Source organism: Amblyomma mixtum, chromosome 1 (genome assembly GCF_055824585.1).
Source record: "Amblyomma mixtum isolate Tamu chromosome 1, ASM5582458v1, whole genome shotgun sequence".
NCBI classification, from domain to species: Eukaryota; Metazoa; Arthropoda; class Arachnida; order Ixodida; family Ixodidae; genus Amblyomma; species Amblyomma mixtum.
This window is the reverse complement of record NC_143012.1, coordinates 322,491,372-322,633,778: the sequence shown is the minus strand read 5'-3', so window position 1 is coordinate 322,633,778 and position 142,407 is coordinate 322,491,372. Positions and strand designations below refer to the sequence as shown.

Here is a 142,407-nt window from a genome sequence, read left to right as displayed (position 1 = left end):
ATTTAGACAAACATCACACAGAGTGCACCTAAAAATGACGAAATACCGCACCTGCATACAAACACTCATACGTGCAGTTTTCGAAGTGCGCGGGTTTGGTACAAAAAATTAGTGGCGGTTCAACTACTGCTGAACCTGGTTATAGTCGGATACAACTTGAGTCTGCAGTGAAGCTCCGCCAATATTCGGGACCGCCGCACAGAATTCATCCACGACCAAAAAGTAGTCCATTGTTAAATCTTTTCTCTTTATTAAACGAGAAGTGAATCACAAGAACTAAAATTTTAAGTTCTAGAATTTTGATACCTCGTTTGTTTAATAAAGTCACACGTTAAAAAAGATGCCCAGACTTAGCTTGGTTAAGCCAAGAATGCGTTGCATATTGCGCGGTCTTTTTGCGCGAGGTATTGCTTGGCGGCACTCGATTTTCTCAGCAGCTTTTCCCCCGTGATGTATGGATGGATGGATGGATGGATGGATGGATGGATAGGAGCGCCCCCTTTGAAACGGGGTGGTGGCAACCGCCACCATGCTCAGCCGTCCTTTTTTTTCCTTTTTTTTGTTTTTTTTCCTTTCTTTTTTTCACGTTGTTTGGTGACGTCACGTCACGTGGTTTGGTGGCTGCCCGGCCGCGCCCAAGGGCTGAACTGAGTGATTGCAATATGCTACGCATAAAAACTTATTTCGTTTACTGCTGTGGTTGGACAGTGGACAAATACAAGACGCCGCGGACCGCGGCCCAGTGTTAACAACTGGTGTTTTTTTCAGTTGTATCCTACTATAGAGAGCGAAAGCTATGGCGTGTCGGCCAACTATAAGCGGCTTGGCATCTGTAACGTTGAGTGCGTTCCGGACATTGGATAGGCAGCGCACCCACCCTGCCGCCCAGGCAGGTGGCAATTAATGGTTGATCGCGAGAGTTTGCGGACTCAATGAACGTTGTGGCCTGTTGCAGCAGTGTGCCACAATATTGTCAGCGCTAACTCGTGCAGCCCACATCTTTCTTTCATTACGCCACGTACCTATAAGCGCGATTCAGGCGTCCACTGACCTAGTGAGCCCGTTATACGCACTTCTTTTCCTTAGTATCATTGGAGTGTAATACGTTGTTAACGCCAACGCCAATAGCACAATTGACGCCGACGGCCTATGGCTTCAGTACCGCGTTTCTGGAAAGTGCGCGGAAATGTCACTGAGTAAGCCGTACACCCAGCCACACAGACCTCACCACAACGCTATCAATATGGAGGTACCCAATGTTTTCTCCATGTTGTAGTCTATAAAAGATAGGCAAGTGACAGACCATTAACGCGCGTTTATTCTTGTTCCCGTAGGACTGCTGTCCTCTGAGGATCAAAAGAGTCTACGTCATCAACAACCCAGCAATATTTGACATTTTGTTTACTATTGCAAAGCCGTTTCTGAAGCACAAACTGAAGAAAAGGGTAAGATTCATCCCTTTCATTATCTGGCGGTTCTGCGTGTCAGTTACTTGACGGAAAATTTATTTGTTTTTTCGTCGTGAGCACAAAATTCTTGCTAGCCAGAAGTAGGTTTTAGGAAAAAATGCACCTGTGCCCTGAGATTCAATTGGGCACTTAACTTATTAACTACGTCCCAGATTCAAAATGCCGCTTTGGAAACGCACAAGTTGAGGCTTAAAGGGACACTGAGGAGAACGGTATAATTTTTTTTGTTAGCAAAATTGGATAGTTCCGCATTTCATGGCTTTGTTGTCGCCTGTGCGGCGGCGAAATATGAATTTATCGCTAAGATATTCAAGTTCGAAATTGAAAAACTTTTTCACTCCACTCTGATTCAAACTTGGGACCCTCTGATGACGAAATAGCCGCAAGGTGACGTAAACCGACATAAACTTGGGCTTCGTGATTACTGACAGTAAGCGGTACAGCCTATAGCGGCAGCCGAAATGAATACCTCCCGCCGGATGTTGAAGGCCTCTATAAAGCCGCAGCTAGTATAGCATCTTTTACGCCTGCACCACTGTTACAATGGATCCCGCTCCCGATACCGACAACAAACTTTTCGCGCAAGACTGCGGCCTGAACTTCAGCGGCCTCGGCCCCGCACAGCGTGCGATGCTTTTCAGGGCTGAGGCGGACTGTCTGTTAGGATAGCCAGAGCGCTAAAGAATCCTCAGCGACGACAGCAAGCCATTGCAAGCTACTGTGCGGCAGCTGTCACCGCTGAGCCATCGTCGCGACTGATGAGTAGCGACTTGGTACTTACGGACATATTTAAATTCTGTAATTATTGACCTGTTATGCAGCCCGGCCGCCGCCGAGCGGTGTGTTTGCTACCGCGCAGGCTCCTGCAACATTACACAGGTTTAGCGTATAGCCGGTTCGGCGTACTGCACGTACGGTAAATCGTTGCCGTTGCTACCGTTGCCAGGATTGCCTAGCCACATTTGCCGTACGGTAGCGGTTACCGTATATTTATCGTGTTCTCAGTGGGGAACTGCTGAAACTATTAGCAAGACAAAGGTTTTTCTTCGTCGCAGGTGCCTGATGTGGCATGAACTTGTTGCGAGGAGCTATTAGAGGGGCACATGGAGTTCCTCTGCTGCTCTGTACTTGTAAATTAAGGTGCGTCAACAACGAAACCACCCGGGTACGCAAAGTGCATTGCCGCGAAGGACCATAACTTAGCGAAACTCAGCCGGCCGCGAGTTGCGCCGCTAAGTGTGTTTTATTTGGCTTGCAACATTCAAGTTGTCTTTTTTTCCGTCATCCTTGTGCGACAAAAGTTCGTTATAGCGATTTCAAAACAATACTTATATACTTTAATATCTAAAACGCGCAACTCTCATGCACGTTTGTCAGCCTCAAAGAGCCATGGCAATCGGTTATTTCGTTATTGCGCTCTAGAGATTGGCGTGTGCCGGCGGTACCTATCATTTATTTCTTCCCCTTTTCAACCTTACAACAGCTTCGTTGTGATTATGGCTGGTGTTTTTGTTCTTAGGAGCTGGTGTTCTATCGGTACAAGCGTACTCCAACTTCTTCAGTAGTCTGGAGAGCTGGGCGAGTCGATACATGACTGCAGAAATAAAACCAGCAATAAGGACGGAGACAGAGAAAAGGAACACAGAACGACGCGGAGTCCGGGGACGAGGCCCAGTCCTTTACAATTTCTACTTAGTTTGATTGATTGATTGGGGTTTAACGTCCCAAAGCGACTTAGGCTATGAGGGACATGGTAGTGGAGGGCTCCGGAAATTTCGGCCTCTAGAATTTCGCCGCCATAGAAATTGAGCGTCCCTTTAAGAAAAGGTCACAACCAGCGAAAGTAATTACGGTGACATCGCTTGTTTCTATAGATAAATATTAAAGGCAATAAGGTGCTTAAAATATCTAGATGACTGCTATAGTTAAATATAATACATATCAGAATAATTACTGAACAGGATACCTGACTTACTCTATTGGTGGCACATTGGTGACGGCGTTCGGCTTCTGACCCTAGAGACACGGGTTCGCTGACGGCCAACGAGGACGAATTTAGTTGGAGGCGAAATTCTAGAGGCCCGTGCACTGTGCGATGTCAGTGCACTTTAAAGAATCCAAGACAGTGGATATTTATGGAGCCCTTTACTACGGCGTCCCTCATAGCCTGAGTCGAAAGCTACCATAGCAACCAAAGTGCAGGCTCAGGAAGAGTCCCTAGATCAGCCCTGGGACGTGGTGGGTAGGGATGGGATTTAAGGGACAGGATATTGGTAGGCATGCTTGGTTTATGGTAGTTTGGGCGAGATTGGGTCGGCGTTGTATTTAGTAACTGATTCAAAGAATACAATCGGAAATGCTGACTACCAGTGAATGCAAGCAAGCACAGAAAACACAGAGTTAACACGCATCAAACAGAGCAGCGACCATTTGAAAATTTGCGCGTTGCTTTCAGGTCCGCCTTCTTGGGCACGATCTCAACAAGCTGCACGGCCTTGTTCCTGATGACCTGATTCCGGAGGAGTACGGTGGTACGCACGAGAACTACGACTATGACGACATAGAAACGGAGCTGAAAGCGTTAGATGAATCACTCCAGGAGTGGAACTCCTACGGCTTCCGGGAAGCGGCACAGAACAAGGTGTAACGACTGACCAACCCGCTCCTTGCCCCTAAACTCTCACATGTATTAGCCATGTAAATACACTGCATGCAGTCCCTAAAGCTTGAATATATCCTACGTTGACATCACGATAAGTGCTGCTGCACCAGAACTTACTTCACCGCAGCGCTGACCGTGATGTTTTGTGGTCTGAGATGTCACAAGCACTTCATTGTACGGAAGGGGCGACCTGCGTCTTGGTTCTATGACTAGGGCGTTAAGCTGGTGGGCACAATCATTCAGGCTTGATTTCGGCCGCAGCAGTAGCATTTTGGCAGGAGCGGAATGCCAAAATATCAGTGTGATGAGATGCATAGAGCTGGTTAAAGAATCCCAGCTTCTCAAAATTATTTTTCTTTCACTAAGGCAAACCAGACAGTCTGTAGTTTTGATCTGGTATGTAAGAAGGCACTTCTCCATGAACCAAGCAGATAGCCTCAGGAACTGGCGCTAGTATGCGGCTCTTTACATGACGCGTGTTTCGATTTGTACTTTAAGCATGCGCTTGGTTTTTACGTTGAAGATGTCCCCTTGAACCTTTAATCAGGGTGATGAACATTGTTTTTTTTTTTTCGGCAAAAGGAAGCTAGGGGAAATTGCAGTCGTACCTGCGATGCTGTGTTCGTTTGCGATGTTTGAAACTGTATGTGCTGGAAGGTTGTTCGGGTTTCTACACAGCGTGATGACGAACCAAATCGCTACGTGATTTGCGGGGCTGCAGCTGTACATTCATTCTTTTTGTCACGCTCGAAGTTCAGACAAGGAGACGACTTGTGAAACTATAATCCTGCTCCTGCATTTGCGTAAGGCTGGACTCGTGGGTCTTTCATTTATATTGGGCGTTGATTCTGTGATATGAAATAAACGTTGGTTTTCTTCTGCGTCCTTTCACATTTTTCCTTTCTTTTTTTTCTCAGGAAGTTTACTGTCACTTCACTCAATGGGCATCATAGACTACCATATACTGTCCTTTTTGGAATAGTAGAAAAACGCATGAGGTGGAGCCCAGCGCACCGTTGGCGCTTAAAGCCCGAACTCCAAACACACTTGCGCCGCGCGTCACCGAGCGCCAGGCGTCCCGCGCGTCAGCCAGAACAAGTCTGCGCATGCACGCGGCGCAAGACGCGAGCAGCGCGAGCCCCGGAGCCCCGATCTGTCCCTGTCAGATATTTGGCGCGCGCGCTTCACACGTAGTTTCCGGCGCACCGACGGGTCATTCGACTTCCGGAACGGGACCAAGCATAGTGTTCTGGCACGACCGCTCAATGGAGGCGCACTTGTTCTGGCAACCTGCCCGCTCATTCTGCTTGCTGTTCGCCAGGGTGGTTTATCGAAAGTTGGAGGCGACGCTGGGCATTGAATTATTGATTTCTGAATTGGGAAAGCAGCCGTCGCTATGGGCGGTGGTTTAAAATCACCTTATTACACTAATTACCACATCCCACCACTCTTGGCAGTCGAACTGCTTCTAGCAACAGCACCGTAGCGCCTGACTCTACGGGTGTCCAGACAGGAGCGCCGCGACCCAAATCCCGGAGAATGGATATGCGTACCCTTCTAGACACCCGACGCGGCGCGCCGCTCAACGCGCCAGCGCGTGGCGCGACGCCGTGGCTGTGTCCCAACCCCCCCGATCCTCTGTCTACTGAGAAAACAATGACCTGTCGCTGACTCCGAGGTTAAAAGTTCAACCGCATATTACTAGCACCACCTAGCGGCCATCGCAGCATTGTGTATTAGGATGAAGGCAGCTACAGTTGCTATAGAAGCGCGGAAGGGCGACCGAAAAAACGCCAAAACCATCGGCATACTGCAGTGTTAGAGACGGCAACATTTGAGAGGGTTACGATAAGAGTGTTTTCTACTTGTTTCCACCGCAGCCGCGAGATTAAGAGCGGCAAGATGGGAAAGAGGAAAGAGATATTGGTGAGTACAAAGGATACAGTCATAGGGCGGGGTCGAAGGGGCCCAAAGTACAGCACAGGGCCCTTACTTCGTCGCTAAACGTAGGGCAGTCACACAGCAATCGTTCCACCCAGTTCCGTGCCGCCGCGATGGTTCAGAGGTTGTGGTGCTCGACTGCTAACCCCAACGACGCGGATTCGATCCCGGCCGCCGCCGTCGAATTTCGTAGGAAGCGAAATTGTAGAGGCCCGTGTACTGTGCGATGCTAGTGCACGTTAAAGAACCCAAGGTGTTCGAAATTTTCGGAGCCTTCACTACGGTATAGCCTGAGCCGCTTTGGGACATTAAACACCATTAAACCATAAACCAAACTATTCCACCCAGTTTCACGATCTCCCCTTGACCACATACGCAGTACATGCAGTGCATTTCATACTTTTGGCGGATGCACGCTAGAGAGAAGCAGAAGCATGATATTCATTATGGTCTTCTGTATTTCGACTACTTGCAATTATTTGTCAAGGACTAGTGCTCGGACAGCAAAAATTTGCGAGGACACTTTGGCAACTAAAGTGTTGAGAGGCGAAAGCCGAGGACACTACGCCGTGACGACTTCCGGCTCATGTGACGTCACATTGTTCCCGTGGCTATGTCAACGTCCGCGCTATTTCGATTAAATTTTGATATTTGGCTATAATTAATTAACTAATTAATCTGGAGTCACCAAACTTAGCTTCTAGGTTCATTCTTTCCTCCTTTATCTGAAGTAACCATTCATTTTCTTCGATCTTCTTTAGTTTCCGGGTTTAACGCGTGTGACACGCTTCGTTAACGGACGACAGTATGAGCCATTAAAGGAGGAGGAGGAGGAGGATATAGAAGAGGAAAGGCAGGGAGGTTAACCGAAATAATAATCGGTTTGCTACCCTACACGGGGGGAAAGCCATTAAAGGCTTTCGACTTAATATTAGCAGCTCGGTGCGCGCTCCGTCACTACCAGTGTGCATAGCCTGGTTTAAGGTGGCCAAGTCATTTTTAAGGCATCGGCATTGGACCGGATCTTGACCTTGTGCTCTGTCAGCAATAAGCCCGAGACATTGAGCGCGTAGTACTTCCTTGTTCCCTGCGGGCGTGCATTTCTTCGGTTGGGATGGCCAAGTCACGTCTGCAGCAGCAAATGTGGTTTCACAAGACGCCAGGTTCCCGCAGTTTACAGCGGCCTTAGGACGGGAAGGACAAGTTGCAGGAACAGCTAGGGTATGGTCCGACGGCGACCACTGCACTCCTAGATGACCGTCGGCGTTTGTGACGACATCGTCGCAGATTACCAACCGAGAGCAGCCATAATTTTGTAGCTGTTTCTCAGAAGGCGCAGCAGTCTGGATATTGCAACATAGATCTGCACTTGGCGAGACCCACTGAAATTATGCATCGGCATGTATGTATATCCGAAAACTTGTTTTCTATGTGCGGGGTTCCAATGGCGAAGAATCGAGACGAAGAAAATGGCGCCGGAGTTCGCGTTGCAACATATTGCGTAAATTTCGTGCCGAAGCTGCGGCGAAAGGTTGTCTTGCATTACAAATGAGGTTGTTTTCATGCAACGCTTTAATCGTCAACTAGGCCTCGACTCCTTTGTCGACTCCTTTTTCGTTCTTGTACCCTATTAGTGGGTTAGCGTGCAGGCGAGTGCCAGAAACCAGCAGGCACAGAAGCATGTTCCCAAATCTTTCGCACTGGATTCCTGTGAACATAAATACATTGCATCACGGGATGCAACGCTCATATTTGTGCACAAAACCAGTTGTGTACAGTACCTTAACCATGCGCGTAGTGTTGAGACAGGCCCAATCATTAACACCTGAGAGCAAAATGTGTTACCTGACTGTTTAATATCCTGAAAAAAGGCTCTGAACGTGTAATAATAAATGCATGATATATTGACAGGCTCCCAGGTCGCACCATTTCATTTCTTATGTACTTATCAAGGTTTGGAACAAACTGAGTTTCAAAGTGATTTAATCGGACAGTCCTGTACTCATGTTCTTGGCAGTGTTCACTGTGCTTTTTGGTGACAGAACCCGATCCCGCCATAGTGATTTGTCGACACGATGTGAAGAATACTTTTTAAAGCACCAGAAGAATTACACCTTGTGAGCCTGGGGTTTCTGCTGAACTTCTGAACCTATTCTGAATTTCTGACAATGGTATTGTAGAACACCCGAGATGCATTAAATAATGCCTTGCCTGTGGTCAGTAGCGTCCCAGACTCGACATTCTTAGTGCCCACTCTGACGAACGCAGTCAAGCTAGATTGCTTTTCAGATGCTGTCAACCCTGCAACGCAAGGAACAGCTATGAAGAGGGAAGGAGGAAACTGTTTTATTGGCAGTCTTAATTTAGACGCCTAAGACATGGATGGAAAGACGGACCATGGCTCTCAGTAGCTCCCCGTTGGGGTAAGCCAACAACTTGGGCCGCTTGAATGGAGAGGGTCTGCACGGTGGGGGCGAGGTGACCGCGGTGGGGCAAGAGAAGCGACACTGTTCCATGTCGGCGTCGGAGAAATGGCAGCTAGGGATTTGGAATGCTGTGCAAGTTTTTATAGGGGTAGCCTAGCGAAGGAATAATTTTTTATGCCCTTAGTAATTGTCTTGTGACATATACTGCGGAAACATTTCCATTATACACATAAAGTTTATCAAACGAAACCTGCAGGAATATGTTTCTCTGTTTTCTGTAAGTAAAAAAATTTAGTTGTGTTCACTTTGTAGTGGATTGGTGTCTTAGCATGGTTGAATTGTTTGGCAGCAGCAAAAATGAGTGCCACGGTACTCTCCACATTCCAAAGCCTTTTTCTGCCGTTAAATTCATAACTATTTCAATTTTACCTGTAATTAACGCACTGGGCAATTACACTATTTCTTTAGTTCGTTAAAATGGCAACAAGCTTAAAAAATCCAGGTTCATGGTTGAAATAAGCTTGGTGGGACGCATTAAAAGCGATTGTGTAAAACTGAAATAAAACGAACAATACTGCGCAATAATGGCCCATGTTATCTTATCGGTTTCAGAAGTGCAGTAGGTGCGGTATGTGATTCCGCATTGTGTCTGCAACACGCCGAATTTTCTAACGGGTGCAAGAGCGTACGCCCGTGCGCTCGGATAAGGAGCGCATTAGGTCAGGTCATTCGCTACGCTGAGCAAACAGTTCTATGAACCCTTTCTTTGAAGCACGTTGCTAGGACCAGCTGGCTGTCTGCGCGGCCGTGCATTGCATACGCAAACGAAAGTGACAAGCCGCCATTAGTTCAGTTCAGTTTTACTTCCTGAAAAGCCCCCATTCAAGGGAGTGTTGCATAAGTGGTGGGATTACAGTGGGAATAAGAAGAGAAACGGCGAATATTATGTAGTATTGAAGATGATTGGTCATATTTTTTTTAATGCAGATGATGAAGCGATGACGAAGAACTCATTGGGTAGGCCGTTCCAACATTGTTCTATAGTCTGTAGCTGCTCGAATAAGGAACGATGCAGGAAGTGTAGTAGTGTGCGATAACGGACATGCAACATGAGGCGGATGACAAATGCGTGCTGCGGCTGTGATATACGATGCTTTTTTGAGAGAAGAATACTTGCAAGGTGCGACGTAAAGAGAAGGCTGGCAGTCTGGATGTCGCTTAAAAAGACTAAACCTGCCGTCGTATGAGTGTGCGGAATGAGTGAATTGGGCGGCACGATTTCGAACAGCCCCCATTGCAGGGTTAGATGCGTTTGATGTGACCTTCAGATGCTAGATGCATATTCCAAATTGAAAGGAACGTTTATGTGGCAGGCTTCCTCTAGAGATGGAGAACTACAGAAGCCATCCGCTGTGGGTACGCTCTCCGAAGAATTTATGGTGCCGTGACGGGGAGCTAATCTGTCCTGCCGATCTCCGGATTTGCTAAACTGTACGGGACTAGTTGACAGGCCAGCCCCAATTGTACACCTTCGGCATTCTTTGTGAATAGCCCAGAGTAATCAGAGCACAGTGGCCTCCCCCTTGCTAAAATAAAGACTTTCCGGAGCAACAGAGCAATTGTGTAGCTTGACTAACGACTAACCTACATCGCGCGGGGCTCTCCCACGGTTTCCGTCGATGGTGTTGGGTATATTTGTAAGGCATCACGAAAAACTTCACCGCACTCACGACGAACGACAAGGTAGACAATACAACACAGGCGCTTACCGACTAGCTCAGATGTCGATCCATATTTGTAAGGTCCTGAAGCTGTTGTCCAAAAGGAAATACTTTGCACCTAATGTTTGCAAAACCTAATTACAGAAGAAAAGTAAACGCATTTATTTATGTTTCTGTAAGTGGTCGACAAGGCAGTCCAGCTTGCCACTCTGTATCCGTAGAAAATATGGACCTTTCAAAGTAAGGTTTCCCTCAGAAAGAATTGTACGAAGAGCTATTGAAAGGAGGAGCGCTTCCCAATAATGCAGAATTATTGTTTGTCTTTTCTTGCACACTCTTTGCATATAAGCAACCACCTTCGAAATTTTGTCCATATAGTTGTAGCTGGCGTTGTTTAGTGTGCTTTCATTTCTTTGTTTCCATCCGCTTTCTTTATATTTATTTGTTTATCCCGTACTTACTTCGCATACTCCCCACAACAGCCGGGTACAGGAATGGTGTGCACAAGGAAAATGTATTTTAAATTCAGACAACAAAAAATTATCTGCATATCCTTCGTCAAACTATGAAATTAAGTGGCAGACATAATTCAAAGAAACAAATGAAAATGCAGCAAGAAGTAAGCTTCACAGAAGAACGCAGCGTTATCCCCTCAAAAACTGCCAGAGCGAACAGTCAGCACAGTTGCACAGATAAAGTAGAAATTTGCTGCGTAAGCGCCGTAAGCGGTTAGCAAAAAGACAAGAAAGAAAAAGAACCATGGTTGACAGGCCCTAGACGCTTAACCAACCAACTCATTTTCGAGGAATTCGGGGGTTCCCAATCTGCGGCAAAAGGCAAGCTCCCCGGGTTTACTTCAGAAAGGATCGAAGAAAGGACGGGTCTGAGCAAGATGTGACCTAGCCAGACCAACCCGACTCGTCGCTTTGATGCTAACCCAGCTTCGTTATGTCTCTTTTTGTGTGCGTTCTTGTAGCGTCTTGCTTAATAATTAACCAATTTGACAGATACGGTTACTTCATGAGTCATGGCATAAGTTTCCTATTCTGACTTAAAAAAATAAAAACTTTATTAAATTATGTAATGGTTATCAAACTTGTGGGAACGAGAGCGAGACGTTATTTGCGCCGGTTTTAGCGCTGTTGCAAGTTATTTGCATGTCGTCCTTGACGCTGCTATTTACGAAGAGTAGAGCTCACACAGGCTTACAGCGCTTGTTTTGATGCAGTGCCTCAATAGCCTAGACGTCCTTGGCTCGCTTTGGCAAACGCCGTTGTTGTTGCTGGTAGAACGTAGCAAAGAACCGGCTGGCGGAGAGCGCTGGAAAATATTCCTCGCTTCGTTGGCACTAAGAAAGTGGTCTTATGGGCTCCGCTGCTGTGTTACGAAGTAAAAAGAAAGAGGAAAAAAAACAAAAACTGGACGACGTTTATCCTACCCTTACGAGTTACCCTTACTAGCTACCCTAACGAATAACGATCACACTGAGCATGTTCATTTAAGTAAGCTGCAAACCAGTGTTGCATCAAGGCAGTGGTAAAACACTTCATTTCACACATAAATCGATAGCTGGAAATGTGTTCCGCCTGCCACAAGAAGCGAAGCACATTATCGTCATGAAGGGCAAGGAGGCAGATATTCCAGGAGAAAGGAAGAGCGCGAAAAAGCATTTTCCCGTATTTTGCGACCCTGGTCCTGATAGCTGTCTAAACTCGGAGAGTGAGAGCCCGTATCATGGGCGATTTGCACAGGTGATTCGGAAAGGCTAAGATTCGATCCCACACCCTTGGGCGATGCAGACCAAAGCTATAGAGACTAAACAATCGCGCCAGGTGACAAGAGCTTTGCGCAGGTTTTTGTAGATCTTGTCTTTCAGTAGTCTTAGTTCTATTATATGAACTATGTAACCAAGGCAGAAATTGAGTATTCATATATAGCTATTTTTTATGTATGGTACACCTGTTTAAGCAGAACACTTGAAACGAAGTGCGAGTATCATTGATGGTATTTTGTTTTACGCAAGCGTGATATTCAAAAAGTACTAAAAAATAAAGCCCAAAACTGATTTTTGCCGCACCCCCTTTCTTTTTATTACCGGCCTCCTAATTTAGACGCTGTTTTCTGGCGTTATGACAGTTGTAATTGAACAAGTGAACAATAATTCAGCAAGAAATCTATCAGGCGGAGGGTCAACTGTGTTTAATAAATTTTGCTGTGTTTTATTTTCACGAATTTTCTCCTGGTGTGGACGGAAAGATGGAGAAAAATTTGCGGTCAAGGCGAGGTGAAAGTGTTGCCGTTGAATGCATTCCAGCATTAAAGAAATTCTCCGCCAACACGGCCTCACTTTTCGATTTAAGAGAGTTAGCTACGGGAGCTTTAAGTGTTTACATCGATGTGCTAACTATACGTGGAGAAAACCAAATTCAAACATGCGCGGATGTTTCTTTTCCGGAAACATCCCCTCAAAGACACAAACAGTGCCATATACCTCATGGATATTGCACGACTACTGCGATTTACTCTCTCATTCACTATATCTGGTATAGTTCCTCGTTATATCAGTTAATAAATTTTATAAACGACTGCATCACGACACCATTTGACGACATTCGGAACCCCATATGTGTGCTAACATGGTGTGTTTCTGTACTGCGTTGCTCTGCTAGGTTAAGGTGGTAAGCGACCGAGTGGTAAGCCACCCGGCGGGCAGGCGGGCAGGCGGGCAGGCGGGCAGGCGGGCAGGCGGGCAGGCGGGCAGGCGGGCAGGTGGACAGGCAGGCGCACAAATGCGAGAAATGGCTACTAGTAATGCTAGTGCACTAATACCGGCAACGTTCCAAGTACACTTGAGCGACTAGAGTATGTTTTGCAACGAACATTCTTCTCTTTAGTTTTTATATCACGTCAGGCTGCATTAAGCCTCGACCTTTGGAGAGCGCCATCAGATAGGCTCAATAACCTTTCCAAGCACGTATCGAGTACGACTCGTTATTTCCTGGCTTGCTCGCCGCAACAAGTGCCCAACACATTAGATGTCCGTCGCCTGGTTACTCGCTAGGGTTTCAAAACTATTCAGACCTAGTATAGCTATTTCCTGAATGGGGACTGTATTCATAATACAAGCGACGAATGTTTCTTGTGTTGCGAGCCTTGTATGGCGAAATAGGAAGCCGCCGATGGGCAGAACGTTCTAACTTTACGCCTTCCGAACGCGTTTTCCATGATAATTTCTTGTGCAACCATACACTTGACCGGTCGATCAAGCAATAGGGAGGGCGGTTGAGGCGAAGTTGCAGATTATTGCGATTGTGTTCCCACTGTTAATGGCGAAAGAAACAGGTCTGCTAAGGCGATCTTTCCGGCAGCTAGCCAGCGCGAAATGATAAGGTGCCCAATATTATGCAACTAGTACGTCGATGTTTCGAATCACTTCCTTGATTCTAAGGTTCGCAGTTTTATGCTAAAGCTGACTTCAGGAGAAGGCTTAGAAAAACATGGAGAAATATTGGGCAAATGCCGTATATTTTGATATAATTACAAGGCAGTTTAGTCACACAGTGAATAAGAAAGGAGTAACTTTAGCCCGTGGGCGAAATTAATACTGTTCGTATTTGTATCCAACGATAATATTTTTCTCAGCGCTGACCGCCGCAGAGGCTTCCTTCTGTCCTCGTTTACACAAGTATACCGCACGCTACTGTCGCCGTTGTTTGTGGTCACACTTTTTCGACATTCCAAAATAACGAATTGTTGACGCTGAGTGCACCGCTGATTCACTGACTTCATCTGTTTTATGAGGCAGTGTGGCGTCTTGTGCTGGCGACGGCTCACGTTTTGAAGCAGAGGTCACTCATGGTCTATTGCTTGGTAACTTTCTCAACTATAGCAGTCATCAAGAAGGCAGTTCTATTACCGACTAGGAGGAGTGAGTACGTATTTCTAGTGTTTAATCAGCAAAAGTAATTCGCTATTACAGGTCTGTCGACTCTTCTGTTGCAGTGCGATAACCGTAGGAGTTGATGGCCTGGAAGTAACTGTCTTCAGAAATCAACTCCTCCTTCACTACATCGTAGTCGTAGCTCTCGAGCGTTCCCCCGTGCTCCTCAGGAATCACGTCCTCCGGCACCAACTTGTGTAACTGCTCCAAATTGTAGCCGAACAAGCGAATCTGGAACGTTAGAGGATAACTCATTAAAGCTTAACAGTCCATGTGCCCTTTTACCCTTTTATTGGTTCTCTCAAAAAAGAGGTAAAAAACATAAAAGAAACAGAGAGGATGCCTGGACCAGCAATGCTTTGCCAGGTTTAACGCCAATTCAGGCGCTCGCATAACATGAAACTTTTTTTTAAGCAAGCTGCATCACCATCATACGCGGCAACCGGTCGCCGTCGTGTCCATACGCCACCAGAGTAACTGTTATTCAGGTTGTCTGGGCACTGGGTGCTCTCGAGATGTTGCCCTCTGTCTTACTGTTGTTCATGTGAGCTTGGCTCATGGGCGTTTTGGGTTGGGTGTTTATGTGTGTAGAAGAGGCCGGGGGAGTCTTGGCGTAGCTATCGGTATATCACTATCGATGTCCCTTCAGTTACACAGGGGAAAGCGCACAGGCTAGAAGTGTCTGCTTCACAGCGATAGCTGTTAGCGCGGCGTTTCTCGGTTCAGCGGATTCAGCCTTGTATGCTACCGAAGCTAAAACCTAACTTTGCGTTAGGGATAGTAACCAACTTGTGAGGTTTTAAGAACGGTTACGGTTAATGTTGCCCTGGTGACAACTCGAATTTGAATCAGTTTGAAACCAAGTGACAGAAAGGAGAGGCATAGAACGTACCCTTTTAATCAATTTAGGTTTCATGAACGGCCTGGCAATTGCGAAAAAAATGTCAAAGAGGGCAGGATTGTTGATGACATAGATCCCTTTGATCCGTACGGGAAGCACGTCCTGGAATAAGAGCACGCAGATTGACGCCCATCTTCCAGCTAAATGTTCCTCATAAGAAGACTTGGCTTGGTATCGTGCAAGCAAAAAAACCTAACTGAGTACAGTCAAATGCCCTTAAGTATGCTGAATGACTCCATGCACTCTCCTGTTTTCCTACGAATCAGAGAATCTTCCTGCTGAAATCTAGTGGCCACACTAAACTAGCAGGACTAACCTTTTTTTTTGCTCTTACTACTGCATTTCGGGATGCCAAAGGAAGAACATGCTAATTACGGATTTTGCTTATCTCTTGGGAATTCAAGATATATCTGTCAATCGAAGAAGGATGAAAGAAAAAAAAATAATGGTAGATAATTGGCACAGGCCGAGACGATGCGTGGGTTTCCTTTTCTTGAAGCAATAATTATTTGTTAAAAAAACTGTAATCTTCTTGCTTTCCCTTTTTTAAGCAGGGAGCTAACATATAAATAAGCCACTAAATCAGCAAGGTGATGGTAGCTCGCACAGATGTGCCAAACTCTTCCTCATCCTACAAGGCTCCAAATAATTTCACTCCTGTTGTTGTAGTACACTCAAGTGGAAGTGCATCAATGTTTGTGAAGTACATTTAAATCAGTACTTTTTTGACCATTCCTAATAGATAGATAGAAACAGAGAGAGGGGAAAGGCAAACCATTCCTAAGAGTTCAACTCTACTAGGGCTGCTGAGGAGGCAATATCTTTTGTCTTTGCTACCATTTTGTTGTGGCACTAAAATAACTTGGAAAGGCTGTGGATTTAAAAGCGGCAACAAAAATGAGCAGGCTAACGAAACCAGATTTGTATTCAAAACTTAGGGCTGAAATGTTTCGAGCTGAAAAAGTGCAACATATAAGTTTACTTACCTCTTCCTGAACGCTTGTCGCTATTGCCATTGTCGTATCGAGTTCATCTATCATTGATCGCTCAACGCTTAAAACCGAGTAAAAATTCACAATCTATTTTGGCGAAGTTCTACCTGTGGTTTCGGTTCTTGGGATGCGCGTTTTCAACGCAACTGAGTGATTATGACGGTTTTTTGAGGTGCGCATTCACGTTTACGTGGAAATTACTGTTTATGATAAAACTGATGGCAGTGCTAATTGTTCTTGAGGTACTCGGTAATTATTGTTAACACCTTTATTATTATTATTATTATTATTATTACAAAATAGTTTTTACTGACGGCCAGTTGAAGGTAAAATCTAATATACTGTTCTGATTACTGTTCACGCGAATACAATGTCCTCTCCAGAACAGAGCAGAATACAGGACATAGAAAACAGAAGGAGCACACGGGACGAACGTAGACTTGATACTGAGTTATGGCGCCAGCGCATTCTTACATCTTCAAACAAGCCGTCGCGATTGCTCAGTGGTTGTGGCACTCGGCTGCTCACCTGAGAGACGCTGGCTCGATCCCGGCCGCGGCGGTCGAATATCGATGCAGGGGAAATTCTAGAGGATCGTGTACTATGCTATTCCAGTGCACGTTAAAAAAACCCCAGGTCATCGAATTTTCTGGAGTCGCTTTGGGACGTTAAACTCCCATAGACAACAAAAAAAAAAGGTCTTTAACAACAACGCACTTGTTCCATGTACTTCTCTTTTCTATATCCTGTATTTTTTGCCGATTATAACCTTATAAAAAGCCCTTTCTGTAGTGTTCCCAAGGCTTGTGCGCAAAGTACCCTGAAATAAAATTGGTTTTTTCTCTTGCTCTGGCTCTGTGACTTTCCACTGACCTGTAGAAGGCTGATGAATGTCCTGATGGCCGAAGGTGTATAGTGGACCAGGTGGTAGGGACTGAGGTGCTTTAGGTCTAATACAAACACAATACCCTTCATTTGGAACTCTTCCCGAAGAATCATGTGTTCAGCGTAAAGTATAGCAACTCTGAAGAAGTCGTTCAGGGAGCAGATATCGGGACGCCAGCCTCCTAACAAAAAATACAGATACAGAATAAAATGACAGGCAAATTAACAAATCCTAATTATGACGTAACGAACTGCGAGTATTTGAAAGCTGGAGAAAAAATTACCGACGATTACGTTACTTCCTAATGCGAAATTTGAGCGCAGCAAATAAGCTGTTTCACCTTTTCGATAGATTGAGGCAAAGAAATCGAGCAACACATGTATGCGCTATCACAGAGTTTTTTTTTTTATTTTTCACACGTATTCCTTTAACAAAGATTCCACTAACAGTTCTTGACAGTCATGAAGGAAGCTTTGTGGTCGGAGAAATATACTGATATATGTTCGACTTGGTACAGCAATGCTTGATTCTCAAAGACGAGATCTATACAAGTGCCTCGCGAGGTTGTCACAGCCGTGGGACGCGTTACGAGCGAGAGGAACGGGATGTTCTCCCGCATAAGTGTTAGGAAATTGCTGTTTGTCTTTATGTCAACATTAAAGTCCCCCACTACTAACATCGGTGTGGATCGATGGACGGTTAATGCGAGTTGCAGGAAGTGCACGACGTCTTTCGTGAGTGCGGTAGGGGCGAAGTAGGCAGCTACTACCAGCAAGCCGTTGGGCAACTTTGCGGCGCACAGTTCGCCAACTTCATGTGACGTGCCAAACATTTCGACTGGTATTGCAGAGAGACCTGTGCGCAAGTAGATAGCGACTCCCGCCGCTCTGTTGTGGTCTCTGCGAGCACCACAGCAGATAGGAAATCTATGATTTCGAGAGGCTCTTCGGGATCCATCCAGGTTTCAGCAAAGCAAAGTACAGAGGAATGGCGCAGAATGTGATCGTGGTGTGTCCTTGGCATGTGCGGCAAGGGAGCGTACGTTAAGAATGTGGTTGTGAATGATGAATCAAGTGCTGCCAGCGAATGACGCGTCCATTGGCTGTCTGCGTGTGTTACTGATGTGTGGTTAACATGTTAAGCTTCTCCTGTAAGAGTGGAACGCGACAGCGTCTTGCAACGCTGCCAGGGAGTCCACAGAACGCCATCGCCAATTCGGCTGTACGCCTTGCTGGACGGTAAATTTATTTTTTGAGGAAAGGAAATGTATCTCTCTCGCATATCTGGGTGGACACCTGCACCTTGCCGTAAGGGAAAGGGTGAAGATGGGAGTGAACGAAGACGCCGTATTAGCTAGACGCGCCTTTGTTCATTCCAAACCATTCAGCTGGCATTACGGAGTGGCTAGCGTGCTCGTATCGCACTCCGGAGACCCTGGTTCGATTCCCCAACTCGACCAATTTCGTTCTCGGTTTTATTGATTTATGCGGTCTAACTAGAAAGGTTAATTAGGCTATTTCATATTTATATTATTGTATTTTTATCCATCGTGTTCTGTCATTAACCTGTCAATTGTTGGAACTGTCTAGGATGTTCGACACAACGTATATGAAACGAGCAACGTCTTACTGAGTGATCTGCTCTCGCTTCGGCGAGCGCGGCTTCGGCCGCTTCTTTTTGAGCAGCGTCCGCTCCGGCGGACGCAGTTGTTGCTGCGACGCGCGTCTTTTCTTTCCCTTTTCTCTTTCCTCTGATCTTTTAACTCTCCTCTATTTGCACGTGGCAGCGGTGGTGGCTTGGCTCGAGCCAGTAGCAGGCCCGTGCAATTTCCTCTTCATCCTTCTCTCAGTCACAACAACAACAACAACTTACTGAGTGGGGAAGTGCGGTGGTGGAGGGAACGCGGCTTCGTACTTATCTGTTTTTTTCAGCAGCGTCTCCTTCCGCGGACGCTGTTGTCGCTGCGGCGCGCGTCTTTCTTTTCTTTTCTTCTGACCTCTTCATTCTCCTCTATATTAATTAGGCTAATTGATTAATTAAGCAATTAACTAAACTCAGTCCAACTTAGTTGCAGCATCACTATACGATCCCTTTGATTGGTTGCATGGTTACTAGCCAAAGTACAATTGGCCCCATTTGAAATTCGCGCACTGTGACGTCACGAGCATTTCGACCAATTGAAAAGCGTGACATTGGGGGTGGAGCTGGTTACGAGGCCGACGACGACGCGAAACCCAGGAACGGACGCCAAAGAGCTGCGCTCTAAAACAATTCCTCTGGCTACATACATCACTAAAATACGTCAGCCAAGATTCTAGGTGTTAAAAGGAAGCCTTGCACTAATTTTTAAAGATAGGCTGTTTGAGGTAAAAAGATCGCTTTTTAAGAAAACCAATACCAGTGATGGCGGACATCAGAAAACCGGTGCGGTGAATGAAGTTGAACAGTAATATGATTAACAAAATCACTCATATTTAACTTCAAATATCATTGGAGGTAGTCATTTGGTTACGGAGATTTGTAGCTGCCACATCTGTTATTGGAATTTTGAAAACTGGATTAGCTTCGGCGCCGCCGCTCAGCAAATTTTGTTAAGTTCTAGTGCAGTTCGAAAATCACCCGACGGCTGCGTGACCAGAGGGACGTCCATCAAATCGCGCCACTCCGCGGCACACGTCCCACGTGACCTTCTCGTCCCCGCCTCTGCTGGAACAGTGAGCATCTCGAGCGACACAGAAGAGGTAGTGTGGCATGTGCACCACGGTATTAAGCTTCTAGTAGCCGACATTTCCAGCCTCACACCGCCAATGCTCCGCAGAGTACGGTTTTTCAACACCCTCCGCTTCTAGTAGACTGCAGTGCACTCCTTGTGGAGCAGCCATGGTGCCTGTACTCTGATCAGTACTCTGTACTCTGATCACGATCAGTTTACATTTGCCCTGAAGCTCGAGGCAGCCTTGAGACAGACAGGTCTAGCTGTACTGTGGCATATAATCACGGGCAGACACATTGGCGCACTCAGTTTGGGTTGCAGTTTTTGAATGCGAGTAAGAAAATTGACGCATAAATCTTCTTTTCTACAATGAGAGAGAGTTTCGAGAGTAGAGATAAAGCGTATAGCTGAAAGTTTAAAGTTTCGTTACAAATGTTTTGTACTTCCAAACGTGTAGACTTGGTCCCGAAACGGAACGGACCGTGCACCTTGGAAGCGTATAGGTGCTTGCGCTAATACATCTTTCTTGTTTTCAGAAACTCTTCCTTCAGGCAGGGTTGAAATGTAGCTCCGACAGGGAGTGTAACTACCGGCATCATCTGCGGCAGGGGTGGCGTAGAGAAACATTCAGTGAAATGGGTATGTGTGGGTCCTGAAAACTTTAGATCAAATTGAAGTTCTCCACTTTGTTTTAGTGAGAGTGAAGAATGCGGGTCTTTGAGATTAAGAAGTTCAATTGCACAACTGTTGCAGTCCGCTCACCGGTCTTGTACATTATAACACCTCTCCCTTCGGGATCCGTCTTGCGTGAAACTGCAGCCAGCCGATGCATGCGACAGGCGACGTCGAAAGGAATGCCGTGCAGACCAAGGGCATCGAACATTTCCGGGTTGTCCCTTCGCACTTCGAAGTACTTCTTCACATTCTTGAAAGCACGTTGGACGTCAAACTTGCGCGCTCGCAGGAATTTAACTAGAAAGGCATCATCCACGAGGCACTCGAGCAGCGTCTCTCCTGTTTATGGCATATTTGTGAGAGAAAACGGAAGATATTTTGAGGGGCCCAACTTCATTCTCGATTTAATTTCTACATAGCTAGAACAGGCTTGTCTCGTTTTTAATTTTGTGTTTAGTACTTCACAAACAGAACATTACCCACGCGTACACCGTTGGCGAGCGTAGTATACAGTGCACCTGGAAGTGTAATGTTTTTCTTCGCAGAGGCAAACTTTTGTAATAAAACAAGTTCAGTTATGGCCCAAAGCATAACTGTTTCCAATGGCAATAGTTTAAATAGCATTTATTGACTGTTATTGTAAGCGTTAAAAAGCAAGGAGGGAGCTTTACAGTGCACCCAGAAACCGGCAATAATTTTTGCTTAGAATACCGTACGGATATTCCAAGGACAAAACGACGCAAACGTTTGCGCTGCAAAACTAATGATCTGGCTTATTTGGTACAACCCTCTCGATACACTCAAGCTGTACGCCTAGTGCTGATTTGGCATATAGGTAAAAAGAAGTTGCACCTGTTTGTGTTTTCATAGAGTCCATTGTTTAAAATACTGTGCTGCGCAATCTCGTATAGTTTATTTTATTCTTACAATGTCAAACAGAGACTTTTGTATATGTTGCTCTGTCTAAGAAAAGAAGACATTGAAACCTTTCTGTTCTTTTAGAATAAATGATTGAAGATTCTCATATTGCACTTGTTCAATTTGACGGTGAATAGTCAGCTTGCCTTTGTTGATCTGCACTAATCGCGTTCTGCCTTTTGAGCTGCTTTCTTCTGAACGTGCTGTCATCTAGCTGCTTCGGTCAGCTCGTAGAAGAGAATTGCACAAGCTCTGAAGGCTTGACTGTCATTCTGCAAGTCGCATATTTTACTTGTGTTTTCGTTCACTAAGCTCTACTCTGAGCATAGGAAATTTCCTTGAACATTTATTGAAACAAGCACTGTGTTTCTTAAACCGCGGCTATTACGCAGCTCAACGTATTTTCTGTCGGCTACCTCTCTCAGGTGTTCACTATCGGTACCATATGCCAAGGCGAGATGTAATCCTTGTAACGTGCGCGTGTAGGCAGCTTGCGCAGTGTCTGACGCGTTGAAGACGATTTCCTGAGAATAGCCCTAGAGCATAATAATTTCATGCGCAAATTAAACGGACTTAAATTTCTCACAAATAAATCTGCTAATACAAACGCATGCCATCTTACGGAGACGTGGATTTATGCTTAGAGACTTCAGGCTGTTGGAGGTAATATGTAATATAAAGATATATGAGCTCTGGCAATTTGCTATCCGTGTTAGTGGCGGCACTCAAAACATTGAAAGGAGGTTTACTTAATCAGCCCAAGAAATACTTAATTCGGTATTCCATTAATTAAAAACATGTTGTCGTCCTGGTATATTTAGTATATAATTTCCCAGAGGGCCACCAAAAAATGGAAGGGAAAAAACGGGAAGAGCTCACTTTCCTGATGGCGGCGAATAACACTGGAGTGTTTTATCACCAAGACTTACCCATAATCAGTTCCCGTAATCGGTTCACAGCTTCCTCCTTTGCGGCAGCCGTCACTCCCAGGTCTTGAATGTCAAGCCCTTTTATATGCTTTATAGATTCAATGCTTTCGACCATGGTTTTTGTGCTGTCACTGTTGCTCATAGTACACGCCGCTTCTATAGGAAAGTTAAGGCGATTGCTGTTAGTACAGGCTTTGCATAAAATAATCGCTGCTAAAACAAAAACAGTCAACAGAGCATGAAATGCTCCCAATAATCATCACATTCGCATGCTACCTTTGGGTATTTATTCATCGGCCCAAAGCGTCTACAGTGACAATTTGCGTCGAAAAGTATATGTTCACTCATGTAATTGCTGTACTTGAGCGAGAGTACGCGTGAGCACGAGTTTTTGACAGTAATGTATGAAGGCTATGATGAGAGTAATGAACATAATCACTTTCAAACAACACAGTCTTGCATAAATTTTTGCTTGTTCTGGGGATGTCCGTTGAGGCTGTATTTAATGACCAAACACAACGTCCTTCCATAGTGACCACGAAATTATAGCAATTCGTACTTCTCATTTGACAAGAAAGACCCTATTAACAGGATACCTCCAGTATAAGGCCTTGAATAATTGCAACGACGTATTGTATAATAAATGTCATAACAGGACTAACAGCACTCATTTTTAGCTTTTTCATTTATTTATCTTTGGTTGTTTGAAATATTATTTCAGTTTGGTCGCGGTATTACTTGTATTATTATTTATTACTTTTTCTTTGTTTTTAATGGGAGAGAGGCCTGGACGTGAGCATTATATTCTAACGTGTTACTTTCTACGCTCACAAATGAACCCAGCTGAAAACAAATCTTTTTTTTCATAACACTTAATTATCAGCGGAAATGATAAAGAGATATACTGCGAGCTATCACCATACCACCACGACACTGAATATGTACCTCTCCCCATCCCTGTGTATAACTCGAAGCGTGCGCACTTCCTATTGGAAACTGGATCATTGTAACTCTACCAGGTAACTCTCTTGCTTTCTCACTCTCACTGCGCTGGCAGACTGAGGAGGATACCTCTCTCTTAGGATTACAGAACGGGGGGGGGGGGGGGGGGGGGGGGGGAGAGGAAGCTCTTCCGTCTTTTTTTATTTGCTTATATATCCACTGTGCAATCCCAGGCTCTGTTCATTATACTACTTAGGGTACTAAATAATTTATCTTGCCTTTGTTTCTCGCCTGAGGCGAGAAAGTAGAAATAAACAAAAACTTAACGAAAAGAGCTGATAATTCAAGGCACTACTACACGAGTTTCAAGCCTCGTAGTTAACAGGTGATATAGACGAATAGCGCCTGATGAGTTGAGGCTTAACGATTTGCCAGTTTATTTCGCGGAGTACAGCAGTACAGCATTACATTCATTGTGCCATCTTCGTCTTCCTAACGAGCACTCGAGGAATCAGCGAGTAGATAGACACCAGGCACTGATCAAGAGCATCCTTACGCACAAAAGCTTATGTGATTTCTCAATACTATGTTTTGAAATAAGTTCATTTAGTTAAACACTTAGTTGAGACAAACTTGCCGGGGACAGTATGGTTTCCGAAGTTGTTTAGCTTAATCTTCATTTTTCTGATCTGCAAAATGCATAACACCATCTTCACACCCCTTCGACTGACTGCAGTTCTCACGCACAACCTCCGAAACCCAGGTCTTCATCCAAGTTCACTTACACTCATGCCCCCATCATCACTGTTCTGATTCAGCAAGGCGGCGTACACTAAAAAAGCGAAGACACTTTGGTCAACAATTAGTCGTACCTTGCACCAGCCACGCGTCCACCGTATCTCAAAAAACATCATAATCTCACCTTACCTAATTCTCCGCCGACCACCGATACGTTTCCGTTCTTCCCACCCTGTCGACCTAGTAGATCATAGATTATCAGCCGTCATTGATAAATGTTCCGTAGAGGAATATACCCTCCTCTTGCTCTGAGCTCGGGTGTAATTAGCATCATCATCAGTTTATTCATCAATAGAAAAATGCACTAACTCCAGTGTTTTCTCTCATCTACCTCAGTGCTCCCGATACACGTCTTAGTTTCAGCGCTATCATGATTTCTACTGCTTCCTGCGCCGTACTTAACCTGATTTCATGCCTCTTCGTTGCCTCCCGTGTTTAGGCCCCTGTAGGCATAGACGAACTAAATATATATAGGTCATGTATGTTCTTTTCACGCAGGTCAATAAAATGCTGATCACCGATGCGCTATTCGCCTAAAAAAGTTTTTGACAGCAAAAATAAATACGTGTACTAAAGGGTTCACGTTACAGCAGAGTACGGCAACATACCACTGATAGGTGTCTCCTCTGCGGGGCGTCCTTTGAGATCGACGGTACACTTCCAAAGAGCCAGCTCCTGAGCACGTTTTTTTTGGCCCACACCCAAGAGTATTGAGGAAGTTAAGAACGGCGCAAAAAAAAACCAGAGGTGCACAGAGAACGCCATTCACGTTAAATGATCAGAGCTCTTCCTTAAGTGACATTGAAGACACAAGTGTTAAGAAACGTGAATGTCATTCACATTTTACGTCCAACGTACATCCGACCTTAGGCTAGCGAAATGAAAGAAAAAGAACGCTGCCCCGCGTAGGGGCCCTTATAGCGGCGTCCTGCAATCCGGTTCCGCCACAAAGAGAAAGAACTTAGGTTTAATAGGTCGGCACCAGTCTGGCTGTCTCCCAGTCACATCAGGTGTGCCACAGGGAAGCGTACTGGGTCCACTACTCTTTCTAATATACATTAACGACACCATCCGTGAAGTTTGCCCTGGCGTACATATTCGATTATATGCTGATGACTGTGTCTTATTTCGCGATGTTAGCATTGAAAACGATCAGAGTGACCTACAAAATACGCTTACTAATATTGTACAGTGGTGCAAGCGCTGGGACATGACACTGAACGCAGATAAAAGCGTTTCTCTTCGCATAACTAACAAGATAAACGCTCTACAATATGCATATAAATTAGAATCATCACCATTGCAACAAGTAGCGTCCGTAAAGTACTTGGGTGTAACACTTACTAATAACCTTTCTTGGAACTCTCACATAGATAACATCTGTTCACTCGCATTCCGTAAGCTCTGTTATATAAGGCATAAACTTCGAAACGCCCCCGCTAACGTTAAGCTCTTAGGTTACAATACTCTAATTAGACCCAAGCTTGAATATGCTTGCATAATTTGGGACCCGTACACTAAGTCTAACATAAGAAAGCTCGAGAACATTCAAAGGAAAGCAATTAGATTCATATATTCAAAATATCTACCCACTGACTCCCCCTCAGACTTGATGCATGCTAACGGTATTGAAGAACTACAGGTAAGAAGACGAAATTTTCGTTTAGATTTTCTTTCATTACTTCTTAACAATAAACTCAGACTTGACCCTTCTGCTTATCTTTCCTCAATGCCAACACGGAATACACGACACTATCACAAAGCTCTTTTAAAACCATATTTTGCCCGGACTAACTCGTTCAAGTTTTCCTTTTTCCCACGCACCATATCCGACTGGAACTCACTAACCGATCCTAATCAACCCTGAAAATCAGACGCGTTCCTCAGCCATCTTTGATATTGCGTATTATGTATTTTTTCTGCTTTGTGTTGCATTGCTGTATTGTTTGTTTTACTACATTATCTTTGCTGTATTGTTGTATTTTTTGTTGCTATAATTTTGCTTTTTGTGCACCTGCCCTTCCTGCTTGGACCTAGCCATGGTCTGCAGTATGTACATAAATAAATAAATAAAAATAAACTTGGCACATCGGTTGATTTTTTTAAGCGCTGTTCTTTCTCTCGGGCACAGAAAACTAATGAGAAATTCAATTTCAATTTTCAATTTATTCCTCATGTACACATGGTGAGGGCCGAGGGAAAAAAGCCAGAAATTGTGGCTTGACGTGCCCCTCGGCCCCTACATTGCAGGGCAGCAGGTAACATATAAATGTTTACACAAGTAGCATCTCAAAACGCAAACAATAGTTATCAAAAATGGTTTTGCGTATTATTAGAAAACTGACAAGGAATGAAGTGTACAACAAAAAATGCTAACAAAAAGGAAACAGAAAAATACACGTGAATGAATCTGGTGAATGATCCGTGAGCTCCAAACCTAGTGGGTATCACTCGGGGAAATATTCAGCCAATAAGTGATTGAATATCGGAGGTTGAGGTTTATTTATTAATTCTGGCCCTGAAGCGCTCATTGGGGTGAACTGTACTAAAAACTAAAAAAAAAGATGCCAAAATTGGAAAATTGGCAAAAATACATCACAACGCATCGTATTCTGAGAACAAACGAGTACTAAGAAAGAGTAAAAAACCGAGAAAGGCTTGTTGAAATAAGATTGTCATACAGCCGCTGTACTGTACTGAAACTCAAACATCCTTATCCGAAAAAAATTTCATATTCTGAATTTGTATGTAGTGTATAATGCCGCCCGGCCCCCATCCTTCCTTACTCTTGCGCCTGCCTCTTTTTCCCTCTCCCTCTCCTCTCTATGACCTTTCTCTCACGCTAGCCGCAGCTCAGGTGCTTCAGCTTTCGATGGTAAAATAAGATTATCAAACAGCCGCTAGCAACATCTTTTCCTTCCACTGTTATTTTTATTAATAAATTGCGACTAACAACTTATCCGAAAAGAGTCAAGCACCAACGGGAACACATAATTCCACTTGTGCATGCCAAATGCGTTGAGAAATTCGACAGCAAAACAAGACGCATAGTGGTGACAAATGTTATTTCTACAAAAAACATGCCAAAGCAATTTCAAGCGAAGATGGGGGTCTGAAACAACCTCCTACGGCAATTTATTCCAGTCATGGACTGTTTTGGGATAGAATGAGTTTTTGCATATATTTATACGGCACATATATTCTTCAACTTCCTTAGTATGGTTTAAATGGGAGGATACATAGCTGGGATCTTTAATGTACGCGCATTTTGTCAAACCTATAAGGATATTGTGGAACAGCTTTAGCCGTAGATACTTGCGCCTCCCTTGTAAGATATGCCACTCGAGATTTCTACACATCTGAGAGGAGCTTTCGGTAAGATAAAAGTTTGTGGAAACAAAACGTGTCGTACGTTTCTTAATTTGTTCAAGTTCGCTAATAACTGTTTTTGTTTCAGGATGCCGACTCGCGCAACCATATTCGAAGATAGGACGTACATTTATCAGCAACAGAGTTTCAACTTAGAAGGCGCCTGCCTGAAATCGCGCTTTAAAACATTTAATAGACGGCTTGCTTTAGCAGCGGTATGGTTAACGTGGTCGCTCCAGGAAAGATTGCTAGAGTAGATTGCACTTAAGTGGTTGTAATTTTAAACAAATCGCATGTTTTTGTTACCTAGAAAGTATTGGGCAGCGATAGGTTGCTGTAATTGAAGAAAAATGAATTTTGAAACGTTTAGCGTCATATTCCCTCCACTGCATCACGCTAAGATAGAGATCAGGTCACATTTGCATTTGATAGGGGCAGTTTACACAAGTGACGCCATGGTAGATGCAACAGTCGTCAATATACAGTCTCACACTACTAGAAACCTGCCCAGCTATGCCATTGATGAATATTTAAAAAAGAAGAAACCCCGAAAGTGAACCTTGGGGGACGCCAGACAAAACTGTAATGTCCGACGAATGCACCCCATCGATAATGGGCGTCGTTATCCCGTTCAGCAGGTAGTCTCTTCCTTCCTGCCTGAACCGCATGATGACGTTCTGACGACGCGCGTATGCGGCGTGGCGCAACGCATTGGAAGGATGACACATGCGGAGTGAGTTCAATTTTTTTTACTCCACTATAGATCGTGTATCGCTCCTTGTAAAACGTTGCGTATAAACTTAGGGTTAACCGTCATACTCCTTCGTTTCGAAAGACATTCTTTTTGCCTCTGGCAAATCCCTCTCCGACGGCTGCACCTCTGGCGCAGAAGCTTCGCTACCTGGCACATCTTGGAGTCACCCGAGCCAGGTGGACGTGTATGAAATGAAAAGAAGCAGCGAACCATTACTGGTGGGTCATTCGATTTTCATTAAGTCAGTTCCTGGGTCCTGGACTGCTGCTGCTCTTGCTTCTGTTGCGCTTTTAGACGCAATGTGTGTTGATTCACAATCATTTATTTTTTTTAAATACGCTTTTTGAGTGGATAATCTGATACAATTTTTTTTGTAAACTATTTTATGCGCAAAAATTTTGCTGTTCTAATTACAACGGGTGATTTTCGAGTGCTAAGCGCTAATCAGATGGATTCCAACCCCGAGCAAAGTTGTCCGTTGCCTGTTCGCTTTGTCTTTGTTGCTGTTGTTAGCCTTACAAAAGAAAGCACATATCCACAATGGGGGATCGGCCAAGAATGGGAAAGCATAGGTAGCTACACATCTATTATGACCATTGTCTGTTCGCGTAGCGTAAGTGCCCCGCTCCGCGGCACTGCCTGCTCATCGTTGGCTGCGTTCTGTTTGCGCCCTGTGCTGCAGAAATATGCTACATTATGCTCATGGTGGGCTGGTGCAAGCTCCTCTTTTCTGGGGCATGACTCTCTTCCAGCTCTCTTACTTTTCGCGGTAGAAAGAAGCCTGATCAAGCGTGGTTACACTACCGCGGCAAGTACTGGCACATTCTTATCTTGGTGTCAATAATTCAGTCTGCGTGTGAATGCTGTTGATTGGTCCCCATCTGCTGTGCGCCCTTGAAGTATGACTTGTGCGTGATGTGAAATAAAATCTACTTGTGAATGCACGAAGCGGTCGCCTTGTGGTTGCTTGCTGTTGAAGGTTGCTTTCAGCCACCATGCTTGCACCTCGTCCTGCCTGCCTCACTAGCCTCCAGACAAGGAAGGTTGGGCTGTGAGTAGAATAAGTAGGTGAGAAGATTTCTAAAAAGAAGCATAGGAGCGAAATATAAGGAGTATTTATTTATTTATTATTTATTTATTACAATACCTTCAGGGCCCCAGTGGGGCGTTACAGAAGGGAGTGGATAAAAAAAGTAAAGAAATGCAGCAAAATGAAAACAAAAAGTAAATGCAAAATGTCATGTAATACAGCAAAGAAAAAAAAACGTAAGCTTGACCAAAATACATATCAGATTAGGTAACAAAACAGCCTAGTCAAACACATAGTTTTCCGCGGCATTTTTAAATAAACAGGTGTCAGAAATATCGGCAACCAAGGTGGGCAGGTGGTTCCAATCGCTCGCCGTCTTGTGTATAAATGAGTTAAAGTATGCATTGCTTCGGCAGTATGGAATGCGTACCTTGTGGCGATGATCCGTGCGAGGTGATATGAATGATGGTTCAGATAGAAGATCCTGTTTTAGCTGATGATTGTGGTAGTAAATCTTGTGAAAAGTTAGCATTCGCGCGAGTTTTCTACGAAGGGACAGGCTAGGAAGGTTCAAAGTATTTTTCATGGCAGTTACACTAGCAGTGCAGGAAAAGTTAGACAAAATAAATCGGGCTTTACGATTCTGTACTGACTCTAACTGATTAGTAAGAGTTTCATGTCCCGGGTCCCACACAGAGCACGCGTATTCTAATTTCGATCTAACTAAGGTTTTATAGAGTAGTAGCTTTTAAGAAGATGGAGCCATGGAAAAATTACGACGCAAGTAGCCAAGCATGCGGTTAGCATTTTTAACAATATAATCAACATGTGCCTGCCATGAAAGGTTAGAAGTTATATGAACCCCTAAATAGTATATGTGTGAATGAAATAGAAGGGGTAAATGGGAATGCAGCAAAATTATTTAAAGTGTTGAACAGCCGTCAAACACATTGCTCCTCACACCGAAGATAACGTAAAAATACTTCGCACTTTGGGTAGTGCAGCAATAGATATGAACATATATAGACACATGGGCCCATCGTAACAGACAGAAACCTGGGCGGACAAAGTGGCAGCATGGAAGGCGCAAGCTGAGCAATAGCATGATGACGAGCGTCATTTAACACTAGCGTCTCTCTGAACAATCATTTACGAGAAAGGCATACTTACAGTATTCATATTTTTGACCACCGCACATTCCCTGCTTGGTATAAGCTCATTGTGCTTTCGCCGTGGAGGAAGCCCCGAACGATTTAGAATAGCTTGATTGGTCAGTCCACTTGAATAAAACGATATATCGATAGATAGGCACTGCTTTTCTCGCTTCCGCTTTATTTCTGGCCGCCAGAAACTGTCTCGCGGAGGCTAACTATGCGTGGCGTAGCCTTGAACGCAAACGTTTGTAGTTTGCGATTTCGTACTGACTGGAGACGGCCAGAGCAGAAAGTTGCACCTTCGCGATCGCGCTGCAATGGAAGTATTTAAAAAGCATCATCATCATCATCATCCTCATATTATACATGACGTGAGCTATACCACGAATTTGGAAGGCAAAGCTGAACTATTTAATCGCCATTTTCAGTCACTCTTTTCCCTCTCGGCTTGCCCTGCTAACGGATTACAAAGAGTAAATGAATTCACGGTAAAGGGCGGCATAACGTGTTCAGAACATGGAATGTTTCTATTGCAGAAACTCGACGTGACCTCGGCACCTGGTCCAGATCATATGCCCAATTGGATTCTAAAGAATTGCACTGCTTCTGTAACGCCTTTTTTTTAGTAACGCTCTTCCAGCAATCAAATGATGTCGGTGCTTTGCCTGATGAATGGAAAAGCGCCAACGTAGTCCCTGTATAAAAGGGGCAACAAATAGGTACCATAAACTACAGACCAGTCCCTCCTACAAGTCTAATATGTAAATAGTTAGAGCACATTATTTGCAGCAGTTCAATCACCCCACCTTAAAAAAATTAAAAGGCCTTGTTTCTGTCGCAAACAATTTACTGCTGCTGAAGTTTATGCCCAAAGCTTCACGAGACCTGTTGAAAGGGCTTGATTGATTGTTTGAAAACATTTATTGGAAGTTATGGGAAGTATTTAGAATCCACTGTCATTTGAGGTCGACTTCTTCGATTAGCTTAAACTCTCATTTGAGGTAAGAATTGGCCAGCAGGACTCTCACTGCTCTCGAGAAGTGCGTGTGCGTTTTCTTACATCCGGCTTGCCCCCACACGGGAAATGGGGTGAAGAATATCTTGTCCGGAGACAGCAACGTGTCATTATCGATGGGGTGCATTCATCGGACATTACATTTTTATTTGGCGTCTCCAAAGGTTGTTAATAAGTAATTTCTTGTTTAATGGGCTCTTTTTCTTGCTGCTCTTGTGCTGTGTCTCCTCGTTCGCTTTGGTACTCGTTTTTTGCGCTGCTAAGTATGAATCCCAAGGTTGTCTTTGCGCTTTCTTCTTTTTTTTTTTAAATATTTATCAATGACATAGCTCGCCAAGTTTCTAGTCGAGTGAGACTGTATGCTGACGACCGCTGCATCTAGCGTGACGTCACTTGTATGAACAACTCCTATCAAATGCAACGTGACCTCATCTAGCGTGACGCAATGGACATAATATAAGAGTAAAGTTTTCAAAAAGCAATGTTCTTCAATTACAGCAACCTATAGCTGCCCAATATTTTCTAGTTAACAAAAACATGCGATTTGTTAAAAATTACAGCCACTTACGTGTAATCTTCACTATCAACCTTTCGTGGAACGACCACGTTGAACCACACCGCTGCTAAAGCAAGGCGTGCATTAACGTTTTCAACGTGTAATTTCAGGCAGGCGCCCGCTAAATTGAAAGACACACTTTTTTTGACAAATGTGTGTCCCATCTTACAAAATGGTTGTGCGAGTAGGCATCCTAAAACAAGAACCTTTATTAGCGAACTTGAACAAATTAATAAACGTGCGAAACGTTTTGTTTCTGTAAACTATTGTCTTAACAAAAGCTCCTCTCAGATTTGTAGAAAGCTCGGGTGGCATCACGTACAAGAGAGACGCAAGTATCTACGGCTGTAGATGTTCATCAATATCTTTATAGGTTTGACAAATTGTGCGTACATTAAAGACCAAGCTATGTATCCTCCCGTTTGGACGATACTAAGTTAAAGAATATATGTGCCGTATAAACGTCTTTAATAACTCATTCTATCCAAAAAGAGTCCATGATTGCAATAATATGCCGGAGGAAGTTGTTTCAGACCCCTATTTTCGTTTTAAAATGATTTGGAGTGTCTTTTGTTGAAATAACATTTGTCACGACTACGCGTCCTGTTTTGCTGTTAAATTCATCAACGCAGTTTGCATTAACGAGCGAAATTATGTGATCAAGTTAGTGCTTGACCCTTTCCGGATAAGTTGACAGCGGCTATTTATTAACAAAAATAACAATGGAAGGAAAAGATGTTGTTAGCCGTGGCATCTGCCATCGAAACCTAAAGCATCTGAGCTGCGACTAGCGTGAGAGAAAGGTCACAGAGAGGGGACAAGGAGAGGGAAAGGAAGGCAGGAGCGAGAGTAAGAGAGGGCATGGAAATCTTTTCGGGTAAGAATGTTTCAGTTTCAGTACAGTGTGAAATGGCTGCGTGCTAATCTTATTTCACCATAACTTCCTCGGTTTTTTACTCTCCCTTAGTACTCGTTTGTTCTCAGATTAGCCTGCGTTGTATTGTATTTTTGTTCGTTTTCATATCGTTACATTTTTTTTTGGTTTTCAGTATACTGTGTCATCTGTATGAAAATGTTTTTTCCCCCTTGTATCCCCCCTACAGTATTTACCCCGATGGGCGCTGCAGGCACCAGAGTAAATAAATAAACCTACCCCTCCGATATTCACTCACTTATTTGCTGAATATTTCCCGGAGTGATACCCGCTAGGTTTGGGGCTCATGTATAATTCACTAGATTGCCCATTAGCTTTTTGTGCCCGAGAGAAAGAACAGAGCTAAAAAAAATCAACCGACGTGCCAAGTTTCTCCTCTTTGCGGCAGAACCGGTTTGCAGGACGCCGCTGTAAGGGCCGCTACGTGGGGCAGCGTTCTTTTCTTTCATTTCGCTACCATGAGGTCTCATGTACGTAGGACGGAAAATGGGAATGACAATTAAGTTTCTCCACACTTCTGTCCTCAACGTCACTGAAGGAAGAGCTCTTATCATTTAACGTGAACGGCGTTCTCAGTGCACCTGTAATTTTTTTGCGCCGTTCGTAACTGCCTCGAGATTCTTGGTTTGCTCCGAAAGAAGGTGCTCAGGAGCTGGCTCTTGAGGAGTGTACCGTCGATCTCAAAGGACGCCCCGCAGAGGAGACTGCTATCGGCGGTATGTTGCCGTTTTCTGCTGTAACGTGAACCATTGAGCACACCTACTTCTTTTTGTTGTCAAGAACATCTTGAGGCGAATAGCGCATCGGTGATCAGCATTTTATTGATCTTCGCAAAAATGAACCTACATGACCTACCTATTCAGTTAGTAGACTCCTCCGCGGGCCTAAGCACGGGAGACAACGAATAGGCATGAATTGCGATTAAGGACATCATAGGAAGCAGAAGAAAGCAATATGACAGCGTTAAAATTAAGAGACATATATTGAGAGCATTGCAGGAAATGAAAAAAATACACTCGATTTAGTGCATTTTTCTATTGATTAATAAACTGATGATGATGCTAATTATACCCGTGCTCAGAGCAGCAGGAGGATATTGTCATCTACGAAACATTTGTCAGTGAGAGCTGATGACCTACGATCTCCTCGGTCAACCGGGTGGGAAGAACGGAAACGTATCAGTGGTCGGCAGAAAATTAGGTAGAGAGCAGAAATTATGACATTTCTTGAGATACGGTCGATGCCTGGATGGTGCAAAGAAGGGCTAATTGTTGGCCAATCGAAGATGTCTTCGCTCTTTAGTGTGCGCCGCCTTGCTTAGCAAGGATAAGGGCATGAGTGTAAGTGAACTTGGATGAAGGCTTCTGTTTCGCAGGTTGTTCGTGAAAACTGCGGTCAGAGGAAGGGGTGTGAAGGTGTTTTGCATTATGCAGAGCAGAAAAATGAGGATTAGGCTAAACAACTTCCGAAACCATACTGTCCTTGGAAAATTTGTCTCGATTGTTTCACTAAAGGAACACGTTTTAAAACATAATATTGAGAAATCACATATATTTTTCCGCATAGGCATCCTGCTGATCAGTGCCGGGTGTCTATCTACTCGCTGATTCTTCGAGTGAAATTGGCAAGGCAAAAAAGATGACAGAACGAACGTAATGCTGTACTGCGCGAAATAAGCTGGCAAATCGTGAAGCCTCCACTCATTAGGCGTTATTTATCTATTCCACCGGTTAACAACGAGGCGTAAGACGCGTGTAGAAGTTCCTTCAATTATCAGCTCTTTTCTTTAAGTTTTACCTTAACTCTACTTTTTCGCCTCAGGCTTAAAACGTCTTTTAACAATGACAAGATGAATTATTTAGTACCCTAAGTAGTACAATGGACGGAGTGTGGGAGTGCAAACTGAATACACAAATAAATAAATAAAAAATGACGGAATAGCTCTCCCCCCCCCCCCCCCCCCCGTTCTATGTAACACTAAGAGAGAGGTATTCTCCTCAGGCTACCAGCGCAGTGAGAGAGCGAGAGGGTCACCTGGGTAAGTTACGAAGATCGCGTTTCCAACAGGAAGTACGCACGCACCGAGTTATACACAGGGATGGGGAGGGGTACATATTCATTGTCAAGGTGGTCAGATCATAGCTCGCAGTATATCTCGTCATCATTTCCGCTAACCATTAAGTGTTATAAAAAAAAATGTTTTCAACGAGGTTCAGTTACGAGTGCAGAAAATAACATGTTAACATGTAATGCTCACCTTAAAGCCTCTCCCATGGAAAACAAAGAAAGAGTAATAAATAATCTAAGTAATAAAGCGATCAAACTGAAATAATATTTGAAACAACCAAAATATAAATCAATAAAGAAGCCAAAGACGAGTGCTGTGAGTCCTCTTGTCATATTTAATATTCAATACGCCTTTGCAATTATTTAAGGCCTTCTACTGTAGGCATCCTGATAATATGGGCGTTCTTGTAAAATGAGGAGTACGAATTGCTATAATTTTGTGGTCACTATGGAAGGACGTTCTGTTTGTTCATTAAATACGGCCTCAACAGGCAGCCGCAGGACAAGCAAAAATTTATGTTATTTTTAGTGTAAAAGCGATTATTTTCATTGCTGTCGTCATAGACTTCATAGATTACTATCAAAAACTGGTGCTCACGCGTATTCTCGCTCATGTACAGCAACTACATGAGCGAACATGTACTTGCTGGCGCAAACTGTCACTGTAGACGCTTTCAGCCAATGAATAAATGGCAAAAGGTAGCTTGTGAATATAACGATTATCGAGAGCATTGCAAGCTGTTTTGACTGCTTTAGAAGCGATAATTTTATGCAAAGCATGTACTAATAGCAATTGCCGTAACTTTCCTATAGACGCGGCTTGTACTGCTATGAGCAACAGCGACAGCACAAGAAACATGGACGAAAGCATTTCATCTGTAAAGCATGTGAAAGGGCTTGACATTAAAGAACTGGGAATGACGCCTGCAGCAAAGGAGGAAGCTGTGAACCGACTACGAGAACTCATTATGGGTAAGGCTTAACGATAAGGCACTCCAGTGTTATTCGCCGCCATCAGGAACGTGAGCACTTCCTATTTTTGCCATCCTTTTATTTTATTTTTTTTGGCGGCCGTCAGGAATCGTTGTACTAAATATACTACATGACAACATATTTTGTAACTAACGGAATGACGAATTAAGTATTTTATGGGCTGTTTAAGTAAACTGTATTTTAATGTTTAGAGTGCCGCCACCTACACGGAGAACAAAATGCCAGAGCTCATATATCTTCGTATTACATATTACCTCCAGCAGCCCGAACTCTTTGAGCATAAATCCACTCTCCGTAAGATGGAATGGGTTTGTATTACCAGATTTATTTGTGAGGAAGAAAGTTAGGTCCTTGATTAGGTGATTGTTAGGTGATTGATGTATTATACTATAGGGCTGTTCTCAGGAAACCTTCTTCAACGCGACAGGCACTGCGCACTCTGCGTACATGCGCTCGTCACAAGGAGTACATCTCGCAATGGCATATGGCACCGGTAGCGAACACCTGACAGAAGTAGGCGACAGAAAATACATTGAGCTATATAATAGCAGCGATTTAAGAAATACAGTGCTTGTTAACTGCGTTTGCAATAAATGTTCAAGGAAATGTCGTATGTTCCGAGGAGAGCTTAGTGAGCGAAGACACAAGTAAAACATGTGACTCGCAGAATGACAGTCATGTCTTCAGAGCTTACGCAATTCTCTTCTAGTAGCTGACCGAAGCAATTAGATGACGGCACGTTCAGAAGAAAGCAGTTTATACGGCAGAACGCGATTGGTGCAGATCAATGAAGGCAAGCTGACTATTTACCGTCAAATTCAACAAGTGCAATATGAGAATCTTGAATCATTTATTCTCAAAGCGCAGAAAGGTTTCAATGTTTTTTCTTAGACAAAGCAACAGATAGTTATAAAAGTCTCTGAGTGACACTGTCAGAATAAAGTAAACTATGTCAGATTGCGCCGGACAGTATCCTAAACAGTGGGCTTTATGGAACCACGAATAGGCGGAAGTTCAGTTACCTGTATGACAATGCAGCACTAGGCGTTCAGCTTGATTATATCCAATGAATTGTGCCAAATAAGCCAGATTTCTAGTTTCATAGCGCAAGCGTTTCCGTCGTTTTGTTCTTGGAATATTTTGACAGTTTTCTAAGCACCAATTATCGATGGTTTCTTTGTGCACTGCATTGCTTCCTTCTTTCCTTTTAACGCTTACAAAACAGCGAATAAATACGATTCAAACTATTGCTTTTGGCGACAAATACGCTGTGGGCCATAAGTGAACTTTTTTTTATAAAGAAAGTTTGACTCTTCGAAGAGAATCATTACGCTTCCAGGTGCGCTGTATACTAGGCCCTACAACAGTGGATGCGTGGGTAAAGTGTTTTGTTGGGAAGTACTCAACAAAGCATCAAAAACAAGACAAGCCTGTCCTAGCTATGCAGAAATTTAACAGAGAAAGAAGTTTGGCGCCTGAAAATACCTTCCGTTTCCTCTCCTCACATATACGCCGTAAACAGGTGAGACACTGCTCGAGTGCCCCATGGATGATGCCTTTCTAGTTAAATTCCTGCGAGCGCGCAAGTTTGACGTCGAGCGCGCTTTCAACAATGTGAAGAAGTACTTCGAAGTGCGAAGGGACAACCCGGAAATGTTCGATGCCCTTGGTCTGCACGGCATTCCTTTCGACGTCGCCTGTCGCATTCATCGGCTGGCTACAGTTTCACGCAAGACGGATCCCGAAGGAAGAGGTGTCATAATGTACAAGACCGGTGAGCTGACTGCAACAGTTGTGCAATTAATTGAACTTCTTACTTTCAAAGACCCGCATTTTTCACTGTGACTAAAACAAAGTGGAGAACTTGGATTTTATCTAAACATTTCGGGACCTACACAAACTCATTTCACTAAATATTTCACTACGCCACCGCCGCCGTAGAAGATGCCGGTAGTTATACTCCCTGTCGAAGCTACATTTTAACCATGCCTGAAGGAGGAGTTTATGAAAACAAGAAAAACATATCAGCGCAGGCACCTATACACTTTCAAGGTGCACTGTAAGAAGCGTTTCCGGATCAAGTCTGTAGATTTGGAAGTACGCAACATTTGTAACGAAATTTTAAGATTTCAGCTGCAGGCTTTATCTCTCCACTCGAAAAGAGTATCGCTCATTGAAGAAAAAAATATTTATGCGTGAATTTTCTTACTCGCATTCAGAAACTGCAACCCTCACTGAGTGCGCCACTGTGTCCGCCCGTGGTAATATGCCACAGTACAGCTAGACTGCTCTGTCTCAAGGCTGCCTCAAGCTTCAGGGCAAAGGTAAACTGATCGTGATCAGAGTACAGAGTACTGATCAGAGTATAGGCACCATGTCTGCTCCACAAGCAGTGCACAGCAGTTTACTAGAAGCGGAGGGAGTTGAAAAATCAAACTCTGCTGAGCACTGGCGGCGTGCAGCTGGAAGTGTCGACTGCCGACAGCTTAATACCGTGGTGCATGTGTCACATGACCTTCTCTGTGTCGGTCGCTGTGCTCACTGCTCCTGCAGAGGCGAGAACGAGGAGGTCACGTGGCAGGTCTGCCACGGAATGATGCGATTTTATGAGCGTCACTGTGTGCACAGAGCCGGCGCGCGATTTTAAAAATTCCGCTAGAAGTTACCTAAATTTGCTGACCCCACTGCCAAATCTAATCATGTTTTTGAAATTCCGAAAACAGATGCGGCTATTACAAATAGGCAGCTACAAATCTCTATAACATAGTTTCACCACCACCAACTAACTGCCTATCTCTAATAAATTAAGATGTTAAATATTTGGATGTTAAATATTTATTTAACCAACTCACTATGCAACTTGATTCACCGGTTTTCTGACGCCCGCCATGACTGGTATTCGTATTGTGAAAAAGCCACCTTTTTACCTCAAAAAGCTTATATTTAAAGATTAGCGGCGGGCTTCCTTTAAACACCTGTAATCTTGGCTTACGTGTTTTGATGATGTAGCCAGAGGAATTGCTTTTAGGTAGCTCTCAAACACCCCCCGTTCGTTGCTTCAGTTTTCGAGTTTGTTATTTTGCTTGTTCTTCTGTTCTGTACATTCGTACTTTTTTTGTTAGGAGGCTGGCATCCCGACATCTGCTCCCTGAACGACTTCTTCCGAATTGCCATACTTCTCACTGAACACCTGATGCTTCGGGAAGAGTTCCAAATTAAGGGCATGGTAGCTGTATTGGACCTAAAGCACCTCAACCCCATCCACCTGGTCCACTACACACCTTCTGCCATCAAGACATACCTCAGCCTTTCACAGGTCAGCGCAGAACCTCAGAGCTAGAGCAAGAGTATAATTTATTCTTATTTCAGTGGCCTTTGTGCATAAGCCTTAGAACTGTACATAGAGGACATTCTATAAACTTAAAAACAACTCGTTTAATGCTCCCGCGTCTTCTTCCCGCACAGTGTCAGTGCATGCTTGCATGCTTGGCTATGTGTGTTTGATGCGCATGTGCGTTGTTGATGAAGATGGAAGAAGGCGCTGGCGCAGTAAAGCAGTTCTTATTCTGCTCTCGTCCCGTCTGCTGCTTTACTTTTCTATGTCCTGTACAGGTGCCCCAAAAGTAATACGGAGCATGCGAGCGTTGGCCGAAATGGAAAAACTGCATGCCAGCGCGCTCTGTCAGCAGATGCGCGGCAAAGACCGCAGGGGCGTCGGCACATCCGGCTGGCCCATCTCGATAACTTGATGCTCACGTTATCGCCGCCACGAGCGAAGTTGCGCTGCTGCCATCACTGGTCGCCAGGGGCACTTTCAATACCATATGCAAGCGTTTGTTGTTTGTCCGTGCCGTTTAGAAAGTGGCGTTCGGCAGGTTGCACTTTGGTTTTTCAGGAATGCCACCATTTTCAGCCTGCGAGACCGCCGTGGTTCGCTCTTCGCTTCAGGGGGAGTTTGTGACAGAGAAAACTGAGCAAACTTCACGAAGGACACCAAAAGGGGAGACGAGACACAGACGCTGATATAACCATGGAACTTCTTACCCTGATCGTCTTCCCTTTCTGCGTTCGTCATGAAGTTCGCGCTGCTTTTACCGTGAAGAACAAGCTCATGATGTGTTCGTCGAGTTTGTGCGCGAGCTATAGATCCTCCGTCCGTTGGTTTGGCAAGTGTGATCAACTTTTTCTTGGTTCAAAGAAGTGCATGAAAAAAAAAAAAGAATAGCATTCATGTGTTGCCTTCGTTGTTTTCATTATAAAGATAGGGGCTCAACAGTATAGCAACTGAACTAATTAAGGATCACTTCTCTTGGCACAAATTTGCTTTCTTTAAATGGAGGAAAAAAAGACAAACAAAAAACGAGCTTATCTCTCATTTAGTCGTGCGCTGTCGGATATATTTTGCAAACATCCAAGGAGAAAAGGGCAACAGGTTGGAGGCGATTAAAAAAAAACTCCAAAGGCACTTTTCATGCAAACTGAAAGTTTAATGACGAGTGAAGCTCCCGCTCACGTTAATAACATCGAACATGCGTCGAGGAAGGGACTCGCATAATGAGTCGACGTATCCGGGTTGCTCTCGAAGGTTGTCCAGAGTAAGAAAGTGAATTCGTGTGGGAGAAAATGGTCTTGAATGATTAGCCCACATGCTAAGCCGTTGAGCCCCTATTTTTATCAAAGACAGCCCATGCATGCAATTGGTTTTGTTTTTTTGTTTCTCATGTGTTCCCTAGAGCGAAGCGAAGTTGTCACCGCATTTGCCAAAACGCTGCTGGAATACTTATTCTCGTCAGCGCACAAACTCGCCGCCATGTGCAGCACAAACTTCGACTGCTCCACAGACAAAGATAATGCAGGTCCTGACGAAGCATAAAGCGCACGGTGCCGATGGCAAACATTTCTGCACGGCCCGGACGAACAACAAATCATGTGGCATTGAAAGCGCCCCTGGCGGGCAGGGATGGTAGCAGCGCAGCTTCGCTCGTGGCGGCGATAACGCGAGCATCAAGTTATGGGTCAGCCGGATGGGCCGACGCCCCTTCGCTCTTTGCCGCGCATCTGCTGACAGAGCGCGCTGGCATGCAGTTTTTTGCATTTCTGCCGCCGCTCGCGTGCTCCGTGTTACTTTTCGGGCTCCTGTACATTACGCAGCTTTTAAAGTCGTAGATTATCGTACCAGCAAGCCCCCATCGCACTATTACGGAGGGGACATTTTATTGGCATGATTAATAATCAGAAGAACGTATTGAATTACACGTTCTATTGGACGTGAATAAAAACTGTTTTGTAATATTAATAATAACAATTACATTAATATTAAAAATAATAACCGAGTACCGCTAGAACAATGTACAATTCCATCAGTTTTATCATAAACAGCCTTTCGCACGTAAACCTGTACGCTTAGCACAAAAATAAGCGTCATAATAATCTCAGTTATGTTGAAAACGTACATACCTGCATCTTATACGAGGTCTGTTAGAAAAGTATCCGACCTTTGGCCGAAGAAAAAAAACTGGCATAACTGGAGCGCTGAAAACCTGATCATCTTTACAGTAGTCTCCTTGGGACCCCTCACAATTCTCCCAGCGGTGCTGCCACTGTTGGAAGTATTCCGAAAAGGCCTCTTTCGGAATGGAGTTTAGCTGAGCTGTCGTTGCAGCCATAATGTCATCTCTTGTCTTAAATCACGCTCCTTTCAATGGCCTCTTGATTTTGGAAAACCGCCAGAAGTCGCAGGGGGCCATATCGGGAGAGTAAGGAGCTTGTTGAACTACAGGAGTCTGGTTTCTCTCCATAAAGGCTGAATCAAGTGCGAGGAATGTGCAGGAGCATTGTCGTGATGGATGCGCCACTTTCCTGTTGAGCTCAACTCCGGTCTCTTGCGCCGCACAGCATCACGTAGGCGACGGAGGACATCCCTGTAGTACTCTTTGGTCATTGTTTGACCCTGGGGGGTGCGTACTCGTGGTGTGCTACACAGCATGAGTCAAAGAAAGCAGTTAGCATCACCATAGCATCACTTTGACGTTGCTGCGAATTTGGCAGGCCTTCTTGGTCTTGTTAACGTGGAATGCTTCCACTGTGACAACTGGGATTCGGTTTCCGGGTCGTCCCCGTACACCCAAGTCTCCTGACCAGTGATTATAATGTTGATGAAGTCGGAGTCACTGTTTGTGGAATCCAGCATGTCATGTGAGACTTCGACACGAAATTGCTTTTGCTCCACCGTGAGCAGTTTCGGCGCGAATTTCGCCGCAACTCTCTTCATGGCGAAATCTTCGGTGATAATGAAATGCGTAGAAAAAGTGCCGATGTACACCTCTTCCGCAAATCCTCGGATAGTCACACGACGGTCCCTCATCACCACAGCGTTCACTTCGCCAATGACCTGGTCATTTCGGCATGTTGATGGCCGACCGGAGCGAGCCTCGCTCTCCATCGATGTGCGGCCGTCTTTTAACCAGGGCCGGCTTGCACGAAACAAATAAGACCGGCTTATTTCCAGTCTAATCTTATTCGCGGTCTAAAAGCTCTCTCGATTTTGAGAAAAGAAAATGCGCATTGATGGTTCACTTTGGCGGTAAGTGCCTCAAGTGCGCACGACGCCGACTAAAACATTGAGTTACCGAACTTTCAGTCGGAGTTCGTGGTGCATTTGAGGTGTCCACTGACAAAATGAACCAGCTATGCGCCTTTCCTTTCTTCAAAACCGAGAGAGCTTTTAGACCGCGAATAAGATTAGACTGGAAATAAGCCGGTCTTATTTGTTTCGTGCAAGCCGGCCCAGTTGTACCACTGCTTAATCAGTGTGCTGCTCATAGCACCATCACCGAAAGCCGTCTGAATACTCCGAATGGTTTCCACTTGGCTGATGCCCAGTTTCTGGCAAAATTTGATGCATTAGCGCTGCTACTGTCGCTCCGCCATTTTCCTCGCAATAAAAAACCGACGAGAGCACTGCGCACTACCTCACTCAAACGCTGCGTCCGAGCGACTGTCGCTATCGGCAGGCGGGAAAAAATTCGTGCATGCGCACGAGGGTTCAAGGTCGGCTGATGCAAGCGTGCTTGCTTCATATCCCATCAGGTGTTCACAAAAAAAAAATAAGGTCGGATACTTTTCTAACAGACCTCGTATATGTGTCCTGCATCGAAATAAAATTTCAGTTGTTAGTCAGCGCCCGTGTGTGTGTTTTGCTCCTTCGTGTTTCGTCCCGTTCCTTGCGCTGTTTTATTTCATTATGCAATACCAACTAGCCCGGCATCTTGCACTTCTATACATACCAAGAACCGAAACCGCATTGAGAACGCCTCCGAAAGAGATCATGAATTTTTAAATGATTTTAAGCCTTGACGGACCAATGACAGATAAATTCGATACGACAATGGCAATAGCCACAAGAGTTTAGGAGGAGTTTAGTTAACTGACGTGTTACACATTTCGAGCCCGAAACATTCCAGCTCTAATTTGTGAGAACAAATTTCGTTTCGTTAGCCTGTTCAGTTTTGTTGCCGCTTACCTTAGTGCCAAAGTAGAATAGTAGAAACAATAAACGGCATTGTCTTCTCAGAAGCCCTAGTAGAGCTGAAAGATTATGAACGGTAAAAAAGTACTAATTTAAAAGTATTTTACAAGATTTGATGCACTTGCAATTGAGTGTACTGCAACAATAGGAGTGAAATTATTTCAAGCCCTGTAGGATGTGGAAGACGTTGGTACATCAGTGTGGGCTAACACCTTGCTGGTTTAGTGGCTTATTTAAAACAAAAAAGAGAAAGCAACAAGATTACAGTTTTTTTAACAAACAGTGATTGCTTCAAAAAAGGAAACCCCTGCATGGATCGTCTTAGCCGGTGTCAAATATCTGCCAATATTTTCTTTTCTTTTATCATTCTTCGATTGACAGATATATCTTGTATCCCAAAGAGATGAGAAAAATCGGTAATTTGCCCGTTCTTCCTTTGGCATCCCGAACTTTAGTATCAAGCGCAAGAACTATTGTTATTCCTGGTAGTTTAGTGCGACCACCGCAGTTCGGCAGAAAAATTGTCGGATTCGTAAGAAAATAAGAGTGCTCATGGAGTCATTCAGGAGACATAGGCCATTTGACTGCATTAAGTCAGGTTTCCTGGTTTGCACGATACCGAGCCAAGCCTTTTTATCGGTAGCATTTAGCAGGGAGACGGCCGTCAATCCACATGCTCTTATTCCAGGACGTGCTTCCCATACGGATCAAAGGGGTCTACATCATCAACAACCCTGCCATCTTTGACATGTTTTTCGCAATTGCAAAGCCATTCATGAAATCTAAATTGACTAAAAGGGTAAGTTCTGTGCATTTCCTTCCAGTTACTTGGTTTCAAACTGCTTCAAATTCAAGTTGTCCTCAGAGTAACATTAACTGCAACCGTTCTCAAAGCCTTACAAGTTGGTTGCCATCCGTAACGCAAAATTAGGTCTTAGCTTCGGTCGCACGCAAGGCTGAATCCGCTACACCGAGATATCCCGCTCTAATAGCCATCGCTGTGGAGCAGACACTCCTAGCCTGTGCGCTTTCCCCTGTGTAACTGAAGGGACAAGGATAGCGATATACCGATAGCTACGCCAAGACTCTCCCCGTCTCTTCTACACACCTAGACACCCAACCCAAAGGGAGCATGAGCCAGGCTCACATGAACAACAGTAAGACGCAGGGCAACATCTTGAGAGCACCCAGTGCCCAGACAACCTCGATAACAGTTACTTTGGTGGCGTATGGACACGACGGAGACTGGTTGCCGCGTATGATGGCGACGGAACTTGCTTAAAAAAAAAAAAAGTTGCATGTTACGCGAGCGCCTGTGCCGCCATTATCAGCGGGCAGATGAACTCGCAAGGCTTAACGAATTTTCCTCTAACGTTCCAGATTCGCTTGTTCGGCTACAATTTGGAGGAGTTACACAAGTTGGTGCCGGAGGACGTGATTCCTGAGGAGCATGGGGGAACGCTCGAGAGCTACGACTACGATGTAGTGAAGGAGGAGTTGATTTCTGAAGACAGTTACTTCCAGGCCATCAACTCCTACGGTTATCGCACAGCAACAGAAGAGTCGACAAACCTGTAATAGCGAATTACCTTTGCTGAATAAACACTAGAAATACGTACTCACTTCTACTAGTCGGTAACAGAACTCTCTTCTTGATGACTGCTACAGTTCAGGAAGTTACCAAGCAATAGATGGTCTATTGCTTGGTAACTTTACGCTTCAAAACGTTAGCCGTCAGCAACAGTGAATCAGCGGTCCACTCATTGTCAACAATTCGCTATTTTGAGATGTCGAAAAAGTGTGACCACAAACAACGGCGACAGTAGCATGCGGTATACTTGTGTGAACGAGGACAGAAGACGTAACCTCTGCGGCGGTCAACGCTGAGAAAAATAAAATCGTTGGATACAAATAGGAACAGTATTAAGTTCGCTCACGGGGTAATGTTACTCCTTTCACATTCACTGTGTGACTAAGCTGCCTTGTAATGATATCAAAATAGACGGCATGTGCACGATAGTTCTCCATATTTGTCTAAGCCTTCTCCTGAAGTCAGCTTTAGTGTAAGGCTGGAAGCCTTAGAATCAAGGAAGTGGTTGAAGCATCGACGTACTAATTGCATAATATTGGCCACCTTATCATTTCGCGCTGGCTAGTTGGAGGAAAAACCGCTTTAGCAGGTCTTTCGCTTTCACCATTGAGAGCGGCAACGCAATCGCCATAATCTGCAACTTCTCCTCGACCACCCTTCCTATTGCTTGTTAGACCAGTCACGTAGAAGCTAGCTGCACAAGAGGTGAGCCGCAGGAGGAAAATGCATCAAATTTCCACGGCAGCAGCGTGATTTGAACCTGAAATCATCTGCGTAAATTCGCCGGAGTTGCTCGAGATTATAGTAGAAAACGCGTTCGGAAGGAGGCGAGTTAGAACTTTCTGCCCATCGGCGGCTTCCTCTTGCGCCATACATAGCTCAGACCACAAGAAACATCCGTCGCTGATATCACGACTACAGCCCAATCCAGATCTCTTGGCGCTTGGAAACAGCTATAATAGGTCTAAATAGTTTTGCAACCACAGCGACTAACCAGTTGACTGACATTAAATGCGTTGGGCACCGGTCGCGGCAACATAGCCAGGAAATAACGAGTCGTACTCGAGACGTGCTTGGAAAGGTTATTGAGTCCATCTGATGGCGCTCTCCCAAGATCGCTACTTAACGCAGCCTGACGTGATACAAAAAAAAAATTAAGAGCAAAATGTCTGTTGCGAAACATAGACTAGTCGCTCAGGTGTACTTGGAACGTTGCCGGTTTTAGTGCACTAGCGTTTATAGTGGCCATTCCTCGCATTTGTGCGCCTGCCCGCCCGCCTGCTCGCCGGGTGGCTTACCACTCGTTCGCTTACCACCTTAACCTAGCAGAGCAGCGCAGTACCGAAACACATAATGTTAGCGCACATATGGTGTTCCGAATGATGCCAAATGGTGTCGTAATGCGGACGTTTATAAAATTTATTACCTAATATAACGAGGAAATATGCCAGATGTAGCGAATGAGAGAGTAAGTCGCAATAGTAGTGCAATATCCATGAGGCAGATGGCGCTGTTTGTGTGTTTGAGGGGATGTTTCTGGAAAAGAAACATCCGCGCAAGTTTGGATTTGGTTTTTTCCACGTTTAGTCAGCACACCGATGCAAACACTTTAATCTCCCTAACGCTCTTAAATCGACCAATGAGGCCGTGTTGGCGTAGAATTTTTTAAGCGCTCTAATGCACTCAACGGAAACAATTTCACCTCTTCATGACAGCAAATTTTGTCCATCGTTTCGTCCACACCACGAGCAAATTCATGAAAATAAAACGCACTAGAAAAGGTTTTAGAGAGCGTTGAGCCTCCGGCTCATAGACTTCTTGCTGAAATGTTGTTCACTTGTTCAATTAAAGTCATCATAGCGCCAGAAAACTGGGTCAAAATTAGGTGGCCGGTAAGAAAAAGAAAAGGGGACGCAGCAAAGATCTGTTTTGAGCTTGATTTTTTATGACTATTTAAATATCAGGCTGCCGAAAAACAAAATACCGACAATGACACAGGCAATTCGTCTCAAGTGTTCTGCTTAAACAGGTTATACCATTCATTATAAATAGCTGTATATGATTACTCAATTTCCGCCTTGGTTGCCTAGTTCATATAAGAGAACTACGACTACTCGAACCCATCATCTACAATATTCCGCGCATACATCTTGTCCCTGCCGCGGTTGTTTAGTGGCTATAGCGTTGGGCTGCTTCGCCCAAGGGTGTGGATCGAACCCTAGCCTTTCCGAATCCCCTGTTCGAATCGCCCTTGTATGGGCTCTCACTATCTGAGTTTAGACAGCCACCTGGACCAGGGTTGGAAAATAAACGTTTTTCGCGCTTTTCTTTTCTCCTGGAATATCTGGCTGCCCTACATGACGAGAATAAGCATGGCTTCGTGTGGCAGGCGGAGCGCATTTTCAGCTATTGAAGTATGTCTGACATGCAACACTGGTTTGCAGCTTACTTAAGTGCGCATGCTCACTGTGATTGTGACACCTTAGGGTAACTAGTAAGGGTAACTCGTAAGGGTAGGCTAAGCGTCGTCCAGGTTTTCTTTTTTTTTCCTCCTTCATTTACCTCTTAACATCGCAGCGCAGCCCAAGAGACCGCTTTCTTAGTCCCAACGAAGCGAGGAATATGTTCCAGCGCTCACCGCCAGATGATTCTGTGCTCCGTTCTACCAGCAACAACAACGGCGTTTGCCAAAACGAGCCAAGGACGGCTAGGCTATTGAGGCACTGCATCAAAACAAGCGCTGTAAGCGTGTGGGAATTCTATTCTGCATAAATAGCAGCGCCAAGGGCGCCATACAAATACTCTGCCACGGCGCAAACACCGGCGCAAATAACGTCTTGCTCTGTTCCCACAAGTTTGTCAACTAATACATAATTTAATAAAGTTGTTATTATTTAAGTCAGAATAGGAGACCTATGCCATGACTCATGAAGTAACCGTACCTGTCAAAGTACTTAATTATTAAGCAAGACGCTATAAGAACGCATACAAGACGATAATGGAGCTGGTTTGGTATGAATGCGTAGAGTCTGGTTGGCCTTGCAAGGTCACATCTTGCTCAGTCTCGTCCTTTCATCTATCCATTCTGAAGTGAATCTGGGGCTCGTGCCTTTGTCGCAGGGTGGCAGCCCCGGACCCCTCGCATATGAGTTGCTTGAATATGGGTCTTGGGTCTATCAACCGAGGTTATTTTGCGTTTTGCTTTTTTATGACCGCGTACGGCGCTTACGCAGGAAATTTCTAGTTTATTCGTGCTACTGCGTTGAGTATTCGCTCTGGCAGTTTGTTGAGGGGATAACTCTGCATCCTTCTGTGGGGCTTACTTCTCGCGGCATTTTCATTTGTTTCTTCCAACTCTGTGTGCCACTTAGTTTCATAGCCCCGCCGCAGTGGCTCAATTGTTACGGCGCTCGGCTGCTGGCCCGAAAGACGCGGGTTCGATCCCTGCCGTGGCGGTCGCATTTCGATGGAGACGAAATTCTAGAGGCCCGTGTACAGTGCGGTATCAGTGCACGTTGAAGAACCCCAGCTGGTCAAAATTTTCGGAGCCCTTCACTACGGCGTCCCTCATAGCCTGAGTCGCTTCAGGACTGCTAAGTATGGGATAAACAAATAAACGTAAAGAAAGCGGATAGAAACAAAGAAATGAAAGCACACAAAACAACGCTGGCTACAACTATATCGACAAAAGTCCGAAGGTCGTTGCATATATGCAAGTAGTGTGCAAGAAAAGAAAAGAAATAATTCTGCAATATAGGGAAGCGCTCCTCCTTTTGATACTCTGTATAATGCTGTCTGAAGGAAACGTTACTTTCAAATGTCCAGATCATCTACGAATACACAGTTGCAAGCTAGAAAGGCAGGTCAACGATTTACAGAAACATGAATAAATGTGCTTACTTTTCATCTCAGTCATTTAACTTTGGAAACAATAGGTGTGAAGTATTTCCTTTTGGGAAACAAATTGAGGACCTTTTAAAAATACTGCACACCATCGACGGGATCCTTGTCAGAGCTCCAGGCAATGTAGGTAAGTCGTTAGTCAAGCTACACGATTGTTTTGTTGCACCAGCAAGACTTTATATTACCAAGAGAGAGACTGCTATGCTCTAATTACTATGGGCTATTGACAATGAACACCTTAGGTGTATAATTGGGCTGGCTGGTCACCTCGTCCCGTGCAGTTTAGCACACCCGGAGGCCGGCAGGACAGATTAGTTCCCCATCATGGTACCATAAATTCCTCGGAGACCGCACCCACAGCAGATGTTTTCTATAGTTCGCCATCTCAAGAGGAAGCCTGCCACATAAACGTTCCTTTCAATTTGGAGTATGCATCTGCCGTCTGGAGGCCACATCAAACGCATCTAATCACTGCAATGGAGGCTGTTAAAAATCATACCGCCCAATTCACTCATTCCGAACCCTCAAACAGCGTCAGGTTTAGTCTTTTTAAGCAACATCCAGACTGCCACCCTTCTCTTTACGTCGCACCTTGCAATTATTCTTCTCTCAATCATGCATCGTATATCACAGCCGCAGCACGCGTATGTCATCCGCCTCATGTTGCATGCCCGCAATCGCACACTACTACACTTTCTGCATCGTTGCTTATTCGAGCAGCTACAGACTATAGAACAATGTTGGAACGGCCCACCCATTGAGTTCTTCGTCATCGCTTCATCACCAGCATTAAAAAAAATGTGTGACCAATCATCTTCATTATTAGGTAACCTTCACCCTTTTTCTTCTTATTCCCACTGTAATCCCACCACTTATGCAACACCCCTTGAAAGAGGCCTTCAAGGAAATAAAAATGAACTGAACTAATGGCACATTCGTACTTTCATTTGCGTATGCAACGGACGGCGGCGCAGACGGCCAGATGGTCACAGCAACGTGCTTCAATGGAAGGGTTCATGCAACTGTTTGCTCAGCAGAGCGAATAACACGACGTAATGCCCTCCTTATTTGAGCGCACGGGCGTAAGCTCATGCACCCGTTAGAGAATTCGGCACGTTATAGACAGAATGAGGAATCACATACAGCACCTACTGCACTTCTGAAAGTGATAGGATAACATGTATCATTATGAGCGCAACATTGTTCGTTTTATTTCAGTTTTACAGATTCGCTTCACCAAGCTTATCTCAACCATGCAGCTGGATTTTTCAAGCTTGGTGCCATTGGAGCGAACTTTAGATATCTGTAATTGCCCAGTGCGTTAATTACAGGTAAAATTGCAATAGTTATGAACTTCGCGGCGTAAAAATGCTTTGTTAGGCGGGTAGTACAGCGGCACTCACTTGAGCTGCTGCCGAACTGCTGAATTATGCTAAGGCCCCTATCTACGACAGAGTGAACAAGACAAAATTCTTTACCTACCGAAAACAGAGAAACGTATTCCTACAGATTTCATTTGACAAATTTTACTGTACAATGCAAATGTTTCCGTAGTATATGTCGCACGACAACTTACGAAGGGTCCTAAAAATATTCATTGGCTAGGCTAAGCCTATAAAAACTTGCACACAGCAGTCTCACATCCCTGACTGCCTTTCCTCCTACGCCGACATGGAACAGTGTCGCTTCTCTTGCCCCATCGCTGTCACCTCGCCCCCGTCGTGCAGACCCCCTCCATTCAAGTGGCCCAAGTTTTTTGCTTACCCCAACGGGGAGCTACTGAGAGCCATGATCTAACTTTCCTTCGATATCTTAGGTGCCTAAATTAAGACTGCCAATAAAATAATTTTCCTCCTTCCCCCTTCATAGCTGTTCCTTGGGTTGCAGGGGTGAAAGCATCTGAAAAGCAATCTAGCTTGACTGCGTTCGTCAGGGTGGACACTGGGAATGCCGAGCCTGGGACGCCGTTGACCACAGGCAAGGCATTATTTAGCATGTCTCGAATGCAGTATGGTGCGACCGTGGAAAGTTCAGAATGGCTTTCGATATAACGAATGCAAGCCAGACCGACAAACATGTCCGCTCACATGTAGAAGCTTTAGGCTCACAAGGTGAAATCCTACAGGTGCTTTAAAAAGCATTCTTCAAATCATGTCGGCATACAGAACTTATACATCAGCTTTGAAGGATCGGATTCTGTCACCAAGAAGCACATTGAACACAGCCAAAAGTATCTGTCATCGAAGCCTAAAGCACCTGAGCTGCGGCTATCATGAGAGAAAGGCAATAGAGTGGACAAGGAGAGGGAAAGAATGGCAGGAGCGAGAGTTAGAAAGGATAGGGCCGGCCGGAATTATACACTATTTACAAATGCAGAATATGGAAATCTTTTCGAATAAGAATGTTTCAGTCTCAGTACACTGTGAGATGTCTGTGTGACAATCTTATTTTACAATGCTTTCCTTGGTTTTTTACTCTCCCTTAGAACTCGTTTGTTCCTAGATTAGTATGCGTTGGATTGTAGTTCTGCTCGTTTTCCTATATTTACACGTTTTTTTTAGCTTTCAGTATACCGTGCCTTACGTATGAGAATGTATATTCACCCTTGTATCCACCTTGCAATAAAGACCCCAACGGGCGCTTCATGGTCCAGAATAAATAAATAAACCACCTCTTTCAATATTCACTCACTTAATTCCTGAATATTTCCTCAGAAGATACCCACTAGGTTTGGAGCTCATGCATCATTCACTAGATTTCCCATTAGCTTTTTGAGCCCGAGGGAAACAACAGCGCTAAAAAAAAAAATCAACTGATGCGCCAAGTTATTCCCCTTGGCCTTGCTATCCAAAACCGGTTTGCAAAACGCCGCTGTAAGGGCCGCTACGTGGGGCGCCGTTCATTTTCTCTCATTTCGTTACCATGAGGTCTGATGTACGTTGGCCGTAAAACATGAATGACATTTAAGTTCCTTAATACTTGTGTCTTCAACGTCACTGAAGGAAGTGCTCTTATCATTTAACGTCAATGGTGTTCCCAGTGCATCTGTGATTTTTTGCGCCGTTCGTAACAGCCTCAGGATTCTTGGGTGGCGCCGAAAGAAGAGGCTCAGGAGAAGGCTCTTTGGGAGTGTGCCATCGATCTCAAAGGACGCCACGCAGAGGAGATTACTATCGGTGGTATGTTGCCGTTTTTTGCTGTAACGTGAACCATTCAGTACACGTACTTCTGTTTGTTGTCAAGAACATTTACAGGTGAATGGCGCATCGATGATCAGCATTATATTGACCTCCGTGAAAATGAACGTACATGACCTATCTATTCAGCTAGTGGACGCCTACAGGGGCCTTATCGCGAGAGGTAACGAAGAGGCATGAAATTAGATTAAGGACATCACAGGAAGCAGGCGAAATCAATATGATACCGCTAAAATTAAGAGACACATATTGAGCGCAGTGCGAGACATGAGAGAAAACACTGGATTTAGTGCATTTTTCTATTGGTCAATAAACTGATGATGGTGTTAATCATACCCGAGCTCAGAGCAAGAGAAGGATTGTCCTCAACGAAACATATGTCAATGAGAGCTGATGACCTGCGATCTACTAGGTGAACAGAGTGGGAAGAACGGAAATGTACCGGTGGTCGGCAGAGAATTAGGTAGAGAGGGGAGATTATGACGTTTACTGAGGTACTGTGGACGCATGGCTGGTGCAAGGAAGGGCTAACTGTTGACCAAGCCAAGATATCTTCGCTTTTTTGCATACGCCGTCTTGCTTAACCACAACAGCGATGATGGGGGCATGAGTGTAAATGAACTTGGATGAAGACTTCTCTTTCGCAGGATGTGCGTGAGAACTGCGGTCAGTAGAACGGGTTTTACGGTGTTGTGCATTTTGCAGAGCAGAAAAATGAATATTATGCTAAACAACTTGTGAAACCATACTGTGTTCGGCAAATTTGTCTCGATTGAGTGTTTCACTAAAGGACCTTGTTTTAAAACGTAATATTGAGAAATCAATTATGCATTTCCGCCTACGCATCCTGTTGATCAATGTCCGGTGTCTATCTACTCGCTGATTCCTCGGGTGCTCGTTTGGAAGACGAAGAAAGATGACGCAACGAATGGAATGCTGTACTGCGTGAAATTAGCTGTCAAGTCGTTCAGCCTCAACTCATGAGGCGCTATTCCTCTGTTATCGGCTATCTACGAGGCTTGGGACTACAATGGACAGAGTCTGGGAGTGCATACTGAATATATAAATACATAAAAAGTGACGCAATAGCCCCCCCCCCCCCCCCCCCCTGCTCTGTAACCCTAAGAGATTCAGGCTACCAGCGCAGTCAGAGAGCGAGAGAGTTACCTGGGTGAGTTCCGAAGATCGAGTTTCCAACATGAAGTGCGCACGCATCGAATTATGCACAGAGATGGGGAGGGGTACTTATTCATTGTCAGGGGGGTCAGATGACAGCTCGCAGTAAATTTCGTTATCATTTCCGCTAATCATTAAGTGTTATGAAAAGAATTGTTTTCAGCTGGGTTCATTTGCAAGCGTAGAAAGTAACACGTTAACATATAATTCTCACCTCCAGGCCTCTCCCCCATTAAAACAAAGAAAAAGTGATAAATAATAATCCAAGTAATACAGCGACCAAACTGAAATAATATTTGAAACAACCAAAGGTAAATAAATAAAAGAAGCTTAAAACGAGTGCCCTGTGTCCTCTTGTCATATTTAGTATTCAATACGCCTTTGCAATTATTCAAGGCCTTCTACTGTAGGCATCCTGATAATATGGGCGTTCTTGTGAAATGAGAAGTACGAATTGCTATAATATTGTGCTCACTATGGAAGGACGATCTTAACTATGGAGGATTGTGTTTGTTCTTTAAAACAGCCTCAACAGGCATCCCAAGGGCAAGCAAAAAGTAATTCAAGGCAGGGTCGTTTGAAAGCGAATATGTTAATTACCGTCATCAGAGCCTTCATAGATTACTGTCAAAAACTCATGCTCACGAGTATTCTCGATCAAGAACAGCAATAACATGAGCAAACATGCCCCTGTTGCCGCAAATTGTCACTGTACACGCTTTCGGCCAATGAATAAATGGCGAAAGGTAGCATATGAAAAAAACGATTATCGAAAGCATTTGAACCTCTACTGACTATTTTGGCAGTGCTGATTTTATGCAAAGCATTACTAACAGCAATCACCATAACTTTCCTATAGACACGGCGTGCACTACTATGAGCAACAGTGACAGCACAAAAACCATGGTTGAAAGAATTGCATCTGTAAAGCATATGAAAGGGCTTGACATTCAAGATCTGGGAGTGACGGCTGCCGCAAAGGAGGAAGCTCTGAACCGACTACGGCAACTGATTATGGGTAAGGCTTAACGATAAGACACTCCAGTGTTGTTCGCCGCCGTCAGGAAAGTGAGCTCTTCCTATCTTTTCCTTTCCTTTTATTTCTTTTGTGGGCGTCTGGATCTTATATACTAGATATACTTTAGTGACAATATATTTTTTAACTAATGAAATGAAGAATAAAGTATTTTTGGTGCTTTTTAGGTAACCTGCATTTCAATGTTTAGAGTGCCACCACTAACACGAAGAGCAAATTTCAGGGCTCATGTATGTTCGTATTACATATTACCTCCAACAGCCTGAACACTCTACGCATATATCCATTTCTGCGTCAGATGGAATGCCCTTTTATTACCCGATTATTCTTGAAGAAGAAATTTTAGTCCTTTTAATTTGCGCATGGAATTATGCTACAGGGCCCTGCCAAACTTGTGCACTTTTTTTATATATTCCTGATGGGAGGTCCCCCAGACAGTTTTCACTTTGGGACCTCCTACTCCACTAACTTTTTCATGAAACTTAAAACACATTTGTATTTCGTTTTAATAAAACTTTAAACCTTTAAACCTCAGGAAATCGCCTTCAAGGCGACAAACACTGCCTTTAATTTGCGCATGGAATTATTATGCTATACGGCCGTTCTTGGGAAATCGTCTTCAAGGCGACAGACACAGTACTACATGAGCACGTCACAAGGAGTACATCTCGCCTTGGCATACTGCACCGATAGCGAACACCTGAGAGAGGTAGCCGACAGAAAATACATTGAGCTACATAGTAGCCGCGATTTAAGAAATACAGTGCTTGTTAACTGCATTTGCAATAAATGTTCAAGGAAATGTCGTATGTTCCGAGGAGAGCTTAGTGAGCGAAGACACAAGTAAAGCATGTGACTTGCAGAATGACAGTAATGTATTCAGAGCTCACGCAATCTAGGAGCTGACCGAAGCGATTAGATGACGGCACGTTCAGAAGAAAGCAATTTATACGGCAGAACGCGATTAGTGCAGATCAGCGAAGGCAAGCTGACTACCGTCAAATTCAACGAGTACAATATGAGAATCTTCAATCATTTATTCCCAAAGCGCAGAACAGTTTCAATGTATTTTCTTAGTCAAAGCAAGAGATAGTTATAACAGTCTCTGAGTGGCACTATCAGAATAAAGTAAACTATATGAGATCGCGGAGCACAATGTTTTAAATACTAGGCTCTATGGAGCCACACAAACAGGTGCAACTTATTTTTACCTATACGCCAAAGTAGCACTAGATAATCAGCCTGATTATATCGAGGGAATTGTACTAAATAAGCCAGATTATTAGTTTCACAGCGCAAGCGTTTGCATAGTTTTGTTCTCGGAATATCCGCACGGTATTCTGCGCAACAATTATTGATGGTTTCTATGGGCACTTATTGCCTTTTAACGCTTACAATAACAATGAATAAATACTATAAAATATTGCCTGTCGAAAAAAAAAGTCTTTGGGCCATAACTGAACTTTTTAAATCTCTGAAGTTAAACATTACATTTACAGGTACACTTTTTACTACGCTCGCCAAGAGTGGATGTGCGGGTGCAGTGTTTTGTTAACAAAGGTACCAAACAAAAAATTAAAAACGAGAAAAGTCGGTTCTGTATACGCAGAAATTGAACAGAGAAAAAAGTTTGGCGGTTCAAAAGATCTTCTCTTTTCTCTATTCACAAATCACGCCGTAAACAGGTGAGACGCTGCTCGAGTGCCCCATGGATGATGCCTTTCTAGTTAAATTCCTGCGAGCGCGCAAGTTTGACGTCGAGCGCGCTTTCAAGAATGTGAAGAAGTACTTCGAAGCGCGAAGGGACAACCCGGAAATGTTCGATGCCCTTGGTCTGCACGGCATTCCTTTCGACGTCGCCTGTCGCATTCATCGGCTGGCTGCAGTTTCACACAAGACGGATCCCGAAGGAAGAGGTGTCATAATGTACAAGACAGGTGAGCTGACTGCAACAGTTGAGCAATTGAACTTCTAACTTTCAAAGACCCGCATTCCTCACTGTGACTAAAACAAAGTGGAGAACTTCGATTTGATCGAAACTTTTCTGGAGCCACACAGACTCATTTCACTGAATATTTCACCACGCCACCGCCGCCGTAGAAGATGCCAGTAGTTATACTCCCTGTCAGAGCTACATTTGAACCATGCCTGAAGGAGGAGTTTATGAAAACAAGAAAGACATAGTAGCGCAGGCACCTATACACTTTCAAGGTGCACGGTACTTTCCGTTTCCGGACCAAGTCTGTACATTTGGAAGCACAAAACTTTTGTATCGAAACTTCAAAATTTCAGCTACAGGCTTTATCTCTCCTCTCGAAAAGAGTATCTCTTATTGTAGAAAAGAAAATTTATGCGTCAATTTCCTTACTCGAATTCAGAAACTGCAACCCGCTGAGTGCGCCACTGTGTCCGCCCGTGGCACAGTACAGCTAGACTGGTCTGTCGAAAGGCTGCCTCAATTTTGAGGACAAAGGTAAACTGATCACGATCAGAGTATTGATCACAATCAGATTACAGAGTGCTGATCAGAGTACAGGCATCGTGGCTGCCCCGAAAGAAGTGCACTGCAGTCTACAAGAAGCGGAAGGAGTTGAAAAACCGGACTCGGCGGAGCATATGCGGAGTGAGGCTGGAAATGTCGACTACCGACAGCTTAATACCGTGGTGCATGTGTCACGTGACCTTTTCTATGTGTCTCACGCTGTTCACTGCTCCTGCAGAGGCGAGAACGAGAAGGTCACGTGGGACGTGCGCCGCGCAGTGACGCGATTTGATGGACGTCACTCTGCGCTCAGAGCCGGCGCGCGATTTTGTAATTGTGCTAGAAATTTGCAAAATTGATGATCAGCGGCGCGGAAGCTAATCCCGCTTTCAAAATTCCAATAACAGATGTGGCTATTAGAAATGGTCAGCTACAAATCTCTGTAACCAAATGACTATCTGTAATAAATTATTAAATTGAATATGAGGATTTAGTTGACCAGATTACAATTTAACTTGATTCACCTGTTTTCTGATGCCCACCATCGCTGGTATTGGTTTTCTGAAACAGTGATTTTTTAACCCCAAAAAGCCTATCTTTAAAAATTTGTGGAGGGCTTCCTTTAAACACCTAGAATCTTGGCTAACGTATTTTGGTGATATACATAGCCAGAGGAATAGCTTTTAGCTGTGTTTAAAACCCTCCTGGTTCGTTGCGTCATCATTTGATTTGTTCACTTGTCTGTTATTTTATTCTGCTCCTTCGTATCTTTTGTTAGGAGGCTGGCGTCCCGACATCTGCTCCCTGAACGACTTCTTCAGAGTTGGTATACTTTACGCTGAACACATGATTCTTCGGGAAGAGTTCCAAATGAAGGGTATTGTGTTTGTACTAGACCTAAAGCACCTCAGTCCCTACCACCTGGTCCACTACACACCTTCTGCCATCAGGACATTCATCAACCTTGCACAGGTCAGCGCAAAGTCTCAGAACTAGAGCTAGACATAAAACCAGTTTTCATTTCAGTAGTCTATGCACAAGCCTTTCGAACAGTACAGAAAGGACTTTCTATAAACTTAAAAACTACGCAAAGTACAGGATATAGAAAAGAGAAGAAGCACTCGGGACTTGTGCTGATTAATGTCTTTTTTAAGGCTCCCGCGCATTTTTCCCATACACTGCCATTATATGTTTGGCAATATGTGTTTGATGCGAATGCGCGTGTTTGTTGAAGATTTTTTTTCGTTGTTTATGGGAGTTCCCAAACGTGCCAAGGCATTTCAGGTTAAGAGGGACACCGTAGTGAAGGGATCCGAAAAATTCGACTACCTGGGCTTCTTCAAAGTGCACTGACATAGCGCAGTACACGAGCCTCTAGAATTTCGCCTCCATCGATATTCGACCACCGCGGCCGGGATCGAACCTGCGTCTTTCGGGCCGGCAGCCGAGCGCCATAAGCACAGAGCCACCGCGGTGACTTCTTAAAGCTGTAAGAAGGCGCTGGCGCAATAACTCTGTTGCTAGTGTACTCTCGTCCCGTGTGCTTCTTCTGTTTTCTATGTCCTGTATTCTGTTCGGTTATGGAGGGAACATTTGTATTCGCATGAATAGTAATCAGAACAATAGATTAATTACAGCTTCAATTTGACGTCAAGAAAAACTGGTTTGTAATAATACTAATAAAGTTATTAACAATATTAACAGAGCACATTTAGAACAATGAGCACTGCCATCAATTTTATCATAGCCAGTATTGCGCACGTAAATGTGAATACTTAGCTCATAAAAAACCGTCATAATGATCTTAGTTGCGTTGAAAACGAACATCCCAAGAACCGAAACCACATGAAGAACTTCGCCAAAACAGATCGTGAATTTTTACTCTATTTGAAGCATTGACCGATCAGTGACAGATAAACTCGATACAACACTGGCAATAGCGACAAGCGTTCAGGAAGAGGTAAATAAACTTATATGTTACACGTTTTCAGCTGGAAGCATTTCAGCTCTAAGATCTGAACAGAAATCTCGTTCTCGTCAACCTGCTCAGTTTTTTTACCGCTATATAATATGCAGCCTTTCCAAGTTATTTTAGTGCCATAATACAATGGTAGCAACGATAAAAGGTATTGCCGCCTCAGCTGCCCTAGTAGAGTTCAAATATTGGGATGTTCAAAAAGTACTGATTTAAATGTATTTGACAAACTTTGATGCACTTGCATTTGAGTGGACTGCAACAACAAGAGTGAAATTATGTGGAGCCTTGTAGGATGCGGAAGAGGTTAGTACATCTGTGCGAAGTAACATTACGTTGCTGATTTCGTTGGCTTATTTATATGTTAGGTCCCAGTACAAAAAAAAAGAGATCAACAAGATTACAGTTTCTTTAACAAACAATTATTGATTCAAGAAAAGGAAACCCATGCATCTTCTTAGCCTGTGCCGAATATGTGCCATTATTTTCCTTTCTTTCGTCCTTCTTGGATCCATAGATATATCATGGATCTCAAAGAGATAGGCAAAATTGGCAATTTACCCGTTCTTCCTCTGGCATCCTGAAGTGTAGTAACAAGAGAACAAATTTTCTCATTCCTGCTCGTTTAGTGGGGCCACCGGATTTCAGCAGAAAAATTGCCTGATTCGTAAGGAAACGAGAGAGCTTATGGAGTCATTCAGGAGATGTAAGGGCATTTCCCTGTATTAAGTCAGGTTTCCTGCTTGCACGATACCGAGCCAAGTCTTCTTATGAGGAGCATTTAGCAGGAAGATGGGCGCCAATCTGCGTGCTCTTATTCCAGGACGTGCTTCCCGTGCGGATCAAAGGGATCTATGTGATGAACAACCCTGCCCTCTTTGACATCCTTTTCGCAATTGCCAAGCCATTCATGAAACCTAAAATGGTTAAAAGGGTAAGTTCTAAGCCTTTCCTTTTGGTCACTTGGTTTCAAACTGATTCAAATTCGAGTTGTCACCAGAGTAACATTAACCGTAACCGTTCTTAAAACCTCACAAGTTGGTTACTATCCGTAATGCAGAGTTAGGTTATAGCTTCGGTGGCACGAAAGGCTGAATCCGCCAAGCCGCCAAGCCGCGAAACGCCGCGCTAATAGCCATCACTATGGAGTAAACACTCCTAGTTTGTGCGCGTTCCCCTGTGTAACTGAAGGGAGAACGATAGCGATATCCCGATAGCTACGCCAAGACTCTCCCCGCCTCTTCTACACACCTAAACACCCAACCCAAAGGGAGCATGAGCCAGGCTCACATGATCACCCAGTGCCCAGACAACCTGAATAACAGTTACTTTGGTGGCGTACGGACACAACACCGTCCGGTTGTCGCGCACGATGGCGACGACACTTGGTTAAAAATAAAAGAAGTTGCTTGTAACGCGAGCGCCTGAGCCGCCATTATCAGCGGGCAGATGAACTCGCAAGGCTTAATAAATTTTCCTCTAACGTTCCAGATTCGCTTGTTCGGCTACAATTTGGAGGAGTTACACAAGTTGGTGCCGGAGGACGTGATTCCTGAGGAGCACGGGGGAACGCTCGAGAGCTACGACTACGATGTGGTCGAGGAGGAGTTGATTTCTGTAGACAGTTACTTCCAGGCCATCAACTCCTACGGTTATCGCACAGCAACAGAAGAGTCGACAAACCTGTAATAGGGAATTACTTTTGCTGAATAAACACTAGAAATACGTACTCACTTCTGCTGGTCGGTAACAGAGCTCTCTTCTTGATGACTGCTACAGTTCATGAAGTTACCAAGCAATAGACCTTGCATGACCTTTGCTTCAAAACGGTAACCGTCGCCAGCACAAGACGTCACACTGCCTCATAAAACCGATGAAGTTAGTGAATAAGCGGTGCACTCAGTGTCAAAAATTCGGTATTTTTGGATGTCGAAAAAGTGTGCCCACCAACAACGGCGACAGTGTCATATGGTATACTCGAGAGAGCGATGACAGAAGACGTAGCCTCTGCGGTGGTCGAAGCTGAGAAAAATAAAATCTTTGGATACAGATAGGAACAATTTTGAGGTTGCACATGGGAAATGTTGCTCCTTTCTCATTCACTGAGTGACTAAGTTGTACTGCAATAATATCAAAAGAGAAGGCATGTGCATGACATTACTCCATGTTTTTCTAAGGCTTCACCTGAAGTCAGCTTTAGCATAAAGCTGCAAGCCATCGAATCAAGGAAGTTGTTCGTAACATCGACGTACTATTTGCATAATATTGGACATCTTATCATTTCGCGCTGGCTAGTTGCAGGAAAAACCTCTTTAGCAGACCTATTTCGTACGCCATTAAGTGTGGCAACGTAATCGCAATAATCTGCAACTTCGCTTCAACCACCCTCCCAATTGCTTCATCGACCGGTCACGTGTATGGTAACTGCACAAGTGATTATCATAGAAAACGCGTTCGGAAGGCGCCAACTTAGAACGTTCTGCCCATCGGCGGCTTCCTATTCCGCCATACATGGCTCGCAACAAAAGAAACATCCGTCGCTTGTATCATGAATACAGTCCCCATTCAGGAAATAGCTATACTAGGTCTAAATAGTTTTGTAACCCTAGCGAGTAACCAGGTGACTGACATCTAATGTGTTGGGCACTTGTTGAGGCGGGCAAGCCAGGAAATAACGAGTCGTACTCGAGACGTGCTTGGAAAGGTTATTGAGCCTATCTGATGGCGCTCTCCAAAGATCGCGACTTAACGCAGCCTGACGTGATACAAAAACTAATGAGAAGAATGTTCGTTGCGAAACATGCTTTAGTCGCTCAGGTGTGCTTGGAACGTTGCCGGTATTAGTGCACTAGTATTTCTAGTGGCCATTCCTCGCATTTGTGCGCCTGCCTTCCTGCCTGCCTGCCTGCCCGCCTGCCCGCCGGGTAGCTTACCATCCGGTCGCTTACCACCTTAACCTAGCAGAGCAGCGCAGTACTGAAACACATCATGTTAGCACACATATGGGGTTCCGAATGCCGTGAAATGGTGTCATGATGCGGACGTTTATAAAATTTATTAACTGATATAACGAGGAAATATGCCAGATATAGCCAATGAGACAGTAACTCGCAATAGTAGTGCAATATCCATGAGGTAGATGGCGCTGTTTGTGTCTTTGAGAGGTTGTTTCCGGAAAAGACACATCCGCGCATGTTTGGACTTCTTCTTCTCAACGTTTAGTGAGCAAACCGATATAAACACTTGAAACTCTCTTAGCTAACACTCTTAAATCGAAAAATGAGGCCGTGTTGGCGAAAAATTCTTTTAGTGTTAGAATGCATTCAAAGGCAACAATTCCACCTCTTCATGACCGCAAATTTTTGTCCATCTTTCTGTCCACACCACGTGAAAATTCATGAAAATAATACACTCTCGAAAACGGTTTGGACAGAGTCGAGCCTCCGCCTCATATATATTTCTTGCTGAATTGTTGTTCACTTGTTCAATTAAAGTCGTCATAACACCGGAAAACTGCATAGAAATTAGGAGGCCGGTAATAAAAAGAAAAATGGACGCAGCAAAGATTTCTTCTAGGCTTGATTTTTTATTACATTTTAAATATCACGCTGCCGAAAAACAAAATACCGACAATGACACTGGCACTTCGTCTCAGGCATTCTGCTTAAACAGGATTTACAATTCACTAGAAATAGCCGCATATGAATTCTCAATTTCTACCTTGGTCGCCCGGTTCATATAATAGAACTACGACAACTCAAACACAACATCTACCATAACCCGCGTATACGTCTTGTCACCTGCCGCGATTGTTTAGTGGCTATAGAGTTGGGCTGCCCCGCCCAAGGGTTTGGATCGAATCCTAGCCTTTCCGAATCCCCTGTGCAAATGGCCCACGGTATGGGCTCTCACTCTGCGAGTTGAGAAAGCCACCCGGACGAGGGTCAGAAAATAAATGACTTTTCGTGCTCTTCCTTTCCCCTGGAATATCTGCTTGGCTCTTCATGACGATAACGTGCTTCGCTTCTTGTGGCAGGCGGAGCGCGTTTTCAGCTATTCATTTATGTCTGAAATGAAGTGTTTTACTACTGCCTTGATGCAACACTGATTTGCAGCTTACTTAAATCCGCATGCTCAATGTGATGGTTACTCGTTAAGGGTGACTAGTAAGGGTAACTCGTAAAGGTAGGCTAAACGTCGTCCAGATTTTTTTTCCCCTGTTTCTCTTTACTTCGTAACACAGCAGCGCAGCCCGTAAGACCACTTTCTTAGTGCCAACGAAGCAAGGAATATTTCCCAGCGCTCTCCGCCAGCTGGTTTTTTGCTACGTTCTACCAGCAACAACAACGGCGTTTGCCAAAGCGAGCCAAGGACGGTTAGGCTATTGAGGCACTGGATCAAAACAAACGCTGTAAGCGTGTGGGAATTCTATTCTTCATAAATAGCAGCGCCAAGTGCGCCATGCAAATCCCCTGCCACGGCGCAAACACCGGCGCAAATAACGTCTTGCTGCTCGTTCCCACAAGTTTGATAACCATTACATAATTATATAAAGTTTTTATTTTTAAATCACAATAGGAAACCTATTCCATGACTCATGAAGTAACCATACCTGTCAAAGTGCTTAATTATTAAGAAAGACGCTGCAAGAACACACACAAACAAATAATGGAGCTGGCTTGGTATCAAAACGATGAGTCTGGTTGGCCTGGCTAGGTCACATCTTGATCAGACCCGTCCTTTCTTCTATCCTTTCTGAAATAAATCCGGGGCGTGGGGGTTTGCTCCAGGGTGGCAACCCTGAATTCCTCGCATATGAGTTGCTTGAGTACGGCTCTTGGGTGTATCAACCGAGGTTATTTTTCTTTTTTATGACCGCGTACGTCGCTTACGCAGGAAATTTCTACGTTATCCGTGCATGCTACTGTGCTGACCGTTCGTGCTGGCAGTTTGTTGAGGGGATAATGCTGCGTCCTTCTGCAAGGCTTACTTCCAGCGGAATTTTCATTTGTTTCTTGGAATTCTGTCTGCCACTTAGTTGCTTAGCCCCGCCGCGGTGGCTCATTTATTACGGCGCTCGGCTGCTGGCCCGAAAGACGCGGGTTCTTTCTTTCTTTCTTTCTTTCTTTCTTTCTTTCTTTCTTTCTTTCTTTCTTTCTTTCTTTCTTTCTTTCTTTCTTTCTTTCTTTCTTTATTTAAGACATTCCGTTACAGAAATGCCTTGGGGGACGCGACAAAAGGCAATAGACATGCCTGACGGGGCCGCGCCCCCCTTGGCTGCGGCGGAAACAACATAGCATAAGCACAATAATTACAAAGCAAAAGGAACAACAATACTGCATGATATGAAAGTGCATGAAAAAACACAAAAAATACAGGTACATAGAAACAATAAGTTGCGGCGGCGGCCGAATTTCGATGGAGGCGAAATTATAAAGGCCCGTGTACTGTGCGATGTCAGTGCACGTTAAAGAACCCCAGGTGGTCAAAATTTCTGGAACCCTTCACTACGGCGTCCCTCATAGCCTGAGTCGCTTCGGGACGTTAAACCCCAATAAACCAAACCAAGTTTCATAGTTTGGCGAAGGATGTGCAGAGAATCTTCTGTTGTCGAAATTTTAAATACATTTTCCTCGTGTACACCAATCCTGTACGCAGCTGTTGTGGTGAGTAGGCGAACTAAGTATGGGATAAACATAAAGAAAACGGATAGAAACAAAGAAATGAATGCTCGCAAAGAAACTCTGTCTAGAACTGTATCGACAAAAGTCCGAAGGAGGTTGCATGTATGCAAGGAGTGTGCAAGAAAAGAAAAGAAATAATTCTGCATTATAGAGAAGAGCTCCTCCTTTTAATAGCTCTCTGCACAATGCTTTCTGAGGGAAACCTTACTTTGAAAGGTCCGGATAGTCTAAGGATACAGCGTTGCAAGCTATACTGGTTGGTTGGTTTATGCGGTTTAACGTCCCAAAGCGACTAAGGCTATTAGAGACGCCGTAGTGAAGGGCTCCGGAAATTTCGACCACCTGGAGTTCTTTAACGTGCACTGACATCGCACAGTACATGGGTCAACCATTTGCAGAAACATCATTAAATGTGCTGACTTTTCGTCTCGGTCATTAAAGGGAAACTGCATAGGTTTTAGAAATCAGCGAGCTTAAGAGGGTCGAATGTGTGAAACTTAGAGGTAAAGCATGCGAAGTCTTTTTGGGCTAGCACTTGAAATAGTGAAGTAATCGCCTATTATAATCCGGACGCCCTTCAAGCTTCTCCGCAGCGCACAACGCCAAGTGGGGGGCGCATGATGACATCATCGAAGGTATCGGTCCATTTCCAACGCACAAAGGCCTGCTTTGAAGGAAAAAAACCAACGCCACCGAAGGCGAACCCTGCCGAGAGTTGTTTGGCAGCGTCTACAGCGTGAGGGCAGGATGTGGCTGACGACAGCGGTAATTTGAAATCATACCTTCCGTGACGTCACGCTGAGTTTTCCTGCACTCCTCCAATGCATTGAGGAGAAGCGCAAATTTCAATCGTCGATTACGTCATTATTTTAAACTCTAGTGCAAAAACACTCGGCATGCTTTACCTACAGCTTACATAGATTTTAATCCTTGAATATCGCGAAATTTTCAAAAAAGTGCTGCAGCTGCCCTTTAACGTTTGCAAAGATTGCAAATGGTCATTAACGTTTGCAAAGGTGTGAAGTATTTCCTTTCGGGCAACAGATTCAGGACCTTACAAAAATACGGCACACCATCGACAGGATCCGTGTCCGAGTTCCAGGCGATGTAGGTTCGTGGTTTGTCAAGATACACGATTGCGAGAGAGAGACTGATGTGCTCTAATTACTATGGGCTATGGACAAAGAATGCCGGAGGCGCATATTTGGGCTGGCTGGTTAACTCGTGCCGTACAGTTTAGGAAACCCGGAGACCGGCAGGACAGATTAGTTCTCCATCACGGCACCATAAATTATTCGGGGAGCGCAACCGCAGTGGATGTCTTCTATAGTTCGCCATCTCTAGAGGAAGCCTGCCACATAAACGTTACTTTCAATTTGGAGTATGCATCTGGCATCTGTAGGCCACCTCAAACGCATCTAATCCCTGCAATGGCGGCTGTTCGAAATCGTGCGGCCCAATGCATTCATTCCGCATACTAATACGACATCAGGCTTAGTCTTTGAAAGCAACATCCAGACTGCCACCCCTCTCTTTACGTCGCACCTTGCAAGCCTCGCGCATCATCACGTTTTTTTTTTATTCTTCTCTCAAACAAGCACCGTATATCACAGCCGCAGCACGCAAATGCCACAGCAGCAGTCATCCGTCTCATGCTGCATGCCCGCCATCGCCTACTTTTTCTGCATACTTTGAGCAGCTATAGACTGGAACAATGTTAGAATGGTCTGCACAATGAGTTCGGCGTCATCGCTTCATCATCTGCATTCCAAAAACGTGTGACTGAAGATCTCAAAAACTAAATAATCGTCACCGTTTGTCTTCTTATTCCTACAGTAATCCCACCCCTTATGTAACGCCCCATTTAATGGGGGCTTTTAAGGAAGTGAAACTGAACCGAACTAATGGCACATTTTTCTTTCATTTGCGTATGTGATGCATGTATCACGCGGTGGCACAGACGGCCAGATGGTCCTAGCAACGTACCTCAATGAAAGGGTTTATGGAACTGTTTGCTGAGCAGAGCGAATGACCTGACCTAATGCGCTCCTTAGCCGAGCGCACGGGCGTAGGCGTTTGCACCCGTTAGAATATTCGGAACGTTGCAGACACAATGTGGAATCACATGCCGCACCTACTGCACTTCTGAAAATGATAGGATTACATGCGTTATTAAGAACGCAATCTTGTTCGTTTTATTTCAGTTTTACATAATCGCTTTTAATGTATCCGACCAAGCTTATCTCAACTATGCAGACGAATTTTTCAAGCTTGGTGCCATTTGAGCGAATTTAAGATCTGCTCTATAATTGCCTAGTGCGTTAATTACAGGTAAAATTGAAATAGTTATGGATTTAATGGCAGAAACAGGCTTTGGCATGTGGATAGTACAGCGGTACTCGTTTAAACAGCTGCCAAAAAAATCAGTCATGCTAAGAACCCTATCGACGACAGAGTGAACGCGACAAACTTCTTTACCTACCAAAAACAGAGAAACGTACTCCTGCAGGTTTCGTTTCATAAATTTTATGTGTACAATGGAAATGTTTCCGCCGTATATGTCACACGACAACTTACGAAGGGGCCTAAAAATATTCCTTGGCTGGGCTACGCCTATAAAAACTTCCACAGCAGTGTCACATCCCTGACTGCCTTTCCTCCTACGCCGACATGGAACAGTATTGCTTCTCTTGCCCCATCGCTGTCACCTCGCCCCCATCGTGCAAACTCCCTCCATTCAAGCGGCCCAAGTTGTTGTCATACCGCAACGAGGAGCTACTGAGAGCCATGGTTTGACCTTTCATCGATATCTTAGGCGCCTAAATTAAGACTGCCAATAAAATAATCTTCCTCCTTCCGCCTTCATAACTGTTCCTTGGGTTGCAGGGGTGACAGCATCTGAAAAGCAATCTAGCTTGACTGCGTTCGTCAGGGTGAGCACTGAGCATGCCGAGTCTGGGACGCCGTTGACCACAGGCAAGGCATTATTTAACATGTCTCGAGTGCAGTATAGTGCCACTGTCGAAAGTTCAGAATGGGTTTCGATAGAACCAATGCAAGCCAGACCGACAAACATGTCCGCTCACATGTAGAAGCCTTACAAGGTGTAATTCTTCAGGTGCTTTAAAAGGCATTCTTCGAATCATGTCGACATATAGATCTTATATATCACCTTTGCTAGACCGGATTCTGCCACCAACAAGCGCATTGAACACAGTCAAGAGTATGAGTACGTGACTGTCTGATCAAATCACTTTGAAACTCAGTTTCTTGTGGCCCTTGATCAATTGATATAAAAACTGAATTCCTGCGACCTGAGAGCACGTCAATATAATGTATTAATTAATATGTCTGGTGCCTTTTCTAAGGATATTAAACCAGCAGGTAACACTTTGTTTTCTGTTGTTAATGATCGGGTCTGTCTCAACACCACGCGCATAGTTCAGGGGCTGCACACAACTGGTTTTGTGCACAAATATGAGTCCTTCATCTCGTGATGCAATGAATGCCCTAGCTTTCCTTTTTTCATATTTTTTTTATATTCTCAGGTGTTCAGAGGAAAATACTTTAGGACATGTTTCTGTGCTTGCTGGTTTCTGGCACTCATCTGCAAGCTGCCGCACTTATAGGCTTTAAGAAGGAAAAAGGACTCGACAAAACTAGTCAAGGTCAAGTTGACGATCGAAGCTTTGCATGAAAACAACCTCACTTGTAAGGCAAGGCAATCGTTTGCCGCAGCTTCGGCACAGAATTTACGCAGTATGTTGCAATGGGAACTCCCACGCCATTTTCTTCGTCTCGCTTCTTCGCCTTTGCAACCCCGCACATAGAAAACAAGTTTTCTGTTTTACACAGATGCCGATGCATAATTTCAGTGGGACCTGCCAAGTACAAATCTATTTTGCAATATCCAGACCGTTGCGCCTTCTGAGAGCTCATTATGTACCCAACAGATAAAAAATTATGGCTGCTCGCTGTGGCTAATGTGCGACGATGTCGTCACAAACACCGAAGGTCATCATCAAGGAGTGCAGTGGTCGCCGTGGGAGCATACTCTAGTTGTTTCTGCAACTTGTCCTCCCCGTCCTAAGGCCGCTGTAAACTGTGGGAGCCTGGCGTCTTGTGAAGCCACATTTGCTGCTGCATGCGTGACTTGGCCATCCCTACCGAAGATATGCACAGCGAACAAGGAAGTAGTGCGCGCTCAATGTCTCGGGCTTATTGGTGGCAGAGCACAAGGCCAAGATCCAGTCCAAAGCCGATGCCTTCAAATGACTTGGCCATCCTAACCCAGGTTATGCACACTCGCAGTGACGGAGCGGGCACCGGGCTCCCAATATTGCTGTTCGAAGCTCTAGACCGAGCTCCGGTCGTTGGCTAGGAATTGCAAGTTATCGAAATGCAGAAAACCATAATGAATATCATGAGCATGAAATGTAATGTAGGTACTGGACACGCTCATTTATTTATTGCATTATGAAAAACAGCGCAAAATAATACCATGACCAAAAAAAAAACGGAGACGCGCGACGACTACTGTACTCTTGAAACTCTGCAATAGCAGGCACAATGGCTTCAACAGCCTCATAGTTCAAGAAAGAAGTGAGATATGTTTTCATTTTTATCTTCCTTATCTACAGCGACGTGAAGCAAGTTGGTTATGTCGTCTTTGGCCGGGTGTTTCCTTCGGAAACAGACATTTATTCCGCATTGGCATGGCCAAACGCCCTGCCTTTGACACGAGTCAGTGGTCAAGAGGAGATTGTGGAACTTGGTGGAACGGTTTGGTTTATTGGTGTTTAACGTCCCAAAGCGACTCAGGCTATGAGGGACGTTGTAGTGAAGGGCTTCGGAAATTTTGACCCCCAAGTGGTTCTTTAACGTGCACTAACATCGCACAGTACAGGGGCCTCTAGAATTCCGCCTCCATCGAAATTTGACTGCCGCGGCCGAGATCGAGTCCTCGTCTTTCGGGTCAGCAGCCGAGCAGCATAACCACTGAGCCACCGCGGCGGCACGGAACTCGTTGGAACGTTTGCTGTGTGAATGCTCTACGTTTAAAGACGAAGTAAGGGCCTGCGCTGTACTCTGGGTCACTTCGATCCCAGCTCTCTGACTATATCCTTGGTTCTACATCTTTTTTTTTCTTTCCCACCTACTCAGACGTTCCCATTCCACTAGTGCAGGGGGGACCCCCCTATGGTCAACCTTGCTTCCTTCCCCTTTCTTTTACATCTCTATCTTAGAGCTCTCAGCCCTGCAGAAATTCTGGCATGCAACGAGTTCTTCTTTATAAGAAGGGTGTTTTTTTCAGGCAGTAAAGGGGACATATTTAGTGCAACACCTTCTTGCAGTCGGATAACAAACGTAAGCACTTTTCGAGTGCTTTAGTGAAACTTATGTTTTATTACTGTCTTATACCATCAATTAGCCTGGTGCAGGCTAAAGAAGTTACAGGCTGATTGAAGCATCAACAAACTTACGATAGCGAACTGCTGCATAAAATGCTTTGTATTTAAAAAAACTAACGAGTGCTTCAGATCTAAATAAAGTGGTTCTCAAAGGGAATCAAGAATTCATGAAAACATGCGAGGAATTCTTTGCAGTGAAATTGGCAAATATTCACGCACATGTTCCGTTTCTTCATCTGGTCGAAAAATCAGGCTACCCCTTCCTCCTCCCCAGCGCTTGTCTCCTGTCTCGGTGGTTTGCGCTGTTCCGTCACAAATGAGTAACCAAAATGCCCAAACTGCTCTCCTGGCTGTTACATATCAGTGTAGGGCGTCATGATAATAAATATCAGTAGATTTAACATCTGTCAGAAATGTTTCCAAATTTCGCTACACGCTGCCTGTGTTTTGATAAACAGGTTGTGCTCACAGGAGCCTCTATAGCGGGCCAATTTTAAGAATGCAAAATCGTCAGAGCAAAGTAGCGTTCCGAGCTTCCTGTCCAGCCTATGTAACCTTGGTGAGCCGTGCATTGCGGCCATTAGAAGGAAGTTCGCACGAAGCCAAATTTGGCCTGGAGACCATACGCGGAAAGTGAGGCACTCCTTATGCCAAAAAAAAAAAAAAACTACGAAGGAGGAGACGGCACAAACAACCACAACAGGTGGAAAGTGAGGCAGTTGCGAAAGCTGCACCGGAAACAACGTGTATGCCACGAAGTCATTTGGCACGCGCGCTAACGGGAAGGCGGCGTTTCTTCCATATTCTCTTTCTTTTCTCTTCGTCCATATCTCTAGACGGAGAAGAAAGTCACTTGCAGTGCACATTTGTCCTCGATGCTTATTGAAATTGCACCTTTCAGCATTTCCTCGATTGTATATAGTAGCGCAGAAAAGGGTAATCGAGTCAGTCGCACTGGCGACGTGGCTATACTGTACCTGTTTACTGTTCGGCAGGCAGAGTGAGAGGGAGAAAATCGGACATGTTGAGTTCGAAGTAGCGTGTCGATGGAGCCTGAATTCAAGGCCATGAAGCGAGAGCGCCGCTAGTATGCGCCGATGAATATTTAAGTATACCCGTTAAGACGCGCTAGTGAGGCCGCAGGAACGGCCGTGCAAGTGAGAACGCAAACGATAGCTGCGCTAACCTAGGTACTTTTAGGTGAAACAACGGAGCATATTTTTTGCCCCCTGTGCTTACTCCTCGGTTGTTGCCCGCTCAAGCACCAATTGGACAAGAGAGGATTTTTAAGCAGAAACCCGCGGTTCCGAAGGGTGCAAGCCCGTTTTACGGTAAGTGTTCAGTTTTCTTTTCTTTTTTTTGTGTGTGCGCGTTGTTACAACCTGTTTCGCTTTTAACTACGACGTTCAGTGAAATGAAACAAAAATATCAAATCCGTTCGTAAGGAACGCGCATGTGGTAAGAATCTGAGCTAGCAACTTTACTGAGCTCTCTGCCACCGTTTTTTGAGCTGAGCTCCCTGCAGCGAAGAATTTCCTACAGTGTTCCTTTGTCACTGAAATTTACCGCTTCATTACACCGTTATTCCAGTCGTTGCTAGCGCATGTTATACCCACGGTCGACCCCCAAGAATGTGTAATAAGGCATATTTCTCTTCTTTCACCACACTGCTTCAGATGGAGTTGTATTAACTCGCACGAACTTATTCATTTGAACAGGATGAAGAAAACTTTAAAATAAATTAAGTTGAGCATGTCGCGCGCGGCGGTCTGCTCATGGAGGACCGTGGAGGAAAAAAAAAAACTGAGGAGGGAACGTCCGGCGACAACCTTGAAGCCTATGCTTAACAAGTAAAGATATAGTAAAAAAAAAAGTTTGTCCCCCCGGTGATCACGCTACGTGATAGCGTGCGGTAAAACCTAGCACCGCTGCGCGCGCGCATGCGCGGATTAGCGCGGCGTACTGACTGTAGATCAACCTCCTTGCTGCAGACGCCCCGCGCCACAAGCCGCGCATACGCGCGCACTAAAACATACCAGAATCAAAACATAAAGCACTGACTGGCAGAGCGAAAAACTGAGGGAGAAAACGGCTTCATAAACACTCGGCTTGGGAACGCTGGCCGCATGACGTCACGCTCCCTCCTTAGTTTTTTTTCCTCCATGTGGAGGACGCTGTTACTCTGTGCTGCCCTCCTAAGAAGACGTGCCCGAAGGAGGAACTATCATGATCGAGGTATTCCTCATCTCTCCTGGAAGCCGCAGAAATGGTTTCGGTTTTTATTTACGTTTAGACAACACAACTGGGAGACACCACTGCACTTCGTATTTATTTCTTTGGTTTCTTACTTTGCACTCTGCATGTAATCTTACCTGTCGTGAGCCAGTGTGGTGTTCTCATTCCTGTACACTGCTTACAAAGGTGCATAAAAATATTCGCTATGTGCGGTAATAAAGGGATAGAGACTATGAGGAAAGTTCAACTTACGAATCAGTGTTGTGAGTAGAAGTGCCTCCCTCCTTGCTTCTCCTTTAAATAGTTCATTCCTTTTTTATTTATTCATTGTTTATTTGTGCCAAAAAACTGCATGGTCTAAAAGGCTAAAGGCTGGGACTAGCCGCTGCCTCTAGCTAACGCGGGGGGGGGGGGGGGGGGGGGGCTTGCAGCAATGATAAGCGCTTTTTGCGCGATGTGTAATAGATATCAATGTCTTTCTGCCAGTGCTCAGCAAGGGGGGGGGGGGGAGGGGGTGTAACCTGCGTTATGAACAGGCCTTCGAATCTTCCTTCAGCGCTCTTAAACAGCGTTCGTCGAGGTTCTGGTGGATAAACGCGTTGCTGTGGCTCTGCATGTGGCTCTGCATGTTGCTGTGCAAACGTATTGCCTCATGGTGCCGTCTAACCCCTGTGGATAAAACCGAATGCTCAAACGCCTACTTTCAACCGGGTTGTTCCGGTACGAGTACAATTTGAAATGCGATCTTCAGCCTAGGGAAAAAAAAAATGTGACGTGCGATCTTAAAAAAACTTCCTTTTGGCGTCACCACTTCATTCCATAAGGGCGAAAGTCTTGCACAGCCTGTGGCTCTGATGACAACCTTATATTTTCTCTCTAGTAAAACTTCGACCTGCGATGACGAAGAAGTTGGTCTCTACTCCTGCTGACGTGCCACCGAACCAGGAAGATGGCACGTGCAGCAAATCAGAAGACACCCTAAGGATAGAGGCGGATGCACTGAATCAATTGCGTGAGCTGATTGCAGGTGTGTGTTATTTTACTACACAGAGTACAAACTGGTTTTAGAGAGGACGGCTACGATAAATATATATCATTATCAATGCCTATGAAAAAATTGTCGGCATCAGAACAATACAGTAAACCTGTGGCTCTTGATGTCAGCTCCGACGCCTCTATGAGAGATCGTTCATTATAATGATTTTGTACAGAGTATTCGGATTTATACAGTGTTGTGCATCTTTATCCTGAAGACTTGTAAAAATTTTCCTGCTTCATCCGCGGGCTTGTTTACAATCAAACTGCGCACAGAGGTTGCATGTTGTGGTAACTTTTGTCTCGCGGCAAGTTTGACAACGGTACTTAACCGGTTCAGCCGCGCATGATGCAAACCCGTAATCATCTGAGCCGAGATCGAGGAACTGAAAGCCGCCACGCCAGGTTTCCGCGTAGGGCGGCGGTGGCGCCATCGAATGACCTGCGCACCTAGCACGCGCGCCTTGGTGCCTTTCGCATTGCGGCGCTTTGTCGTCCGACAAGAGATGGCGCCAGCGCTGCCTCTTGACGGCAACCCAGCGCTGGTGGCATTTGGTTCCTCATTTTCGGCGCAAATGATTACGGGTTTGCAACTTGCGCGGCTGAACAACGTGAGTACCGTTCTAAACTTGCTACGAGACAAAAGTTACCTGAACAAGCAAGGTCTGTGCGCAGTTTCAGCGCAAACGATCCAGCTGTTGAGGGTAGAAAATTTTGAGAAGTCTTCACGATAAAGATGCACAATACTGTATCATTTAGAAATCCGCACAATAAATGAATTTTCTCAGATTACTGTATGGTATACGTATACCGCAATCATTGGCTCGAATAAATTTCAGACGCGTTTTACAGCGACAGCTGATAAACTCCCATTCATGGGCTTCATGTCAGTGTTTGTTTTTGTTGTAGTAGTAGTAGTAGTAGTAGTAGTAGTAGTAGTAGTAGTAGTAGTAGTAGTAGTAGTAGTAGTAGTAGTAGTTGTAGTAGTAGTAGTAGTAGTAGTAGTGGTAGTAGTAGTAGTAGTAGTAGTAGCCGTAGTAACCATAGTAGCAGTAGCTGTATGAGTAGAAGCAGTAGTAGAAGAACCAGCAACAGTAGTAGACGTAGAATGGTTGTTGTGGAAGGAGAAGGGTTACCATGGAAAAAGGAGGGTACGTCGAGAGTGTACGAATGCATAACCGTGGAAGGGGTGCCACAGGAACCATCCGGATGGTTGTTACCCCTGAAGGATGAGGGTTACTGTCCAAACAGGAGGCGCATGGCGAGAGCGTAGAAATGCGTGACATGAGGGTCATCACCACGGGAAAAATCCCAAGGGCAGTCTCTCTGGAAGAAGGAGGAGTGTTACCGAGGAAGGCCATTACCATTAATTTTTCTTTATTTCGACTAGGATATATCATTAGCTACCGTTTATTCCCTTACCCACTTAGCTCTCTCCCTGTCTTTGGTCGGTCGGTCGGTCGGTCGGTCGGTTGGTTTAAGCGTTGCAACAGCCCTCCTCTTTACAACAGTTCACTGCGCTGTCCTCAACTTAACTCAGAGCATTTTCGTTAATCTCCAAGTTTGCGCCCTATAAATGACTAATAACAAGATACAGCAGTTATATATTTTCATATTGAGCGGCACTCTCAAGATGGTGCTACCAAAGTTCCTACCAAATACCCTCCCTTCCATTATTACTTTCATCACTATTTCACTGGACCATAGCTATAGTCAGATCTGCTGTCACTATCAGCAATAACTAGGCGTATATTATTCGCTTACCATTTCGACTGATTGTTTTTTTCCTGTTGCATCCTCCCTCGATTGTTCAACATTACTTTAGTTCTCTTCATATTGTTGCGGCCTATAGCTTCATTTAGCAATCATAGATTAGGGGGAAGGCATTTGTTAATTCGTCACGCTTGCAGTCATGCAGGCATTGAGTAACACGGGAGCAGAAGAGGCATTTCTAAAGGTGCCTGGAAGAATCATTAGGCCCAGCTGAGCGACCATAGCTCTTGAAATGCTGTGTGCAAAATCTCAGTTAGAAAGATAATGAGGCACATAATCTCTCCTCTGCTGTTCACCGCGTGTTCACAAGCAGCACTGAAATGACCTAATTGCGAAGAACTTGATATTAAGGTTGGTGGAGAATGATATTAGTCATTTGCGGTTTAGTCATTATGTTTCCCTGCTGAGGAACCCAGGGAACAAATTGCAGAGAGTGATTCAGGACCTAACAGGCAAACCAGACTGGTAGGTCTGAGAGGTCAATGAATTTGAAAAGGGCTGTTCATTTTTTATTTTTTCGCTTACTGATATACATTTGCGTGATTCGTAGGTAAGCCGTCTTTGGACTGCTCTGCAGAGGAGGCATTCTTGCTAAAGTTCCTACGCGGTAGGAAGTACAACGCTCACGAGGCGTACCGAACAATCAAGAGCAACTTCAAAGCGCGAAGAAATAATCCGGAGATGTTCGAGGGACTGGACCCATATTCTATCCCTTTCGATGTGGTGTGCCAAAAGCACAGGCTGGTGAAAGTGTCCCGGGAAAAAGATGCCAAGGGAAGAGCTGTGATTTTGCTGAAGATTGGTAAGTACGCTGCCTGTTACGTATCTTATTGAGTTCGTTTAACCCACAGTGCATTCATCACAATTAGGGTGTGGAATTTTCGTTTTAAAAAGAGAAAAAAAAAAAAAGGGATCGGTAAAAGTGTGCGAAATCCAATTTTAACAGGAGGTTTTAACCAAAAAAAAAAAGCCAGTCTTCTTGACACGCGTACCTTAGCTTGCTGGCTAATGAGTGTGAGTTACAGTCAAAGAAGAAAAATAAAATACGTTAGGCGATGCTGTTGCCATTGGTTTTGTTGGAGCTAATTGTTGGAGCTCTGCATTCACACATCAGTGGGAGCCCTGGTACTACTCCTGGGGCTGCGGTGCTGCAGTTAAGCGATTCGACACTGCACCGGAAGCTAGCTGTTTCAAATACGGCCTTGTGGTGGTGCTTGTGAGACTAAGGCTGCTCTTCCCAAGCAACCTTCCGCGAACAACCATTAATTTAACAGCTACCTGCCACGGTGGCCGGAGGGGGGGGGGGGGGGGGGGGGCAGTTGTCTCACAGGCAAGTGAGTAGGTTGCCACTTGCCACGATGGGCAGGTTGTGATGACATCGGAAGGTTTGCATAGCGTCACACGTGATGGCGGTCGCCATTTCCGCTTGCGTAGACCCCTCTAATGATAACGCGTTGATAACAAGGTACGTGCTGTGCGCGGTGCTGCGTCAACCCCGAGATGGGGCAGAAGGAACGCTGTGTGTGTGCTTGCGCATGCGTGGGACCTGTGTTGCTGCCACTTTGTGCCGCAAAACTGCTCCAACTGGTGGGGTCGGTGACGGCTGGCAGCAGAGTTGAGACGATGGTTGCGGGAAAGCGCGCCACCCTCAAAAGGAACACTGATACTCCCCCAGCCATCCCTATCGGTGCCAGCCTGCTTGCGAAGTGAGGGAAGAGTTTAAAAAGCGCCTGTTGCCGTGAGTAGGATTTCCGACCATGAAGGAACCGTTGGACGAGTACCCTGAGGGTAATAGCAGGCTTGGAGGAGACGCAGTGGAAACGCAGATACAACAGGAGAGAACGGACACAGCCTCGCCTTCACCGAGTTATTATTATTATTATTATTATTATTATTATTATTATTATTATTATTATTATTATTATTATTATTATTATTATTATTATTATTATTATTATTAGTAGTAGTAGTAGTAGTAGTAGTAGTAGTAGTAGTGGTTATTTATTGAACATTTGATACGGAAGGTAAAATAATGTTTGCTGCCCCGGCATCTGCTATCGCGGCTGGAAGCACCTGAGCTGGGGCAGCGAAATAAAGGATAGCAGGCAGAGAGTAGAAGTGAAAGAAAAGGGATGAGGGGACAGTAAAAAGGTCAGGGGGAAGGGTACACTTTCAATGAATCTATTTCTCCGTCCTGTCTACCTTGTCTTATTGTGTCGTCTTTCTGTGCGCATAAAAGAAATCTGAGTATGAACCAACTAGCTCCACAACGTATATTACTGAATCTATTTACATATCTACATGGTAAACATATACATATATACAGGTCGCACGCGCGTGAAGATCTGGGGGATCACTGTTCAATCACACGCGCACGACACAAATCACAAAACAGCTGGAGTGGGGGGCGTCCAGCTGTTCATCGTCCGAGGTAGCACACGCGGAGCGTTCAGGTCACTGCACGTAACTACCTGGCGGAGAACAGACGGGACGTCAAGCCCGCCTGTTCGAGCAATGCACAGAGGCTCACCCGAGTTATTACACCAAAATCCGCTTTTTTCACCAGGCCTGGCACCCCCTGGAGAGTGGGCGAAAACTGGTTAAAAAAAACACACGTAGGATGCGCAAGCGCGATCCTTTTTCACGAGGCGCCACTCATGCCGGCGAAGCGGAAAATGTGTGCTTAGGACAGGATCTTCCGCCTAAGCCCACCGCTAACAAGAACTGCTCATGCGCAGTAGGAACAGGCGGTTTGTTTTCAACCAGGGCAGTGGAGCTTAAAAGAGACGCTCATGCTCGGAGCGGCCGTGTGAAAACGACGGATCACACGAGGATGAAAATAAATTCTGCATTCGGAAATTTCGGTATGGTCCGGCTGAATCGGGACAGCAGAAGAGAAGAAGAAACGAAGTTGCGCTTTAACAGTATAGAAGTGAGGGACTTGATGAGAGGGTGTTACCGTTGTAATCAATAGCACAGTTGTGCGTTTGGGGAGGCTTCACTCTTCGCAAAACACCGTCTGCTTTCCCGCTGCTGCAACTACTTGGTTAAGTAGGTCTCTTCACAGCATGTGTATGCGTTATGCATAAGCCGCACGAAAAAGTTTTGTTTTCTTTCTTCCTCAGTTGTTCAGCTGCAGTTAGACCTCTGCATCCAGCACACAGACCACGTAAGGCCTCGCTATCTGGTCAACCTAGAGCATGTTGGACCTAGAGAAATAGCCCAACGACATCATCACAGCCAAGTTTCTAAAAATAAACTTCAGTTTGCGTTTGTGACCGCCGGTGGAATCATTTAACTTCGTTGTTCTTTACTAACAGCGATATCATTTCCTTCGACAAGCGCAGCTATTTTTAAGACCATATGTGTGTTAATTGCTGGTATATCCACGGCTGATGGCGACAAAACGATCGAAATACGCTCTTTTAGACTGCACAGGATTGTTACATTACATGCTAGTTACTATAAAAAAGCAGACTATATACAAGATGAGAACGCTATATCCCCCAAAACGAATAAATCACTCACAGGCAAAGCCACCCCACTGTAAGAGTGGCGATTTCGCAACGTGCATAATTGCGTTCAATGCGCCTTAAATGGCTAAGTGACTAAACGACTGGAGAGAGAGAGAGAAAAACTTTATCATGGCAAGTGTGTTTAGACCCCCCTTGGGTCCCTGGACCACCGCTGTAAAAACTTTTTCTAGGTAATGCATGAAAATTGGTTTCAAGGAAAGGAAATGGCGCAGTAACTGTCTCACATATTTCGGTGCACACCCGGACCGCGCCGTAAAGAAGGGAATGGAGGAAGTAAGGAAGAAAGAGGTGCTGTAGTGGAGGGCTAATTTCTACTACCTGGGGATCTTTAGCGTACACTGACATCGCACAGCCCATGGGCGCCTTTTGCGTTTCGCCTCCATCGAAACGCTGCCGCCGCAGTCAGATTCGAGTTCCGAGAGCCCTAACCACTGAGCCACCCCGTCGGGCCATACATGTGAGATGTTCCTCAGCAACGTTTTCTCAAGAGTGAAATATACCAACAGAATCGCTGCGTGCGAACACTGTCGCTCTGTCACCGGAAATGAAAAGCGCTGTCTGTCTGTATATCTTGTTTTCATGTTCCCCTTTCACACATATTGTTTGCACATGTTGTTTACTTTCTCACTTACGTTTTTTTTTTTTGCTTTTAGGAGCCTGGAACAGCGAAGTATGTACTCTGAACGAGTTCTTCAGAACAGGCATAGCTCACGTGGAATATCTTCTTTTTGACGAGGCAGTTCAGCTCAATGGTGTGGTGTGCGTGATGGACTTCAAGGGTTTGAGCATCAATCATTTGCTTCATTACACACCTGCAGCCATCAAACAGCTTCTGAACCTTGTCCAGGTCAGTGGAAAGGTTTCGTTCATGTTCTTCGTGCGCAAAGCACTAGGGAGAGGCGTCAGCTTTGAAATGTATATCAAGGTATCGAGTGTATCTTGAGCAGGATCGCACCGCGCAACTAAATGAGCTGCAAAACCATACTTTCGGCCTGCAAATAAAAATCCAAATTATTCGTAGAATCAGAGAAATAAGCCTAATTACGTAATTGATTCGATACGTTAACATAGTTCTCCATGACCATTATCAGATGATGTACTCAGGAATTACTAGCTGCAGGATTCGTAGCAAGGTTGTGTTACGTTTTAATGGAATAGGATAAAGTAATTAAATATTTATTTTGTTTTCTGTGAAATTTCATCAACAATAATGAATGCTTGCTGGAGGGCGGGGTGAGGGGGGGGGGATAATAAGGTACATATTCACATAGTCAATTATGTTTTTTGGTTGTAGACAGATATGAAGGCAATTATAGCGGCACTTTGTTGTCTACTACAGCCATGTAAATTGTTCGTTCAGTGAAATCATTGAAGGACTGTAACAAAAAAAAAATAAGGGGCGCTTAAGTTCGGCGTTAAGGGTATGACCGTGATGGCATTAACAGCTTACATCATCAATGGGTGAATTTTTCATATTACTTCGCAGCCATGAACACCGTCGAACAAGACACACAAAGCACCCCTTTACGCAAATCGACCAAAGCATGCCGGGGTGGCCTAGGAGCAGCGTGTCTGGCTCGCGATCCAAGGGGCATTCTGATTCCTATCTCATCCCAGTTTTTTTTTAGTGTAGTTAATTTACTTTACATTCTTACATGTCATAAGGAGTGGTGTTGTGACTTTCTATTCACTATTTATCTGATGTTTTGACCACTTTCGAATCCGCCGCTTACTGTGTCGTTGCTACCTTTTCGACCAATCAGTATTTTCTCGCACGAATGGCGCTGCCGCCGCTGGGTTCTGCGCTTAATGGAAGTCTTGGCGCTATCGCGTTGCATGTTAGTCACTGTGCTAACATGCAATACTTCTGCGCATGGCCTCACTAGGAGAGATGCGAAGGCACACATGATGCCGGACGAGTATGTCTGTCTAACGAGGAACCATTCTTGTAATTGTCTCTCTGGAGAGTACTCAAGAACGGCGCCGTTGCTGTACGCCTTTTTGGCAAAGCTCTATAACCTTCGACAATGACGTAGTTTGTAAGTCGTAGGTGTTGTTTCCGTAGTATGAACGGCATTCTGTTCAATTTGTTTTAGTTGCAATAATAAGAATGATTACATAAATCGACATTGTTTTCAGGACTGCTATCCAATACGGCTGAAGGGAGTCTACATAATCAACCATCCCCCTTTGTTTCACATCCTTCTTACAATCGCCAAGCGCTTCATGAAGGCAAAACTGCTGGGAAGGGTAAGCACACTTCTTCATTCAGACGTTTTCCCATGTTCAAATCAACTAAAAGTTGGAAAAAAAAATATTGTCGCAAAATAAGTTACAGTTAAACCTCGTTATAATGAACTCGAAGGGGCCCCGCGATTTATTCGTTATCGCTGTTGCTTCGTTGCGGCTCTACGCGGCCTAGGTTCCAACTGTTGCACGCCAACAGACCATTGTAACAAAGTGTGTGCTGAGGAAACATAGTGAGCACGCCATAGTGAGCTTCCGATGAGCGCTGCGCGAGCATCAACACGCACAACAAGCACCCACCGCACAGTAATGCAGGGACATAAACTGCATATGTTAGCCTTTCCAATGCGTGCCAACTTCATCCTCGGTTCGCGTGAATTTGAGCGCGCACAAAACGGATCCTGGAGGAATAATGTCATAGCATTCAGGGAAATAGTTATTAGGTTTATTGAGAGCTCTTTTATACGCCCTGAAGTGCTGAAGCCGATACGGTCCGCTGTAAAAAACAGCCCTCTAAAAGAGGGCGATTTCTTAAGAAGCACCCGTTTTGGTTGCCTTCGCCGCGCAGTTCACGGGCACTTAGTACAAAACAGCTCCCCGCATTAGACAATTGTCTAATGGTGAAGGCGTACGTAAGACCGAAGGTTTTGATGATGGGCACCTCCAGGGCAGCGATAATTGGTTAGAGTTTACGTCTTCTGCTGCTTCACCCTCTGACACCTGCTGGACGTCGATGCCGTCAAGTACTCCAAGCGCCCTGCCAAACAGATTTTACCATGAGTCTACATGGAACTAGACAAGCGAACCAATCTCGGAGTGGGCCGTGTGCAGTGCGGAGGTTGGAGAACGGGGCAGCTCCGATGACTTGGCAATACGAGGCGCAGCGGGGCACTGCGGGTCATGAGCACAACACAGCGTGGCACGAGTATAAAACAAACTACGCAGCGTACGGGACACAGATGAGATGCAGACAGGCCGAGAGCAGAACAGAAAAGTGTCGAATCCTTCAGCGTCCCGCGTAGCCAATCTTCGGCGGAGAAGGGATCGGAATCGTTAAAACCGCGACAGGTACAGACAAACGCTCCATGCAGGCCTCGCTTGAGGTGGCATAAATTTTCCTCCGGTTCCGTGCGGCACTCGAGAGAGCAGGTTATGCGCGGTGTCACATTTTCCCACAGCGAAGTGGTACGAAAGCGTTGGGCACCGTTATAAATCGTCATTCCCATGCTAAATTAGCCACTCGTTCACTGGAGGTTCGTGATGTGCCACTGAAGGAAAATTTTACTCCGTAAAAACGAAATATCCAATACACTACCTCATGTGGGAACTTCCAATAGTGAATGGCTACCCCTTTGTTATAAACAGTTTCGTTATAGCGAGGTTTGACTGTATCGGAAAACAAAGAGGGAACCAAAGAACTAGGACAGGTATCAGCCGAACGAGCGGAAAATTACAAAAGGTGTCAAACAATATCCCACTCAAACAAATGAACTCCCTTCAAGCCCTGATACTCCAGTGTTATGCGGCAGCTTCTGCTGATATACAAACCTGTGCTGACGTCAAAAGGTGGGTGCTTTGTCATAGTACCTAGTGTATGCTTGGGAATACGCTGAATCATTGTACGAAATAGATGTTATTTAGGAAAATGATTTGGATCATTTTGAATGCTCTTCGGGAGGAAATAATTCCGGCGACGGTTGATTGACTCGAACTATCCGTCCTTTAAACTTGGTAGCTTTCTGTGAAACAATCACCTGTCTAGAAGTATTACAGTTGGTATGATGTCGTGTAGCAGTTCCCGGAACCACTAAGAGTCCTGATAATTCAATGGCACCGAATGAATTCAACCTAATGGTCTCTTCCAGATTCATCTCTTTGGTTACGACCTGAACAAGCTTCGTGACATGGTGCCTGGTGACGTCATTCCGGAGGAAGGCGAAGGCACCCTCGAAAGTTACCCCTATGATGCTTCGGAGGGGGACTGAACAGTCACGCGGAATGTTTCCTTCAGATCAGCAAACGCGGTTAACACGACGGGCCAAGAAAAAAATAAATGAATGGGACGACATACTCATATTTGCCTAAACGAACCTGAGTAGTGTTGGTGATTGGCCGCTGTTCGTTCATTCATTGCTTCCACTTGCAAACGATGTTCGGCAGTCAAACAGTACGTGCACATGCTTACAATGCTTTACGAATCACGCATAGATTACGTGAAAAACTTTTCACTGTGTTTTGCATGACTGTTGACAAAGAGCAGTGTCACGTACAAAAGGAGAAGAGATTGAAGAAGAGGAAGATTACATGGAATACAGACGGGACAAGAGTTACAGGTGTCGAAGAAGATGAAAATGAAGACAAGATGATGTTGAAGAATGGTATGTCAATAAATAATGGTCAATAATTAATTAGTCAAAGAAGATGAATATTACGTGCCAGGTATTAAAGCGCATGACATGACGCAGAAAAGGTACTGCAGGTGCTGGATGTGCTCAATGCAGTCCTTGCAGCTCTCCATTAGCAAGCATAATGACTCCACTGGCCTCATGCTTTCTGCAATAAGTTAAGAAATGTATCAATTTTTCATCTCTCTTATCTGCCGCGATAAGAATCAGCTTGGCTATGTCCTTTGCAGCCTCGTGTTCCTCTAACGAAGTGGCACTTGTTCCCTAATGGCGTCGCCGACCGTCCTGTTTGTGAGACGTGTCATGGGGAGATGGTGGAACATGGTAGAACGTTTTCTGTGTGAATGCTCTGTGTTTGGCGATGATGAACTGGACTTGGGCTGTTGTTTAGACTACTTCTGTCTCCGCCTTTTGACTGTGTCCTTGATCCTCACCTCATTTCTTTTTTGTGTTTCCCCTTTTACGTGTTTTCTTGAGCGCTGTTCCCTTGTGTTTTACTGTCCCAGGTAATGTCTACGACCTCTTATACTGCGCATTCACATTGTAACGACCGCCATATTGGAAATGTGCATTTACCTAATCCTCATATCACAGCTTGCTCCGACATCAACTGGGCAAGCTATGCCCGGACACCACCAGAGTGTCTGTGACGTTTCGCACAGCGCGCCGACGTCGTCATCATCCGTACTACGGCCGCCATTAACCGCGTAGTATAGACTCCGACAGATGTGTATAAAAAGCGATTCACTTAGAAATAATTTCTTGGCTTCGGCTCCTTTCAATCCTCCAGAAGCATCACCGTTGGTAAGACCTTCTTTCGACAGCGATGACTCGTAGTCTCCAGGGGAAATCTAGACTAAATTAAGTGTCTGCTGACTGAACAGTCAACGCTAGGCTGTACGACAACGCACTGCTCGCTGCTTCTCGATGTCTTGGGTCATGGTTAACATATGAGGAAAAACTGTAGCACTGATTTAGAGTGCACTATCGAGTTAGTACTGATGTGTTGAGCTAAGTGAAGCTTCTGCTTGGAGTAGTTGGTACATATTAACATCATCCAGACACGCGACCCGACCCTGCTCCGGCCGCAGGCTCTTCGAGTGGTGAATTTCTATGCAAGTTAGCTCAAGTTAGCTGTTTTAAGAAAACACACCTCAGGAAGCTGCCACAAGGATGAATAAATGAATTAACATTTATTGGGCCCGAAATAAATCGGTGGTGCACGCAGGCACCAGACGGGATGGTTCCCTAGTTATGGGACCCATATGTTCCCAGCTGCTCCTGGCCCCTGTCCGTCAGTGCGAGCTGAATCGGTAGGGCAAGGCTGGATAACAAGGTCTCCCATCGCTCAAGGGGTTGGGGATTGGGGGCGTTGGCGGGAAGGGGACGAGGGGGTCTTGAGTTCTGTGCACTCTGCCAAGACGTGCGGCAGGTTGCCCTTTTCTCTTTTGAAAAAGGACGAAGCATATCGTGTTCCGCAGGGTACAAGTCTTAGTGCAGAACCAATACCAAATGTGCATGACAGTACTCATTTACTGCCTTCTCACTACAGGCAGTTTTTGCAAGCGGTTTGAAACAGAAAAGGTTCAAATGGGACGCGCACAAGAAAGAACGTGAAGCAACAGGACGGGACAGGACAGGACAACGCCTGTCCTGTTGCTTCACGTTTCTTCTTATCCTCGACCCATTTGCACCTTTTCTGTTTCAAACATGGCTACGAACCAACCAGCCCAAACCAAAAGTATTTGTTTGCAAGCGGGCATGATAATTTTAGGTTAAAGGTGCACTATGAGCGCGGGATCAACGCACGATATCAGCAGTGCTCTTTTCCGTACACCCGGCCGATTCCTTAACAATATCCCGCGAGTATGAAACAAACGGCTGTCCGATGGCTTGTAGTGAAGCGAGGCGACAAACCGGACGAAGACACCCATATTCGCACTAGGTACTTGCCGCTTGCAGCTTGTTTCGCCGTTCCGCTTTGTCACAGGCCGATGTATACGAAAGGTTGTTCGGCACTCGTGTGATACTCTTAAAGAATTTTTTTGCCCCAGTACTCTTTCATTGTTCATTCTGTGCTTATTTTTTCCTCTTTTTCACCCCAGCGTTGCAAAGTCAAAGACGTGAATAAATACGTGTTAACAACAAAAACCGCTTTCTAATCGTCGGCACTAACCTCGGCCGTGACACACAGTGCGCTTCCCTCAGCCAAGAATCTGCATAGTCATTCATAGGCTACTGCGGGTAATTGTGGTTAGTCAGTGTTCAGTGGGAGCCATGCATGGGGTCCTGATTGTACTGATCATATTGCAAATCAGTAAGCAGATATCCCTTGTCGCACCCAAAGGGCGGTGGTCGTGGGGATTAAGATGCTTTATTGACACCTTTAGCGGCGAAGGATTGACGTGGCCGGGGCCTCTAGTCCGAGAGTGCGTTGGCTGATGCTGCTGCCTTGGCTCGGTCGAGGAGCCAGACACGATCCTCTATCTGCGAGCTGGTCGTCAGAGACGCCTCCCACCCCAAGGTCGTTGGCGGAGAAATGCTCGCTAGTTTGGAACTGGCCTGACAGGCCATACTTTATTCCACAGATTGAAGATCTCGCCACAGAAGCGCCATTCCCGACAAAAGCAGTCCGGTTCTATGGCACGCAACTTGGATAGATATGCTTGGTTGGGTTTATTGGGGTTTAACGTCCCAAAGCAACTCAGGCTATGAGGGATGCCGTAGCGAAGGGCTCCGGAAATTTAGAACACCTGGGGTTCTTTAACGTGCACTGATATCGCACAGTACACGGGCCAATAAATTTCGTCCTCATCGAAATTCTGCCACCGCGGCCGGGATCGAACTGGCGTCTTTCGGGTCAGCAGCCGAGGGCCGTAAACACTGAGCCACCGCGGCGGGCAGGATAGATATGCATTGGAATGAGTGCGTATGTAGGCGTCGGAATTGTATTGTGTTTTTTCGAGGCCCTTAGGTCAGGGCGGATATTTTCGGCATGCTATATGTAGTTTGTAGTGTTGTGTTTTGTGCATGTAAGTGTAGAGCATGCTTGTGTGGGCGCGTCCGTGAGGAGGACATGGAGGCTTCAGGGGGAAAAACGCTCGGGCGAAGGTGTTTGCACACTGAACTGCGGCTGAATTTTTTTCCATGCGAGCTTGAGTATTCGAGCTTAATTTGCATGCGCTGCAATGCAATGAAGTTCTAGAACTGGACAAGCTTAAAGGGCTTGAATGTGCGAAGCTTTCAGGGCAATGCACGCGAAGTCTTTTGGTGCTATCACTTGAAATGGTTACGTAATCACCGATTAGAGCCATGACGGCGTTCAGGCTTGTCTGCACTGCGCAGTGCCAGACTGGGGGAGCGAATGATGACTCTATTGTGAGAGGGCGGTACGTTTCCAAAGCAGGAACACTGGCTCAAAAGAAGATATCAAACGTCATCGAAGGCAAAGCGGCATCCTACGAGGCACGGAAATGGATGGGCGACGGCACTGGAAGTCTGAGCTATTCTGCAATAAGACGTCATCATAGAGCTTCTCCACCCAACACAAACTTGTGAGGAGGAGCCCGCTCATCGTTGCGGCTTTATTCAGCCATTACGTCCCCGTTTTAAATGGTAGCACACACACAAAAAAAAACTTGGCATCCTTCACATATAAGCTTAATACATTCGAACCCTTGAATTTCGTCTAAATTTCACAAATCGCTTCAGCTTTCCTTCATCAGTGCACGATATCAATCATGAAGTTTTAAGTGCATATTAAGTATTCAAGGATCCATTATGGGCTCTCTTTAGCCGCTTGTTAATTCATTGAGCGAATCGACACATGCAACGCAGCTGGGATGAGGCATGCTTACTGATTTTCGAGCAAACAACAAAAAATAAGGGCGGAATTTGATTAGATCGTTGTGCAGTGAAATTCCATATTAAAATGCATTAAATAAGTAACAATACTACAGGTATGAACATACTCCAGGAGCGATAAATCCAAAACCTGCGGAGTTTTCGCGACAAATCCGTCGATAAAGGGGATACGATAGGAGGTGCATGTGCCAGCAGAAATTCCTCCACAATGGTCTAACTTGAAACGCTGTTTCTGGCGGATAGTATCTTGCTACACCACGAGGAACTCGCCATACTCACATTGGAAGTTCAAGGTGAGATAATATCGGCGGCGTTTGCGCCTGCTAAAAAAAGTTTGTAGGCAAATTTTGCTTTATTCCATCTTTACTTTGATAAACGGCTTGTGTCAAATCGAAGTTTCAGAATAAAATACCGTCAGCCCCTTGATGGGTCTTGATTTACGACGCCAAAGGCGTTAGAGCAAAGCAGCGTTCGGAGCGTTCTGTCCAGCCGCTGCAACCTTGTGGCGCCGTGCACTGCGGCCATTAGAAGGACGTTCGCCCGAAGCAAAACTTGATCCGAAGACGGAGCTCGCGGAAAGGCAAAGTGAGAGTTTGGCGATGCGGAAAAAAACAGCGGCCTTGGGCGGCGGCACAAACACCAACAACAAGTGGAAAGAGAGGCCGCTGGGAAAGCGGCCCGGCCAGCAGCGAACTATGACGCTGATTGGTGCTCGTACAAACAAGGTGGCTTTCTCTCTTCCTCTCTTTCTTTCCCCCTCCTAAACAACTCTATCTGCAGAGGTAATGACTTGCAGTATAAATTTGTCTCCGTGTATTGGAATATATTCTCACAAGAGCCATTTTCTTCATCATATATATTTGCGATAGCGCAGGGCCAAACAAGGCAGCCGAGTAAGTTGCTCTTGCGACGTGAGTATACTGCACCTGTTTATTGTTCGATGGGGAGACTGAGAGAAAGAAACTCGGGCGCGAAGAGTCTGAGTGGAGTGTGTCGAGGCCGCCTGAATTCAAGGCCATAACGCGGGAGCGCCTGTGACGAGCGGCAATGCAGGATTAACCATACGGGCTTTGTAGAGTCAATCGGAAGTAAAGGCTGCGCAGTTAAGAAGCAAGTCAAGGATCCTTGCAATAACCATTAAATTGTTGTAGGTGGAACAACGGAGAAGATAGGTAGATAGATATTGTTTTGTTCAGAAAACAAGGTCTCCGATCTTTCTTGTTCATTGCCTCCGACACTCGCTCACTCTGTCGTCGCATGGGAAGCCTCCAAATCGGCAACAGCTTGGTTTTCCAGAAGGAATACAGGGTTCCAAAGGGATAAGCACGTTTAACGGTAAGTGTTAAACTTTCTTTTATTTTTCTGTTGTGAAAACGAGCTTCACTTTAAAATCGGACATCTAAATAGTTACAAACGAAAAGAATGAAAGGTACTTGAGGAGAATGCCCATATCGTAAAAGTCTTTTAGTGGGAAAACTTACCGACCTTTCTGTCTTCACTGTCTGGTATTACCTTCACTGCAACAATGAATCCCTTTAAGTGCGCCCTTTGTCATTGCGGTTCGTTGCTTCATTAATTACTCATTCAAGTAGCTGCCAGCGCATAATAGCAAGTCCTCTGACCAGATCTCCAAGGTTGGGTTATGAGGCACATTTCTTTTGATCTAGGCCGAGCAATCCCTTTTTATGAGCAATCTGAACGGGATGCAGCTCCAAGCGCTTCTTTAAGGTGACTGGATCTCACCCGCGGCATTAATCAGTCACCAGCTACTGGACACTTGACGGCCTTACAGGTGGCGAGCGCCTTCTTGTTTCGGACATTCGTACTTTTTCTAATTTAAAGCCTACCTGACAGCTTTTGGGTTTACTCTCAAGTACGCTCACCCTTGCAACTATTATAGCGACACAACAATTTCGTTCTCTCTGCATCAGAAAAACGCAGCAGTAGGGCCCTCTGCATTGAGATTTCTTCCCCTGACAATCAAAACATTTGAACTTGCAAGCAGCACTTGACAAATCGCAAAACGCAGACACTTGCTTAACTTTCTCAACCAACGGCGCCTGCTCTATGCGCTGCAGCAGTGAACGTAAAGCCTTTGTCAAATATATGGAGCCGGAAGGGATTATCTAAGCCGTGGAGCGGGGCTCGTGTAACATCAGCGGAAGTTCGAAGTCCCGAAAAAGTGAGGACGAGAGCTATTCTCCCTTTCGAGAGATTTGGGACGCTCTCGATGCGTAGCGAGCCACACAGCATAACCGTAAATCAAAAAGTGTACGTGTGCAGCTCCAGGATAATAATTACGCGCTCCACTTTGTCTAAGATGACGACGAGGGCACTACCGTAAGCAACGGGTTAGGACATGGAACCGAAACGTAACAATGAGTCTCCATGCTGCGTGGGTTTTCATTTATTCGGCCCGTTACCTTACGCTTGTTACGGCAGGAAGGTCCGACAACACAGTGTGGCTTGTTATACGTCAGTGAGATGGCTGAATTCCTTCGCATTACTTATATAGGAAGATACGATATTACACTATAGCACCAAAACAAGGATAAATACAACCAGAAGAGTTTATTCGACTCACGAATTAATAACTTGAGCACAGCTACTTCCTTCCTTCTTTCACTCTTTACAATCACTGCTGCTAGTAAACGTGTTTCCATTGCAGCCGCGATTAGGTCTTGTCCTTCGAAAAATGGCCTATAGCATCGTGTCGTGGTTTTTGGACAAGAATGCTTACCATACGGTTTCACAACACCGCCCAGCTGAACAGCACCTAATTATGGTCAATTACGTTTTTTTTTTTTCTACAGCGGATAATTCCCGGTGCTTCTTGGTAGAAAGAACGTGGTGTTGATTGGTCTGGCGCCAATTTCAACACGCGCACGCTGCCAACTTTCTCGTTCTGCCTGCGGCAGTGTAAACGTCGTCATGTGACGCGGCAGAGGATTTTCCTTTAGCACTCATCAACAAATGTTCGTTGCAGAAGCGCGGGGAGAAGGGCGTTGCTGTGGCTGTACTGTGGCTGTGCAAACTTAATGCTGATGGTGTTGACTAACTGTTGATGAAAAACCCGAAAACTGAGACGCTTGAAGTCCAGCATTCCTGGATAAAAATTTTGAATCTTGGAAGATTGAAGGTGCTGTTTCGAGAAAATTGAAGGTAATGGACCATTGTTTCGATACCTAGCAAAATATTTCTTTCGAAGTTTTTTCATCGCTCGCATTGAGTAGTAAATACCAACAAGACAGGGGATCATTTATTACGATAGAAGAAACGTAAAGAGTAAAAAAAAATGCTAGCCTATCGAAGGGAGATCTGCGAATGTATTGATGGTTAAAGTGAGATGTTATATTGTATAAAAAATTGATTTCATGAACTCTTTCCCGTTGAAAACTGCTTTTGTCCTGAATTGTTGGGAATGTTTCGGACCAGGTTATTCTATTATAAGTTCATTTGAATTGCGATTTCTACCATAGTGATTACACAAAGTAGTGGTATGTTATGAACATACCTTTGTTTTCGGTGTCATCACTGTTCATCTGCTTTGGGCAACAGGTTTGCACAACGAATGTCGCTGACGACAAACGTAAAATTTCTCTCCAATAGAACGTGGGCCTGCGATGAAGAACAAGAAGACGATCGCTGCTGCCACTGCTGACACGGCGCAGGCCCGAGAAAATGGGGCGTGTAATAATTTGGAAGACAGCTTAACGATAGAGGCGGACGCTCTGAGTCATTTGCTTGAGCTGATCGCAGGTGAGCTCGTACGATGCGTGTGCACTGTAATACTGCATAAGGACTACAAATTTGGCCCTAGGGAAATGATCCGCAATTAATTTGCCATGTTTCATCTACACATGACAGAGAATTCTCGCCATGAGCCTAATACAGTAAACCTGTGTTCATTATAATGGACCAGACTAGAGCTTTGGGATTGATTTCATTTCGAAATTCGGAAATTTTTGCTATTTTCCAAGCTGGCATGTTTCATATACTACAGAATCGTTTATTGGCTCGAAGAAAATCTAAATCTGTTCTTCGGTATGCTGCGATGAAGCACGTGTACTAAGTTTGCACCTTTAGTTTCCGTGTCTTCAACTAGTCTAATACGCTCGCACCGGTCTCGTGTGAAGGAAAACATTTTGCCTTGCAGGATTAGTGTTGTGAAAAAGTTAGCCACTGACTCGGTTACAGCATCTGGTTAAAGATAGGTCATTTGATGACTTGGCCTTAATTAATGCATGCATATGACTGCTCATGATCAAGGGTTTTAGTTCTGATAAACGTACAACGCTGAAGGGGAGAGCAAATAGAGAAATAACGTTTGAGTAAAGCAGTGTTGAGAGGTTAGCAATGTCCACAGGACTGTTTATTTATACTAATACTTTCTTGCTGACATATATTTGCTGATTCAACAGGTGAGCCATCGTTGGACTGTCCCACAGATGAGGACTTCCTGCTCAAGTATCTACGTGGACGCAAGTACAACACCCACGATGCATTTCGAACGATTAAGAAATACTTCAAAATGCGCAGGAAGAACCCGGACATTTTCGAAGCTCTGGATCCATATTCCATTCCTTTCGATTTCGTATGTCGCAAACACCGGTTGGTGACAGTGTCACGAGAAAAAGATGTCAATGGAAGAGCTGTGATTTTACTGAAGCTTGGTAAGTACGCTGCATATTTTGGATCTGATTAGGTTTATATGAGAGGCAGGCAGTCTGTGCTATTTGAGAGAGGTGATAACTGTAATGCTCCTCTGCATGTTACTCAGCCGGCTGGAGATTCAGTGCTCACTAGGTAATGTGGCCACGCTCACGTTATCCCAGTCATATCCACGAGACCACGCGTGATCACATGCACCCCCTTTTTTTTTCCTAGGTCGCATATATACACATTTTCTCTGCCAGGTTTTTTCCAGGGTGAATGATACAAAGAAAATTGTTTTACATCGTCCGAAAATCTAGAAAGCTACCCGTAAACCATTCCATAAGAAAAATGCTTGCTTTCTGTACCTTGGTTTTAGAGCGTCAGCAATTATTCGCTCGTTACTCAGTTTCGCGCCGTCGTCGTAGGTGTCGGCGTCATCGTCGGCATCCGCAGACGCACCTTCCACTTGCCTCCTGCAAGGCACCTTGGCAGGTGACAAAGTGGAGAGAGAGAGAATCCTCCCTCTTCACATTTGAGGGAGAAGACGTAGAGCAAAAGTTGAAGAGAGCGTGGGAGGCGACAGTTGGCAAAGTGGAAACTTAGAATCCTCTCCACTTTTAAGGAAAAGGAGAGAGAAAAAGGGAGAGGGTGGGAGAGGCGGCGTGTGGTCTAGCGGCTTGGGCATCCGCCTGGGCTGCGGGAAATGGTTAGTTTCAAACCCACCGAACCAAACTGCAGAGTATCACTGCAGTCCTTGGCAAGTCTTATTTACCTCCGGCTGTCTTACTTAGCGAGATAAAAAGCACAACATGCCTGTCGAAAATTCATTGTTGGCAGAAGACAGCTAACTCTCAAACATATGCGTAACCACTCGTAACGGCCCTGTGACGTTTTTATGTACCCTTTTCACGCAAAGTATTGGCGCATGCTTAATGTTTTCCCATTTATTTTCTCGCGTTTAGGAGCCTGGAACACCAGCATATGCTCTCTGAACGAGTTCTTCAGAACGGGCATAGCCCACGTGGAACGTCTTCTTTTTGAGGAAGAAGTTCAGCTCAATGGCGTCGTGTTCATGATGGATTTCAAAGGGCTGAGCATCTATCATTTGCTTCACTACACCCCGCCAGTCATCAATCGGCTCTTCAGCCTGATGCAGGTAAGCGGCAGGACTTTGTCTGCGTTTGTGGGAGGAGTTATACTAGACGGAGACGCAACCTTCACAGTCTTTACGGTTTGACGAGCCCTGCTTTCATATTAGAATAATCAGAAAAAGGGGTTTCGCGTACCTTGGACACAAGACATTGTTGGACACGTATTATTGTCTTGTCAGGTTTCAGTCATATTCTTTTTGTAGAATAATTTTTCAGAGTGACAAAGGCGGCATTGTGTTTTTCGAAATGATCCCTTGTGGCCGCTGTGTAAAAAATTTCCATCCTAACTCTCAGAATTTGAGCCAGATTCACAATGCTGGCCTTTGATGCCGAAAAATACATCTCAGGCGTCGCACAGCCGTTAGCTTATTCAGGGCAAGCCTGTGAGGCTTTGCTGTTGAGAGAAGGATGTGTTCCTTGCGTTACCTCCGCTCTGAGCCGCAAATGAGAAGCGTTCACGTGCGCGTGAGAACAAATCGGCCTAGTCAGGTGAGCTTGCTAGCGCCAACGCAAATGAACAAAGTGGTGCTGTGTATTCTACGAAATTCTTTACTTTTTTTCTTTCGACACTGATTAACAATATTTTGTAGATGTGAGTTTTTTCTCCAGTCCATCCGCAATGTATTCTGCCCTTCGCACTGGTAGCGCTTTGATATAGTTTGAACATGCTTACTAAAAGAAAAAATAAAAGAAAAAAGGGACTATAATTCCTATACTAGTTAATTGAATGCTGCCAGGAAGTGAAAGCATTAACATTCAAGATGCGTTTTTATTTCACATAGTATTCAAGACCGCGTAATAACATGCTTTGGTAGCTTTCTTGGTTCGAGACGAAGACGTAAAGGCCTTTAGAGCTGCGCCCAGTTGCCTGCTACCAGTATACGCTTGGAACTTGTTGGTGTAGTTAAGTGATTGGAGGTACGGTAGCAAAAAGTTAAAGACGATATGCTTACATGTCTTGTGTGGCATGACTTGCCGGAAATTCGATGGTACTCGGTCATAGTCACATGTCTACCCAGGAAGCGTTTGAAGGGATTAAACGTTACTTATGCATTGGCACGGTTGTTGTGCGCCTTGCTGAAAAAAATACTCGGACACCTCTATCCAAGACAGTGTTAGGAGGTCACATTTGTCCTTTCCGTAGTACCACGAGTTTTTCTTTGATGTCTTTTTGTTGCAAAAGATGGCACCGGTTATGGAAATCGACCTTGCTTTTCAGGACTGCTATCCATTACGGCTCAAAGGAATCTACGCAACTAATAATCCCCCTTTGTTCGACATTCTATTCGCAATCGCCAAGCGCTTTATGAAGGCCAAACTGGTGAGAAGGGTAAGCATCTACATTTTCGTCGAGCCTTTCCTTTTTCTCTCAAAACCATTTGAAAGTTCAAAAACTTACTGCAGGCAGCGATGTCACAAAACAAACTATTAGAAAACAAAGCGGGGACCAATGAGTTTGAAAAAGTATCACCCTAAGCGCGGAACATTGCAAGAACCGTTAATCGTTTGCCTTAAGAAAAAGGTGACCCCTCCTCGACACCTGAGATTCGTAGGTTAAGCGACAGGTTCTGCTAATTATGAGCATGTGCTGGCGTCAAGCGGTTGATTCTTTCCCTTAGTTTTCAGCGTAAGCTTGGAAATTAAATACGCTGGAGATTTATACGAATTAGAGGCCCTCTAAACAAGTGGTGTAAGAAATTTTGGAATGTTTATAGCGGAGAAATCTTGTTTCAAAGCTTCAGTGACTTGAACTGTACGTTCTTTTAGGCAGGTGGCATCCCGTGAAATTGTCTCTCACGGGCAAATTGTATCTTCCAGACCCACCTCTTCGGTTACGACCTGAGCAAGCTTCGTAACCTGGTGCCTGATGATGTCATTCCAGAAGAAGTTGGAGGCGCCCTCGAAAGTTACGACTACGATGCGATGGAGGAGGACTTAAAGAGTCACGTGGAATATTTCCGTGAGATGAGCAAACGCGGTTACCACGACAAGCAAAAAAGCAGTGCATGAATGCAATGGCATACTTGATTCTTGCCTGAATGAGTCTGAGGGTAGTTGGTGCTAACACAAGGCAAGAGCGGGAGCTAGTTGGTGCTTCATGGGGACATATCGTGCTAACTTATGCAGAAACCACCTAAACAGAACGGAAACAGACGAAACTCGTACTTTCAAATGAGTTTAGTGAATTGTTTGTGGCGCTTATATAAGAACTAGAAAGAGCAATACATGAGAGAATGAACTGTTTTTGGATCTCAAAAGGAACACCATCCCTTTTTACCTATAATCTCAAAGACCTCAACCTTTCCATTTCTATATTTTCTAGGGCTATTGACAGTGCACTGATGCAACTTTCTCAGTTAAAAGTACGCGCTTCGTCTATTCTCGTCCTGTGTATATCGTTCTGTATCTGTTCAAGTAAGCGCTATCTCCACTGCCAAGTTGGTGATTGGCCGCGTTTCGTTCACTCGTTATTCACGATTGCCAACGATGCTGGCCAGTCAAAAAATTTTGTGCAAGTGCACACAATTGCTGTTTAGTCAAGCGGAGATCAGCTCACAAAAGTTTTTCACCATATCCCGAGAGGTGGGGACAGAGCAGAAATACTGAGCTCTTCGGTGTATATTTTCTAGTACTTTTTGCATGTGTCGGCAGAGCTTACAGTGGCTGAAAATTTTTCAGCACAACATTTTCAATAAAAAACATGAAATTTCACTGAAGTTCCCTGAATCTTCTCAAGGGCAAAAAAAAAAAAGAAACTTTCAAAGCCAGGTCTGAATCCGAGGTGTTTTAAAACCTTTTTTTTTTTTTGATAATGAAAGATAGTTGCTATGAGTTGCCGCTGTTGTGGCAGTAGCAACATGTAGTGGCGGAATCAGAAAAGATTCAACTAAACATATACTAGCTCTATATCAACATTATGTATAGCGCGAAAAACTAAGACAGGGGAAGAAACACGCAAACAAACAAGCGCTGACTATCAACTGAAAATTTTATTAGGAAACTCGTGGTTATAAAGGCTTCCCCTGTCTTAGTTTTTCGCGCTATACATAATGTTGAACCTTCACCAACTCGCCCAGTTTTCTGTTCTGCTTAGCTCTATATCTTGTGTAATGCTTCACCTATACACCGCAAAAACGTTTTGGGGCAATAAAACGGAATCTACACAGGCTAAACACGCCTTCTCCCTACGCAGCGGAATGGGAGCAACTTTCACGACCACGAGAGGTGCCTTTGTTCAACATAGCACCGCCGCTATGGAGGAATGCCTGTGTGGTCACCCTGGGTAGAAGCGCACTTGTTTTGAAATTTAACGATACACAAGCCATTGTTCGGCGCTAGTAGCACCCTAGTGCGAGACAGACTCGTTCCCCGACTGTGTGAAGTAATAAATGAGAGCTAAGGAAGACATCTCGCAGTAATATCGCAGCGCCCGAGATACGATGCATTTGGAATAGAATTTCAAATCTATGACATTTGCGTTGAAAACTTGTGCAACCGACAATTGACAAAACGACAAAATGTCAAAAAAGCGCAATTTTTCCAGTTACAGGAATCATCGCTGTTTGGCCAGAAAACAAGACAAACTTTTCTAAGCTAATGTCATGAGCTTTAGCTGATAAGGCTGCGTCGTTATGCCTTTTCATTCTCTTCAATATTATTCACCATGTGTAATATAAATACGAATATAAATTCCTAATCGTGTTTACAGCGTAGACAGAACAATGAGGTATTTTTTTTTTGGCGCGCTCTTTGCAACGAGCCATTAGCCATGCTTGGTGCAATCAGACTTGCAGGTAAATCAGTGGATTAACGGCGGATAATGAATGTAAGATCCTTATGAAAAAATAGTGTCCTTAGGGTTCTACTCGATCCGTACCATTCGCTCGTGTAACTGACAGTCTCCAAGGAAAGATAGTGGGCATATGGGTAAAAACGAAGCGGCAAAAAAAACAACAACAACGAAATAGAATCAAAATCAAACAATTTTATCACACCCATCACTATCCATGCATAATGAAACACCATATCACCATATACGTTTGATGTAAAAAGCCCTACCACTGTAGGCAGTCCAGCACAAATGTCTTGGTGCTTGAAATGTGCCCGTTAGTAATGTGTGCTCAGTGTTTTTTTTTCCTAAAAAGCAGCGCCTCATATTTACATAGGCACTTGCAGTCCGTAGAAATTACCTTTTACAGGTTCGAAGCTTGGTGCCAACTACACTGTGATGGCCCTAAAAGCGTTCCATTGCTTTGAGTAAACTTCATATTCCCATTTTCACTGTTTGTCGTTGGCCGCAGAAAACTCGAGCAGTGGCCCTTAGTAGCTCTTTTATCTCGCTATACTGGAAAAATTGATGCAACTGCCATCCTAAAATAGATTTTGGCAGAGAAACTCTGAGTACGATGCCTGAATATGCCGGCGAACCGCTTACGAAACGGAACGAACAACGTGTCTTCGAGCTCGCCGACACTTCTTAGAGTAGTCTGCGGTAGCGGCACAGCATGGCGTCGATTTCGTGAAAGTCGCCAATAGTCCTGGCTTGCATTTGCGAATTTCTTCCTTAAGCACGGTATATTTTCACTATTCTTTATGTAAGGCACATTTATAACGCAACGGCCAACTTTCAGCATTAGAAGTCGAGGGGAAAAAAGAGAGGCAGTTTTCTTTATCAGAACTAATTTGCTCAGCACGTCTGATTGCAAGAAGCTTCTTAGATGGCGCAAACTGCCCCAGCTGCACTCTAGACTGGAAAGAGTAAAAAGGGAGTAACACTGTCCTCTAGCGACACCCTTTATTTATGAGGTGTGCGCTAGATGACAGCGTATTCCTTTTTTACTCTCATATAGGCGTATTGGCATTTATAGTGTCCGGTGTGGAGGTACTGCGAAGAGAACAATGCGCCTGGTGCCCAGGCACATCGCGGTGAGGCTGAACTATTTGGCTGAATGACACAGTTAGACACGCTCCGACACTGTAGCCGTCCCTTAAATGCCAAGAAAAGTTCGCAGTCACTATAGAATAGCTTTGATGCTAACATGCACCCATATATGCTTTCTTTTTTTCGTGAGGGTGTGCACAGCCTTCATTCCCTCGAACAAAAACGTGACTTCATAATATGTAATTTCGAAGAGTGCCTTGCAAGTTTATTCGGAAGCCATTTGAGAAATTTTCGCTGCTACGCTCAGTACAAAACTGCGAAAGGCACTATTTCATAGTGGTCACCATTCAGCGCAGGTCCTGCGAGAACTGTCGCTGGTGCTGGTTGAAAAGTTGTACGATTAGCAAAGAAGCAGTACATTTTATGGATATAGAACAATTCATTGATTACCAGCACTGATTTACCAAAGATGGGGGGAAAGCTCTTGTCCGGAAATAAAATTACATATACTTGCGTAATTACACTTTTCGAACTGGTCTGTAACTATTTTTCTTTCTTATAGTAACCTAATTCTTCTAATTTTCTACAAGCTAATGGCTGTCACCATAGAAGAAGAAATGTTTAGGAGTGGCCCTCACTATATCCGAGTTTTATTGACAAAACGTCTGCTAGAAAGATGTGCTTTGGCAAGGGCTACCGAGAGCTTCTGGCCAATGGCGCAGCGGCGTCATTTTCTTAGTTCGTTCCATCTGTTAGCTGCCGGCGACTAAGTCGTCTGCTGCTCATGCGCAAGCACGCTGAGATTCCAGTTAGCTGGCGAGGGGGAGCCATCCCGTCTGGCTTCAAAAATGTGATGATGATGATGACGACGATGATGATGATGATAGCGAAGTTTTATGGCGCAAGGGCATCCCCGACCAAAGAGCGCCATGGCACAAGGTATTTTCGTTTGCGCAAGATGGGGTCGCTGGCCGATTTCTTAAGCATTTCACCTTGATTAAGCCGAGCACCCGACCAGGGGAAGCTTGCTCACGTTGTATCACCGGTGAGTACCCGGCGGCAATTTGGATCGAACCCCGCACCTCTCACATGTGAGGCGGATGCTCAACCACTGCGACACCGCTGCGGTCACTCTCGGAAAATGCGATCTAATGGCCTGTCCGAAATTATCTCCTGCGTCCATGGATCTCCCAGTAGCGCACTATGAGAACAATGCTGGCGACCGTGAGTCTACATTCAAAGCTTCTTTTCTTTTTTAACGCCTTGTTGGTCATGACAGGGAAGCTTTTTGTTTCAGCATAAAGAACTAAAGATTTCTGGCGATGTCGGCAAGGTTTTGCAGCATGAAAAAAGCACTTGTGAAGCGTCTCAGAGCCGCAGCATTAGCATCCTCTTGAAGGTGCGCAATTAGGCCGATGGCATTATTATGACAAAATTTTCCCTCTCACAATTTTAGAAAATGTGTTAAAATTTAAACAAGCGCGTCTAACTCACATAAACTGCCTACGAGAAATTGCGTTTGGGGCTTATGTCATCGTGTGCGGCCGCTCAGTGCGGCAACTTTCCAGTCCGAGCGAATTTCAATATTTTAAGCGCGCTGCAAAGCTACACAGCCGGGAATGTTATTGAGAACTTACAGTGTCCATGGATCAGCGCTACGGGACTGTACACTGAATTCATACTTAATATATGAAGTTTTTTTTTTATCCGAACAGGAAATTCTTCGGACTATGGCGCAAGAAAATTTCACAAACGGTAGGTCAACTTTTTCGTGAAGGCAACAAAGCAGCAAGGGAAGATAGTATATAATATAAAGAGAATTTTTGTTGATTTTCGCTGCCTTCATTTGTGCCTCTTCGAAACGATTGGGAACAGGAAATGTTGGTGGGCAGAGAAGGGAAAGGACAAGAGGCGCTCTTTGCGACATGGTGACCGTTGACTTCCTTCATGTAGGAAATTTTGATGAAATTCTTGGTCAATGCACAAAAAATCTGACAACTATTGTCTTTTATTAGACAAAGTGTTCGGATTTATGAAGAACACAAGCACCTCAACTTCCTTAATGATGTCATTAGTGGAGGGCATTAAAAAATACCCTGCAGGGATTACTCTTAAAGAGACAGTCTCACTTTTATAGACCATTTATTTTTTCCGACAATGGGAAGCCCCTTGCCCCCCCCCCCCCCCCCTTTTTTTTTCCCAGAAAGAAGAAGAAAGAAAAAAACGTCTACCCGGCAGTCGGGTTCTGAAACGCGGCCAGTTTAGAACACAAGGTTTTGATATGGTAGTGTAGCTTCTTCGTGGACGTCCTTGCATTCGAACCTTACCATTACTGACACAGAAACGAGTACCTGTTACCTAGGCAATAATGAGCACGATATTAAGACGAAAGCCTTTAATGTTGCATCGTTGTAAGCAGCAGTTGTCGACAGAAATGTCACGCTTTTCAGTTGGTCCAAACGGTCGTGACGTCACAGTGCGCGAATTTCAAACGAGGCCAATTGTACTTTGGCTAGTAACCAGGCAACCAATTGAAGGGATCGTATAGTGATGCTGCTCCAAGTAAGTGGGACTGAGCTTAGTTAATTGCTTAATTGTTCAATTAGCCTAATTAACTTTTCTAGTCAGGCCATAGAAATAAATAAAACCGAGTAAGAAATTGGTCGAGCTCGGGAATCGAACCCCGGTCTTCGGATGCTATCCACTCCGCCATGCCAGCTTTTTTTTTGCTTCAACATGGTATTTATTACAGTGATGTAATGTTCTATGTACATGAACTATATCCAAGCCATTATTAAAACAGTGTTAAGCAATACATATTGAAAAGACCATGCACTAGAAAAGGGGCAATGCAGAGCACATCACTAATAGTGAGTGCTACTCCGGTTCGTACTCAGTCTGGGCATACACGTCTCTTATATGAACAACCATTCGACTGAAGTGATCCTTTGTAGACACAACAGGTTCACAGTGTCTGTCCATCATGCGGGTTTTCCAGAGGCTGTGCAGTCCAATCAGAAAGAACATGTCCAGGGGTTCATTAACAAATGGCAGCGCAGTGAGATAGCGAACAGAATGTGGAGTCAGATGCATTCTTTTTTTAAAATTGCGTTGCAGGATATCCCAGAAGAGTACTGCATCTTTGCAACTGATGAAACAATGCCCAATTGTTTCTGGTTCATCACAAAGGCGGCAATTTCGCGCTGCTCGTTTTCTGTTTGCACTTTGGTATTATTGCTCAATTTGTGTTCTGTTCTGTATCCACTCCTGCTTGGGCCTTACGGCCTGCAGTATGCCATAAATAAATAAATAAATAAATAATTAACGGTAGACACAAAAATGCCCTTTTTATCTAACCATGTTCTAACGGGCAACGTACCGGTGTGTAACTTAAAGAAAAAGGTCTTTGTACACGGAGAGACTGGCATCTTACGTACTCTTTTGAGTACGTCATGCCCCGGTAAACCAAAATACAGAGAGCGGTACATGGGCGGAGGGAAGAGCATACTAATCAAATCCTTATACAACTTTTTCCTCGACACTAAAAAAAGGAACTCAGGAGAAAAACGAACAAGTAGGAAACGGACAGCCAAATACACCTCTTGCATTATGCCCCACAAACACGGACGGTCACAAACATTGGAAGACACAATGAGGTTGGGTAAAACATGAACTAAATTTGTTTGCAGGAATGAACGTACTATTGGGTGTGTAGTGTCACGGAAAAACATGAAACGTGATGCTATCTGTCGGACATACAGGTGAACTAGACCAAGGCCGCCAGCGCTTACAGGCCTAAAAAGGTTATCACGACTCATGGATTCAAAAGACGAATCCCACACAAAAGTAGCGAAAACCCTGTGAAAACGCTGGATAGGAAGTCTTGCGCAATGAATAATTTGCAGTACATAATATATTTTAGTGGCGAGAAACAGATTACAGGCGGTCGCCCTGCCAAAAATTGAGAGGCCATGGGGGATAAACGTTTGAGCATAGCGCTGAAGAGTTGACACGCGGTCTTTCCAATAATGTGCACTCAAAGGGACGCCAAGGTACTTTGGTGGTCTGCATGTCCATGTTATACCAGCATATTCAGCAGGTGTCGAACCCCAGCTACCAAACCAGAGGCCGCAACTCTTAGAGCGATTAATCCGACTTCCTGACACCGAACCAAAGTCCTCCGTTAAACGAATAACCTCATCGATGCTTGGCTTACCAGTACAAAAAAATGTAGCAACGCTTGAAGTAAAACATTTCCAGGGTAGCTTAAGTAGGCTTTCAGGAAGGACTTTAGTCATATTTTATATGTATTCCGCATTTACTTTACTTCTAGGTTTGTTACTTGTTGCTAAAAATGGTAGTGGCATATATGTCTATCCTTTTTTCCATGTATCGAAGTACAGTTCAAATAAAAATCTCTGCCTCTCCCGCAACCGAGAGTAGAGTAAGCATGAAATGTTTACGGGCCTAATGTCATCTCGGTGGACACCCGAACCGCACCGTACAGGAAGGGAGGAACGCCACCACCCGTTCAGCGCGATGCCTTGCCATTTGAACGCAAGGTTTTTTGAGGAAAGGAAATGGCGCAGTAATTCTATGCCATCTCGGTGGACACCCGAACCGCACCGTAATGGAAGGAGGAACGCCACCACCCGTTCGGCGCGATGCCTTGCCCTTTGAACGCAGCGCTTCTCCCCCGGGCCCCTGTGCGCCTGCGCGGCTTTGCTTCGATGCGCGAAGCCCCTGAGAGATCACGTATGACAACGAAGTGTATCGTGGCATTTATGTGCTTTTTGCACGCGTTATTAGAAATCGGAAATTATAATTCCGTGCATTATCAAACGCACAGCGACTGATATCTTGAGAAACATTGAGAAGGCACTGGCAGCAGTTATTTTTTGTGACTCCTTTGGAGACCAACCGGCGCTTGCATGCCGGTCGCGTAGGAGGGCTTAGAGAGTCTCGTTAAATCTCGTTAAGTCTCGTACGGTGCCCGGATGTTCTCGTTTCAGAGCCCGGATGACTGGAATTCAGTGCCCGGATGATGGCTCTCGGTCTCGGCGTGACGTCACCACACTGCCGACAACGGGGGATAAAAGCATTTCATGCTTAAAAAAATCTCTGCCTCTCCCGTAACCGAGAGTAGAGTAAGCATGAAATGTTTACGGGCCTAATGTCATCTCGGTGGACACCCGAACCGCACCGTACAGGAAGGGAGGAACGCCACCACCCGTTCAGCGCGATGCCTTGTCATTTGAACGCAAGGTTTTTTGAGGAAAGGAAATGGCGCAGTAATTCTCTGCCATCTCGGTGGACAGCCGAACCGCACCGTAAAGGAAGGGAGGAACGCCACCACCCGTTCGGCACGATGCCTTGCCCTTTGAACGCAGCGCTTCTCCCCCGGATCACGTACGACAACGAAGTGCAACATGCAATTTATGTGGTTTTTGCACGCGTTATTAGAAATCGGAAATTATAATTCCGTGCGTTATCAAACCCACAGCTCCACTGATATCTTGATAAACATTGAGAAGGCACTGGCAGCAGTTATTTTTTGTCTCGTTTGGAGACCAACCAGCGCTTGCATGCCGGTCGCGTAGGAGGGCTTACGGAGTCTCGTTAAATCTCGCTAAGTCTCGTACGGTGCCCGGATGTTCTCGTTTCAGAGCCCGGATGACTGGAATTCAGTGCCCGGATGAGTGGATTTCAGTGCCCGGATGACTGGATTTCAGTGCCCGGATGACTGGAATTCAGTGCCCGGATGACTGGATTTCAGTGCCCGGATGACTGGATTTCAGTGCCCGGATATCTGGATTTCAGTGCCCGGATGACTGGATTTCAGTGCCCGGATGATGGCTCTCGGTCTCGGCGTGACGTCACCACACTGCCGACAACGGGGGCTAAAAGCATTTCATGCTTAAAACGCAAGGTCATCTGCATAAGCCAATACCTTCAGTTCGTGGCCCATTATTCGGGCCATGCTAGCTCGATGCACCGTAATCACTAGACGGTTCGATCCCGGCCGCGGCGGTTGAATTTCTTTGGAGGAGAAATTCTAGAGGCCCGTGTACTGTGCGATATCAGTGCACGTTAAAGAACTCCAGGTGGTCGAAATTTCCGGAGCCCTCCACTACGGCGTCTCTCATAGCCTTAGTCGCTTTGGGGCGTTAAACCCGATAAACCAAACCAAACCTAATCACTAGACGCACCTTTGTTCTTCCCAAGCCATGCCAGCTGGATGGTTTGGGAAGAACAAAGGTGCGTCTAGTGAATACGGTGCCTTCGCTCACTCCCATCCTCCTCCCTTCCCTTCAGACGAGGTTTAGGTGTCCACCGAGATATGAGAGGCAGATACATTTCCTTTCCTCAAAAACCAATTTACCGACGAGCGAGGCATAGAACCGAATGGGCGATGGCGTTCTATGGACTCCTGGAAGCGTTGCAAGACGCTGTCGCGTTCCACTCTTAGAGGCAAAGCTTAACATCTTAACACACATCAGTGACCGCACTTTAGGTCAAGAAAGTGTACCGCTGAATTTTGACGGGTGTCCACCGAGATATGTGAGACAGTTACTGCGTAGTTTTCTTTCCTCAAATACAATATTCATCTCCTTCATTACGGGCCATCTTTGTCTTTCTTCTTCCACTCCCACTTCCTCCCTTCCTCTACGGTGCGGTTCAGGTGTCCACCGAGATGACAGAGAATTACTGCGCCCTTTCCTTTCCTCAAAAGCGTTCAAAAGGCAAGGCATCGCGCCGAACGGGTGGTGGCGTTCCGTGGACTCCCTGGCAGCGCTACAACACGCTGCCGCGTTCCACTCCTAAAGGCAAAGCTTAAGCGTCATTAATTAGCAGTTAATTAGTATTCAGGCACAAATCAGTAATTAACCATTAGTTAGTGATTTGTCGTCCCTTAGCAATTAGTACTCAATTACATGTGACGCCACCAGTGCCACAGAAGCAGTCAAAGTGGTGCGGAAAACGCTTTCGCCTCTACGCACTTTAGACAATCAAAGTGCCCCCTAAATTTTTAATATAGGTGTATAGATTATCGAAAATGTCTACTTTTGAAGCTCTGTTTAAAAGGTATCAATGAAATAAAAGGGGAGATAGCTAGCACAGATACCCGCAACCATGTAAGCAACCATGTTCTGCCAGAAGCATCGCTGCCGCTGGCAGCGAAACCGTCCCCATGGTGGGAGTCTGCCTTTCTAAATTTTTTGTTAGATACTGAAAAATCAGGGAAAAACAGTGGCCACTTTGCAGAGAAAAAAAAAAAACTTATTCATAAAGGACTGTAGATCGGCATCACGCGTCGTAGCCCATCTGAAGCAGGAGCCGCCTCTTGAAAGCTTATCTCTGGACACGCCGAACCTGCCCATTCAGAGTGAATTTCCTGAAAAGCGCCGCGCTGAACGCTCTGCTCATGCGCATCGCCAGTTGCATGGTTCTGCACCTTGACGAAGTAGCTGGAGCGCGGGGAGGGAGCGAGGGAAGCGGTGATGCAGCTAGGGTGAAAGTCTAAGGCATCGAGGAGGCGGTAGGCAATGCTCGGCGGCGAAGCTCTAGGGTGATGGGATCACTGACACCTCCACCACTTGTAATAAAGGATGTCTTACAAGGCGCTGCGTCATGAACAACTAGCAGTACAGTCCTGATCCAGGCCAGCAACAGCGATCAGTCCAGAGCTCACACGAGCGTCGGAGCGCTCAGCGCTCGTCGTGTTCCTTAAACGCCAGCCGCTGAAGGTTCTGGAGCCGAAGGCCTTTCTTACAGTATGCTTTTGAACATGTGAAATTTCATACTGAAATAGACATATTTCTTTTGCTTCTAAGCAACTAAGAAATACAGCCGCATACATATAATACCACCCTGAAGGGTAAAAAATGCAGTTGGGTTATATCACTTTTGAACACTGCCCGAGACGCCCTACAACATACGCGACGACACACTCAGCGCACGAACCCCGCTGAATGTAAATGACATATTTCTTTTGCTTCTAAGCAACTAAGAAATACAGCCGCATACATATAATACCACCCTGAAGGGTAAAAAATGCAGTTGGGTTATATCACTTTTGAACACTGCCCGAGACGCCCTACAACATACGCGACGACACACTCAGCGCACGAACCCCGCTGAATGTAAATGACGTGTGCGGCCTCCTGGAACTGTGCCTATCAACCACATATTTCTAGTAAAACGGAGATTTTTACAGACAAGTGAAAGGAACGCCAATGGGAGCCTCCGTCTCTTTCGGCATGGCCAATCTAACCATCGAAGAACACATCGAAGAACGAGCCCTCAACTCAATCCACTTACAAGTGAAGATTTTCCTCAGGTATGTCGACGACTGCTTGGCAGTCATCAAGAGATCTGTGATACAAAATTTCCTATCTCATTTAAACTGCGTAGAACCAGATATTCAGTTCACGCTCAAGAGTGAAGAAAACTCCTTTCCGTTTTTGGGCGCCCTCGTATTCTGAAAGCATGGCGCCCTTCAGTTCTCCCTATACTGCAAACCGACTCACTTGGTTTTTGGTTTATGGTTTAGGGGGTTTAACGTCCCAAAGCGACTGAGGCTATGAGAGACGCCGTAGTGGAGGGCTCCGGAAATTTCGACCACCTGGGGTTCTTTAACGTGCACTGACATCGCACAGTACACGGGCCTCTAGAATTTCTCCTCCAAAGAAATTCCAGCCGCCGCGGCCGGGATCGAACCCGCGTCTTTTGGGACAGCAGCCGAGCACCATAGCCACTGAGCCACCGCGGCGGCAAACCGACTCACTTAGGCCGATATCTCCACTTCGCTTCGAACCACCCCGGACGGTCCATAAAGCGTCAGTGGTGAAGACATTGTTCAAAAGAGTTGAGACACGCTGCAGTACAGAATCTGGCAGTAGAAAAGAATAACGCACGAGATTCAAAGAACTCTCCATGAGCGGCTACCCAGAAGTCTGTATTCGAAAAACTATTCGCCTCCAAAAACAACGCACAACAACCAAAGCCACCACCAAAATACTTAACTCAGTCTTATGTCCGGGGTGCCAGCGAAACCATTGCCCGAATCCTGAACAAAAGGGGATCTGCAGGTTGCGCAGGAGCCTACAAACACTGTCGCGCTTTGCTTACCTGTTCCCAGAAATCGGCCACGTATAGAAAGAGCCCGAGGCTATATCTTTAGAGTTTTCAATAGGATCAAAGTGGCCGCTGTTGTGACTTACAATTTGATTGATCTCCGATGAGAATTTCATCGACTGATACAGCGAAGTATATTGATTATTGTTTCTTGCACCTGGCTAGAAGAAAAACCAGCTGCAGACCTGAAGAAGTGAATTATCTATATTAAACGTTAAAACAGCTCCGCAGCTGTATTAAGTTTGTGCGTTCTGCTGTTTACAGAGTGCCTGAAAGCCCTGTACCTGCCCCCCTTAACAGCTTAGTGCTTAGGTGTGGTGGTGCATGTAGAGTGCAAGATTACTGGAAATAAAATAAACACTTAAACCGGCCGATATAAAACCATGGGAACCTGACAGGGAGCCTGTCTACAGAATTGTTTCAACACTAAAAAACGGTATAAACACGGCCTATCAGCTTCTCACTCGTGGGCAGAAAATGAACGGTATTGCCCAAAATGCTCTCATCTTCCTCCTAATTGGCTGGTTCAACTCCTTAAAACAGTGACAATAAAGCTGGAATGATTTTGAGACTGGCGTAAAAAAAATTCTGGGAAGCCACGCATAAACAGCAAACGTGCGCAATCATAAATACCAAATAAACCAGGCATCTACCGCAGCCAGAGCGGTCTGCCTGTTGTGATTCGCTTTGAGCCCGTCATGGACCGTTGCCAGCGGCACCCGGGGAGAGAACAGGCTGCAACGCGTTGAGGTATTTATAGACTATCTCCAAAGCTGAGGGAAGAGAAAGATCACGTGAATAAGAGAGCGAGGGTCGGAGAAAAAAACAAGTATAAGCAATGTGGTCAGCGGGAAAACCGGAAAGTTACGTAATATGAACGAAAGAAACAGAAAGAAAAAAACGACGCTACTCAAGCAGCACACGAAACCGACTTCCTCTTAACATTAGGGGACCGTGAGGCGGAAAACGAAGGGCACCATCGCTTCACGCGCGTGCTTCGTAGAAAGCGCGTGGTTCTTTATATGCGCGTTACGATTTCGATGGTTCCGGGAACTGCAGGCTGGATTTGCTAGGGGATAAGTTCAACGAAACCAACCGACCACGCCTTCAAGGTACGACATTAACCCGCTCATTTTTGAGCGTGCAGGAGTACCGTCGTTTCCAAATGAACTGAGAGGTAACCGAACTTGCAATCCTTTTTCAATAGTTGCGAGGCTACCTTTTGAGGTCGTAATTGTCACCGAGTAGTAATACAAAGTAATACAACAAAACAGAAATATGAGCGTTACTTTACAGAAGGTTACTAATTATGCAGTGTTAGGTAATGAATTGTTGAAATAAACGGTGGCAATTAATTAGTGCCAGTAATGCGGAAACGTGATTCCGCTAGTCGGATGTCCAGAGTAAAAGCGAATGAAAGTGGGCTTTCGTTCTGAAAAATGGTATTCCAAACTCGTTAGCGTGACCGATTCGTGGTGACAAGTACTGCGGGGATGAAATAAGTTCTTCGCGCAGGTAAGAATGGTAAAAAAGTTTATGAAAAAGGCGAATTTCTATCACGAGATACAAGGAATGGTGGACTGAGACTGCCTTTAATGCTGGTTATGCTTGCAGTACTGTTGTAGTTGGAGAGAATGAACCAAGACCATTTCAAGTGAGTGCGTTAAGTTCTGGTGATAAGGATTCAATATTGATGCTGCGTACTCGAGTTTGGGTAAAATAGGGTAAAATAGATATTTTTACAGTAAAATCTTCAGGGATGTGGGTGCTTTACCAAAAGTACGGCGAAGAAATGCATGCGTTTTGTTGGCGTGTGTAACATGCGCAGTCCAGCTAAGGTCGTTAGTAATGTGAACACCTGAGGTACTTATTAGCGTGTACACAGTCTAGAGAGAGAGAGGGAGACTTTAATTAATAGAAGGGAGTTCTACAGAGTATAGAGTCATTCCATTCAGGTTATACGAGGGCATGTTATTGGTCACTCGAAGCACACGCATGAATTTGCACTTGTTAGCGTTATGGTTTACTAGCCAAGATTTACACCACGTTGAGATGGAACCAAAGACAGATTGGAGCGTTAGTATGTCGCTATCGTATGTTATTTCCTTTAATATTACGCAGTCAGCGAATAATGCCGGAGGGTAGGTCTTTAATGTAAATAAGTAAAAAAAGCGAACCGAGCCCAGAGCCATGAGGAACATCGAAGTGAATTACACTCGGATCCAAGGTGAGGTCATGAATTGAAACGAACTTTTGACGCTTTGTAAGGAAAACTTCATGCCAGGTTAGAATCTTTGATTCCAGGTATTGTTGCAATTTATATAGTAGTAAGCTACGACATACTTATGAAACGCTTTCGCGAAATCTGAACACGCAGTCGGCTAATGAATTACGATCAAGATTGACATAGCTTGTTAGTAAAGGATACAAGTTGGGATTCATCCGAAAATGGTTTGCGGAAGCCGTGTTGAAAGCGCGAGAGAAATACACACTTGCGGAGACAGTCACAGCAAGACGCCGCCGAGTGTCTGAAGTGAGGTTTGAATGCTAGCAACGTAAAGAGGTGCGCACTAGCAAGTTTAAACAGAGTGTTAGAGGTAATCTAATATATAATTCAAACTATTCCTGCGCATCACTCCCAATTACGTCCACTAAGACGCTGAGATCTTTTTTGAAGAGGGGCATGTTTGCATGTGAATAGTTAATGTTATTTACTGCTCTCTAGTTCAAGGCGGTACGTAACGATATTTAGGACGAAAATATCGAAAGGCAAAAGAGATAGTCCTAACTACAATGCCTGTAAAGCCACTATATTGCCGAGGACTTCTCGCAACAGGGGTCTTATACAAGCATTCCAGACTGCGTTTTTGCTGCTGCTTGTTTCCATCGTACACGCTTCAAAGTGGGTGCATCCTTTGGTGTCGGTGAAGGCAATATCAATGTCGTTTCACAGACTTTAGTGGTCATGAAACTTTCCCCTAAGTTTGGTACCAGCAGAGAAAAAGCCACTGCGAAAGATCCTATCTTCAATCGGAGGCCATCGAGCAGCCTCTTTTTCACGGAATAATTCTTGCAAACAGAGAGACAGTGATGCGCTATAGGCGAGTTACACAGAAAGTGTTGATTTCAAGAAGCGGTGCTTGGTGTAGTAGCAAGCCTTATTCGTTTGATTTCTGCACAGGCCAAGCGAAATGAGGTTGCAATTTGGCAGAGCTTTGTTCATGCGTTTTACATCACAACAAAATGTCGGTGATCTCTGAGGCCACGTGTTAGCTGAATGCTATTTACCTTCAAATGAGGCAAATAAGGATCAGGCCCTGGAGTGGATGGTGTGAATATGCGCGGTCATTCTAGAAGACGTACCAAAGCTCTTCCATAGTAGTGACTCTATTTCATAATGTTACGCAGAAGTGTCATTCACATCCATAAAAACGTCAAAAGGCCCGCACGAAACTGGCCTGTTGCCCCTCAGAATTGTTATTGTTATTACTGTTATTGCCTTACAAGTACGACCCGTGCAGAGGCGTCACATTGCTTACGAAATGCGTTGCTATGTGATTGTGCCATTGACAAACAACAAACACGAGTGATTTCTGGTTTGGTTTGGTTTACGGGGTTTAACGTCCCAAAGCGACTCAGGCTATGAGGGTCGCCGTAGTGAGGGCTCCGGAAATTTCGACCACCTGGGGTTCTTTAACGTGCCCTCACATCGCACGGTACACGGGCCTCTGGAAGTACGCTTCCATCGAAATTCGACCACCGCGGCCGGGATCAAACGTGCGTCTTTCGGGTCAGCAGCCGAGCACCATAACCATTGAGCCACCGCAGCGGCTTGAGAATTTTGTAAAATCGGCTCCTCATTATGCCAGTACCAGGCCTTGCCTTCGAAAGGCAAGCCATGAGATGTAACACGAGAGAGACATGACACAGCGAGAGACTACCGCGTTGTATCTCGACGGTGTTTCACACCAACTTGTCCAAAACGTAAACTTAGTGTCGAAAGGAGGGCAGTTTGCATTTGGAAGTACAGCGTGTGTGCAGGCCTCTGGAAAATCTATGCTCTTATATTACCTTGATGAATACTGCGACCAGAAATAACATTTGTAGGCTGTACAACTAAATTTTTCTGTGTTTATTATGCCTATTATTTCTGAGTTTGAAAGATTAGAGAAGAGGTATAGTGCGGGACCTCGTCCGGCCTTGCCACCTTCTGTCGCAGTTCCGTCTTTCGCTTCTGAAAAAATAAAAACTCATCCTTCAACCTACCTTAATTCCGACCACTCCCTAAAAATGCTGATCGGCTGGTCTTTATATAATACTTGCGAAGCAGCGTCTAATGCAGCCATACGCAGCCGCACTCTTCGTACAACCGAGTTACCCCACAGAAATAAGTAATTCCCTAAAGTGTGGAACCTTATATATAAGCTAGCAATGTCAGACCGATTAATTGAAACTTGCGAATTTTATCGATGCCATGGCCCAGCAAAGAGTCTCGCCGGTGGCGTTTTTTTAATACATTTTGAATGGTTTACAAGATGAGTGTACAAGTATTGTCATTTGGTTCAGCAAAATAGCTACAAATTAAAAAAAAATTAGGAACCTCCAAAATTGCAATTATAGTTACAAAAATAACACTAGCCAAATTAAAAAATTCGTTTCAGGAATCACTGTTGTTAACGTATTATCTCAGAAGTAAAACTACATTTATATTTTTGAAGTTTGTGCAGGCCGACGTGGTTGAGGTCACTCTCCGTGACACTTTAGTAACTGTATTAAATCCTTTTATGTGCTTATTGGCTTATTTATTATCTACCTTCCACGTTTAAAATCTGAAACACTGCGTGAGAACGAAGAGTTGCCGAAAATTTTATTTTAATTGTATTCGCTTAATATCTCTGAAGGAGTTTTAGCGAACTGTGCGAAGCTTTGCTGCATTTGTCACCCCGTTAATATGATACGAAATTCAAGAAAATTTCATTTTTGTGCGGCCTCTTTGCAAAGTAATATTTTCAAAACCTAGACAAAATAATGACCTCGAACAAACGGTTATACGAAGGTATTTTGTGACAACCACCTTACGTTATTTATTTTATTTCTCGCCGATAACTTTGTGCCATAGGGGCCACTCAACAGATTGAAAGAATGGAGCTGGAAAACGAAAAAGTTGGTCCACCCGATAGCGAATCCTTACTAAAAGAAGAGCCTCTTGCGCTGTTGAAGAAGCTGCTTCGAGGTAAGCATGAACGTGATCATATATTTATACATCGTGAGGTGCATATTCAACCATCTGCTGTGTTCCTCGAATAGTTTAGTACTCATGTGAGCAAGCGTTAAGAATCACTTAACTAAGCTAAAATTTCGCGTCCCGGAATTACATTCTGTACAATCGAATACCATTATATGAAAAATAACAATTATTTAACATAGGATCACGGTTTTCGTTTTACCTACGCCACGGTTCACTGCACTTCCTGACGTTGCAGGCTTTTTAATAAAAGATAACATCTGGCGCTGACCGTCACCGTTAAACTGAAAAAAAAAATAATAACCGTTTCGACGGCCTGAGAATAATTCATCCACATCTGTAACACAACCAAGGACCTCAGGATTTAGTGAGAGAGTACTGAAACGCTTTTTTCGTTTACAGAAGTTGGAGTCAGAGACCCCTTTTTCTAAGTAGTTCACCCGAGAAAAGTCGAGCACCAGGTCAGGGGTCTTGAAGAACGAGTCTTACAGAAATAATGTGTGGGAAATGGCATAGCGCACGTCACAAACAAACGTGCTTCCTGATCAACTTTACCAACGACTGAGATCCGTTACAAAGGGAATGGTATCTTTTCTCACCAGTTTAAGGAACTTAGAGGAAAGTGCAGCAAACCAGGTCACTGAATTTATTATTATTCATTCGTATTTCATTAGTAATCATTAGTATCAAAGAAAAAACGTCAGAGAGCTGTTTGCTACCATGCAGGTATTGCATTCAGTAAATGTGAAGAGGGCAGCATAAGCGGAATAGAGTAACAAAATTTTTTTCTGAAAGAAATTCTCATTTTGCCGGAATCTACAAGGCAAAATGAGAAACGGGACAAAATGAAGCGCCATCGAAATCTTCTAAAATCGTCTAATTACACAGTCTTCCAAATGAATTCACATGAAGTAGACTCCATGAGCACCTACGCATTCTTTCTGACCCTATTTGCATGTCGAACATCGTATTCGGTCAGAACCCGGTACTGTTATGTTCCATAACCAGCTGCAGACTAGGCAGTTCTACACCCAGGCTTTGCGCGTAGCCAATCTACACTATCCTTCTGAATACCTTGCCTTCATCGCAATGTTTCTCTCTTTTAAGCTCACTGTTGCTACCCTTTCGCTTCACCTTCTCGAATGAATATGCGACTTGATTTAATTCGCAGAACGTGAACTGGAGATTCTGACTGTGATTGCAGGTAAGACCGAACAGAGAATAACTCATTTTAATCATCATCATCAGAGGATCATCAGAGTGTGCTGCACACTCTTCTTGACTTGACTGCTGGAAAGGATCTGCCGCTTTTGCTAGAAAAAAACTGTGCAATTCCTGTCCTTCACATTTCTTCATTTTCTTTAGTCATCTGTGTTAAGCGTCTTCAGAGGCGCCAAACCGCTTGGTGGCCGCTGCGCTGCTTGTTGTTCTCCAGAACCTTCTTTACGTCGGCTTCGCGCCAGCCGGCAATCACCGTTTTTCTTAAGTTTGTGCACTTGAGGCGATATAACACGATATGTCTACTTAGGGCAGGTAGTGACCGCAGATCCGGATCATGAGAGGGAAATAACTAGAAGAATACGAATGGGGTGGAGCGCATATGGTAGGTTCTCTCAGATCATGAATGGTAGCTTACCAATATCCCTGAAGAGAAAAGTATACAACAGCTGTATCCTACCGGTACTCACCTATGGGGCAGAAACGTGGAGGCTAACAAAGAGGGTTCAGCTTAAGTTAAGAACAACGCAGCGAGCTATGGAAAGGAAAATGATAGGTGTAACGTTAAGAGATCGGAAGAGGGCGGAGTGGGTGAGGGAACAAACGCGGGTTAATGACATCTTAGTTGAAATCAAGAGGAAGAAATGGGCTTGGGCAGGGCATGTAATGCGAAGGCAAGATAACCGCTGGTCCTTAAGGGTAACGGAGTGGATTCCAAGAGAAAGCAAACGTAGCAGGGGACGGCAGAAAGTTAGGTGGGCGGATGAGATTAAGAAGTTTGCAGGGATACAGTGGCGGCAACTGACAAAGGACAGGGTTAATTGGAGAGACATGGGAGAGGCCTTTGCCCTGCAGTGGGTGTAGTCAGGCTGATGATGATGATGAACACGCTCCATCACTTCTTTCACGTTCTCCTTGGCAGGTGAAGAGTCTCTGGACTGCCCCAAAGATGAACAGTTCCTCTTGAAGTTTCTGCGTGCTCGGAAGTACGACGCTGATGCAGCTTTTAGAACCATTCAAAAATACTTCCGGGCCAGGCGTGACTATCCTGCCATCTTCGACAATTTTTCGCCGTCCGGAATGCCCTACGATACTGTCTGCCGCAAACACAAGCTTCTTGCCGTCTCCTCAAAACGCGATCCACTGGGCCGCGCCGTAATGCTAGTAAGGACAGGTAAGACGCATGCGTATGACGCATGTGAATGTGTTAATACTGAACGCTGCACACTTAGGTGGGTCGTACAAGAAATGGGTTAGAGTAACAGAATGTCTGGGTAACCAAACCCTCGGCTTTAAGTTGAGGCACTGAGTACACAACTTTTACAACTTAAAGGAGCTATAGATCTCCACTTTCCGCACAAAAAGGAACAAGAAAAAAAATTGATCTTGTGATCCACCGTTGTCTCCCCTCAATTTCTAGGTTTTCTTCGTTGTACTCCTCTCCGCAGGAAGTATCAGAGTAAAGCCCCCGTAAATCTACGTCTGATCGAAGCTTCCCGAGATGCGCGCTAAATGACTGCTCTAATTTTCATATCACTTGTGGCAAAGAAGCCAACCTTCATGTTCAACTCTCGATGAAGTAGGTGGTAAATTTTTTTTTCTCTTGATGTTCGCGCTGTGCAAAAAGTTATTTGCAAAACGCGGAGCATTTATGCTTTCCTTACAAAGTTACGAAGCCACAAATCAGCTTGCAGTATTACTCGATAATACCAGTATGATCTAGACCTTCGCTTGTAAATTAAAATGATCAAAATATAGCGAAAAGCAAAGCTCTGGTTTCATCTCCTGCAGTAGCACAATGGCAGCAGTTGTAATTGAACCACTGTAGTAGACAGAAAAGCATTAGCGGGCGCTTCACTGGTACTCTCACTTGACTGACGATAGTCTTAAAGACGTTAGATGGTTAGGTTTGTTTTGCACAAGCAATTTTACACGAATATTTTTGCACGCATTTGCATGACTGCAAAAAAGTGTCGCCACGTTTATGGCAGTCAGCTACCAAAAGACTTCATGTTGTGAACTGCCTGTCCAGCCTTAACACATTCCTCGTATGTTGACTGAGTATGAAGAGACTGGTTCTGTTTCGCGTACATGTGTTGACTGGAGTGCATTGAGATCTTATACGCTGTGAGAGTATCACGAATGCTAGAAGACGGTCGTGTCTTACACAAACGCGATAAAGAGCTTTGCGGTTGTGTCAGGAATGAACTCAACATTATATGTAAGACATTTTTTGAACACAAAGTCCCTTGTAGATCCAGAAGAAATATTTATCGCACGCACACACACACAAAAACTATTTCGTTCTTGGAAACCTAAGTCACTAAGCCTTTCACCTCTTCTGTCGTGCTAGTCAAAATGGAAGCCACAAGCCTATCAATCCTCTGTCGTACTTGTTATGGGACGTTACAAGTGAAAGGAATTTAAGGGGTACTTTGATCTGCGTTGCACCGTTACGTCAGTGTTATTTCAATCAAATTACATGCAACAACAAACGAAGCGCTTCACCTCAATCGAATAATCGGACCCCTTCGAAGTAATGTCTTGGATTTCGTCGCAGGCAGCTGCGGGCAGCAGAAACGAGAAAAATCGTAATTCAAGCGAAATCATTCGGAATTGAGACGGTGAAGCACGAGTCACACTACTGAGCGTTGTAACTAGTGCAGCTGTGTGTCACGAAAACGTTAAGATGTTCTTTTTTTCGAACTTACTTTTACAATCCTCACTCGCTATTGACCATTCTAAATAAAGCCACTTCAAAGCCGCGCTCTAATTTTGGGTACTTCTCTGATAATTTACGATTCCCTGCCAATGAAACTACCCCTCCCTCAACATCGCCATCGTTCGTTGAGCTCATGCTAGAGACTATTTTTTTAATGGAATATAAAACGCTATTGACAGCCAGTTTATAGAGTTAGGCTTAGCTAAAATTGAAGATCACGGCCCACTTACGAAGCTGGGAAGTGAAGATCGTTCTCGCGCTAGGAGGGAAGGATTCGGTAAGAGATAGCGCCATTTATCAGATACGGCACTTAATTATCACTTAACGTTCACTTGCAGGGGCCTGGGATTCTTCTATCTGCACTATTGACGAATTCACCAAGGCATGCTTCGTGCTAGTCGAGCGGATGCTGCTCGACGAAGATGTTCAGAACTGCGGAGTCGTCTTTGTATTCGACTACAAGGGTCTCGGCCTGCACCACTTGACGCACTTTACGCCATTCACTATTCAGAGGCTGGTTAGCCTTGCACAGGTGACGCGAAAAAAAATCAGCATTTTTCAAAGTGCTCTGACATTAAATTTCGCTAACTTGCATATGTTGTGCTCAGTCGATGTAATAAGAGTTAGTAAATTCAATTTTAAAGGGATACTGTTCAACGTTGGAGAATTGTGGTGGGTTACAATTAGAAGAGCAAAGGTGTTTGTCACCGTTGCTTTGTGAATGTCATTAAGTTGTGCAGCACATATTGTTACCCCCTCAATTGCTTTCTCGTGCAAACTCGAAGAGAGTACACTTATATTTCCTTAAGGCAAGACACTTGCGCGAGTTATGCGCAGAAAATTTCTTCAGTATTGCCGTCTAACGCGCAGTTTCAGTGTCTGTGGCGCTCTGCTTTTTAACACAAGATAACAACCAAACTTGGCGGAGGCTGCACACGAAAATGTCCATCTACTGATATTTTATCATCCTTTAAAAAATACATCTATAAGATACCAATACACAGAGAGTTGATCCAAAGCAGCCTACGGTAGTGTGCTATTGAACTAAGAATGGGTTTCCTACATAAATGTCACGATTACCTTCAAATCACTTCGACCCGGATAAATACCCCAGAACTTGTCTTTCAAGTAAAGGTCTTATTTATCGCAACTGGCCTCAACAAGACTGGAAATCCAGGTTAAACGCAATTTACATCATAAAGTTTTCATTCCAAAAATAAATTTTTGCACGCTACTTCGCTGTAGGAATCAAGCGCTGGGTCAAAAATACCAGCCACTCTAAGTGTATTTCAAAAAGCACTTTACTCTATGCTGCCCTTCGCTGACCTTAGCTGGGCCGAACCTGCGGCCGTATTCCGCGACGATCTATTTTAGCCTCCCATTTCATTTAACCTTGACGGCGATATGACCTCAGCCATAGCAGGTAGAGAAGCAAACGGCTAATCACAGAGAGCCGATCTGGCCGCGGCTCAGCCACAAGCCAGCCTCGTGCCGCCGTATCTAATCCAACTGATTAACATAGACCACGCTGCGCAGATTCGTTCCACAAAAGACTGAGACTGGAGTGGCGGCGACAAAGCCCGTCAGGCGTGTCGTAATGCCCCGTCATTTGTGGGCGCCGGTCGGCTAGTGCAACATTCATGGGCTCAAGATATGTTTTGCATGAAGGTGGCGTCATGAACACGTTTCTCTTATTAGCAGAAAGACGTCTGCTCTAACACGCTGCGTCAATGAGAGCAGTGACCAACATAGAACCAAATGGAATGGAAAGAAAATAATCGTCGTAGAATGCGCCCTCTGCTGTACAAACCAATTGGTAGCTATAAACCTGAAAGATTTAATTCGAACCGAGAGTACTATCGCGATGGAAAGAATGGCGAACACAATGAAGCCTACGCGATCCGCCGTTCGCATTTCTTTTCTTTTCACTTCTAGCTGGGTGGTAAGAAAAAGACGTTAGAGTAGTCCTGCAATGTATCATGAACGACTGTAGCATTTCGCAATAACCGAAGTAAAAGCGAGAAGAAAAGAAATGCAAACGGCGGATCGCGTAGGCTTCGCTGTGTTCGCCATTCTTTCCATCGCCCCTGTACATGTGCAGGCTCAGGAAGTTCAGAATTGAAGCGGCTAGACTACGAATGGAAGGGAACAAGGCAATCAGAAAGAAAAAAATTATTGGAATAAAAAAGGATGCACGCGTATGAGAAAGTGTAAAGTAAATTTATGGTAAGTTCGTGTTATTAAAATATATTATGCTCAGCGACAAAGCGTTTCGCGTAAGTTAATGCTCCTAGGAGTAAAAATAACATAAAAATAAACAGCTGAACACTTCACGAAAGAATCCAGTTTCTCTTTGATTTTCGGATAAGAAATTAGCGGCCGCTATTTACCCCCCCCCCCCCCCCCCCCCTCTACCCCTACTTAATTTCGATAAATACGTAGCCTGTAAACTAGCAGCTCTGTCAAATAGCTTTCTACTCATAATACTGAAAAAAAATTGTGCAAAAGCATTCCGAGTCGTTTCACAAACAAGTTAGTGACACTAAAGCTTCATGGGCGAGTTAGTGCATTTAGATCATGGCTGTTTCTCTCAGATAGTATGGCTCGAAACTGAACGCGCTGCACTTCACGCAGCCTTTGGGTTTCTCATTTCTAAGCTCTTGAGCTCCATTTGGGTTTTAGAATAATATTTCACGTTTTAAGCTTTCAGACTTTATCTCACTTTAGACCACGTGTGCACGTTTCCAAGCTAGGCTCAAAGCTTTAATTCAAGTTTTATGAACTCATCTAGCACAAGTCTGCAAGACTGCCAGTACGATTTAGTACGATTGTTCAAGGCTGCTTGTAATGAGTTTAACGAAAGAACGCGCAATTGTTAATTCACTTGCATCTGTTTCTGTCCTTAAGGGGAGCAGGTTGTCATGATTAAAAGTGAACGAGAGAAAGTGCTTGTTAGTTGCAGGATGCAAAGCAGCAAGTCAATATTATAATGCGCATAGGCTTGCGCTCCTTGTTCTTGTATTCCGTGCTCTAACGGCATCTCTCTTTCAGGACTGTTATCCAGTTGGTGTGAAGGCAGTGTACGTTATCAACAGCCCGCCCATATTTGACTTGTTGTTCTCAATATCCAAAACGTTCCTGAGATCCAAGCTAGTGGAAAGGGTGAGAATTCCACTTTTCACTCCCATTTTGTGTCGTCTGTCAGAGCAAAATGCCATTTTTCAATCTCTAATTTGAAGAGCCAAATACCGTATATACGTCTAGAAATATTAAAAGCTCAGAGAACCCACAAAAACAAAACAAATCAAGGTTAATGATCCCCAGCCTGCGCCGAGTCACGTCCGGCGGTAGACAAAGGCCTCGGTTGGTCAAGTGTTTAGGGGAATCTCCCGAGGTGGAGTAGACTCATTGACATCCACCCATTACTCATTGACATCCACCCGAGCGCAGCCATACAGCTACAAAGGAAACCTATACAGCTTTCCAAGAAACTTCGTAGTTAAAGAAAAATTCGTCCTTGTGCGGGGATGGGGGTTCCGGGGAGAGCGGTGGTCCCGGGTTCGAACCCCGGACCAGGACGAATTTTTTTTTAACTACGACGTTCCTGAGAAAGCTGTATAGCTTTCCTTTGTAGCCGTGGCTGCACTGGGGTAGATGTCAATCGTTAATTACTCCCTTATTAGACAAAGGCCTCCCAGTAATGTATAAATCCCTGGTTCTGTCCGATTCATCGTCACTCTGCATTCGTAAATTTACTGCTCTCTACTTCCGTCATTTATGTATTTCCCTTTCGTATTTTGGGTGTGTCATAATTTCATGTATACAGAATATGCATGCTGGAAAGCGGTAGCATTGCATAGAAATTATCAGAAAATATTTGAGGATATTACAGGGCCACAGTGCTACTTGAATATTTTTCGTAGTTTTCTTTCACATACAGCTTACTATGCACTCAGGCAGCAATTTCCCTAATTCTACCCAATCTTTAGGGCTGACTTCGCGTTTGCTAACCGGATTCTTTGTCCCTTGGGAGGAGTCGCCTTCTCCTTCCATTCAAAACTTGGATGTCTTTAAGGAAGTTGTCCCGCACTTTCTCTGTAATATTGCCCTCGGGTTAAGAGCAGTGTCTGTACTTGAATGGTTTTATTCATTTTTCTGTTTACTGTTAACAGTTTGCTAACGGGTGCAACTAAGTTACTTTCAAGCATATGCATGCTACAGACAATATATTGATAATGGTTTCAGCGTGCCTCCCTAATTGCGCTGAGAAAAAAAAAACAAGAGTTGAGGTTGTTGGTGTCAAAGTTTGAGTTCACCACAGAAGAAAGACATCTTATGATGACCTAGAATTACTCCTGACTTGCTCTTTTCACCACCACTTAAGCCTTGAAATTTCTAGGCATGTTCCCACATCTTATTCTCTACCTCTCCCGACTTCTTAAAATTTTCCATGTATCTCCTCTACTCGCTCCATCTTAGATAGGAACCATCAATCATGTTCAGTATATGTCCTGTTCATGTTCGTTTCCTCATATCACTTTTATTGGATTAAATATTAAATATTCAACTAACATTTGTTCTCTGATCCACGTTATTTTCTTTTTCTCTCTTGAACATACATCTACCGCATTCTTTCCCATTACTCTCTGAGTTTCCGCATGCCTCATATTTTGGTCTGTTTGTTAGCCTTTGTTTCCTTATGGGGTTTAACGGCCCAGAGCGACTCAGACTACAAAGCACATTGTAGTAACGAGCTCTGGATAATTTCCACCATCTGGGGCTCTTTAACATCAACTGGCATCGCACAGCACACGGGTCTTTAGCATTTGGCCTGCATCGAAAGGCGACCGCCGCGCCCGCGATCCAGCCCGCCTCTGTCGGGTAGCATCCGAGCAGCGTCGTTTCGTGTGCGGCAGCGGCTGTAGCCCGCGTGGGTGAAGCGAGCGCTCTTACCCCGTTGGCCTGCCGCGCTTTGATTTTGCTTTCGTCATCGCCTTGTTATCAGCGTCTGTCTGCGATGCGAAAAAAATAAAGGTTGACCGGTTTGCGGGAAGTAAGAGTTTCACGACGCTTACGACTGCGCAACTGTCCGCATTATTCATACTTGAAGCCAAACATGCACCGAAGTTCGTACTTTCTACGCATGCTGAGAGAGAGAGAAAACCAAAAAGTCCATTTAAGGCAACTGAAAAGACTTACCAGACACAATCAGGCAGACCTTGCCGAGGCGCCGGTGTAGTGCATTCGGGGACAAATGTGAAGCAGTGCGACTACGCTTCAGTGCTTGCCGAAATCGCCTCCAGCGGGCTCAACAGCTGTCATGCGCCGAAGAATGCTGTCGGTCGTAAAGCCGGGACCCAAAGTCCAAAGCGGGTAGGCGCCCCCACTCCTCTTGTACAGTGGTCCGCAGAGCATGCTGGGGGCAGCACTGGAGTAGTCGCCGAGAAAGTTCCTTTTTTATATCACCCCAAACATTTCGCATATGTTCATATCAGCGCTTTGTGGAGGCCACTCCAACAACATAACTCCCAGTTGTTCCAGTAGGCACGTCACCGCTTTGGCAATGTGTATGGGGCTGTGGTACTGCCGGAAGTAGTGCAGGCGGTCGGGGAATGGGCCGTCGGGAGCATAGGGCACCACTACGCTCTCGATTATGTAGCCCTAAGCTTCAGCGTTGAATTAGACCTGCAGGCGCACCAACGGTCCAAGGCCATCCTTGGACACTTCTCCCCATAGACTGACGGAACTGCGACCGCTGCTTAAAACGCGTTGAAGATTCGGTGACTCAAACGTGAACAGCGAAAAGTACCGAGGATATCGTGGCTTATATAATTTTGCCATCACCAGAGACGGCAAAAATGCCTAACCAGTAACGTTGCGTTAAGCAAAAACGTTGCATCAAGAATACACAGATACGAGCCAAAAATTGATAGAACACATACCACTACAAAAGGTTCTTCAGCGTCGCAATACTAAATATGACAGTCATTGCATTAAAGCAGTCCTACCTCAAATATGCAGGGTCGACATGCACACATGGCAGTAAAGAGTCACCTGGTGTTTTCGGCTCTCAAAATTCGCTGACGCTGGTCGCGACGTGTTGGAAACGTTGACTCATCAGAGAACATCACGCAGCGCCAGTTTTCCCCACTCCACGCAGCGTGGTCTTGGGCAAACGCAAGTCCTGCGTTCTTAATTGCTTCTGAGACCTTCGGCTTCTGCGACTGTACCCTTCGCAGGTAACCTCGTGTCGACGACTTCTAATAGTTCACGGGCTGGAATCCAACTCAAAAGTGTCTTTTATCTCACGAGCCGTCATGTTGGGTGTGTCTGCTCCAGCGACCACATAAGCAGGCCTTGATCCTTGCCCGTAGCCCACAGTCTGCCCATGGGGCATGTTTCCGAGTCGTACTTCACCATGGAATGCCTGGCAAATTCTTTAAATAGTAGACAGTGGACGACCTGTTTCTGTTGTAATGGCACGTTGCTGCGCGCCGTGATCATACGGGAAAATTATTCGCTCTCTTTCTTCGATCCGTGCGCTCGGCACTGCCACTTTCAAATGACGCGTGGAAGTACGGTCGCAGTGTATTTCAGCTTTTCTGGTAGCGATAAAGTTATGCTCACAACCAAACCGGGTTTGTTGCTAGACTACTTCTTTTCTTCCGACTGCAGAACAAGGCTCACAGTCGAGAACGATACACGTGCTGTGTTTCTGTGATTATCGTCTTTTTGCCCTCGTCTTCATGCGCTGTGGATCCCATAATGACTCACTACCAGAATCAAGCAATTCAAGAAAGGCCACGCTGGGCACCGACCACATCCTGCTAGATTTTTTTTTCATGGTTCTCTCTGCAGCCAGACGCTGATAACAAGGCGATGACGAAAGCAAAATCAAATCGGTGCAGGCCAGCGAGGTAAGAGCGCTGGCTTCACCCACGCGGGCCACAGCCGCTGCTGCTAGCGGAACCGCGCTGTGCAAGTTGCCATCTGTGGAAAGAATTAATGTGACGCCCCACTGTGGCAAAAATAGGAAACAAACGTCAGAAAAAACAGAAGCAAATCTATCGCAAATCGGATGAGCACGCCTGTCTGATGGCGACAGGCAGACTGCCTGTCCTGGACCTTCTAGAGGATAAGCACTTATCTGATGGGTGCCAACCCCAAGCAAAATCGTCTCTTGAATGTCCGCAGCTGGCCTAGCTCGAGCGCTCCGTCTCGTGGCGCTGCCCACTCATTGCCGTCTTCTCCGTAGCACATCCATGGTTTCCTACTGATTCGAATGTACTAAGCATTCTCTGTAGTTTTTTTCCACGGGCTCCGCTCCTCGCCTTCAATTTGACGCCGATAGCATACCGATAATACATGCATTCAGAAGAGTGACGACGGTTATCATTGGTCATATTTGTACTTCCTCTCTGCTTCAGCCCACTTTTCAAGAGATTGGAACCAAAAGGCCACGCCTGTATGCTTCTTAAAGCCTCAGCAGTAATGACTATTCATCTTGCAAACTGCTGTCAGGTGTGAACTCTCATATACTCGCCCGACTTTCCTGCAGGTGCATCTGCTTGGTTCAGACCTGGACAGACTTCAAGATGTCGTACCTCTGGATGTGATACCTGAGGAAGGAGGAGGAACGTTCGAGACCTTCGACTACGACAAATTGGAAACAGATTTGCTGAATCACAGTGAATACTTCGAAGACGTCAACCGCTACGGCTACGGCAATGAGAGCACCCATTGCTAGTCCACCAAATGGCAGCTGCAGTTTTCATTGATGCGTGGAGTTTTGTTAATGATATGAAAATTAATAAAAGTGCTGCTTTTTTTCATTTCATTGCTACGGAGACAGACAACAACGTTAAGAGTTTTAGCTTGCGGAAGCCAAGTGAACCCTGAAAAATCCCTTTTATTGATTCTTTGGGAGAATAAATAAAGGGCTCATAGTCCAGAAGAGGACAAAGTTACCTTCCTTTCCATCTTCGATCTCCCAGCTAACAGGACCCCTTTCGTTGCGTCGTCCAATCTCAGCCTATACCCTATTAATACTCCTTTTCCTCTAAAACTCGTAATCATTCCAACAGTACACCGCCTGTGTCTTGGCCACTCCCCCGTAGTGGGTATGTTCCATTCTACTTGAGGCCAACCAACCAACCAACAATCCCGTCCTTGTGGGTGTGCCCCTCCAGTAGAGGACAACAACCACAGCCCCGTGCTTCAGAGAACCCCGTGCCCCCTCCCCCAAGTTAGTGGCCTACGTATTCTTTCCAAGGTAAGACAGCCACGTTTCTTTTTGTCGGGAATTAGAAGAAAAGGATTCGAATTCCTAATCGTAGCACGGCTTGTCTATGTAAATCACATCTTCTGCACAAAACCTGCTCAGTCCACAAAGCCTGTAGCCAAACAGGCTGGAAGGATACGATTCCTGTCCTCGCTTTTTCCTCTAATAGATCTTTTGCAATAGGAGCAATGTTGGATGCATGTCTAAAACAATATCAACAATAAGCGGTCTACTGTGATGAGGCGCGGAAAATAGGTATCCATAACGTCGGCATGATTTCTTTTACAGAATGAGTTTTATTTGTCGTCGTTAATCGGCAACATCACATTCTGGACTGTAACCTGTTATTGGTAGGACCTAGGCAAGAAACATTCGTGATGTTTACGTCAGAAAGCGCCGCCTACGCTCTATGTTGTACAGGTACAAGTCACATAAGCGGCGTGATCAAGCGAATACTGCGAAGGAGTACTTCAAACGCGGTACTTGAAGCCTATCTCATTATACAATTAAACGAATGTGCTAATTTATGCACTATTAGGCCGTTCAGATATATATCGCGCAAAATTAAGGTATGATAGAATGCAGTTCTCAATAGGTTACGCAGATTACTCAATAATAAGTTCGCATGTCTAGCCGTATTTCCTTTCTTTTAGACATATACTGGCTATTTGTCTTGAATCGTCCAATACCAACAAGCCTGTCGGATTTTTCTACGCTATGTTCCGGATTGGTTATATGATTTGAAGAATGAACTCAGAATTGTTCTCATTGAGCGTAGTCCTGAATAACGGGGAGTTCTGAAGAAGTAGGGCTATCATAAGATAGAGAAAAAGCGGTTTGGCCGGACGGATGACTGCAAACGCGTTGACCACTGTGGATGAGTCAAAGAGAGCACTCACTGTGAACGAAATGGTTTGGTTTTGTCCTTTCGAGTAAAGCTTTGGTTTCCTGCAGGTGTGTCATGAGGGGACTTTTTTTATATCAATTATTCAGCGTTTAAACCTCTATATAGTATCGGAAAGATTGAAGGGTTACTAGAGATCGCAGAAGTACACAATTCATTCGTTCTTTTTTTCGTGACGATTCGGTTGGAACAAGGAGAAGAAACAAGTTTTTCAAAACTACCGCTTAGCCGGCTGAGGGTTAATATCACCCGTTATCACGGTGGAAGAAACAGACTATATTCTTCCACCGTGCCCGTTATACTTCTGTGGGTGTCTTTTCCTTCCGAGAGATGGCGACACAAGTCCACAGAACTTGGTGAGCGCGCTTAGTGATTACTCCGGTGCGGGTCATGAACAGCAAGCATCGCGGAACCAAAGGTATTGACTAACTGCCCCTGTAAAGGCATCCCATACTCCTGCATTCGAAACCTGTCGGGATGGGCGCGCAACACGCTGGAAAACGGTCTGAAAAAGGCAGGCTGCAAGCAGCATACACAACGTGGATACATATTGCCTTTCTTCTTTCAAGGCGGAGTACTTTTTAGCTCAACACATAAAGGGGAAAAGACGGGTGTAGCGCTAGGAAATATTTCGCCTTGAAAACATGAACCAACTAGCAGGGTTTCCGTTTGGAACATTTTAAAAGGAGCCAAAACAAAAGTAGCCATGCCGTTCAATCTTACCCCCAAATTTGTAGCCAAATACAATAGAAGCGATGTTAGGAATATGACTGTTATCAAAGAACAGTAACTGTTAGCGTTTTAAATCAACGCAAGAAAGGGAATAAAGAACACAAAATTTTAGCCTCTTTTCTTGATCTTGAAGGCGCAGGTATATTGAAAACAGATGAATTACTAAACGATGTGCGGGCAGAGTGTGTGATCTTGCGAGAGTAATTTTCTCATATTCGCAACAACCCAGTAGGATATTGAAGCTGTTTTAAGGCGGAATTCTTAAATGCCTCATCGTTGTAAGCCATAGAGTTTCTTACTACTACCTAGAGGGAAAGCTGGCGGCGCTGCACTTCAGCCAACATGGACGCTCAAAGCATCATGGGGCGGTGAGCTACTTGTTGCGGCACAGTCGTAGTTTTTCGGGAACACAGAGTGGCAGTACTAAGGCGTTTCATTCCGAAAACGTAGTTCGTGTGTGCGCAGACGACTTTCGCGCGAACGCAGTGTGCAAAAGCCATAGTAGTGAAGACGCGACGACACACGACGCCAATAAAAGGTTTTACTCTTCCGAAATGCCATTAAAAACCTCCTAAAGTATCTAAATAACAACATTTTTTTTGAAAACATATTTACTTTTAAAAGTACGCCTGTTGAGCACGAAATATTAGTTTTTTTAGTGTTCATCACTTGGCCAATAGGAAAGCTAGTCATGTCTTATTTTAGGCAAACTTTGCACTTAAATGCTTTTCTGCTCGTTTGTTGCAATCATTAGACAAGATATTGAATGTTAGGACGTTTGTAGCTATCAAACAGCTTTATTTTTTTATTATTTTTTGGCCAAAAGTTACAGTTCCGCAACAAGTAGCTCACCGCCCCATGATGCTTTGAGCGCCCATGGTGGCTGAGGTGGTCACGTGGGGTCTCCATGCAAATTCCCATAGACGGCTTGCCAGCTTTCCCTCTAGGTAATAGTAAGAAACTCTATGTTGTAAGCAGAAGTTGTCAACAGAAATGTCACGCTTTTCAATTGGTCGAAACGGTCGTGACGTCACAGTGCGCGAATTTCAAACGGGCCAATTGTACTTTGCCTAGTAACCATGCAACCAAAAAATTCGCTGTGGCTTAGCTTGGTTAAGCCCGGTAATTGCGAAAGCAATATCCGTACCTACGCCATGGTTCAGCTGGTAGTGTAGCTGGTGGTGGTGCTTGTGGTTAGACTTGTGGTGATGCATCGGTTATACAATCCAATCCAATCCAATCCAATGTAATGTAATGTAATCCAATCCAATCTAATCCAAGGCCGCCGGTGGTGGCACCGCCACTACTCGCAGACTGCGCGAGATGGTCGCCCAGCTCTTCGGCGTGACGTCACACAGAGGTCATGCGAAAGGTCATTTCATGTGCACCGCCGTCGCACACAATGGCTTGAAAGTGCAAGTAGTAAAGCTTTCGCTTTAATAAAGGCATGGTATAGTGATACTTCAAGTAAGTGGGACTGAGGTTAGTTAATTAACCAAGTAGCCTAATTAACCTTTCTAGTCAGACCACATAATTAAATACCAAGTTAAGCCTCAGCCATTTTTGGTCCAGTTCAGGAATCGAACCCCGGTCTCCGGAGTGCGAGACGAGCACGCAACCGCTCCGCCATGCCAGCTCGATGGTTTGGAATGAAGAAAGGCGCGCCTAGTAAATACGGTCTCTTCGTTCACTCCCACCTTCCTCCCTTCCCTTACGGCGAGGTTCAGGTGTCCACCGAGATATGCGAGACAGATACATTTCCTTTCCTCAAAAGCCAATTTACCGACGAGCAAGGCATAGAACCGAACGGGCGATGGCGTTCTATGGACTGTCTGGCAGCGTTGGAAGACGCTGTCGCGTTTCACTCTTAGAGGCGAAGCCTAACATCATAACAACGCATCAGTGACACAAGCAGCAACACCGCGCTTACGGCTTTCGCCTAACCGCAAAGCGCCCCCTGAATTTTTTAGCCACGTGACCTTGCGGCGTTATCACAGCCTGCCCACAGGATAGTCAGAAAATTACCCACGGTAGCAGGTGGCAGTTAAAGTAATGACTGGTCGCTCGGGAAGAGCAACTTGGTCCTCCTAAGTTTCACCGCCGGGAGCACCTGTCATCCCGGGGCAGTGGCGCATCGCTTAACCGCTGCGTCAGGAGTGTTATGAGGACTCCCAGAGATCTATGAATGCAAAGGAGGGAATGACCTTCTGCCTTTGTGGGAACTAACCTATTACGCCATTCCGTCATACCCTTAAGGCGAAGCTTAAGTGTCGCCTGCAATTTTTTTTTACCGTGATACTCTGACAACAACGCAAATGAAAGTGTCTGTGACAGCTTATGCGACTATCAAGCTACCGGGTCCCACATTTTTTGTCGAGAGCTGCGGATGGCAGTTGTGATGCAGTTTATCGTTGTTATCCTCTATTCCCCTCTATACCGGGTGTAAATTCTGGAAGTTCTTTTTTATCTTGTGCGAGCTGGTTTAAGTTTATAGAAGAGCAAACTTTTCAGACACAAGCAACCCGGCTCTGAATTACCATATACATCGATATGGTTTCAAAGGCTGATGTGCAGCCAACCGGATATGAATCGTCACGCCAAATAAGAAAAGCGGCACTGCTTGGTATCACGGCAACAGTTCAGCTCAATACAAATAGAACGCTTCTTTAAATGTACACTAAAAAAAGGCAGGGGATTGACTAAGTTTCGCGAAAAACGAAAACACATCTTTGATTTTAAACGCTTTTCTGTTAATTATGACAATTAGGAAGCAAGATTCTATGAACTGTACTTTTGTCCTTTGCTACTTCCTAACCTTGTTTGTACAATTTTCATTTCTTATACCACATTAATCCATTTACTGTCGATTCTGACAAACTCCTCGGAAAAGAGCGCGCAGCTGTTCACAGCTTTTGCGATACAGACGACACACCACACTGAAAAAAAAAAAAATCAGCTGGCCCGAATGTTGTTTATTTACCGGAGCAGGGCAATTAAAGCATTTATGATACAAAAGAGAGTTTGCCTGACACTACCAGAAATCCTAAAGAAAAGTCGCTCAATCTCTTGGTGTTTCATCGTCTTCATCGTCATATATGCAGTTCGGCAGTGGCAGTGGCGAGCGGCGGACGCACCCTTGCACGGTTTGCACGTTCTTTCGCACTTTTTCCAGGACACATCGGCCACAATCAAGTTGCTCTAACAACCATGCGCTGCTTCTAGCGTCAGCGATAATGGGCAGCGCCCCCCTACATTTCGCGGTATGGCAGTGGCAGTGGCGAACGGCGGATGCTTCCTTGCACGGTTTGCACGTTCTTTCGCACTTTTTCCAGGACACATCAGCTGCCGTCAAGTTGCTCCAACAACCATTCGCTGCTTCTAGCGTCAGCTATAATGGGCATCGCCCCCCTATATTCGGCGGTATGGCAGTAGCAGTGGCGAACGGCGGACGCACCCTTACGCGGCTTGCACGTTCTTTCGCACTTTTATTGCGAAAGCAATACTACGCTCATGAACGACTTTTCGCAAAGCGGCGGCCGGTAGCCACGTTTGGCCTTTAGAATGACCTCTGACGTCATACCAGGGTGAGAGATGGGCTGCCAAGTCGAGTCGTTGCGCAGCGGCGGCCGGTAGCCACAGGTGACATTTACAATTACCTATCACGTCATGCCATGCCTAGTGACGTCATACAAGGGTTAGAGATGGGCTACCAAGTCGAGTCGTCGCGCAGCGGCGGCCGGTAGCCACGCGTGACCTGTAGACGCGCACTGTGTTCCTTCTTAAGACGCGGCGCGCCGCGTTTTTTCCGTTACAGGCGCAGCGCTCGCTTTCGCAACCTACCAGGCTAAATCAAAGCTTAGCCCCCGCCAATTTTCTTCCTTTCTTCTTTCACTCCCTTCTTTATCCCTTCGCTTACGGCGCGGTACGGGTGTCCACCTGCTAATGTGAGACTGCGTCATTTCCTGTCCTCAGAACCCACTAATTCGAAATGGTTGTCGGTTTTTAGCAGCAACTTCCGCTCTCTGTGAAAGCCATTCATATCGTTAAAGGTTCGTGTTAAGTGTGCGATGCATGTTCTCTAGTGCACTTCTGTGAACTGGTTTCTGCTTACTGAATGAAAGAATTAAAAACAAGTGCGCATTGTAAATTTGCGTGAAAGCGGTACAACTGTGATGGCTGGAAGAGGTGGGGTGGGATCACACCGGTGATTTTTGCGGCTCTTGCAGCAGTACGCGACGCTTGTATTTCGTACGACCCATGGATAGTCGTCATGTTTGTTTTGTGAGTGGAGCTAAAAAGAAACCGAGGAACAGGCATCGTGCGTTATGTGTCTGCGTTTCGGATGCATGCCTTATATGGGCATGTGCCAATCAATAGCCAATCGATACTTAATAGGGTGCCATCAAAGAACATGATTTCATGATTATATCATTGTACTTATTCACTAAATGAGGACTAATTAGTAATTAGCAGCAGTTAAGTTAAGAAGTAGCATGAGGGACTGTGCGCTGCGCCTGTATCTTAACTAGCACTAATTAATCAGTGTACTAGTTAAGGTCACGTTAACTATCACTAACCATACATTAACTCGTACCACGAAATGTGCGTCATGCTTATCATTAACCATCGTTATAGATGTTTCTAGACGTTACATAGACATTGTGTCGAACATTCTAGAATGTTGCATCACTTGACAGGTGAGTGATAGGACATGATGGATGGCATCAGAACTATAGTTAAGACCAATTAGCCAAATTAACCTTCCTAGTCAGACCACATAAATAAATAAAACCTAGCAGGAAATTGGTCGAGTTGGGAAATCGAACCAGGGTCTCCGGAGTGCGAGACGAGCGCGTTAACCACTTCGCCATGCCAGCTCGATGGTAGGCGCGTCTAGCTTATACGGCGTCTTCGTTCACTCCCATCTTCCTCTCCTACCTTACGGCGAGGTTCAGGTGTCCACCGAGATATGCGAGACAGATACAATTCCTTTTCACAAAAACCAATTTACCGACGAGCAAGATGTAGCGCCGAACGGGCGATGGCGTTCTGTGGACCCCCTGGAAGTGTAGCAAGACGCTGTCGCGTTGCGCTCTTAGAGGCGAAGCTTAACATCTTAACCACACATCAGTGACACAAGCAGCAACACCGCGCAAAAGGCCTTCGCCTCGCCGCACTTTAGGTCAACAAAGTGCCCCCCTGAATTTTTTCTATGTTGGTGCATTTTTTCTTTTTTCTTTAGCTCCTTGTATCGCCACTGCTGCTGCTAAACCTGTCGTAAAGTGGTCTGTGTGCGAAATTGTTCTCGATCGGAGATACGGAATAAGGTGGTTTGGTTTATGGGGTTTAACGTCCCACAGCGACTAGGGCTATGAGAGACGCCGTAGTGAAGGGTTCCGGAAATTTCGTCCACCTGGGGTTCTTTAACATGCACTGACATCGTACAGTACACCGGCCTCTAGAATTTCGCCTCCATAGAAATTCGACCACCGCGACTGAACGAATTTCTATGGAGGCGAAATTCTAGAGTGCGATGTCAGTGCACGTTAAGAGATTTGCCTTGCTTGCCACAGAACAACTGACACTCGTGATGGCCTAATCATATGTAGAGAATGTCAGTAACCATGTCATGTAGAAGGCTTTTCAAGAATTCCTGAGTTGGGCAAACCATTAAGTGCTCGTTCTCGCAGAGCATTCCACTGTCCAACCTGCACACAGGCTCTTCTCGCAGCGAAAAAATGACGCCCATGGCCGAGGCTCCTGCTTTTGACATTGCCTCTGCTTTTGTTGAGCTCAGTCAAAAACTAGATAGTTTAATGTCATTGAAAGAAAAAGTTAATAACATTGAGCAGTCTGTTCAGACTATGCCTGGCCACTCTGATGGAATTACGAATTGTCTGGATGATCCCAACAAAGAAATCTCTCACCTGCGGAAAAGAGTCGCACAGGTCGTAATTAAGTACGCGATGCGAAGAACAACTCTTTCAGCTCAACCTTGATTTGGACGAGCTGGAATTCCGAAGCAGGAAAAAGAACATAGAAAAATGTGGTGTTTCCGAAAGTTCGCATAGTAATCCCCCAGCCAAAGTTAACGAAGTGGCTAAACAAATCAATGTCGCAGAGATTAGTTTGAGCGATATTAAGGCATTGCACCGGCTTCCTGTAAAAGCGGGCAAGATACCAGCCATTATTGTGCGCTTTCAGCGACAAGCTCAAAGAGGCCAATGGCTTCAAAGTAAGAAATCTTTGGCAGAGAAGTCCAAGCGTGGGTACTTGTGTGAAAACCTCACCCGTAGAATGAAATCCTTACGTCCGAAAACTAAAGGTTGGGCAAAGATAAAGGATATCAAGTTTGTTTGATGCTCAAATGGCAAGGTGCTTGCTCGTGGAAGGGAAGGTGATAGTGCTCAAATCATTGGAGATGAAAGTGATCTTGTGGGTGTGTAATATTAAGCAGGTGTCATTTGTGACCGCTGCGCACAAAGATACAACAATGTGGTGGCTCCGAACACATACCCTCTCCCATGTGGAATTCGGAACACTGTGGGTTTGAACTGGATAGCCCGACAATACCTAGGTGTTTCCACTTAAATGCTACATCAGTCCACAATAAGCGTGATGATTTCTCTATCTTGTTAAGCAGCTTTGGTTTTTCTTTTAATGCAGTTATGATTCCGGAGACTTGGCTGACTAAGAGCGATAACTTTGAATTGCCATCGTTTTGCACATTTTCTTCGTCGGAAAGCCTCTCCTTCTATCTTCCCTCTTTAATCCCCTCGTAGCCAACCGGAATCCTTTCTGGTTAATATCCCTGCCTTTCCCTCTCTCTGTATCTATCTATCTTATCCTGAATTGTGTTATATGTTGGATGACGCTGAAATTCTTTGTTATATCAGGAAACATTTTAATGTCTATGGTTTACAGGGCACAGTTCTGCAATTTGGGCTCATTTCTTGAAACGATGAAATCTCATTTAAGTCTTGCGACGTGGAATAAGTATGATGTATCATTGGTGGCGACTTTAATATAGATATGCAATGTGAAACTATGAGCAGAGCATATTGTGATGTTTTACTGAGATGCTATGGTGTCACAAATATGATTACGAATTCAACCCGTATAACCCCCACCTCTCAAACATGCATTGATCTATTCTTAACTAACACTGACTCCTCCCTCATCCATTCAGGCATTGCATGCTGCGACATCAGTGATCATATGGGTATTTATTTATATTGCAAGAAAGAGATTCCGAATCGTGATCCTCGTGAGAAAGTTAAATTCAAACATGTAACAGAAGGTTCTTTGGAAAGATTTCGCTCAAATGTTCTAGGTGTTGACTGGGCAGAAATATATAGAGAAAGCTGTGCGGAAAGCGCTTATGAATTATTTCTTGCCTAGTTAATTCACATTTATAACATGCATTTTACTCCAATGTTAAGGAGGATATCTAAGACAATAAGAAAGTCGTGGATTTCGCGTGAATTTTACATGTGTAATAAAGAAAAGCACAAATTATATCAGCTATTTATTGACACCAGAGATGTTCTTGTTTTTCAGCGCTGCGAGAAGTATAGGAATAAATTGAACTCCGACATACGACAGACGAAGGACAGGTATCACGAAACTTACTTTTAAACTGCATCAAATCGCCCTTATAAACGCTGGCGTAAGCTTCGGTCACTCAACTCCGGCGTCGGGCTGGTTAGAGCCCCAGGAAAATCACTAACAAGGGAACAGAATATTTTGGTAACAACCTGGCAGAAGAATTTAACAAGTTTTTTACCCACTCATCGAATTCCTCAGCCCTGTCATTTCACCTAGCCACTGATAGATACCCTTCGTCTTTGTTCCTAGAACCTGTCTCTTCGCACGAAATTTTATGAACGTTCAGAGACTTGGAAGAACAGTAGCTCGTGTGACGCGGATGATATCCAGATACGTCCAGTTAACCACGTCATCGACATTATTGCTGCGCCATTAGAACACATATATAACCGGTGTATTGAAACCGCCACTTTCCCTTCGAAAATGCAGGTTGCTAGAGTGGCAGTCATATACAAATATGGGGATAAAAATAATTTTGGGAACTATCGACCAATTAGTATTTTGCCTGTGTTCTCAAAAGTGTTAGAGAAACTGATTCTTGAACGAATTGAAAACATTTTAAAGAAACGCAGTATAATCTCTAATTTCCAATATGGTGTCAGGAAAAACCCTGCAACAGAACTTGCTCTTTTGCACCAGAAGGAGTGTATGTTACAGAACTTTGAAAATAGGAAACTTGTCTTGGGAATTTTCTTAGATTGCAGCAAAGCATTTAACTGCATCATTCATAGCATCTTGTTTCAAAAAACTTGATTTTTATTGAATAAGAGGAAAAGCATTACATTTAATTAAATCCTATTTAGCATTTAGGAAATAGTATGTACAAATAAATGAATATAGGTCAGCTCTGCGAATAGGCTCCTGCGGGGTTCCCCAAGGGAGTATCTTGGGACCATTGCTAGTTAATCTATACATTAATGATATAATAAGTGCGGATACCAGTGCTCGGTTCATAATTTACGACGACGATACTAGTTTGTTTTTATCTGTTGATACTAGTAACAATTTGATAAGCAACGCGAACGTTCTCTTACAGAAAATACTAATATGATCCAGTAAAAATGTTCTTTCTGTAATTACTGTAAAATCTAAGGCAATACTTTGTCATCCAAAAAATAAAAAGTGCAGCGAACTCGAACAACTATTCTGTAACACTGTACAGATTATAATAGTAGGCTCATCTGGGTCGCTTGGCGTAGTATTCACCCAAGATATGTTGTGGGATGAACACATAATATATGTAGCTTTAAAAGTATCCAGAGCCATCGGATTTCAGAAGGTGTCTCCCGAAAAAAGTAAAACTGTTGCTTTGTCATGCATTGTTTCGTTGACATTTAAACTACTGACCATTAGGTGCCTTCGCGGTGGCTCAGTGGTTATGGTGCTCAGCTGCTGACCCGAAAGACGCGGGTTCGATCCCGGCCGCGGCGGTTGAATTTCTTTGGAGGAGAAATTGTAGAGGCCCGTGTACTGTGCGATGTCAGTGCACGTTAAAGAACCCCAGGTGGTCGAAATTTCCGGAGCCCTCCACTACGGCGTCGCTCACAGCCGTAGTCGCTTTGGGACGTTAAACCCCATAAAACCAACCACTGGCCATTAGTGTGGGGCACTGCTACACGCACCAGTCTGAAAAAAACTAGCTGTTCTTGAAAAGTGGGCTGTCAGAATTGAATATAACCTGCCAAAGACACACTCCACTAAAGACTTGTCTTCCAAGAATGAGCTTATAAACATGTTCAGCCTTCATGCTTATAGGCTCCTGCGCACCTATATTGTAAAAAAGCGAAAATGCGTCAGCAATATATCGCACGTAGCCCACATTCAGTTAATTCAATGGACATACCTATGCCGTTACAATCAACACTGGGTATTTTCGCGCATGAGAGTAAACTATGGGCACCAGATGGTTCCATTTCAACTTCCACTAACCCTCTATAAACTACTCGATGCGAATATAAACATAGACAGCATTAGCTACTATAACCTCCTCGACTTCTTTCTCCGCGAAACTTTCTTTTCTTAGTGTCTAGTCATTATGCATGTGTAAACGTTCCCTTGTACAATAAGTGTCTTACAAGCGTTATTTCAGTTTCAATGATTGTTGTTGTTTTGATGTGCGTTTTCTTTTTCTAAACAAACTGCTTTTTCGTGCTCATGTTTAAGTGAACTTTGCCTTTTCTCTTTTTTTCTTCACTTTGCTGTATGCTGTCGGGACAGAAGTGCTGTCGCATGTCACTGCTCAGTTGCTTTAAAGGAGGTGAGAACTTTGTCAAGTGTTAATCGCTTTTATCCCCACCCCCACCATCAACGTGCGGTGATGGAAATAAAATTATTATTATTATTATTATTACTATCACTATTACTATTATTATTATTATTATTAGTAGTAGTAGTAGTAGTAGTAGTAGTCATAGTAGTAGCATTGGCAGTCGGCGGCGAGTGCGTTGCCCAACGCTGACACCGTATTTTAACAGACGGTAACCTGGATGCTGCCTTCGTGATGCCCCGGACGCTGCTATCACCTTCATCGCAGCTGGCCATTCAGCTGACTCTGGCGACAAGCGGCCAACTCGTGTGAAAACAATGATTCGCCAGCAAACTACTTAAGCCAGCGGACAGCGGGGATCATCTGCAGGCGCATTATCAGGCTACGGCCGCTTATCTGTTTTAAGCATGAAATGCTTTTAGCCCCCGTTGTCGGCAGTGTGGTGACGTCACGCCGAGACCGAGAGCCATCATCCGGGCACTGAAATCCACTCATCCGGGCACTGAATTCCAGTCATCCGAGCACTGAAATCCACTCATCCGGGCACTGAATTCCAGTCATCCGGGCTCTAAAACGAGAACATCCGGGCACCGTACGAGACTTAACGAGATTTAACGAGACTCTGTAAGCCCTCCTACGCGACCGGCATGCAAGCGCCGGTTGGTCTCCAAACGAGACAAAAAATAACTGCTGCTAGTGCCTTCTCAATGTTTATCAAGATATCAGTGGAGTTGTGGGTTTGATAATGCACGGAATTATAATTTCCGATTTCTAATAACGCGTGCAAAAAGCACATAAATGCCATGTTACACTTCGTTGTCATACGTGATCCGGGGGAGAAGCGCTGCATTCAAAGGGCAAGGCATCGCGCCGAACGGGTGGTGGCGTTCCTCCCTTCCTTTACGGTGCGTTCGGGTGTCCACCGAGATGGCAGATAATTACTGCGCCATTTCCTTTCCTCAAAAAACCTTGCGTTCAAATGGCAAGGCATCGCGCTGAACGGGTGGTGGCGTTCCTCCCTTCCTGTACGGTGCGGTTCGGGTGTCCACCGATATGACATTAGGCCCGTAAACATTTCATGCTTACTCTACTCTCGTTTACGGGAGAGGAAGAGATTTTTTTCAGCCAGCGTTCGCTTCGGCGGACGCGGTTTTTGCGACACGCGTCTTTTCTCTCTTTTTCTCTTATCTTTCAACGCTCTTCTATTTGCACGTGGCAGCGGTGGTGGCTCGGCTTGAGCCAGTAGTATAGTGTACTAGTAGGCAGGCCCATGCACTTTCCTTTTCATCCTTCTCTCAGTCGCAACCAACCAAGCGATCATCTGCAGTCGGCGGCGAGTGCATTGACCAACGTTGACACTTTGTATTTCAACAGACGGTAACCCATGGTAACCTGGATGCTGCCATCGTGATGCCCCGGACGCTGCTATCACCTTCATCGGAGCTGGCCCTTCAGCTGACTCTGGCGACAAGCGGCGAACTCGTCTGAAAACAAGGATTCGCCAGTAAACTACTTAATCCAGCGGACATCATCTGGTGTCGGCGGCGAGTGCGTTGCCCAACGCTGACACTTTGTATTTTAACAGGTAGCGTGTCATTTTTTTTTTGTGGGGGGGGGGGGGGGGGGGGGGGGGGGGGCTGGTGTCTCTCAAATTTTGATTTGCCCCTGACTGCACCCTGTTTACGCATTCCCCTGTATAACAATGGCAGATTGTATCACCTGTCACCAGACACTACCCGGGGATGGGAAATTCATGACCTGTACTAGTTGCAATTTCTCTTACCATCTGGGCCAAAATTGTTCTGGAATTGCGTCAAACACCTTTAACACAATGGGTACCGCAAAACGAGACGGAGCGGCAAGAAAACGCGTAGGTGGTTCCAATTATGTCTGATGCTGCCGAGGTCGATGAGAGTACAGGGGTGGTATCGGCATTGCTTTTGGAACTACAAGACATCAAGAAGAGCCTAGAATGCTTACAGGAGCTACATTCGAAGGTTGATTCACTCCTGCTTTTCAGAACCGAACTGATCACATTAACCAAAACAGTTCATGAATTAGAGAGTTCAGTGACTTTTTTTGTCGGAACAGTACGATTCAGTTCTCGCAGAAAGGAAGGTAGCCAAGGAACAAGTAGGTTCTCGAGATGAAGAAATGTCCGCATTAAGAACAACTGTCCAGACTCAAGCAGAACAGCTAGAGCGGATACAAGCGAACTAAATAAGAGTGAACAATACAGTTGTAACATGAACATGGAAATCCATGGTTTCAAAGAAGAAGCGGACGAAAATCTGAAGGAAGTGCTTAGGGAGATCGCTGGAAAACTAGAAGTGCAAAATTTTTCCCTGTCAGAGGTTAAAGCAATTCATCGTCCACCGGGCAGGCGTGACTCAATCCCAAGAACTCTTGTGCGCTTCAGTTCTATTGCTTCCAGAGAAAAGTTGTTCGAAGCACGCAGGAAGCTTGGAAATCTTTGCGAGCCTGGAAAGACCCAAACGATATTTTTTTTTAACGAGAACTTGACTAGACTGAACCGGGATCTGTTTTGGCGTGCAAGGACCAGGGCTAAGCAAAATGTGTACAAATTTGTCTGGGTTAAACGTGGCAAGATCTTCGCGAAGAAGACCGAATACTCGTCCCTCCTCCGAATAATCAGACTAGCAGACTTGGATCAAATTGTCTAACTGCAATGGACAACACGTTCTGCCAACTCCCAAACTTAGTCTTTCAAGGATAAATTTGGTCACAGCTCTGAGAATAAAGTTACTATTGTAAACACAAATGTTCGAAGTCTTCGAAAACACTGGGAAAAATTTAAGCTAACTGCCATATCAGGAATCGGATTTGTCGACGTTTTCCTCCTGACAGAAATTAATGTTACAGATGCCTGCATGCACACGTTTTCAGTACCAGGCTATCAGTGCCGTTTTGTGACGCGGCCTCGTCGACGAGGGGGCGGAATCGCTATCTTTGTAAGGGACACGTTTGACATTGCACCCACTGACGTGAACTTTGTTCATGCCGAATGCTTGGCGCTAACTATAACTTGTGGCTCTCGATGTCTGAGTTTTGTAGCTTGTTATCGGCCACCTTGCAACAGTGTTACCCGTTTTCTGTTGGAACTCGAGGAAATGCTGCGGTCATAGAATTCAGTGGAAGAAGTATGCTTAGTAGGAGACCTGAATATAAATACCTCGTGTCCTACAGTGGGCTCCATACCCGATTATTTGTCCCTCCTGTCATCCTATGGTGTTGAAAATATGATAACAGCTCCAACCTGTGAAGAAATAGCTGATGGCCATTTAACAACGTCATGTCTAGACCACATCGCCTTACGAGTCCCCAACTATTGATCTGCTTCTTTTGTTTCTTTGCAACGTTTTTGCGGACCACTATCTTGCCGCTTGCCGTTCTTCATCATCTTTTCCTCTGCCAAATGCTCAGCGAACCATCACACCAAATAATTTAATCTACCTTACTATAACTGACCATAAGGTCTTAGATAACCTAATTAGCAGTTTTAATTGGATGGCCCTAACTAATTCTAATTCACCGCAAGTGACCTATAACATCTTCTGTAACCAAAAAAAGAAGTTCGAAGATATTTCCAAGCGTGTCGTAATTAAGAAACGTAGAAAGGATTATAACCTGTTGACTCCAGACATAATGCATGCCATTTCATACAGAGACATGCTTTGGAAACGATGCAAACATGTTCCAAAAAAATAAAAAACTAAGTCTAGAGTGCAAGGCTGCAAGAAATAGGGTAGTAGCTTTAATAAGGTCCAAGAAGCGCCAGTTCTTTTTCCAAAAATTACGCCAGTCGTCGAGGAATGGCGGTAAAACATGGTCCCTAATAAACCACCTTCGTGGCAAAAACGCTGCAAGCATTTCCACGGTTTCTTTTTTTCCAGGCGATTCGGTCGAGGTCGCAAATAGACTTAACCATTTGTTTGTACTGGCTTCCGAAAACGCATCCTTGTGTCAGGCCGTCCATTCCACGTTTGAAGATTCATTCTCAGCATGCACTTTTCTACCTAGAATTTCAGAAAATGAACTTTATCATATAATTCTCAGCTTTCAGCGCAATAAGCCTCCTAGTATTGCCAGTTTATCAGCCAGTCTACTAGAGAGGAACTTTGCAGCGATATCCAATATTTTGCTCTTCATGTTAAACGGCTTTCTTGATACCGCTTGCATTCCGAAAGAGCTTAAAACTACGATAGTTAAAACGCTTTTCAAAGGGGAACAAAATGATGACATGAAGAACTATCGGCCCATTTCGATGCTGCCCATACTTTCCCATGTTAGCGAAAAATTTCTTTTGAAGATCGTGTCATCCTTTGTTGAAGAATTTTCGATTCTGTCGACTCGACAGTTCGGTTTCGTTACTGGCCGTGGTACGGTAGCCCTTCTGGAGGAATTTTCGAATGAACTGTTTTCGGCTTTTGATCAAAATTTGTTTTCCGTTGCTTTGTTTCTAGACATCAAAAGCCTTCGATACAGTTCATCACGGAACTATCCTACAGAAGCTCTATTCTAGCGGTTTCAGATGTCCATTTTACGATCTCCTCAAGAACTATCTCGCCGAACGATCGCAAGTGGTTGTTTTAGACGAGATTAAAAACTCAAGTGATAAACTTCCTGTGAAGGCTGGTCTACGTCAGGGCCCTATACTATCACCTTTACTCTTCAACATATTTGTTACTGATTTTACGCAGGTAATTTCAAAATGTCTAGTATTTCAGTACGCCGATGACACGGTTTGGTTCTCAAAACATTTTTTCTACGACATGGCCATCCTTAATCTGCAGAATAGTGTCCACAAAACAATGACTGAGTTCACTGATAACTCTTTAGAGGTTAACGCCTCAAAAGCCCAACTTGTTTGCTTCAGATCCCCTTTAAAGTGAACAGTAATAAACGCACCAGTTTTTCTACATAGCCTCAGTTGTCATCCCTGTCGATGCACTCCGGTCGCCTACACGAACTCGGTGAAATACCCGGGAGTATTCTTCGATAGTGATATGTCATGTCACAATCACCTATCACATATTTGCAATAAGCTTAGGAGCGCTGCTTGGTTATTTTTCCACATTAAAGCTATTGTTCCGTTTCAAATAAAACAAACTATTGCGTGTGATCTAGTCTACAGCACTCTCAGATATGGTATCACTGTTTTTTCCTGTTTTCTCCACTCGATGGCAAAACCGTGTTGATTCTTTGTTAAAGACCTTATTCGTCCCAAATTAGAATATGCATGCCCGGTCTGGGACCCTCATCAAAATAATCTTTCCATTACTCTCGAATCTGTACAAAATCGCTCAGCTCGTTTCATTTTCTCAGCCTATTCTTATCATGTAAGTGTAACTGAACTAAAATGCATTGCTCATCTCACCACCTTAGCGAACCGCCGAAAAATTTCCAGACTGTGTCTGTTTCATAAGTTCTATTATCATCCATTGCTTAACTCCATTATCAGCCCCGCACATCGCATCTCCAGTCGCACAAACCACATGAAGGCCGTCTATCCTCCCCCTGCCCGCATTTCTGCGCATCTGTCATCATTTTTTGTTCATACAGCAGGGGACTGGAATGACCTGCCAAACGCCATCGTGGATCTGACCAACTCATCATCATTCAAATCATCCATCGAAGAAATGTTCTGCTGAGTATTCCACCCCCTCATGTAATACCCCATTCAATGGGGTCTTTGAGGTACAAATAAATAAATAAATAAATAAATAAATAAATAAATATATAAATAAATAAATAAATAAATAAATAAATAAATAAATATAGCCTACAAAACTCCAACAATCGCGTATCCTAACATCTTTTCAGCACTTGGTCTCCCATGCTTCTGGAATATGTTTGTACAAACTGTAGTTCTACAGCATCTCTGGTTTAGTGAATTTAAAATATGTGTACCACTATATAATATACACTGTGTATCACTATATACAATAAAACATCCTTATTATTATTATTATTATTATTATTAGTAGTAGTAGTAGTAGTAGTAGTAGTAGTGGTAGTAGTGGTAGTAGCAGTGGTGGTAGTAGTGATGGTGGTAGTGGTGGTGGTAGTAGTGGTGGTGGTAGTGGTGGTGGTAGTGGTGGTGGTACTGGTAGTAGTAGTATCAGCGTCCTTTAACAAAGAGCTTATCGTCATGTTTTTCTTCGGCTCAAAAGAAGATTAGATATTCGCGCCGGCAACGAGCGCCTTTGACGTTTTATCTGAGCATCTGCAAATAACTCCTCTCGGAGGCCCCATTCCTGATAGCGAGCATGAGTGCTGCGTTGATTCCCGACGCCGTTGGCGACATGAAAGCAGTTTGCCACGAACAGCACGAGACAGTGATTCCAAGCGGGTGAGCAACAGCTTTCTTTTGTAAAACCCGCGCTTCATTATTATCATTATCATCAACCTGAATGTGCACACTGTAGGGCAAAGACTTCTCCCATGTCTCTCCAATTAATCCTGTCCTTTGCCAGCTGCGGTCACCGTATCCTCGCAAACTTCTTAATCTCATCCGGCCATCTAACATTCTGTCGCCCCCACTACGCTTGCCTTCTCTTGGAATCCACTCTGTTACGCTTAAGAACCAGCGGTATCTTGCCTTCGCATTACATGCCCTGCCCAAGCCCATTTCTTCCTCTTGATTTCAACTAGGATACCATTAAGCTGCGTTTGTTCTCTCATCCTTAGGAGGGTAGATGTGTAGGCCAGTTGGTGAGA

The 142,407-nt window shown here is 44.8% G+C and overlaps 8 protein-coding genes across 12 annotated transcripts in view; 7 read left to right on the top strand and 1 right to left on the bottom strand.

Annotated features, from left to right (window-relative positions):
* Positions 1-4,185, top strand: part of LOC149372721 (alpha-tocopherol transfer protein-like) — a 10,985-nt gene extending 6,800 nt beyond the window's left edge. The window contains exons 5-6 of the mRNA XM_089587055.1: positions 1,335-1,445; positions 3,925-4,185. Of these exons, the coding sequence (XP_089443181.1) occupies positions 1,335-1,445; positions 3,925-4,116 (303 nt within the window). The 3' untranslated portion in view covers positions 4,117-4,185. The remainder of the gene's footprint in view (positions 1-1,334; positions 1,446-3,924) is intronic.
* A 10,007-nt stretch (positions 4,186-14,192) lies between these two features.
* Positions 14,193-29,052, bottom strand: LOC149372720 (alpha-tocopherol transfer protein-like). The gene is made up of 6 exons (XM_089587043.1): positions 28,970-29,052; positions 22,174-22,329; positions 20,414-20,665; positions 16,926-17,119; positions 15,052-15,162; positions 14,193-14,390 (listed from the first exon to the last, which is right to left on the bottom strand). Exons 1-6 carry the CDS (start codon positions 29,031-29,033, stop codon positions 14,193-14,195), a joined length of 975 nt encoding a protein of 324 aa, XP_089443169.1. The 5' UTR covers positions 29,034-29,052.
* A 4,159-nt stretch (positions 29,053-33,211) lies between these two features.
* LOC149372719 (alpha-tocopherol transfer protein-like) lies at positions 33,212-44,911 on the top strand. Its single transcript, XM_089587033.1, has 6 exons — positions 33,212-33,441; positions 35,606-35,764; positions 37,308-37,559; positions 38,908-39,101; positions 44,002-44,112; positions 44,694-44,911. Exons 2-6 carry the CDS (start codon positions 35,623-35,625, stop codon positions 44,889-44,891), a joined length of 897 nt encoding a protein of 298 aa, XP_089443159.1. The 5' UTR covers positions 33,212-33,441; positions 35,606-35,622; the 3' UTR covers positions 44,892-44,911.
* A 6,865-nt stretch (positions 44,912-51,776) lies between these two features.
* On the top strand, positions 51,777-60,362 carry LOC149372718 (alpha-tocopherol transfer protein-like). Its single transcript, XM_089587020.1, has 6 exons — positions 51,777-51,986; positions 54,040-54,198; positions 55,902-56,153; positions 57,477-57,670; positions 59,497-59,607; positions 60,165-60,362. The coding sequence occupies exons 2-6, from the start codon at positions 54,057-54,059 to the stop codon at positions 60,360-60,362; spliced, it is 897 nt and encodes a 298-aa protein (XP_089443146.1). The 5' UTR covers positions 51,777-51,986; positions 54,040-54,056.
* Positions 60,363-70,544: 10,182 nt separating this feature from the next.
* On the top strand, positions 70,545-82,614 carry LOC149372717 (alpha-tocopherol transfer protein-like). Its single transcript, XM_089587010.1, has 6 exons — positions 70,545-71,099; positions 72,884-73,030; positions 75,362-75,613; positions 79,001-79,194; positions 80,487-80,597; positions 82,460-82,614. The coding sequence occupies exons 2-6, from the start codon at positions 72,901-72,903 to the stop codon at positions 82,577-82,579; spliced, it is 807 nt and encodes a 268-aa protein (XP_089443136.1). The 5' UTR covers positions 70,545-71,099; positions 72,884-72,900; the 3' UTR covers positions 82,580-82,614.
* Positions 82,615-87,612: 4,998 nt separating this feature from the next.
* LOC149372716 (alpha-tocopherol transfer protein-like) lies at positions 87,613-95,387 on the top strand. 4 transcript variants are annotated; one of them, XM_089567262.1, is made up of 7 exons: positions 87,614-87,774; positions 88,129-88,198; positions 90,473-90,622; positions 91,285-91,536; positions 92,482-92,675; positions 93,890-94,000; positions 94,489-95,387. In XM_089567262.1, exons 3-7 carry the CDS (start codon positions 90,487-90,489, stop codon positions 94,678-94,680), a joined length of 885 nt encoding a protein of 294 aa, XP_089423388.1. In that variant the 5' UTR covers positions 87,614-87,774; positions 88,129-88,198; positions 90,473-90,486; the 3' UTR covers positions 94,681-95,387. The 4 variants fall into 4 exon arrangements, with proteins under 4 accessions (XP_089423391.1, XP_089423390.1, XP_089423388.1 ...); XM_089567265.1 differs by lacking the exon at positions 88,129-88,198 and having other exon boundaries at positions 87,613-87,756; XM_089567264.1 differs by lacking the exon at positions 88,129-88,198 and having other exon boundaries at positions 87,613-87,774.
* Positions 95,388-107,656: 12,269 nt separating this feature from the next.
* Positions 107,657-123,704, top strand: LOC149372715 (alpha-tocopherol transfer protein-like). 2 transcript variants are annotated; one of them, XM_089586998.1, is made up of 6 exons: positions 107,657-107,802; positions 111,810-111,923; positions 114,076-114,327; positions 116,214-116,407; positions 118,927-119,037; positions 123,434-123,704. In XM_089586998.1, the coding sequence occupies exons 2-6, from the start codon at positions 111,833-111,835 to the stop codon at positions 123,620-123,622; spliced, it is 837 nt and encodes a 278-aa protein (XP_089443124.1). In that variant the 5' UTR covers positions 107,657-107,802; positions 111,810-111,832; the 3' UTR covers positions 123,623-123,704. The 2 variants fall into 2 exon arrangements, with proteins under 2 accessions (XP_089443124.1, XP_089443114.1); XM_089586988.1 differs by having other exon boundaries at positions 107,657-107,867.
* Positions 123,705-141,943: 18,239 nt separating this feature from the next.
* LOC149372714 (alpha-tocopherol transfer protein-like) overlaps positions 141,944-142,407 on the top strand; it is an 11,124-nt gene continuing 10,660 nt past the window's right edge. The window contains exon 1 of the mRNA XM_089586970.1: positions 141,944-142,039. The gene's annotated coding sequence lies outside the window, so the exon portion shown is untranslated. The remainder of the gene's footprint in view (positions 142,040-142,407) is intronic.

Bases quoted from the DNA above. Each gene is read 5' to 3' on its own strand.
- LOC149372720 (XM_089587043.1), bottom strand. From the start codon at position 29,033: ATGGTGGCTGAAAGCAACCTTCAACAGCAAGCAACCACAAGGCGACCG. The intron at 22,330-28,969 runs GTAGATTTTATT...ACTTTCCTATAG, and splicing joins ACCGCTTCGTGCATTCACAA to AAGCGGCGTGTACTATGAGC. The intron at 15,163-16,925 runs GTCAGTGGAAAG...CTCTTATTCCAG, and splicing joins CATTCATCAGCCTTCTACAG to GACGTGCTTCCCGTACGGAT.
- LOC149372719 (XM_089587033.1), top strand. From the start codon at position 35,623: ATGAGCAACAGCGACAGCACAAGAAACATGGACGAAAGCATTTCATCT. The intron at 39,102-44,001 runs GTCAGCGCAGAA...CTCTTATTCCAG, and splicing joins CATACCTCAGCCTTTCACAG to GACGTGCTTCCCATACGGAT. The intron at 44,113-44,693 runs GTAAGTTCTGTG...CTAACGTTCCAG, and splicing joins AATCTAAATTGACTAAAAGG to ATTCGCTTGTTCGGCTACAA.
- LOC149372718 (XM_089587020.1), top strand. From the start codon at position 54,057: ATGAGCAACAGTGACAGCACAAAAACCATGGTTGAAAGAATTGCATCT. The intron at 57,671-59,496 runs GTCAGCGCAAAG...CTCTTATTCCAG, and splicing joins CATTCATCAACCTTGCACAG to GACGTGCTTCCCGTGCGGAT. The intron at 59,608-60,164 runs GTAAGTTCTAAG...CTAACGTTCCAG, and splicing joins AACCTAAAATGGTTAAAAGG to ATTCGCTTGTTCGGCTACAA.
- LOC149372717 (XM_089587010.1), top strand. From the start codon at position 72,901: ATGACGAAGAAGTTGGTCTCTACTCCTGCTGACGTGCCACCGAACCAG. The intron at 73,031-75,361 runs GTGTGTGTTATT...CGTGATTCGTAG, and splicing joins ATTGCGTGAGCTGATTGCAG to GTAAGCCGTCTTTGGACTGC. The intron at 75,614-79,000 runs GTAAGTACGCTG...TTTTGCTTTTAG, and splicing joins TGTGATTTTGCTGAAGATTG to GAGCCTGGAACAGCGAAGTA.
- LOC149372716 (XM_089567265.1), top strand. From the start codon at position 90,487: ATGAAGAACAAGAAGACGATCGCTGCTGCCACTGCTGACACGGCGCAG. The intron at 91,537-92,481 runs GTAAGTACGCTG...TCTCGCGTTTAG, and splicing joins TGTGATTTTACTGAAGCTTG to GAGCCTGGAACACCAGCATA. The intron at 92,676-93,889 runs GTAAGCGGCAGG...CTTGCTTTTCAG, and splicing joins GGCTCTTCAGCCTGATGCAG to GACTGCTATCCATTACGGCT.
- LOC149372715 (XM_089586998.1), top strand. From the start codon at position 111,833: ATGGAGCTGGAAAACGAAAAAGTTGGTCCACCCGATAGCGAATCCTTA. The intron at 111,924-114,075 runs GTAAGCATGAAC...TCTCCTTGGCAG, and splicing joins GTTGAAGAAGCTGCTTCGAG to GTGAAGAGTCTCTGGACTGC. The intron at 119,038-123,433 runs GTGAGAATTCCA...ACTTTCCTGCAG, and splicing joins GATCCAAGCTAGTGGAAAGG to GTGCATCTGCTTGGTTCAGA.